This window comes from Podarcis gaigeae, assembly GCF_964106915.1.
Source record: "Podarcis gaigeae genome assembly, chromosome: 6".
Classification (NCBI taxonomy): domain Eukaryota; kingdom Metazoa; phylum Chordata; class Lepidosauria; order Squamata; family Lacertidae; genus Podarcis; species Podarcis gaigeae.
Genome location: NC_139682.1, coordinates 23,899,791 through 24,043,969, shown reverse-complemented (window position 1 = coordinate 24,043,969; position 144,179 = coordinate 23,899,791). Strand labels below are relative to the sequence as shown.

General features: G+C 42.5%; 1 protein-coding gene across 1 annotated transcript; it reads left to right on the top strand.

Annotated features, from left to right (window-relative positions):
- The first annotated feature begins 67,087 nt into the window (after positions 1–67,087).
- On the top strand, positions 67,088–143,725 carry TOP1 (DNA topoisomerase I). Its single transcript, XM_083746206.1, has 21 exons — positions 67,088–67,269; positions 68,258–68,282; positions 104,095–104,197; positions 113,941–114,076; positions 114,832–114,887; positions 116,884–116,970; positions 118,008–118,083; positions 118,653–118,753; positions 122,729–122,844; positions 126,566–126,687; positions 128,660–128,782; positions 129,203–129,390; positions 130,619–130,763; positions 131,237–131,380; positions 132,106–132,291; positions 133,027–133,095; positions 134,909–135,023; positions 136,674–136,801; positions 140,141–140,235; positions 140,834–140,983; positions 141,160–143,725. The coding sequence occupies exons 1-21, from the start codon at positions 67,237–67,239 to the stop codon at positions 141,260–141,262; spliced, it is 2,301 nt and encodes a 766-aa protein (XP_083602332.1). The 5' UTR covers positions 67,088–67,236; the 3' UTR covers positions 141,263–143,725.
- Positions 143,726–144,179: the final 454 nt, after the last annotated feature.

The window sequence follows — 144,179 nt, the reverse complement described above, 5'->3', positions numbered from 1 at the left end:
CTTTTATTTACATATAATACACTTGGAGCATTCTGACTTAGCTCCTTCCTCTTTCTCATCAGACAGCAAAGAGAAAGAAACAAAGGACAATAGACCCACATCACGGAACACAGTAATACCAAAACATCCTGTCTCCGTCACTTCCCACACTGTGGAATGAAAACATGCACCGCCATGTGATAGACAACAATCCCATGACTGCAAACACGGAGCAAGAATCCTAACATTCTGTGCTGGCTTGTTCATGTCCACAGAATGGAAAATGGTAGGAAGGACTTGCTCTCTGGGGAGCTGGCTTCAGGCACCAGGCCCATTGGTCATGTCTACAAACATGACATGAAGGCTGGCAGCGTTAACTCCTTGGTGTGGGAATCCCTTGCAGATGACCACAGCAACTAGAGTCAATCATTCAGGTCGTGTATCCACAACAGTGACCAGAGGAGGAACGGCCACTGGGAGGAGCACAGAGAGAAGGAACAACATGGTACATGAGCATCAGCACAACCGGATGCCTTCATCTGCCTCAGCTGCAACAAAGCATGTCTCTCTCATATCGGTCTCGACAGCCACAGCAGGTGCTGTAACTCTTCTATTGTTTGACTTCACTTCCAAAGGCACACTCTTCCGCTGTCTCCCAAAACAGATGGATGTCAGCCTAAAGACAGCTGAACTAATTGACAGTCTCTCAGCCTAACCTACCTCACAGGGTTGTTGTGGAGATTAAATGAGGAGTGGGAGAGCTATGTACACCACCTTGGAGGAAAATGTGGGATATGAGTGCAATAAAAATAAATACTCACTAGTGGCAAACTTTGTTACTTCCATGAAAATGGAATTTCCCAAAATTTCAAGGGTGGATGCCAAACCAAAATATATGAATGAGGAAGAAGAGAGATCCAGCTTTGTGTTCACCGACTGACTGTGAGCCTGTATCTGCTGGGTATCGGCCTTTTGACTTTCACCAAGCGATTCTTCACAGCAACTCCCTGTTGCCTGTCGTCCGAACGACTCCAACTTTGATCTTGGTGGCCTCTTTTGAAGGTTGCACGTATCACATTCCAGGCATGCCTCTGTGCTTGTGGCTCTATATTAGTCTTTATAGGAAGTCAATGAGATGGAACTCAATAGGAGGGGAAAAAGAAGAAGGCTTAAGGGCCATTTGAAGACAAATGGGAAGGCCCAGCACTCAATAACTTTACTGAATCATATTTTTCAAGCCTTCCTGGTATGAACAGGAGGAAAAGGGGGCAGGCCTGCTTCCTTTGAAAGGTCATTCACCTTCTCCTGCTGAAGAGCTGGTGTTTTGTTCTTGATCTTGTTTTGTTTTTAAAGAAAACCCTACAGTCCATTTTATAGGAAGCCATAAAGAACAATAAATTAAGGGGAACTGAATTATATTGAAAGCAAGCAGTGTATTGTCTCCTATATTAGCTTTGATCCTCTTCTCAGGGCCTGCTTTGAGTACCAAGATAAGAAAGTGATGGCAAGAAGCAGAGACTGGTGTTAATTGCCCCAAGGCTGTGGAGTGAACTCCCCCCACCCCCGAGGCTCCTAATTCCCACTCACAATTGACCTTCCAGAGAAGGTACAAAACCCATCCCTTTCCACTCAACTAAGTACTAAGTATTGGGGTAGGGTGTTTTGTTTTGTTTTGTTTCTTTTTCTGCTGTTGTCATTGCAATTGTTTTATTATTTCATTGCTTGGTATGCCAGCTTATGAGTATGGAAAGGTGGGCAAAGTAAATAATTAAAGAAATATGAAGGGCACATGTCTTGTGGAAACAATCTATTTGCCCAGGCTTGCCCTGACCCATAGGGTTAGTCCCTGTTTTTTCTGAATTCCTGCTTTTTAAATATATAATCTTGTATTATTGGTTTTAATGCTATTTTTGTATACAGCTTAGATTTTTCTTTAAAAAGATACCAAATGGTTTCAGAAATGCTTTTACGTAAATGAATGAATGCATATACCAGGGATGGAGATTATGTGGCTCTCTAGTTATTGCTGGGGCTATTAGTCCCATCGTCCCTAGGTGTTGAAGTCCCCGAGATGGCCAAGCTGACTGGGACTGATGGAAGTCCAACAACATCTGGAGGGCCTGAAGTTCCCCCTCCCTGGCATATACACTCCTTGACCCCAGAGATATTTACTACTGTAAGAGTTCTTTCGCAATAACAAGGGTCTAAGCCATAGTGGTAAGCATCTGAACACAGGGACCAAATGTGTCTCACCCAATTCTTGCTTTTCCTCCTGGCTAAAAACGATGGTGGGGTGGGCCCCTGCTCTGCATCTGATATTTGGGGAAATTTCTCAGATGCATTTGCAAGGCTATAGAGCTGACCAAGCTACCAAAAGTTAAAAGAGCCTTCTTGCTGGTACAGGTGGAGATAGATAGCTTTATTATGTGGTTATATGTTTACACAGTAGTAAGTCATTTATTTACATATGTACACGAGGACCAATGTAGTCGTAGTGGTTAAGAGGGTTGGAAGGATCAAGGTGCCAACTATAGAGGGTCCCGGGGGCCCAAACACCCACAAAAAAATTGTGGGTGCTTAGCACCCACACCGCAGGGCCCCCAACACAACTTCCAGTGCCTCGCTAAGCACCGGAAGTCACGTCCAAGGCCTCATGAGACCTCAGAGATGCTGCCCAAGGCCTTGCAAGACACCAGAAACTGACCTCTGGTGCCACAGGAAGTCAGGTTCTGAGGCCGTGGGACATGTGAGATCATGATGTCACATCACAACATGACGTCACATCATGTGTACCGGGCACCCATAACCTAGGGCCCAAGTTGGCGCCCCTGTCAAGGTTCAAATCTTTACTCAGCTATGAAGCTAAATGGGTGACTTAGGACCAGTCACTGTCTCTCAGCCAAACCATTAACAGGAGAGGGGTCCAATTTGGGAGGCCCTGCAAGGCCACCCTGAACCTGATGCAGGGGAAAAATCCACCCAACTTTTATGAGTGAGAACTGATAGATGCAACAGTGAATCCCCTGCTCCAATTCTCTCAGTGGTGAGGTTAGGCCCAGATTAGGATCGCTTGAGCTGTTTCTTAGGATTTCCGAGTTGTTCCTGTCTCCCAATGGCAAAATTTTCTCCCACCCCATGTTTGACCTATGGTATAAATTGCCTCTACACCATTCTATTCTCATGCCCAAGCACATATTGTAACTTACCTTTGTTCCTTCTGGTTACTGTAACAAAGCAACATGTATATATTTCCTTGATAAACATGTATATTCAAACACCATTTAGCTTGCTAATGAAAGTGATCTATCCTCAGTGCACCATCCTGCACATAATTAGTTAATAATTACCAATTACTGTGTGCAGTTACAGCAACACTTCATTTTGAATGCTTCCCCTCATCCTTGTCACTGTATGCAACACTGTAAACCATGGAAATGTTTGGGAGCTGCCTTGTTCTGAGTTAGACCTTTGGTCCATTGAGTTCAAGGTTGTCTACACTGGCTGGCAATGGCTCACTAAGGTTTCAAAGAATGTTTCCAGTCCTATCTGGAGATGCCAAAGTATGAACCTGGGACCTTCTGCGTGTCAAGCAAATGCTCAACCACTGAGCCACAGCACTGTATGTTGAGCCCAAGAGATTTCCTTGACAGCACAATTTCAGCCTCTCCAGCCTATTCATAAACCAGTTTTGAAGTAATCCCGGATAGCAAACTGTTTGTTGAATTCAGAAATGGTTAGGGATTAGATCTGGACTGTGTGTCGATATGGCAGCTACCTGCAGTGGAAGGCTCCTGGACTGATTCGGCAGAAACACCAGTTTGTGAATAGAGGGTGTGAATTTACAGAGGGGAATCTTGGACTACAGATTTGGACTATAAAGAAGAAGAGTAAAGACATAAAATCCAAACAGAAACATTTTATTTGGACTTAAACTCACTTGCAGAATGAACGCAGAGGCTGTTGAAAATAATGAAGGATTAACATCAGAATGTACTAAGGGAATTATTGTAATATTCCGAAATGCAGTAGAACTATGAGATTAGGATTCCCTCCGATCTCAAAGCATGGGAAGTCAGCTAAAAAATAATAATATTTTATAATTAGGCATAACATTGGGATTTGTTTGATTATTGGATAATTTGTATAATTTGGAATATATAATTTGGTTTGATTGGAAAACTTCAATAAATATCATTTTAAAAATAGATAAATAAATAAATATCCCCCAACTCCCTTGCTGCACTCCTGATCACGATTGCCTCCATGCTGCGTTATAAACACAATGCTGTCCAGGAAGGAAAGGGTTAAAGTGATAGAATTGATTCCTATAAAGGAGAAATGGGCCATAAAGAAGGGAATGACTAAAGCAATATGTACAGGCCATAACTGGATGGAAAAGCTATTGAATTGCTGTGTGATGGGTCATCTACACCTGGGGTAATTGTGAAACTATTCCATTGCATTAAAAAAAAAGCCAGATTTTCTGCTTATGGCAAGGTGGGTTGGGAGAAGAGGCTGAAGAGGGAAAATATCAGTGGAGGATTATGATTTGCTTACAATGTCATGCAGATATCCCATAAAAGGTGATGGGGCAAAGCATGGCTATTCTGCAGTAAGCATGCAGTGTAGAATCTGCCATAAAAGGTGGCTATGTATTGGAAAGTGATCCAGCAGGGCAGCCTGATGAATGTCTATTTATTATCCTGGTATCTTTCCAGGAAGACATTTTAATATACTGGTGTCTCACAATTTTCAAAGACAGATTAAATTGTGGTGGGAAATGATGTCAGTAATTGCCAGCAGATTATGACAGACTCCACCTTGAACCTGACACCATTTGGTGACTAGCTCTGGCCTTGCAGTGAGCCACTGTAATTTCCACCCCTCTCAAGTGAGCCTTAGGGATAGAAAGTTTGCAGATTCCCTGGACTACAGTAAAGCATAATGAAGTGTTAAGAGAAAGCCATGCTCTCTCCCTTGCATCCACCTATCCTGTACATACACCCTGTGTTCAAACCATTTGCAATGGTTACTTTGACTTCTTCTGATGGTGTAATGCTGGTGTCTTACGATAAACATGCACATGGCATTGTAGCAATGCTTCAGCCGCAATGTGAGCAAGCCTGACTTGGAACCCAAATTCTTGCACACTACCAACATGTCGAATGTTGATTCATTCTTCCATTTCCCTGCATATTCAAAACAGTCTATTCACTTCTCTTTTTAAGCAACTTGTGTACATTTATCCCGTGTACATTTATTTAACCTCTATCTTATCTAAACAACAGTCCCAAATACTCTTTATTTAAAAAAAAAAACTGCCCCAAGGATTAACAGGGCTGATGGATTGGTGATGTCACAGGCAGTGTCCAATCAATGCCATTCAGTTAGGTTTTCTCCATTCAGACTAAACATTCTGAAAGGCTGCTGCTGGAGCTTTTTCGAAACTCACTTCAAGAAAGGAAATGTGCATTTGGATTCAGTATGAGCTCATTTCCAGACCTCTACAAATAATGTTACAGCTGTCTTCACCTTTCTGTTTATAGTCTTCTCATTTTAAAAACTTGGCTTTTTCTGAACTTTTACTAGGTTTCATGTTATTAAAAAGTTTATCAGGTTTTTTAAAAAAACAAATTAAATAAAACCCTGGAGAGTTGCCATCTATCATCTTTCATCACAAGCCATCTTAACAGGGAAAATATAGATGCAAAGTTTCCCCCCTGCCCCATATGCAGATAAACACAAGCAGACTGAAAATCTTAATTAGGGTCATGAAAACAACTTGAAGCGCACACAAAGTTGCTTTCTGCCCCAGCTGGTTTTTGGAAAGTTTGGGTAAGCAATTCACAAATGGTAATATTATTTAATACACTTTTATCTTTCCCTTCCTTCAAGAAGTAAGGGTGGAATGCATTCCCACTGCTGCTCCTTTATCTTCACAGAAATCTTGGGGGTATGTAGGGCTGAGTGATGGTGAGTGACTGGCTTAAAATCACTCTGTGAGCTTTATGCAGTGATTTTTGATCCTAGGTCTCTCTGATCAAAGTCTGATGCTCTAACACAGCGATTCTCAACCTGTGGGTCCCCAGATGTTGTGGACTACAACTCCAATTATCCCTGAGCTCTGGCCTGGCTAGCTAGGGATGATGGGAGTTGTAGTTCAACAACATCTGGGGACCTACAGGTTGAGAAAGGCTTATCTAACTGAACCTGGTGCCATTCAGATGTTCAAGGCCATTGGCGAAGAAGAGACCCTGCTAGCTCACTCTGCTCGCCAGTTTGGAGCAGAGTCCTTAAAGATGACCTGCAAGCCAATGCATGGTGAATAATCTTCTAAGGCAGGGATGAGCAACATCTGCAGAGTAAACGGCCATGCTCACCTGGAAGAAAGTCATCAGGGGCCATGTACCTGTGTTGTTGGGCAGAGCCAAAACAAAGTGGGAAGGGCCAATGCAAAAATCAGGTGGAACACTTCTCTCTGTCTCTGTCTCCATCTCTCTCTCTCACTCACTCACTCCTCCACCATCCATTAATTATGTCTCTCACTTATACCTATTCATATAGTCAAACCTCGGTTGTTGAACGTAATCTGTTCTGGAAGACCGTTTGACTTCCCAAACATTCGACAACCAAAAACTGAAAGTGGAAGCCTCAATACAGTAGGGAAACTCAAAACAGAAGCCGTGTAGCATGTTTGGCTTCTGAAAATATTAAAAAACCAGAGCAGTTACTTCTGGGTTTGGGGCAGAAAATGGAGCCAAGGTTTGACTGTACAAGCAAGCACATAAGCTTCCCTTCTTTCCCTTCCATTCATCCTCCACCCAGTGATTTTCTTTCATTCTTTCTCTTTCTCTCTCCCCGCTTCAGGGAGAGCATACTGAAGGAAGTGCAGGGCTGCAGGCTGCTCACCTTTACTTGAGTCTAAGATATGCATCCACTCTAAGGGTGAGCCGAGCAGCTTACATAAATGCATACTGAATTCATATCTGAAGTGGCTCTGGAACCAGAGGTTTCCTACTTCCTAGTTTCTGAACTAGTCTCACAGAGCTCTTCAAGATCCTCCCCATTACTCTGAGAGTGTTGCAGGATATAGGAATCTGCCTTATACCACATCAGATTGTCCACCTAACCCAATATCATCTGCTAGCGGCTTGCATAAAGACTTCTATGCAACCAGTGGTAAAAACTGTTCAGTTTGTAATTAATTATTATTATTAATAATAATTTATTATTTATACCCCGCCCATCTGGCTGAGTTTCCCCAGCCACTTGGGCAGCTCCCAGTCAAGTGTTAAAAACAATGCAACATTAAATATTAAAAACTTCCCTAAACAGGGCTGCCTTCAGATGTCTTTTAAAAAATAGGATAGCTACTTATTTCCTTGACATCTGATGGAAGGGCGTTCCACAGGGCGGACACCATTACCAACAAGGCCCTCTGTCTGGTTCCCTGTAACCTCACTTCTTGCAATGAGGGAACAGCCAGAAGGCCCTCAGCACTGGATCTCAGTGTCCGGGCTGAATGATGGAGGTGGAGACGCTCCTTCAGGTATACTGGACTGAGGCCATTTAGGGCTTTAAAGGTCAGCACCAACACTTTGAATTGTGCTCAGAAACTTACTGGGAGTCAATGCAGATCTCTCAGGACCAGTGTTATATGGTCCTGGCAGCCACTCCCAGTCACCAGTCTAGCTGCTGCATTCTGGATTAGTTGTAGTTTCCGGGTCACTTTCAAAGGTAGCCCCACACAGAGCGCATTGCACTAGTCCAAGCGGGAGATAACCAGATCATGCACCACTCTGGCGAGGCAGTCTGTGGGCAGATAGGGTCTCAGCCTGCATACCAGATGGAGCTGGTAAACAGCTGCCCTGGACACAGAATTAACCTGCACCTCCATGGACAGCTATGAGTCCAAAATGACTCCCAGGCTGTGCACCTGGTCCTTCAGGGGCCCATTTACCCCATTCAGGACCAGGGAGTCCCCCACCCCCGCCCACCCCCTTTCCCCCAAAAACAGTACTTCTGTCTTGTCAGGATTCAACCTCAATCTGTTAGCCAGCCATCCATCCGCCTCCAGGCACTCACACAGGACATTCACCGCCTTCACTGGTTCTGATTTTAAAAAGAAGTAGAGCTGGGTGTCATCTGCATAATAATGAACACCCAGCCCATACCCTCTGATGATCTCTCCCAGCAGCTTCATATAGACATTAAAAAGAATGGGGGAGAGGATGGAAGAGTCATCCCACCATCTTTATTCAAAATGGCCCCCAATTGTATCCAAATCATAACTAAAACCTACTCCTTGATCTCAGGAACCATAAAATAAAATTTGGTTGTGGTGCCTTAAGATGTGTCCAAATGCACAGCAAACAGACAAGCAAACCACTTTCCAAAAGATATAATAGAAAAAGATTATGACTGGCAGCTGTTCTGCCCATCACCTGCCACCTGACCTTTTGAACTGGAAAGGCCAGGGGATAGACTCTGGGACCATGGGCTCTCTCACTGAGCTGCGATCCCTCCGTTAACCCACTGAGTGAATTTCCCCACTGTAATGCACATCAATAGCATTTGCCAATGGAGGCAGGCAAGGAGCTGCAATGCATGAAGACCCTGACTCAGAGCTGAGGAAATGAACCCTGCACGAACTCAGAGGCACTCTCTCCTTTTGTATTACATCTTTGTTTCTAGGACTGAGAACTGACAGTGAAAACCACACCAGTGGACCCTCGGCTCAAATTAAGCCCCACTTCAAATTCTTGTGTGTAACTTCTCCGACTTCTCATTTCCTTTGCTAAACACATGATATGTGGTCCAGTTCTCTCTGGTCAAAAGAACATTAATGATCCTGTTAATATTTTCCAGAGTCAGGAGTCAACTCTGCTTGCACAGTTGCACTCCGATTAGGCTCAGAGTGCCGGTAACCTTACGGTCGTAAATGAGTGTCACATATATAGTTGGACAATTATATGTATTGTGACTAAATTTCCCCCTGAAGAGCTCATTCAAGATGTTAGAGTGAAAGGATCATAAAATGAATTAATAGCTGATTCACTGTATAATTTCCTAGTTCAATATACTTTAGTGTACCAGCTAAATGAGGCATACACAGCATTCAGCCTGGCCAGTTAACAGCTTTATCATTGAGATTTCAGGCATGGAAATAAAAGCGATTCTTCTGAAGTAATTGTGTCTAATTAAAAGAAACATTTAAAAAGTGTAACCAAAAGGAATTCATTTCAAATGGAAAATTAATGCTGAAAAATAGCCCTAAGCTCTCTTGTCTCTGCTAATAGCTAAGCATTTTCGGAATAATTAAACTGTTTTGAAATGTTGATACCTTCCTCCGTTAGGAATGATGCCCATTCCTGAGCCCATTAGGAAAAGTCTTCAAGGAGTGCCTAGCTGTTAAAGGGGGCAAAGCATGCAGGACAATCAGCAACAGAATGAGACCAAGCGGCAAGCAATGGTTGTGTGAGGCACCGTACATTTCCTTAACTCATATACATGTGTCTGTGACATAACAGCATTGGAAGAGGCCTGCTGGGTCAGATCAAAAGCCCATCTAGTCCAGCATCCTGTTCTCACAGTGGCAAACCAGATGCCATAGTATAGATATATATATATGGGAATGCATATAAAAAATAAAGTGTCCTCAACCACCAATATGGATGGTGAATAAATTTGATTCAGTTCATATTTAAAGGCAAACCTACCTAATTTTTTGGCCTTTCCAAGATGATATGTGGACCGCAAAGCACCCATCCTTCAAGATTCGCCCTTTCTGAATTTTTCAATTCGGTTCTGCAGCCAAGGAAATATAAAAAATGTGTATACTGGATACAAAAATGTGTATACTAAGTGTGCATTAACATGGACAGAAGGGCATTGGTTTGCAAAAGCAAATGTATGCATCGAATTAAAAATGTGCATATTAGGATAAATTTGCACTAAAACGCTGACAACATTTCAAGAGGATATGCTGAAATTGACAGTTTTGACAGCCTTGTGCATCCCTTACCGCCAAGCAACACAAAACTCCAACCCATAGCAAATCCTGGAAAGCTGCATCTAATACTCTGCAATGTAAGTGCATCAGTGTTCTGCTCTTTAATTGCATCAACATGTGTGGGTAACACCTTGCAGCTTGAAGCTTTCTTGTGATACAGTATGCTAAAGAACAGCTTTGGCTCACAGGACACATATGGATATGACAAAGTCAGATGAGATACATGGTCAAAGAAGCTCTCTTCCATCCTCTCTGAGGGTCGGCTTACACCTACCCTCTCAAGCAACACGAGCTTATTTCAGCACTGAAGTGCTTTTATTTCTTGGGGTGAAGCTTCACTAAAGTGATCAGGAGCAGTTTGTTTGCCACTGCATTGGCAGAGCTGGCCATTCAAAGGCTGTCATTCAATCAAAGTAGTATTAAGTCAATACGAGTCTGAATTAATTAATAGATTGGAAGAAACCAATGTTTCTTTGGGGAGACGTTCCACTCTGTTCACCGGAGCTCAATCCCAGGAAAGTGTACAGAGAGACCTGTAGCCAAAACACTGCAAAAACAAGCTGCAATTGACTTTTTTAAAAGTGTACTTGTGAAAGCAGGTGTGTGTGCTTTAAAAAAAAAAAATCAATGGCACAGACATCCCTCAGAGCAGACATGGTCTTTGAAAAGGGATGGGGAACCTGTGGCCCTTGAGATGTTGTTGGACTACAGCTCCCATCATCCCTGATCTTTTTCCTTGCTGGCTGGGACTGATGGGAGGTTGAGTTCAGAATCAGCTGGAGAAGAAGAGTTTGGGTTTGATATCCAGCTTTATCACTCCCCAAAGGAGTCTCAAAGCGGCTAACATTCTCCTTTCCCTTCCTCCCCCACAACAAACACTCTGTGAGGTGAGTGGGGCTGGGAGACTTCAAAGAAGTGTGACTGGCCCAAGGTCACCCAGCAACTGCATGTGGAGGAGCAGGGAAGCGAACCTGGTTCACCAGATTACGAGACTATCACTCTTAAAAACTACGCCACACTGGCTCCACTACACCGCTGGAGGACCATCTCTGCCTTAGAAGCAGAGGGCATGTATCTTCTTAGATGGCACCAGCTGTCCATATGATTTGTTGTTTCTTATACTAATATTTGTCATTGTAACATTTAACAAAAAAAAATCTGCTACTCTACAGAGCAATCTAAATAGGCTGCTGCTGCCACATCTGCAGCCTACCACTCACAGCAGAGGAAGGTGGTGGGGAGGCAGATTTGGGCCCAATCTCTTGCCAGCTCAAGCCTGGCACAGAAATTGAATCTGGATAGGGACCTATGCAGGCTGCTGCTGGCTGTAAGAACAGCTTGGGTTTCAGTGGCTCATCCCCAAGGTGCCCTCAGAACACCCCAGTTTGGGGCTTTCTGCTGGTCTCTGCTCACAGGAGCATCACCAGTGGGCACCAGTGGGCACAACCAAGATGAGGCTGTCAGAGCTGGCAGAGGAATGCATCGAGTCCATCCAAACTTCCAACAACATAACAGGGTGGGTGGGGGAGGATTGCAGCCCTGTTCCTATTGATTGACTTAAATAATGAAGCCTTGGTTAGTAAATAAGACGAGTACTTGCCTACAGAATTTATTGTTGGAATCAACTCCCTCTGCTCAGGAAGATAGATGCATCCTCAGTACTGCTTTGTGTTGTCTGTGATATTCACTTGACACATTGTGTCTGCAAATAACACCCAGTAGTGAGAATCAGGGTATATCAAAGAGGCAGGCAGGGTTAGCCGGGGTCACCTGTCAAGCATACATTGGGAAGGGTGGGCAAAGGGCAGCGAGTGAAAACATACATGAGCAAGTCCTTTTGCCAGCTGAAACCCTGAATCCCTTCCAGAAACAAAAATCTGCACTCGTTCACCCAGTGTTTCACAGCTTTAAAATGTGTGTTATATTATTTTAGAGTTGTATACAAGAGTTCAGCAATGAAAGTACGGCTTCCGCTCAGCAATGCCTCAAAATGCAGTTACAAGCATAATGATCTAGTTTAGATGGCAAAATCTTTGCATGGGGCCATCAGTGATATGTGGTATGTATGCATTACAACAGGCTGCTTAAACATGCATGCACCTTTCACAATTTGCAGCATTGCAGGTGCATTTTGCTATTTAAAGCTGGGTCCTTTTCATATTCGGGTTCAAAACATATAGTGTGGATCAGCCTAAAATGAATGGAATATTTCTATTGGGGGCAACACATTTGACCTAAACAAAGCAGCATTTGTCAAAGCACCTTGCAGAATATTGCACGCCTGTAAACATGCCCACAATCCACCTTTTCACCTTCAAAGGGAAGTTTTTAGCCTTTATCCGCTTTAAAATCTTTAGGTGCCATGCAAAAACATTCCTTTGCTCCCAGGCTATTGGCTAATTAAACAACCTATGGCCTTTTAAATAGGGGGGTGGGGTTGTATGGTTTTGTTTATTATTAAGCTATGTGTTTTTTGTGTTTTTATATTATAAACCACCCTGTGATCCTTGGATAAAGGCGGTATATAGATTCAATAAATTGATCAGTAATAAAAAACAAAAGATTACAAACTCAGTAAACTAAAGGCAAAAAAACCCCTCATTTCTGCAATTGTACAGTAATTCCATGAAATGCCTGGTTCACACTTCCAGAGACACCTTCTTAAGCAAAAAATGCCTGCAATATTGTATGACAAGAGAATAGGGGGAAAGTGGAAGTGGTGACTGGAGGAGGAGAAAATGAGCAGACACAATCAAGAATAAACTAATTGAAACAAACAAGTTGTGAGATGCTGAGAAGGACTGAATAGATCAGATCTCAGCGGGGAGAGCACCCCAGAACTAAGGAGGAATCGAACAAAAAAACGAATCAAGGAAGGGAAAATGAAGGATTTGGTTTTGCAAGGCAAAAAGGGAACTCACAGAACATAAGGATCATTGACACAACAGAGGTACACATCGCGAGGAATTAATTGAAATGTCTGCAAGCTGTAAAAATGGGCATCTTTTGCAACTCCTGTGTATCTCAGTGAGGTTTGCTCAAGAGAAGTTTCCTGTGGATTGTAGCCCATCTCTGTGCCCTGTGTGTGTTTTAAATCCCTTGATGGTTCTAACTGAGCTAACATTATTAGACCTTGTTTTTTCTCTCCCCCGCCCCTTTTCAGGAAAGAAAAGAAGAAGAAGAAGCTTCCCAAATTCTCTTTGCATCTCAGCAGCTCCTTAATATGCAAGGCAGCAAAAGATGAGCTTGGTCTAATTATGAGTCCCAGGAGTAGCCAGTCAGAAAATGAATTGATGCCTTTTTCCTTATGAACAATGCATGTACCACAAATTAGCGGCACCATCACCAGAGATTTAATTACAAAATATCATTACTTTCACACATCATTTCAGATTTGGCTGATCAAATCAAAGTTAGGGGAGAGGGGAGGGCAAAGGAGGGAGAGAGGGGGGAGAGGAAAAACTGCACCACTAGCAGGGTCATTCGTTCAGGGGTACTTGGAAGCAGAAGGGAGCTAGTGTTATTGAAGGCTCCCAAAGGCATCTCTGCGGAGAAATGGCTTCAGGGATGATAGGGAAAGGGGAAATCCTTTCTTCCTTCCAAAGAGCTCACAGGCAGGTTTGTCTTCAGCAGCTGTTTATATCATTGCAGAAATAAATAGGGTGATCACATATACAGGAGGACAGAGGATCAGCACCTCTACAATGTGCAATTTCAGCAGGTATCACTTGCCAGATGGGGGTTAGGAAGCCTATATTTGCTGAATGTATTCCACCTCCCACCCTTCTCTCATCATGATACTAGAGAACATAGGGCCATCCAAGGAAGCTAAATGTTGGAAGATTCAGGGCAGGGGTCAGCAACCTAAGGCCCATGGGCCACAAGCGGCCCACGGGGGTCATTTAATCAGCCCACGAGCCACCCCCCAAGCTGCCCGCTCAGTGAGTCCCTGCGCGCTACGCTAAACCAGCATGGCATGGCATGGGGACTTGCTTCCGCGGTGCCGGAATTCACATCTGTGCATGCGCAGACACTGGAAATCACGGGTGCGCACACGATCCAGCCCACAGAGGGATCTCCGTGGGAGTGAACCGGCCCAGGCGAGGTAAACCTTGCCAACCCCTGATTCAGGGCATCTTCACAAAGTGCAAAATTCATCTACGGCATTTGCTACCACAAGGGACAGCGATGCCCACCGATGGCTTTAAAAGAGGAATGAGCAAGTTTCACCAATGATAAAGGCTATCAGTGGCTACTAGCTGCAATGGCTATGTTCTACCTGCCCTGTTGGAGGCAGTATGCATGATGGCTAGTGGGAATCACAACTAGGGAGAGTGATCACACACTCAGCTGCTGCTTGTGGGCTTCTCATAGGCATCTGGTTGGCCACTGTGGGAACAGCATTGACCCATTGGTCTGATCCAGCTTCTTATGTTCTCATATACATTTTCCATCTCCATTTATTCATTTGTTTCTTACATTATGCTATTATCAACCCACCTTTATCAACCCTATTTACAAGGCTTACATAATAAGAATTAGAATCCTTTTTTAAAAAATGCAATATTATTTAAAAGGATGCTGTTTTAAAGTTTGTTTAGTTTATTAACAGAAAACGAGTTTGATTTTCTGTTATTCTCAATTCATTAAAACTGGATTGGTTGTTAGACTAAAAGCACTGTAGTACTTATCCTTAAGTTGTTTTGAAAAATACTTTAAGCATGAAGACTTCCCATGTGATTTAGAACCCTGGAAGATCAGTGTTCTAAATTGTGCATATGTTTCCTTTGCAACCTATGAGAGGCATGCAGACTGAGTAGTGAAGAGGTGACACAGGAGGCAGGACCAGGAAGCAGGATCATGCTCATCTTCACATCATTATAATCATGGGAAGGGGACTCTCAAGCAGGGCTACTTTGACTGCCACATCTCATGATGACCTACAGACATGAATGATCCATCACATTCATGTTACCTTGAACACAATGCTTTCAATGGATCCTCTTAGTTCATTCAGCTGCCAGTCATCAAGTGTAGAGTAATCAAACAATAAGAAACAGGGTGGCCATGTGGCCTACTTTACATAGGGCAGTCCTCTATTTGAAGGGTTGTCCAGTCCAAGTCTGGTTGAAAGATAAAGAACCATGAGAAAAGAGACTGGGTCCCTGAAGTTGGAATTTTCTAAGCATAGGCTGGATGGCCATCTGTCATGGGTGCTTTAGCTGAGATTCCTGCCTTACAGGGGGTTGGACTAGATGACCCTTGGTTCCCTTCCAATTCTATGATTCTATGATTCTGTGGAATGCCCTCACATCAGATATCAAGGAGATAAAGAACTACATTTTTAGAAGACATCTGAAGGCAGCCCTGTATAGGGAAGTTTTTAACGTTTGACGTTTTATTATGTTTTTATATTCTGCTGGAAGCCACCCAGAATGTCTGGGGAAACCCAGCCAGATGGGCAGGGTATGATTATTATTATTATTATTATTATTATTATTATTATTAGCCCATCATCAGTTAGCAGCTGGACAGCAAAATGAGCAGGTCACCTGATCATCACCTTCTCACTATGGTGAGATGCATTGCATTTCTATTGAAAGTATGGTATTTATTTCTAAATTTGAAAATTATCTACATATAAATTAGCATGGGAAAATCTATGTCCCAATGGGTTAAATCCTTAATCTAATGAGAAATCATATGACGTCCATGTGCATGTAGGAGGCAGACCTTTCCATCACAAACCCCTCAGGCTAAATGAAGGATGCTAGACTTTGAGGGGGGAAGAGGACAATGGGTATTGAAAGTCTTGTCTTCCAGGAAACTTAGCAAGAATCTACTGCAGCAATAGCATGGGATATTTCCGCAATGGGAGTTTATCAGAGCAAAAGTGAAGGAAGATGTTTCATAACAGACCGGACCATCTGGATCAATATTGGCTGCTATTCTAGGTCTTTCCTATCACCTGAGCCTATCACCTGGTGAGGACAGAGATTGAACTTGTGACCTCTGTTACCTGGTGAGGGGAGAGATTTCATCAGGCAAGACCTCCTTCCACCTGCCTTGCTCCACCCTCCAGTCTCTGCTTCTTAATTTGTATTGTATTATTTTATGTACTGTAGTTTGCTGTTGTTTTATTTATTGTAGTTTACAAGTTATTTATTGTACAGTGGTACCTCAGGTTACAGATGCTTCAGGTTACAGACTCTGATAACCCAGAAATAGTACCTCAGGTTAAGAACTTTGCTTCAGGATGAGAACAGAAATCGTGTGGTGATGGCACAGTGGCAGCTGGAGGCCCCATTAGCTAAAGTGGTGCTTCAGGTTAAGAACAGTTTCAGGTTAAAAACGGACCTCTGGAACGAATTAAGTTCTTAACCCGAGGTACCACTGTAATTGTTAAGAGTGGATTTATATGCTGATATTTAATAGTATTCTATACATTCAAGGATTGTTGAATGTTACTTTATTTGATCTAGGTTGCTTATTTTAAAGTTATGTTTTATTATCACATTTTTATATTGAATTAGATTGTTATAAGGTGTACATTCTTTGCTTCTTCATCTTGTAAACCACCTTGGGTATTGTAAGATAGAAAGACGTTATACAAATTAAAAGTGATGATGATGATGATGATGATGATGATGATAAGCTTCTGTGGGCAAAGAATGATGTGTACCAATTCAAATTGTTAGTTCAGCAAATCCTTATCAATAAATTTTAACCTATTTCTAAACCTTTTTTTCCATATTCTCTTAAAGCATTACAGCTGGAAACCACTTAATTTCTATCCAACATCATTCTAACATTCATTAATTTTGCAATATTTCTGTAAATAGTCTTTAAATTTCTTCCAATCTTCTTCCGCCGACTCTTCTCCCTGGTCTTGGATTCTGCCAGTCATTTCTTCCAGTCCCATATAGTCCATCACCTTCATCTGCCATTCTTCCAGAGTGGGTAGATCCTGTGTCTTCCAGTACTTTGCAATGAGTATTCTTGCTGCTGTTGTAGCATACATAAAAAATGTTCTATCCTTCTTTAACACCAATTGGCCGTCCATGCCAATTGGAATACAAAAAAGGGAGGTATGAGGAGGTCTGGGAAATAAGTTAATGAAAAATAAGCAATAGAAACTTTATGTGTTTTTTAAAAAATATTTTTATTTTTGTATTTTTGTTATTTTTGTATTTTTTTCTTCTTTTTTCTTTTTTCTTTTTATTGTATTACGACTGAAAATTTTAATAAATATTCTTTAAAAAAAATGATGTGTACCACTGAGCAACTGTTGCTCCCTAAAAACCATGAACCTGGATATATCTCGGCATGACTTCTCCACGTTTAAAGGCAGTACATGTTTAGAGGCAGTACACAAAGAAATGCAGCTGTTGGAAGCAACAAGCAGAAGTGGTTTGCTGCCTTTGTGCCCTGCTTGTAAACTTTAGTGCTGTATCAGAATCTCCCTTCCAATGTCTCAAAAAAATTCTTCCCCAGCAAAAAAGTGGGTGGGTGGGGAGGTGCTTTCATTTTTCTGCCTCATTCTCAGGGGAACCTTGAGAATTTCCTTAGAACTTTGGGAGCTTTTGAGCTCACCTAATTGTGAGATGGCAAAGGCTGGGGTGTGCATTTTTCTTTTCAGGAAGCATTGCTCCGGCCCACCGCAGGCTCCCCAGCTGCCTGCACTTCCTGATCTGAAAAAAGACCCATGGGAAGAGATACCTTGGTATGAATTCCTTTGGGCTTTCATTGAACCCTGGGCACCTGGAAGGACTGCAGAGTGCAAACCACTGGTGAGATGGTGAAAGCAAGGGCAGTCATAGACACCTCTCAGCCTCCTTAAAAAGAAGGTAAGGACAACAAAAACCCTGTGCACATACGCATTCATGATAATTTCATCTTCCAATTGCTAATTTTCAAATGCAATTTCTTTTCTCATTAACTGATGGAGAATTGTTTTGTTTTTTAATGCAGGAGAAAATTTCAGCACAGCACTAATAAACTTCCAAGAAGCCTCTGGCTGGCCACTACCTCTTGGTATGAAACAGCAGAGTTCTTCTTACATTCCCAAACCCAGCTCTTAGCTTGATTCTTGCCACCATGGTTTCTGACGGTGATGAAATTTGTGCATATACATGCTGGCACCTGCTTGGTTGTTACACAGATGCCTGGTCTTTAAATAGTGCTGTGTATCCCTGTAAACTAGAGTGACAGATGCAGGGAGGGGGGGCGAATGCGAGCGGTCACAAACCCTTGAGATTGATTTACAGCTGCAGCTTTCAGGGTAGGCCATGGGTTGTGATTATTTCTCAGGCGGATCTGCGAGCCAATCGTTTCAGGAAGCAAAAACGCTCTCCAGAATTTACGAGGGAAATGACAGCTTGTTGAATGCACGATGTTGCGAGATGTAGTTTTACATTAACTTAAGAGGCACTTATGGGGCGATATTCATCGTCCCTATATTATGGTGAGTATAATAGCAAAGGACGCTATGTCAGCAGGATATTATACCTGACAGATAAGATGTACATGGAGAAGAATGGTGATGCTTCTGAGGGAGGACGGCATGGAGGTACCATGGCAGTGGGCGATTGTTGGAAGGGTGTTAGGTTTCGATGAAACAGAGACTGTAGCTTATCCTTCACTTTATATGAATAAACGAAAACTGTGTTCAAGCTCCATTCAAATACTGTATCTGTGCAACAGTTTGCCTTGTTCCTCCTTCTTCTGCCTTGTTACTTTGGTTCACGTTTGTGCTTTCATAATAGAAGCCAATGGAGGCTGGTCCATTAGAATGAATGGTGCACCACCCTCACCAAACTCTGTGCTTGTCATTGGCTCTGGCGCCAACTTTGGGTCTTCTACCTGAGCTGTACCAGTTTCATTGGCTCCCAACTGATACTGCTGGAAGTGTGTCACTTGGAATGGGAGTGTGTCACTTGATTTCCATGCCTATGCTTGAGAATTATTTGGGTCTTTTTCTTGACTGAAGGTGGGTGGGACTGTCAGGAGTTGAGCCTACACTCGAGTAGGACCCTGGCAGAGACACATGCCCGACTGGCATGTTCTCTCCCTCCTGGTTGATTGTTCAGGAGCTTCAAAAGCTTTCTTCTGCCCAAACAACCGACACCGGCACACTTAGGGATCTGCAGAGTTTGTGCATCATGTGCGTGACAGACCTCAGCAACTCAGCATTTTGGCTAATCTACTTTATTTACATATAAACATACACGGAGCACTGCAACATGGCTCCTTCTCTCTCTAGCATCAGGCAGCAAAGAGAAAAAGAACAAAAGACAATAGTCCCACTTCACGGAACACAGTAACACAAACATCCTGTCTCCGTCACTTCCCACTCTGTGGAGTCAAAACATATACCGTCATGTGAAAGACAAAAATCCCATGACTGCAATCATAGATCAGGAATTCTAACAGGGACGGGACATAGAATTGTAGAGTTGGAAGGGTCAATCTGGTCCAATGCCCTGTGATACAGGAATCTCAATTCAAGCATCCAACCTCTGCTCCAAGGAAGGAGAGTCCATCACCTCCCGAGGGAGACAGTCCCACTGTCCTGTAAGGACAAGTCTCCTGTTACATAACATTGTAACCATAAATATACATTGTGGGAAAACGCAAGGTGAATTCATTGCAAATATATCAGGGAGCAGACCTTTGAACTCACAGTGAACACACAAAAAGTCATGCAGAACCCAGAAGCTGCAGCAGAAACACCACAAAATGGCAATGGTATAATGGAGAGGACTTCCCTAGACAACCAATCACCATTTTAGCCCAGCGTTACAGGTAGCAAGAACCAGCTTCCTGGCTCGCCTTGTGCTAATCAAACATAGGACTAATTTGGGCTGTGCGGAAAGAGCACTTCTGATGGTTCCAAGGAAGACCGAAACAAAAGGTGCCGGCTTGCAGGCGAGGGAAGAGAGGCATGACGTATGACACCCATTAGACTGTGGCGAAATTAAAAGGATTGATTGATATCAATTATCGGGAACAATTTGTTGCTGCACAATTGACACGTTAATCACCCTCCCTTGCTGCATTTTGGCACGCCGGATTTTTGACCAATTTGAGAGGTTTACGGCAACAATATGATGCTGATTTATCTCTCCTTAATAAAAAAGTGATCAGCTGAAACCTGCATCCATCATTCTATTTATCACTCATGGTGATTTATTAACTAATTATACTTACAGTGGGTCTTTTTCTATAAGTATGGATAATAGAGTGATATAGTAGTGGTCCAAGTCATAAATAATGCCACTGTACAGTATGTTTAATACTTAGTCAGAGGACCTGCCCATAATATGCTGCCTTGATTAAGGCAACCAGATGGCTTTGTTTGTCAGGAATTCAAGAGACAGAATGAATATATATATACATCTCACACAGTTTACTGCATGTTGTGTCAAGGAACTCAGCCACAGATTCCATATAGGGTGGGCATACCTTCTATTAACAGCCTAGTTCCCCAACCCCCGCCCTCAGAAATGGCTGAAACTACCAAATTTAGCTTATTTGCTCCTAACATAGTTTAGAAAACTCTCTACTTCACTTGGGGAAAAGTGAACACTTTTGAGGGGGGAGTGCTTTAGAAAGTTGGAGTGTTTTGAAATGGTCACTGACATCCATATTATATATATAAAATAGAATATAAAATAGAATTAACCACGGGTGTGATCCAATGTTACTCATACTCACCTATTGAAATAAATGGATTTATGCAACTCAGGTCCATCAAGTTCCATAAGTGTCCTCTGAGTATGATAGATCAGATATTGTGCTATTATTTTAAAAGAAAAAGAAAAAATTATTTAAAACTGGTCCTTTTTAAAAAGGGGGGGGGATGCACAAACTGTATACTTATTATATCCAGCCTCTCCTCAAATGAGCTCAAGGAACCATCTACAGCTTCACCTTCTCATTTTATCATCTCAATAACAGTGTGGGGTGAGAGCTAACAATTGGACAAAGCTCACTCACTGAGCTTCATAGGCTGTGTGGGGATTTGAACTCATGTCTCCCAGGTCCTAATCCAAGACTTTAACAACTACACCATGCAGGGCTTCCACCATCATCCTCTCTTCTCCTCATGCATCACTCATAGTGTTCTGGTAACAACTGCAGCCAGTAGTTGGTTAGAGTGTAATGCTGATAAATGCCAAGGTTGCAGGTTTGATCCCCGAATGGGATAGCTGCATATTCCTGTACTGCAGGAGGCTGGACTAGTTGGTCCTTAGGGTCCCTCACAACTCTACAATTTTGTGATTCTATTTATTTTTGCTTAGATCTACTCTTGCATCACAGGTCTTCCACCATCTGTTCAAGCTGTGCCCTTGGTCTAAAAGGTTGAACATGAGCTGAGTTGAACACATTTAAGTTCCTTTGATTTCAGCAGGAAGACTGAGCATATACTTTAACTCAGGGGTCAGCAACCTTTTTCAGCCATGGGCTGGTCCACCATCCCTCAGACCATGTGGTGGGCCGGACTATGTTTTTTTTGGGGGGGGGAATGAATGAATTCCTATTCCCCACAAATAACCCAGAGATGCATTTTAAATAAAAGGATACATTCTACTCATGTAAAAACACACTGATTCCTGGACCGTCTGTGGGCGGGATTGAAAAGGCAATTGGGCCGCATCCGGCCCCCGGGCCTTAGGTTGCCTACCCCTGCTTTAACTCTCCCACTGAAAGTAACTGGATTTTAAAATGTTTTAACTTGTCTGGATGATGCTACCCACTCTCTACTGTCCCGTAAAGTACGTATTGATTGACAGAAAAACAAAGGTACAGAAGCAAATTTCAGAGCCCCCAAATCTCTCCTTAGTTTCAGCTTCCATCCATCCATCAAAATATCTTTATAAAGTTTGCAATCCAGCAAACTGGCCTAAGCACACTACTAGATGTCCCCTAGCGGCACAAATATATGTGGTCAGTCACCTTGTCTAGCTCAAAGGCATTTTGATGCGACTCTATTAAATAACTATGCCTAATCATGTAATTCTCAAGGAGAAAAGGACAGCTCAGAAGAAATGTACACTCATGTATTCAAAAGTATCGTCTAAAATTGGAACTAGAGAATCGCCCTGTTCCTCATTATTATTTATTAAAAAAAATTATCGCCCTTCATCTGAAGATCACAGGGCAGTTTACAATATAAAAACAAAAAATGCATACCATAACGACAAACAAAAGCAATAACCCTACACACACAGTTTAAAAGGCCATTGATTGTTTAATTAGCCAGGAAGAAGAGGGATGTTTTTGTCTGGTGCTTAAAGATACGTATGTAACAAAGAAGGTGCCAAGTGAGTCTCCCCGGGAAGAGCAGTCCTTCTTCTTCTTCTTCTTCTTCTTCATCATCATCTTCTTCATCTTCTTCATCTTCATCTTCATCTTCATCATCTTCCCATGCCCATCTGACTGGGTTGCCCCAGCCACTCTAGGCAGCTTTTATTTATATCCTGCCCTCCTCGGCCGAAGTCAGGCTCAGGGCGGCTAACATCAGATATATAACATTGGTGACCGCACAACCCCAGAGTTGTCCGTGACTGGACCTAACAGTCAGGGGTACCTTTACCTTTTATAAAATCAAGCAATAATTAAATAATTAATTACCTCCTAAAAACAGGTCAAAATCGAATTAAAATCTAATAAGATGGCTTTCCGCAGGGTTAGGGTTGGGAACAGTAAGTGCTTATACAGGGCTGCCTTCAGATGTATTCTAAAAGTTGTGTAGTTCTTTATCTCCTTGACATCTGGTGGGAGGGCATTCCACAGGGTGGGTGCCACTACTGAGAAGCTCCTCTGTCTGGTTCAGGCATCCAGCATAGGGTCACAAAGTGTGTTGGGCAGGAGTGGGAAGCTTTTTTCAGCTCTAGGGCCACACTGCCATGCAGGGAACTTTTTGCAGGCCACATGCAAGTGATGGGCAGAACCAGAAGAAGATTTGGGTAGAGCACTGGATGTGTACAATAGGCTGAGGGAACAGATTCCACACACTCCATGTCCTTACTATAAGTTAAACATCACTTCTGTTTGTCATGGAGAGAGGGAGAAGGAACCCTAAGGAACAAGTGTTATTAAAGTGCCATAAGAGCCTTATGTGAAGCATACTCAAGTAGGGTCAAATGTGCTTGGTGGATAGAGTTTCCATAAGAAACCCCCAGAAATTCATCTGTGGAATGGCTAGCTACTCTCCTTTCCCTTTTCACTCTCTGTAGTGAAAGAGGTGGTTCAGGGAGGAGAGGCAGAATATTGCATATCTTCCAACTTTTCCCAAATGAAAACAAGGACCTGCTTGTAACATCTCTATGTTCACCCCAAGAACTACTGTCTGGCCCACATACACAAATACACACATCTCTGCCCTACCATAACTTGTTGGAAGTTATGGTATTTCATTTACCCGTTTTAAAAGCAAGAAGGTATTTGTACTTTAGATTTAATATAGTCTAAGGAAACATTATTGTCCTGCTCTCAGTTATTAACAGTTCAAGGTGTACTCTTGCCAACATAGGAGCCAACTTCTAGAGGCCAAGGAGACTTCAGCTCCCCCAATAAAATATTTGAGAGGGCGACCCCTGCCCAAGTTAATGGGCACTGCCATTCAAATGGTGTGGGTGCACCGTGTCATGTGATTGATTGTGGGGGGGGCCTTACTGCCCCCCCCCCATTTTATTCAAGTTGGCACCCCTGCTTGCCAACATGTGAAATGGTAAGACTGCATACTACTTCTCGTGCCTGCTTGTGCACTGACACACGTGTGATGAAATGTGAAAAGTGGCAAATCCAGCATCTCCCATGAGCAGAGTTTTAACAAAGCATCCCCTAAAGTCAAACACTGGGGCACAAATAAGGGCAGCAATTTACCAGGGACATGATGCATGCAATTGGAAATGTTTCTGATGATCTTCTTAATTTTTATTCAGAATCTCTTCTCTCGTTATTTAAATCTCTTGGTTTTGTTGGCCTTGCCCTCTGGAGCAGCAGGAGACAAGTTTGCTGCCTCTTCCATGTGACAGCCTTCAGATATTTGAAGATGACTATCATCTCATCTCTCAATCTTCTCTTCTCCAGGCTAAACATACCCACCTCCCTCAACCGTTCCTCATCAGGCTTCGTTTCCAATGCCTTTATCATCTTGGGTGCCCTCCTCTGCACACATTTCTGCTTGTCAATATCCTTCTCAAACTGTGTTGCCCAGAACTGAGCTACAGGTCTAAAGGGAAAGGAGCTGGACTAATATTCAGATTTAAGTCCTGGGACCTAGGATTGTTCCTTTTTTATAAACAACAGCAACATACTAACATGGACAACTTTTTTAATATAAAAAGAAACAAAATACACCAATTGTACAAGATAAACATGCATCTATAGCAATATTTTTACAGTAAATTAAACTTTGAGTCTCACAACTGTAGAACTGTGAAACTGCCAGTAATTAACAAAGGAAGTCCAATCTGAACAAAATTGTTATCTTTGCCTCACTCCTCTCACTCTGGTATAACTTGTCAATTTTGACACAACTGCATAATGGGATGGACAATATTCTCTCTTTTTTCTTTCTTTCTTTTTTGCATAGCACACTCATGCAGCAGTAACCCATGTATGAAATTAATTCACGATAGTTAAATGGTATATCCCTTAAATAAGTTAACAAGAAGATTAATGGTTCTCAATGTAATTGTAAGCCCCTGATCCTCTCAACTGCTGCATTAATTTTGTTCCAGAATCTTACAGCTAGGACCTAGGGTGATCTCTAAGGAAAGTCATTGAGAATTATTGTGCTGGGTGCTTTAAAATTGTACGACATAGTCTGAGTGGCTCCAAAGCAGAGGTGTGACTTAATTTCCTCTTAAGCCAAAGGGTCCAAAGGGATTCAATTACCTGCGTTCCATAAGCATTTAGTATACTGGCTACATCCCTGCTCAGCTGATTAGACTGCCACCATGCCAGTCTCCTGCTATAGCTTTATATGGTGTCAGTTGTCCTCTTTGGGTGTCTGTATCAGATTGTTATGGATATTCAAGAAGGATGGGTGAGCAGCCTTTAAAGTGTTTCCTTTCAAAACTACAAAGGTATACTTCTGCCTCACGAAAGGAAACATACAGGCAGTGGCGTAGCGTGGGGGGTGCAGGGGGGGCCAGCCGCACCGGGCGCAACATCTGGGGGTTAGGGTTAGGGATAGGGTTAGGGGGCGCAAATCCAGGGTTAGGGGCGCAAATTACTTGCCTTGCCCCGGGTGCTGACAACCCACACTACGCCACTGCATACAGGCACATAGCTGAAATTGTGAGGGTTATTTACTAGAACACTGTGCTAGCAATCTAAATACACAGAGGGGCAAGTAGAATCACAGCCCCAAACCCCCCGTGTAGTGGCTAGGGTACTGGACTAGGATCTGGGAGACCAGGGTGCAAATCTCCACTTGACCATGAGTGGTCAAGCTCACTGAGTGACCTTGAACCAGCCACTGCCTCTCCTCCTAACCTTCCTCACAGGGTTGTTGTGGGGGTTAATTGAGGAGGAGAACTAAGTACACTACATTGAGCTCCTCAAGGTGGGATATAAATGCAATAAATATAAATAAATGAGACCTCATGGGCATTCAGCATCCCCTCATGCATGAAGCTTGCACATGTAATAATAATAATAATAATAATAATAATAATAATAATAATAATAATAATATATTATTTGTACCCCGCCCATCTGGCTGGGTCTCCCCAGCCACTCTGGGCGGCTTCCAACAAAGATGAAAGATACACTAAAATGTCAAATATTAAAAACTTCCCTGAACAGGGCTGCCTTCAGATGTCTTCTGAATGTCAGGTAGATGTTTATCACTTTGACATCTGATGGGAGGGCGTTCCACAGGGCGGGCGCCACTACCGAGAAGGCCCTCTGCCTGGTTCCCTGTAACTTGGCCTCATGTATATTTGGACACAGGTGGCTCCTGTCTGCGTGGTCAAGGAAGGGAGCACATGAAAACCCTGTATGTCTGTGAATTCGCCTGAGCTCTGTGAGTGCAGCTTTCTTCTGATTGAAGTGCAGAGTGTTAGAGGACCGGGACATTCACAGGGAAACCAAAATGCTTGTTTACAAAGCTATTGTACTACCAACCTTACTGTATGCTTGTGAAACATTGACCACTTATAAACACCATCTCCAACTCCTTGAAAGATTCCATCGACGGTGTCTCTGAAAATTTTTACACATCACTTGGGAAGACAGGTGAACTAAGACCAGTATACAGGAAGAAGCAAAGCTGACCAGTGTTGAAGCAATGATTCTTCAACATCAACTTTGCTGGACTGATCATGTTGTGCAGATGCCTGATTATCATCTTCCAAAGCAACTACTCTATTCCAAACTTTAAAATGGAAAGTGTATTGCTGGTGGTCAACAAAAGAGGTTTAAAGACGCTCTCAAGGCAAATCTTTAAAATGCAGTATAAACACCAACAATTGGGAAACACTTGCCTGTGAGCGCTGCAATTGGAGAACAGCCTTTACCAAAGGTGCCATGGGCTTTGAAGACACTCAAACTCAGGACGCAAGGGAGAAATGTTCTAAGAGGAAGAAACGCTTGGCAAAGCCATTTCTGACCCCATGGGGGAAGAGAGGGGGTTGCGGTCTTGCCCCTCCCCCAAGCGCGGGGGCTGGCCTGCTGCCCCCGTGAGAGTTGGGGGAATCCCTGGGCGTGCCTTCCACCCGTCCGCCAATCGGCGGGCTGGGGGAGGCGTGGCCTTGGCATACTTAAGGCCAGGCACGCCCAGGGACCACCCTCTTTACTCCTGGCCAGCTGAGAGGTTTTCCCGTCCCACCCACTGCCGCGCTGCTCCGCCTTGCTCGAGGCTCTCACGTCCCTAGCCGACGAACTAGGGGTACCCCTAGCCGCCGATAAAACAGAGGGTCCGGCCACTTCATTGGTTTATTTGGGTATCGAACTAGACACAGTGGCCTAGAATTCCAGGTTGCCGCGAGAAAAGCTAGCATCCCTCAAGGCTCTGATACAGCAACTTTTGCCTCTCAAGAAAGTTACCCTAAGACAAATCCAATCCCTGCTAGGCCACCTTAATTTTGCGTGCAGGGTTGTTGCCCCGGGCCGCCCATTCTGCGGCCGCCTGGCTAGACTGTCGGCCGGGCTGAAAGCCCCTCAGCACCAGGTACGCCTCTCCAAGGAAGTTAAGGCTGACTTGGGTATTTGGCTACAATTTCTGGAAAAGTACAATGGTATATCATTATGGCAGGATTCCTTGGTGCTCAACTCTGACTTTCAAGTTCATTCAGATGCAGCCGGGTCGTTGGGTTTTGGGGTCTACTTTCGTGGCCAGTGGTGTGCTGAAAAATGGCCCCCAGACTGGCATGGCCAGCCCATTACTCGGGACCTTACATTTTTGGAGTTCTTCCCCATTGTGGTGGCTGTACACCTGTGGGCAGACCAATTCCGCAACCACAGGGTATGTTTCAATACCAATAACCAAGCAGTCGTAGCGGTTCTCTCTAGGCAGTCCGCTCGGTCGTCCAGAGTGGGAAACCTATTACGATCCTTTGTCTTGTTGTGTCTGGAACAGAATATATGTTTTTCGGCCAAATTCGTGCCCGGCATTAATAACGACATTGCGGATGCTCTATCTCGTTTCCAGATGGAGCGCTTCCGCTTATTAGCGCCGGATGCGGAGCAATCATCGATGTCTTTCCCGGAGCACCTCTGGAGGATTGGGAGCGAGAAATTATGAAGGGAGTATTCGGGGCTGTAGCCCCATCCACGATGAGGTCGTACGGGAAGGCTTGGGCCGATTTCTTAAGGTTTCGCATGAGCTTGCCTGGCTCAAGTCATCGCGCTACCCCCACTACCAGGGAGGTCCTCCGCTACCTGGCGCACCTGAAGGATTTAGGCAGGGCCCCAAAAACGCTTAATATCCAGTCCGCAGGGATTTCATACTTTTGTAAAGCCTTCTTTGAAACCGACCCGTGTGCGGCATTCATTACATATGATTTACTGACACGGATACACAAATCACTGCGAACTATATGCTGGTCGAAGTACGAGGCGCGCCTATTCTCGGCCGCCTATTCCATATCTTTCTTTGGTGCTCTACGCGTGGGCGAGGTGGTCTGCGAAGGAGGGGGCACCCACTCACAGAGGGGTGTGTTAATGAGTGATCTGACCCTCTCTGGAGACGACCTCATTGTCCAGGTGCGGAGCTCAAAGACGGATCAGCAGGGCAAGGGGGCCCTAATTCGGCTCCCAGCAGTTCACAGTAAAGGCCCCTGTCCAGTGAGGGATACGCGGCGTTTCTTGTACCTGAGGCCGAAAGGACCCGGCCCACTTCTGTTGCACGCAGATGGATCCCCCCTGACTAGGCATCAATTCACCAGGGTGATGAGGTCGGCATTGTCGGCATGTGGTTTACCGCCACTCGAGTTTGCAGCCCATTCCTTCCGTATTGGAGCGGCCACCACAGCGGTGCACATGGGGCTTTCCACCGAAAGGATAAAAGAATTGGGGAGGTGGAAATCTAATGCGTATAAGGCTTATGTCAGAAACAATTTATGACTAGGACTGCTACCCCTGACCTCTGTTCCCCTGTCCATTTACCTTGCAGATCCCAGGAGAGTGTGCATTTGGTTGGTGGGCCACAGTATTGTTCACTGGGCCAGGAATCGTGCCTTGAGTTCTGGAATGGGCAGCAACTTGAGTTTACCTGCTAACGTGGAACTGGTTTGGATAGCTCGTAGAGGGATGCGCTGGAGTGAATTCAAACCAGTGGTGATGGCGAGGGCCGCGGTTGATGGGCCGCCCGATGCCCTGGTGATTCAATTGGGTGAAAATGATCTGGCTTACCGTAAAGCCATTGATCTGAGATGGAACATTTTCGACGATTTGTCCGAGCTGGTGGCAACATATCCAAACATCACTATTTTATGGTCCTCGTTGCTGGAGAGGAGGACATGGCGGGATTGTGCGAGCCCAGTGGGGGTCAACAAGGCTAGGAAAGTTTTGGAGCGGGCAGTTGGACGTAGAGTGGCAGCCCTGGGCGGGTGCGTCATAGGGCACCCAGGCATTCAGTTCAGCAACAAGGCCCTCTACAGAAAGGATGGTGTGCATCTTTCTGATGCCGGAAGTGATATTTGGCTGGATGACATTATGTCAGGGATTAGGAGTTGGTTACAGGTTTGATTTACACCCCACACATCTTACTGAATTGTCTCAGCCTTTCTGGGCAGCTTCTAACATATATAAAAACATCATTAAATATTAAACTTTTTTTTAAAGAAAAATCCTTGATTATAAAGGATTGCCTTCAGATGGCTCAGGGGTCAGATAACTCCATACCCTCCAACATTTCTCCAGTAAAAAATAGGGACATCCCACCAAACTCTCCAACATTTCGCCAAGGGAAAAAGGGACATCCTAAGGAAAAGTGGCAAGTGGCGCTGTGGTCTAAACCACAGAGCCTAGGGCTTGCCGATCAGAAGGTTGGTGGTTTGAATCCCTGCGATGGGGTGGGCTCCTGTTGCTTAGTCCCTGCTCCTGCCAACCTAGCAGTTTAAAAGCACGTCAAAGTGCAAGTAGATAAATAGGTACCAATCTGGTGGGAAGTTAAACGGTGTTTTGTGCGCTGCTCTGGTTCGCCAGAAGTGGCTTAGTCATGCTGGCCACATGACCCGGAAGCTGTACGCCGGCTCCCTCGGTCAATAAAGCAAGATGAGCGCTGCAACACCAGAGTCAGTCATGACTGGACCTAATGGTCAGGGTTCCCTTTACCTTTTAAGGAGAAATGGGACTTTCCAGGATCAAATCAGAAAATGGGACAGTTTCTCTAAATAGGGGCACTTGGAGGGACTGATATTATAGAGGGGGAACTGGAAATGACACACAGCTGCCATTGGGATGTGGCAGGGAATTGGGGGGGGGGGGCTGTGATTGCTTCAAGGTGTTGAGAGACTCCTGTTCCCTTCCCAGAGCTACAGTTTCCAGAGTTCCCTATGAAGAGAGTTTGATTGTTCAATTGTTCTGAAACTCTAGCTCTGTGAGGGGAATGGAGTCTCCTAACAACTGTCAGCATCCTTAACAAACTACAACTCCCAGAATTCTTTGACGGAAAACCATGACAGTTTAAAGTGGTATCACGGTGCTTTATAAGTATGGTGTGAATGTTGCCTTGGGGGTTAAACATAGCCCACTGTGTGGGAATAATTATTTGCCCTGACTGCGAACAACGCTGAAGGGATGATCAGATCCAGATCAGATCAAGAAAGAGCCTGGGGTTCCTACGAAGTGACAAGTTAAAGATGAACCGAACGGTTCTCACATCCCAAAGATTGTTAAGAGGGGGAAAGAAAATGCAGACCTTCACCTTTCTCTCTTTTCATAAGTTTTTGAGAAAACTCTACATTCTCACTATTTGGAGGAGCCTAAATCACAGAACCTGACAACGTGGGAGCTATTTATCAACATACCAAGAAGCCATCTTTGAAGAGGCAGAATTGAAGCGTCCTTTTTGTTGTTATTGGTGTTATAAAGAACAACAGCGCCACCTGCTGAAAAGTTCTCCTCCTTCTAACTCTCCCCCCTCCACTTTTCCTTCTGCAGGCAGCCAACTATATATGCCCACCCCATCAGGCTGGTAATTATGCATAAAGAATGCCAGTTTATAGCTAGCACTACACAAGGGAGTGATGTGACCATCGCTATATCCATCAACCTTTTGATTCCCCACATGAATGGATTGCCTCATCAGCTGCTGACTGGAAGTAGCCATCCATGAGAACTGAGATGCTATGCATCTCACTGTCACCCTCCCAAAAGAAGCCGTGTGTGCGTGTGTATCTATATAATTTATTTACAGTATTTATACCTCACCCTTTTGCCCGAAAGGCTCTTTGAGTGGCTTATACAAATCAGTTCTACGACAGGCCCTGCCCTCAGGATCACGATCTAAAAAGATGCAGCATGTGAGGAAAAATGGAATGGGAGGGATGAGGGGAAAGCAAGCTCAAACACCAGTTCTGAAACTTGCTCAAGCACCATAGCCCAGGCTAGCTAGCTGTCCTGCCCTTGATGAAAAGCAGTCCTTCCCCTGGAGCACTCTTCTCCACAGATCAAACCCAGGACCAGAGCTGGTGACAACATCCAGGCTAGAAGAACTTGGGATGCATTCACCTTATACGGTACATTTAGAGCACTATAATACCACTTTAAGCAGTCATTAAAACGTAAAGGTAAAGGGACCCCTGACCGTTAGGTCCAGTCATGGCTGACTCTGGGGTTGCGGCGCTCATCTCGCTTTACTGGCCGAGGGAGCCGGCGTACAGCTTCTGGGTCATGTGGCTAGCATGACTAAGCCACTTCTGGTGAACCAGAGCAGTGCACGGAAGCGCCGTTCACCTTCCTGCCAGAGCGGTACCTATTTATCTACTTGCACTTTGACGTGCTTTTGAACTGCTAGGATGGCAGGAGCAGGGACCGAGCAACGGGAGCTCACCCCTTTGCGGGGATTCGAACCGCCGACCTTCTGATCGGCAAGTCCTAGGCTCTGTGGTTTAACCCACAGCGCCACCCGCGCAACTTCCCCCCAAAGAATTCTGGGAGAATTCTCGCCCCAAAGAATTCTTGGAAGACACAAGAACTACCCACACTGGAAGAATGGCAGACAAAGGTGATCGACTACATGGGACTAGCGGAGATGACCGGCAGAATCCGTGACCAAGAAAAAGAGACGGTGGAAGAAGATTGGAATAAATTTAAAGTATATCTTAAAAATTGTTGTAAAATTGAAGAATGCTAAAATGTCAGGGGAAAGGAAAATATAGAATTACAGCTGTAACTGATTAAGTGTTAGAAGAAGTTTAAAAATAAAATAAGTAATTAATTAATTGGTCTGAATAGTTGCTGAAAAAAATTTTAAAACAAGGATGCAGAAAAGGGGAGGTAAGGGGAAGTCCGAGAAGTAAGGTTATGAAAAAAAGGTTTTTGAAATTATACATGTTTATATGTTTTCGTTTGTTTATGTGAGTGTGTTGTTTTGTTTTTTATTTGTGTTGGAAAACCAATAAAAATTATTATATATAAAAAAAAGAATTCTGGGAGCTGTAGTTTGTTAAGGATGCTGAGGGTTGTTAAGAGACCTCTGTTCCCCTCACAAAGCTACTGTTCCCAGAGAAGCTGAACACTCAATCCCTTTTCACAGGGAACTCTAAAAAAAAATATATCTCCTGGGGATGCCAAGGATTGAACCTGGGGCATTCTTCATGCAAGGCAGGTAGTCTTATCATGCAACAACCTCCCTTCACTTGGCTGATTGAGAGATGTTCTACTTTCCAAACGGGGTGAAGTGTCAAGTGAACACTACCTAGTGCTGTAAGCCCTATGTTCATTGTACATTTAAAGGAGTATGGATATTGCTTTAAACAGGCATGGCTTCTTCCCCCAAAGAATTCTTTGTTAAGGGTGTTGAGAGTTGTTAAGGAGATGCCTATTCCCCTCACAGAGATCCAATTCCCAGAGTTCCCCAGGAAGAGGGACTGACTGTTAAACTATGTTGAGCATTGCAACTCTGGGAGGAGAACTGAGGCCTCCTGGCAACTCTCAGCACCCTTAACAAACTACAGTTCCCAAAGGATTTGGGGGATGGCATGATTGTTTTAAAGTGGTATGATTCCATTTAAATGTACAGTGCAGATGGAGCCATAGAATAGAAACCTGCTTGGGGGGCTCTTTTTAGAGCCAAAAAGAAATGCCTTTATAAATATAGTTTAATGTACATGAAGGACAGGCTTTGTGCAGATGTTAATGGCAATGGAATTGCAGCATGGAGATGCTGAAACGTTGATCTCTTGGCTTACCATGTGGTTTCAACACATTGTACTTGTTTTTCTGAATGCATCATGCTGCCATTCCAATAACCGCCGCACAGTGGTATCATTCAATACCCGAAGCAGGCAATGCGTGTGTTGTAAAGGGAAGACAACACCATCGCTTGAATTGGAGCAACTTCTCTGAAGCAAGTGTGCAAAGTTCAAATAGTTCATCTTCAAGAGGAATGCAGAAGAACTCTGTGAAACTCAGTAAAAGATGTATGCCTATTTCATGTATCCCATTTTCTGGGACAAGCAGAATAATAATAATAATAATAATAATAATAATAATAATAATAATATTGTATGCAAAACTTATCTGATGGGTTTGGTTCATTATTTTGCCACAAGATGGCACTCAAACTTCTTTTCCAATGCATCCCAAATTTATCTGTTTATTCAAAGCATTTCTATCTCACTTTCATAGCTGTCAAGTGTCCCTTATTTGAAGGGACAGTCCCTTATTCCAGCGCCATGTCCCGCTGCTGTCCCTTATTGATGGATGTCCCTTAAATGATGTCCCTTAAATTTCAAAGGAAGCAGCTCCTCTCCCTCCCTCCCTGCCGGCCAGGGAGGAGGGAGGCTCCAACTGTGTTGCTTGGCTGTGTTGCTCACCCAATAAGGAGTCTAAGAACGACTGGGGGGTGGAGCTTGCATGCCTTGTGTGTGGCTAGTTAATGCAAGCTGAGGGGTTTTTTGAATGCTGGACGCCATGTTGTTGCACGTGCTGCTGCAAACTTTGCAGTGCAAAGCCAGGCCGGGGAGCCATCTTAAGTTGAGGATGCATAGGCCTTGTGGTGCATGTGATTCAGATTCTATTCAGTTGAACCTCTGGTTACAAAGTTGGTTGGACAGTGTTCTCGAGGCTACCAGCATGAGTTTGACCAGACTGCAGGAGGACAGGAAGACTGGAGTGCCTGGAACAGGTGAGGCTGCAGGTCCCTTATTTTGGCTGCTGGTCCCTTATTTTCAAGGCTGCTGGTCCCTTATTTTCAAATCTGTAAGTTGACAGCTATGCACTTTAGATTTCAGAACATGGGTTATATATAATGCCAGCTGAAGTTCATGGACATAACTAATTTAGGTTCATTAATTTCAGTTTGCCTGCTCTAGGTAGAGCATTGGCTGCAACCCCAAATCACTATGCTGTGTTACAACCTGTCTTCAAACTTCAAGCAGAACTTCCTAAATATTCTAACATTTTCAGAATTAAATGAAAATTCATTCCAATAAAAAAAACCACAAATACAAAAAATGGTCCACATTTTAAAGCAGCACAATTAACAGGAAAACAAAATATGCTCATGTAAAAATCAAATACAAATTACAATTTAAAAATCTGCATGTAAAAGCATCATTAGTGACTCAGCTCTGCTTTTTTTATCCTGCTACATCCCAATTGGCTAAATAATAAAAAATCAACCTGCTTTGTGCAAAAGAATTTCATGATATGTTCCAGGAAAATTCCAGTTTATTGTCCTTTTTCTATCTGTGCTAAGTTTATTTCTATATACTCATACCATTCCTATTTATCTATCCTTGGAACAATATTGTCTTCATATAGTTGCTATTTTCACTTTTAGTGAGATACTGGAAAAGCAATTTAAATCATTATTAGTGTATCCCTGCCTTCCCCAACCTGGTGCTCTCCAGATGTTTTGGACTACAACTCCCATTGGCCCCAGTCAACAAGGCCAATGGTATGGGGTGATGGGAATTGTAGTCCAGAAACCTCTGGAGGGCACCAGATAGGGGAAGGTTGGTCTAAAGCAGAGGTGGGGAACTTGTGACTCTTCAGACATTGCTGGACTACATCTCCCATGATCCTTGGCTGTTGGCCATGCTGGCTGGTGTGGCTGAGACATGAAGCCCAGCAATAGCTGGAAGGCCACAGGTTCCCCCTGACTGCACTTGGGGTTTCAGCTACTTCTTCCAGATTTCAAGACTGGGATCTACATGTGGATTGCATTCAGTATATATGGCATGCAACTAATGTGATTCATCAGTGCAAGGATTTAAGCTTGCGCAGCAGAACTGTCTGCATCTTTGTGCACCCTGCACCCTCCCCCAATCTGCTCTGGAGAGTTGGGGGAACCCATAGAACAGATTAAGAGGGGGTTCAGGGGGAGGAGAGAAGGTAAATTCCATTTTGCAAGTGCAAATCCTTGCACTGATTGGACACGTTAGTTAGATACTGCCCAATATGTAAGGTGTGGTTTGGATCTCCATGTTTGTGTGTAGCTGCACATCTAGTGTGGGATGTTGTAGTTTCAGTTTGCTATTACAATATGCATTTTGTGGTTTTACAGTGGTACCTTGGTTCTGAAACGCCTTGGTACTCGAACAACTTGGAACCCAAACACTGCAAACCCGGGCAGTTTGCGGACTTTTTTCGGAAGCCAAACATGCTCTGTTTTGAGTGTTATGCTTCCAATTTGAGTGCCACACTTCCATTTTGAGTGTTAAGCTGAGGTCTGTCTGTTTTTGCTATTTATTTTGTGTTTTTGTGACTGTGACTGTGTGGAACCCAGTTCAGCTACTGATTGATTGACTGACTGTGTGACTGCAGTACATTGTTTATTACTTTCATTTTATGGATAAATGGTCTCCTTAGATAGTAAAATTCATGTCAAATTGCTCTTTTAGGAGTTGTTTTTAAAAGTCTGGAACAGATTAATCCATTTTGCTTTACTTTTTATGGGAAAGCGCGCTTTAGTTTTGGAACGCTTTGGTTTTGGAACAAACTTCCGGAACGGATTAAGTTTGAGAAGCAAGGTACCACTGTATATTGTAAACCACCCTGTGATCTTCGGATTAAGGGCACTATTAATTTTTTTAAAATAAAGAATAACAACAATAAACAACAAGAACAACAACAATCCAGATAAGACTGAGGCACTGTTAGTGGACAGTTCCCTAGACCAGGTGGATGGGAGGTTGCCTACTCTTCATGTGGTTACACATCATCTGAAGGAGCAGGTTCATAGCTTGGGGGTACTCCTGGATCCTTTGCTGTTGCTCGAGGCTCAGGTGGCCTCAGTGGCCCGGAGTGCCTTCCATCAGCTTTGGCTGGTTGCCCAACTACACCCTTATCTGGACAGGGATAGCCTAACTACTGTTGTTTATGCTCTGGTAGCTTCAAGGTTAAATTACTGCAATGTATTATACGTAGGGCTGCCTCTGAAGATGGTTCAGAAACTTCAGCTAGTGCAGAATTCAGCGGCCAGGTTGCTTACCAGAGCAGGACAGTTTGAGCATATTACACCGATCCTGGTGCAACTGCACTGGCTACCAATTAGTTTCTGGGCCCAATTCAAAGTGCTGGTTTTGACCTATAAAGCTTTACATGGTTCAGGAATGCAATACCTCAAGAACTGCCTCTTTCCATATGAACCTTCCCAGACCCTGAGATCATCTTCTGAGGCCCTCCTTCGTGTGCGTCCTCCTCAAGAGGTCCAGATGGTGGCAACACAAGAACGGGCCTTCTCTGCAGTGGCTCCCCGTCTGTGGAATGCTCTCACCAGGGAAATTCGCCTGGCGCCTTCATTGTACACTTTTAGGCACCAGGCAAAAATGTTCCTTTTTAACCGGGCCTTTGGTTAATCTGATTGACATAATATATGTTGCTCTTTTGGGGGGGGGTGTTATTGGGTTATTATTTTTATTTTATATATTGTGATCTTTTCTGTATATATTTTATATATTTTTATTTTATATATTGTGATCTTTTCTGTATATATTTTATATATTTTTATTTTATATATTGTGATCTTTTCTGTGAACCGCCTTAAGACCTCTGGGTATAGGGCGGTATAATAATAATAATAATAATAATAATAATAATAATAATGGGGCAAAAGTACATGGAATGTGTGTGGGATGGCTGGGCTCATCTAGTCCCGCATCCTATTTCACAGGAAGGTTGATTGTGGTTGATCTTGAGGGCCCCAAACAAGTAGGGAAACTTAATGCCTATTACCTTGAAGAACTGGAACCTGCCCTACCAAACCTTGCTTACCTGAGTTCTTAGTTGAGCAACATACTAGGATGACTAGCATGGTGCTTATCTCAAGACCAGCCCATAACACCCCAGATTATTTGATAGAGATCGCATTATTTGTACTGGTATGCTGCCCAGCTCCCCGTGGCTATTACGGTGTGTTGGTAATCATAGAATCATAGAGTTGGAAGGAACCCCAAGGATGATCTAGTCCAGTGTTTCCCAGCCTTGGGCCTCCAGCTGTTTTTGAACTACAATTCCCATCATCCCTGACCACTGGTCTTGCTAGCTAGGGATGATGGGAGTTGTAGGCCAAAAACAGCTGGAGGCCCAAGGTTGGGAAACACTGATCTAGTCCAACCCCCTGCAATGCAGGAATTCTGCCCACAGCCATCCTGGTTAGAATTGAACAACCAACCTTCTGGCTAACAGCCAGACACACTGACACACCGAATCTACCTCCTTGTGCTTCTCTCCCATTATATAGTACCAACAGTGTCTCTGAATCAAGGAGATTGCACTTTTTTCTGCCCTGGCTCCTGAACAACAATAGAATCATAGAATTGTAGAGTTGGAAGGGACCCAAATCCCCTGCAATGCAGGAACCTTTTGCCCAAGGTGAGGCTTGAACCCTGAGATTAAGAATCCTAGGCTTTACCAACTGATTTACCCCTTCCCACCCTTCCCACCCATTCCCACCAGCCTTCTGAGTAATACCCCTCCCCACCTTCTCACTATACAGAAGGGTCTGGAAACTTCTGTTTCAGTGTATCTGAAGAAGTGTGCATGCACACGAAAGCTCATACCAAGAACTGACTTAGTTGGTCTTTAAGGTGCTACTGGAAGGATTTTTTTTTGTTTTGACTATGGCAGACCAACACGGCTACCTATCTGTAACTGATTTACCCCTGACCTGCATTCAGGCACACAATCCTTTTTGGGTTGAATCCAGCAAAGTTACTGTGGGAGCAGAGCAACTTCCACTTGTGCAACATAATTTTTCCTTCCCACTCATCCCTCTGTGCACACCTGCATACCCTCCCCAATCTGTTCTAGAGGTTTTTCTCAACCTTGGAGGGGCATGCTGGGGGTGGGGGAAGTGGAGAGAGAGAAAATTGTTGCTGTTGTTTGTTTGATTTTGATACTGCTTTATATTTTCAAGGGGGGTGGGATCTCAAAGCTGTTTAAAACACATTAAAACATCAAATAAGACAATCTGCAATAAAACACTACTGAAAAAAGTCATTTTTGACTATTTGACCATTTGAAGAAAGTCAGATATAATGTATACATTCAAAGCAACATAATTAACAGGAAACCAAACTATTATCTTAAAAATTGTAAAATAAAGCATTACAAAGGAGGTTGCCAACAGAAGGCACATTTAATGCCACAAAGTTAACAAACAAAAAATCTTAACCATTTCAAAAGAAAACATTACTAAAGAAAGTCAAATATAAAATTCAGTTTTAAAAGAGCATAACTGACAATAGAATAAAGTTCTGTTGCATGGACAGAAGTCATTCTGCTCATGCAGTGACTTGGCTGAATTCAACCCATTAAAAAGCAAGCCATCATAGCTCACAGAGAAGTGTGGGTGCGCTCTAGGGAGGGCTGTCAAGTTGTGCACAGACTAAACCTTCAAAGAACAGTGTTTCACTCAAAAAATTATGGGCACTGATGTTTGTTAAGTGTCGTCAGGAATTTGAACTCTGTGAGGGGTAAACGGCAGTGCCCAGAATTCTTTGAGCAAAAGATTGTGCTTTAAAGGTATTGTGGGTGTGCCATACCTCAAATTCTACAGAGCAAAGTTGAGGGCCAACAGCCCTGGCCACATCCTGCATGAAATGGGTGTGTTAACAGCATCCTCTGCCACACCTAGGATCACCTGGCAGAGAAGCAGAAGTTGCTCACTGGGCGAGTTGATGCAGTAAGGAGGTCCCTGAAGCTAGAAAGTCTGAAGAACCACCAAACAATCACACCTTAAGATCAAATGAAAAAGAGGAGCGTAAGGTTTAGAGTAAGGGAACAGAGCCGTTTGTGACTTCAGATCACCCAAAAAGGCAGCTGAAAATATAATACAGATGGCTGGGGAAATAATTAATAAAGCAATAACTACGAGCAAGCAAGTTAAGGAAAGAAAAATTCACCGCACAGTTTTCAGGAGAATGATCGTAGCTAATAACCCCATCGGCAAGATTTCTGAACCATGGATTTTTCTCATGAGTTAGCAAAAAAAAGCAATGCTGGCTGTTCACGATTTACAGCATTGTCATCAATTACGTTTTAAGACTGGAATTTTGTATCATCAGTAAAGACACATTTTATTTTTATATAGCATCTATAATACACACTTAAGGAGAATGATAGTGTTGTCAGAGGACATTGTGATGATGGAGAGAGGGAAGGCAAGGGCTGCCCAGAAAGAGTTTAATCTGCAAGATATTTAGTGGCTGACAGATTTAAGGGAGAGTCAGAGGGGCATCTTTGCAAGGTGGATGGTTACCAAAGGAGCAGCCAGATAGATTTTCCCCCAGCTTAACAGAAATGCAAATGACTTTCATATACAGTTGTCTATATAAAGTGTCCTATGTGTCTGTGACTCTGTCCGCCAGCTTGTCCAAATCTCTACTTGAACCATTTTGAGGGCATGATAATAATAATAAAAGCCTCTGTAGAAATAGAGTGATGGGATTGAGTAAAAGGTAGTAGGCTGTGTTTGGGGAGCTAGTAGCCTTTCAGGTCATTGATGGTGCTCCCAGGGCAGGGGTGAAATGACTGGTTTCCCATGCTTTCAGGAGTCACCAAAGACACTAGCAACCACTGGATACACCCTACTCTACCCTCATCTCATATCTATTTGCATATCTAGAAACCAATAAACACAAGGGTTTCAGCTGAGGTCCAAGCTGCCAGCCAAATCAGGCTGATTCAGGCAGGTCTAGGCCTCGTTTGAGTAATTCTGAGACAGCCCTGGGTCACTACAGGTTGGGTTGAGCAGCCCAAGGCCATTCAGGGCTGTCAGGGGGCAGGTGTCAGGTGTCAGGCAGGATAGAGAGGTAGGCATGAGCGAGAAGGAGAAACTGCAAGAAGGAGGGACCTGTTGGGCAGCTGCATCTTTGTGGAAGAAAGATGGCAATCTGGAAGCAGTGGCTCATGTTCTCCTGTCCTGTCCCCTTTATAAAGATCTGAGGAATGAGATCATCACCCCACTCTTACTTACCATCCCAGGCCACCCACATTGTTCTTTCTTTTCTCAGACCAAAATGATCAGACAACAGCAAAGGTTGCTAGGTTTATTAAGGGTGCAATGAGATTAAGGGCCACTATCTGAACGATAATCTTGGTCATTTGAATGCCCTTTTCACCCATTGTTGTCTTTTAAATTGTATATATTGCTTGTTTTATGTTGCTATGGCCCTTGGCTAATGCGAATAAAGTTTATCTATCTAAAAAAGAAAAGTGCTAGGTCTCTCCATCTTCCTGCCAAGCACCTCCTCCTTCCTGCCCCCTGTGCAGAACCAAACAGTGAAAATGTTCTGGAAGGCCTGTGGAACAGAACGCCATCTTTGTAGTCAACCGTGGGACGAATTGGTAGCTGCTGCCAGAATGAGCTCCCCTATGTTTATGTGCTTGCTTTGATGTCATGCTATTCTGGTTATTGGCCTAGGGAAGGGAGCTATCTGTAAGACTTGGAGGCCTCCCATCTTTGCCTTCATCAGCCAGGTGAACAGATGGGAGGTTCTGGCCCAACTGACGTATGCTTTTTTTTTTTTTTGTATAGGTAATGCATCAATGTTTCCCCGGGTGTGGACAAGTCATGACAAATACTTGCTGTTCTGGTGTCCATCCTGAGTCTGTAACGGCGGCAAGACTCTGCAGGCTATGTTGTAAGTTTGCACTTTCTTCGTGCGTTTTTGACATCCTTCTTTAGTGTCCCTCCATCAAACCACTCGCACAGGCCTTTCTTTGGGTCTGTGGATCAGGGCCACACTGAATCAGTGCCACGCATGATTGGGTCTTCCTGCTTAGCAGCTGATAAGTGAGAGGATATGATCCTGAGCAGTGCTGCTTCTTCAGGAATGGCGTTGCTTGCATGCAAGGAAGCTGCTCGTGGAAGAGCAGCACTGCACAGAATTGCATCCTCTCACTTATGTAAGCACGAGAATCCAGTCATGAACCCACCCTCTCCCAACAATATTCTTAAATCTTATTTTAACTGTATGTTGAAACAGGGTGTGAGACGAGTGGTGGATTAGGACCACATGGCGTGCTCAGCCCTAATAAGCACACTACAGAAAGAGACACGTTACATTGAATGTGTCTACAAATAATGTGTACACAAATAATTGAGTTGTATACTTCTGCTGTTATTCACATATACCAAGTGTACAGTCTGTGTACACAATAGCTGAACTGAACCGATCAACAACTGTACACTCTTTCACACAAACGTGTAGCTTGTACAGTCATACCTCGGGTTAAAGTCACTTCAGGTTGAACGGTTTCAGGTTGCGTCCCACGGTGACCCGGAAGTAACGAAATGGGTTACTTCCGGGTTTCGCCGCTCGCGCATGCGCAGACGCTCAGAATGACGTCACGCACATGTGCAGACGTGGCGAATCGCAACCCGCACACATGCAGACGGACAGACATGGGTTGTGTTCTGCTCATGATGCGAACGGAGCTCCGGAACGGATCCCATTCGCATCCAGAGGTACCACTGTACCTGTGTTCAGTGCTATGTGTGAACAAGCCTAAAGACTGCCATGCTCAAAAAAACCTAGAAACAAAGAATCGAGAATGGACACATAGGGGCAAGCTCTGTTTATAGCAAATTGGCCACCATGTTGGGTATGGCTACTTCAGACACATGCCCAAAATGTGATGGTCAGTTTGCTAGAAATACTGTTTTGTTACAATGATTCCCCAATGGTACATCCATCCATGATGGAAGACCACAAGTTCCCCATCCTTCATTAAGAGAAACCTCCTAATGAAAAGAGCTGTGGAACAGACTCCCTTGGGAGGTGGTGGGTTGTCCTTTGCCAGACAACAGCAGGGTGGCCATCTCTCAGGGATGCCTTAGTTGCAAGATTTTTGCATTGAGCCGGAGATTGGACTAGATGACTTCCAAGGTACCTTCCAACTCTACAGTTTTGTCATTTGATGATGGGCATCAGATCTCCTGGATCTCTGGCAGGGGTCTTTTCCCTTCATGGCTACCTGGCCCTTTAAAAGAAAAACTAGAAATGCCAAGAATCAAACATAGGACTTTGGGGGTGAGTTTGGTGTGTCAAGCTGTGTTCCAGACTCCTTCAATCCCCTCCCTCAACAAACAAAGCCAGAGTTTGGAGTAGAGTTTTGCAGTGATGTGACCTATAAGAAAAGCAGCAAGCTGACGAGAGAGACAGAGCGAAGTTTGAGAACAATGTTTTATTTCTATTTGAATCTGATGCTGCAGCTATGAGAAAAACATGACTCTTTTGGGGTGTTAATATTGTGAACTCTTCTACTGTAGGCTCAGGTTGCATATATGTGTAAATCAGGCATAGGCAAACTCGGCCCTCCAGATGTTTTGGGACTACAACTCCCATCATCCCTAGCTAACAGGACCAGTAGTCAGCGGTGATGGGAGTTGTAGTCCCAAAACATCTGGAGGGCCGAATTTGCCTATGCCTGGTGTAAATAAACCATATATCATAAAGACACCACAGTCTTTATGACCCTGTTTTGTAGGATCACAGCAATCACTCTGTTGAATAAGAATGCCAGGTTCTAATTCAATAACAGAAGGAAAAATCCATGTTGCTTCCATACAGAGATCAGTAGAATCTTCCACGATTAGGGAAAGGTTGGGTCAGGTCTGGAAATTTACGATGATGACATCCCCAACAGAGACAATATGATTAGACAGATTTTTGAGAGATACCAGTTAATTATTGCAAGCATGGTGACAATCTTGATATAAACCAAATAAAAAAAATAAAAAATAAAAATTCCCTTCATGTAAAAGCAACCTAATACATTTGCAGTCTTCATCCATGTATAGTGGTACCTTGGGTTACAGACGTTTCAGGTTACAGACGCTTCAGGTTATAGACTTCGCTAACCCAGAAATAGTACCTCGGGTTAAGAACTTTGCTTCAGGATGAGAACAGAAATTGTGCTCCGGTGGCGTGGCGGCAGCGGGAGGCCCCATTAGCTAAAGTGGTGCTTCAGGTTAAGAACAGTTTCAGGTTAAGAACGGACTTCTGGAACGAATTAAGTACTTCACCCAAGGTACCACTGTAAACTTCAGAGACAGCGTGAATGTGCATCTTCACATATACCATATCTGTTTAACATTTAATCTGCAGTGTTAAAGCTTGGTAAGTTTAATATGCTCCAACTGCTCCTGTTTTGCCAGAGACTGTTCCTAACTGCCTCTCCTCTCACCTCCCCTGTTGTTCATGACCCCTGGCCCCCTCACATGTTGAAAGGAGAGGTTTGAAGCAGAGTGGCTTGCGGCTCTCAATATTTCAGCCCTCTTTCACTGTTAACTCTCTTTCCATAACTGTGGAACTTTTTTGGCTGTTTCATTGCAGTTAACACGTTTGCCCACTAGATGTCTCTTGCTTCCCAAGCAATCAATTGACGCCAACCCGTTTAGCAGTCTGTTAAACTGGACGCCTTGGCAGCTTTCTTGCAGTGCGTGCGGGGTGCTGGCTTCCTGGGCACCTAGGCAAAGCAAATATTCTATTTATGCTTCCAAAAGGATCTAAGGGCAAAAGGGGCTTCTAAGTACTGTACGTCCAGTGTGTTTTCTCTTTCCACTCTTTAAAAATCAGTGTTAAGAACAGCGCTTTTCATCATGTGTGTGAGGGATACAAGGTCTCCTTTTCTTTCTCTCTTTTTAAAACTGCATCGTGTAGAAAGCAGGTAGATGTGGAAAGAGTGTGCACGCACATCTTTAGGCTTTGCACGCTCTGTTTCGGGCTGACTCACTAAGTTCTGGCCAGTTGTCAGCTGCAGTTGGATGTCGTGTTCTGTGGCAGTAGCAGAGAGAAGGTGGTTACAAGTGTTCACTTGTCACTTAGAAAATGTTCCATGCCGCAGCTATAAATGCACGGAGGCCTGGTAAGAACAGGATGTTCTCACTCAGCGTTCCACAAGGGATCTCTTTCCTAGGTAGCCACAGTCAGAAGAACATAGGAGGAGACAAAGGTTGGAACAGGCCAAAGGCCCAACTAGTCTCATAGCGGCCAGTGACATGCAGAATCCAAGTTCAGAAGCACAACCTGAGCATAACACGCATCTTGAGGAGAAAGTCACACAGCTCCGTATGTTTTCAAAATGTAAGCCTTTATATCCTTTTTTTTAAAAAAAAAAAGCACTGTAGATATTGAAATAGGAGCCACATTGCTGTCTCTATGCTAAAATCTGTGCACAAAAGCAAAATTATTAAGATGTAAAAGTATTTCACAAAGTTTTAGAGATGGCTTTTTTATATAGCTTTCAAAGATGATAAATGCAACTTAGGTAGTACAGTGGTTTTTCTAAGGGCTTCCATTTCAGGTGGTTTTCTATTTTTTGGAGAAAACCTGGCAGCTAAACAGTGTTGGACCAATAGGAATCCTGGTGAAATATTTGCATATTTCCACTAAGCCACCACCACCACTGCACTTTGAACATGCTTAAAGTATATTTAGTCTAAAAATCTGGTTTATACTTCACATTAGAAACACGTATTTTGATATAGGTATATGGTTAAGCTAAACCGTCAGTCTATAAACCTATGAATACTATTTTAACAACAGAATCTTCCATCCTTGGCCAGTGTGAGCATCAGTGAGCAACTTCTATATTTCAGCAGTCAGGTCCAATGCTACTTCATGCATGAAGTCCTTACAGTGAGTGTAAATTTCACACAATGCAGAATATTTCCGTTATGCACATGGAAAAGGAGTAAGTTATTTCCTACAAGTCATTTCCTATAAGTTATTTCCAGCCTTCAGTTGTAGACAAATCATCTGACAACTGTTGATTAACTTAACGTTATCTAAGTGCTAACAAATTGTTACTTGAAAAAGCGAGTCTGATTTTCACCAGCCAGTTTCTTAAGATGCAATTCCATTTTCTGCCCCTTTCATGTTAAGTTAACCTCGGGTTAAGAACTTAATTAATTCTGGAGGTCCATTCTTAAGCTGAAACTGTTCTTAACCTGAGGTACCACTTTAGCTAATTGGGTCTCCTGCTGCCACCATCACACGATTTCTGTTCTCATCCTGAAGCAAAATTCTTAACCCGAGGTACTATTTCTGGGTTAGTGTATGTAACCTGAAGCATCTATAACCCGAGGTACCACTGTATTTGTAAAGATGTTCCACTGAGTGAAATGGGGCTTATTGTTGTTGTTTAGTCGTGTCCGACTCTTCGTGACCCCATGGACCAGAGCACACCAGGCACTCCTGTCTTCCACTGCCTCCCGCAGTTTGGTCAAACTCATGCTGGTAGCTTCGAGGACACTGTCCAACCATCTCGTCCTCTGTTGTCCCCTTCTCCTTGTGCCCTCAATCTTTCCCAACATCAGGGTCTTTTCCAGGGAGTCTTCTCTTCTCATGAGGTGGCCAAAGTATTTGTCAGCTTCAGGATCTGTCTTTCCAGTGAGCACTCAGGGCTGATTTCTTTAAGAATGGATAGGTTTGATCTTCTTGTCGTCCATGGGACTCTCAAGCACCAGCTGGAGGCTTACTCTCTGGTAAGTATACATGAGACTCCTACAGATTTTGGCTACGTACACACCCTACATTTAAAGCACATTTCAAGTTTCCCCCACTCTCAAGAATCCAGGGAATTGTAGTTTGTTTAAAACACTGGAAATTGCAGCTCTGTGAGGGGTAAACGACAGTTCCCAAGATTCTCTGGGGGAAGCGGTGTGCTTTAACTGTGTTTTGAACGTGTGGTGTGTACATAGTCTTAATATACATGAAGAGCTTTGAGGACGCTGAAGGAGCTGCATCAGTTCTAAACATGTTTTTATTATTAACTTGGAGCCATTTGAGGGAGGATTTGAGATTTTACTGTCCGTTTTCTTCTTCTTTTGCTGAAAACCTCCAGAGCTGCATTATGAACAATCAAGCTGAGTACAAACAAGAGGGATGGCAGGGTGAGATTCTTCTCATTTGTCTCCGAAGCCATCTGTCAGCTGGTGACAATCTGTGGAGATGTGTCAATATAGAGCTGGCTTCAGAATCTCTAAGCCTCCCACTGAGAAAGACAGAATTTTACTGATTCTTCAGCAAACAAGGCCTATCTTTCTCTCTCTCATCTATAAAAGTGGGGGGGAGTCATAGTTATGCAGCATTAATGTAAATAGCTGAAGAGATGCCGTTTTCCATTTATTGGTAGGCTTACCTTAATTGCTTGTGCTCTTAAGAGCTGCCTAGCAGACAGAAATTTACCAGGTGCAGCCTTTCCCATACTCCATCTCCATTTCAGGAAAATCTGCTCCTGTTGAATTTTGGCTTGCACCTCCATTCATTCTCCCACTGCAGTGGAATGGATAACTCTTTATCCTGAGTTGTTTTTCTGATTAAAAGTCCCCTCCTCATCTGTTTGCCCTTCAAGGTGGGTATTGGGGGGGCACTGTTTAAAAACAGCAGCTGGGGAGGCATGATTTTGATTGGGAACATGCAGGCCTGGCCCTACCATTAGGCAAAGTGAGGCAGCTGCCTCAGGTGGCAAATTCTGGTGGGCGGCAACAGTCCTTCATCCATTCTCCCCCAGTTCCCTATGCTAGCTTGTTCTATACCTTCTCAGCTACCCTGCTGATGGAATGCACTAGAGGATGCTGTCTCATTGCTGGTGTCAAAATAAAATTCAGCTGCCAGCCCAGTGAGATTCCATATGTGCGATGAAAGGGCGCCATCTTGTCCGTCACCCCAGGTAGCAAAATGTCTGGGACACCCCTAGAGAAATGCATGGTGGGGAAGAATTCCAGTCATCAGCTCCAGGCGTCTTTATTATATTTTTAAAAAGATTTTAATTGCTCTGAAATACTGCAGAATTTAGGTTGCAATCTGAACACACTTGCTAGGAAGTGTGTCCCACTGAATGCAGTAAGACTTCAGTCAGTGTTGCTCTTTACAGTGGTACTTTGGTTCTCAAACGCTTTGGTTCTCAAACTCCAAAAACCCAGAAGTAAGTGTTCCAGTTCTCGAACGATTTTTGGAAGCCAAACATCCGATACAGTTGTCGGTTATTGTTTCCGGGGCACCTGCACCAATCAGAAGCTGTGCCTTGGTTTTTGAACATTTTGGAAGTCAAACGGACTTCCGGAACAGATTAAGTTTGGTGCTTTTGTTTTTGCTATTTATTTTGCGTTTTTCTTTTTCTCTTTTCGTTTAATTTTTTTTGTGACTGTGTGAAACCCAGTGCAGCCCCTGATTGATTGATTGATTGATTGATTGATTGTGTGACTGCAGAAAGGGATAAAAGTCCCCCATCCAAATAATGACTATCATCAGTGCAGGGAAGAAAAAAATTCAATTTTAATTTTTATCATCTATAATACGGGGTTATTTATTTTATAGTACAGTGCATTGATCATTGCTTTCATTTTATGGATCAATGATCTCGTTAGATAGTAAAATTCATGTTAAATTGCTGTTTTGGGGGTTGTTTTTAAAAGTCTGGAATGGATTAATTCATTTTGCATTACTTTCTATGGGAAAGCATGTCTTGGTTTTGGAACACTTTGGTTTTGGAACCGACTTCTGGAATGGATTAAGTTTGGGAACCAAGGTACCACTGTATCTAGCAAGTAGGCCTTGATTGTCTGCACACTTGCTATGGAAAAAGCCCCACCACATATAATGAAATGTACCTTTCCAAGTCAGCATGCATAGAGCTGACTCTAGGAGGAAATCTGGAACATATTTCATTTATGTAGGAGGAAGGGGAAATGTACAAATGTACAGACAGCAATCGAGCAGATCCAGGGACTTTCACTTCAGTAAACTTGGCCATGAGGGTTTGTTTTTTTGCAGAGTGCAAGTGCTCATTCTCTTGCCGCATTTGAGAAATGCATGCCAAGTGAGAGAGTGCTTTGGTCAGAGTTCAAATTAGCAACCCACCTTTTGCATTTTGAATAGGTTCAAAGTTAACCCCGAGTTTCCCCTTCTTTAGGTGCTTCCAAAGTCAGAGGCAAGAATGGGTAAATCTGTCAGCTTCAGTTTTCCTCAGTTTCTCATTTTTCCAGCCTTAAGAACAGTTCTCCACATTTCTAAATCAGTTTGCAAATGCATTTCTTTCAATGACTTCATTAAATTCTAACAGCATTTATTTCAATATGTACACCTTTTTATATGCAAATACACACTTTTGCAAAGCAAAATATAATGCATTCTAATGTATGCTATTTTCACTTACATATGCATTTATATGCACACTTTATCCCGGTATATGCATTTTTGTACGCTTTACTTGGCTGGAGACAAAATTCAGAGAAGTGTGAATTTTGAAGGAGGGCTGTGTTTCGGCTCACATATTGTTCTGAAAAGTGTGGATTCCGTAAGTTTGCTTTTAAATGCCAACTAAATTGAATTCGTCCCCTAGCCATACTTAGAGGTGTAGCGATGCTGTCATCCTCTGGTTTGCAAGAATTTGTTGGTTGACAGAAACAGGCATAGGAAGAAGCTGTGTGGGAGGCCAGATAAATCTATCCAAACTCCTTAGCCTTCTGCACATGGAATTGGATTACTTATTAGTGTTATACCCTGGAGTGGCTGCTTAACATCGACAACCTTCTTCCTGATTTTCATGGAGAGGCAAGGAAGGATTATGACTGAAATTCCCTAAGTGGTCTGTGGGATGCCAGCTAAAGCCCACAGTCTGGCCTTCACATAAATACACCTATTTATCCCGATCTTCTTCCACCAGCTAGTTTTCATTCCTGATGAATATTAATAACCTGCCGCACATTCATACACGGAGCAGACTGCACGCTGCAGCCTTCCCGCCCCCCCACCTCCCCTCCGCTCCTTGAGCTCAAAGGTTAGGGTCATTCCCCTGCTACCCAGTGCACAGTCTGAGTGGCATAAAGGGGGCTGGTTGGTGGTTTGGGCGTTGTGCATAGAATTAGCTGAATGTTGAAAGCGGGGGGGGAGGGGTGTGCCGTTGACCTCATAAAAGGAACAATGGACGAGTGGAGAAAAGTCTGGGAGCTGAACGATTAAATCCATAGTTCCATCCAAAGTGGGGGAGAGCCAACGTCAGGCTCACACGTCGCTCAGAAACACAGATTTCTCTGGGACCAGAGAGATTTAGAACGTGCACCTCCCAAGGTGGTGATGAAGCACGGGCAATAAATCCAGCCGACTGCAAGCCATTCTCTTTGCCACTCCTCGCATCTGTATTCAGGCTAGCGCTTCCATTTAACAAATCACTTGCCAGAGAGTCTCCCCTGTTTCAGCAACAAGTCCAGGCCTTCCCCAGACGGCTGGGAATTAAATCAAGGCGGCTGCCCTGGATTAAGATATGGATGGAAGACTTTAAAGAGAGCAGCTTCGGCATATGCGTGGAGCCCCTGTTTACTTAGACGAGTGGAGACTATGAACACATAAGACTGCCTTTTGTTCAGTCAGGTGGTTGGTCCATCTACCGGGCCAGGCAGCAGCTCTCCAAATTTGGTGTAAGTGAATGTAGCAGAGATTGATCTGGAGACCTTCTGCATCCTAGAGATATGGTCTATCACTGAGCTATGGCCCCCTGTGAAATATATGAATACATGCAAACACACACGCCATTGTTCTGTTTAGCTCACCATTGTCTATACCAGGAGTAAGGAACCATTTCCCCCCCCCCCCATACTGAGGGCCACATTCCTTCTGGGCAACCTTCCAAACAAGAAAACAAAGTATTTCTTCCCACAGCCTACAGATTAAACTATGGCATATATGCTTCCCACAGGAGGCCGTGAGGGTGACCAACTTGGATGGCTTTAGAAGAGGATTAGAAGAGGAGAAAGCTATCAGTGACTGCTAACCCTTATTCCAAAAGGCATATGGATTGGGCAGTGGCATGCAGTCAGTAGAGCCTATAAAGCCAAATGGAGTGTTTGCTCTGTGCCTATAGCAGACCCTCCAAGTGTCCCTAAAGACGTCCCTGATTTAGAGAAGCCGTCCTGCTTTCTGATTTGATCCTGGAATGTCCCACTTTCCCTTAGGATTTCTTTATTTTCATTGGAGAATTGTTGGATGGTATGGAGTTATCCAACCCCTGAGCCGTCTGAAGGCAATCCTGTATAGGGAAGGTTTTTTAAAAAAATGTTTCATTTTTTTATGTTTTTATATGTGGTGGAAGCTGCTCAGAGTGGCTGGGGCAACCCAGTAAGATGTGTGGGGTATAAACAGTAAAATTATCGTTATGGTATGGGACGTCCCTATTTTCACTGGAGAAATGTTGGAGGGTATGCTACAGTCTTATTATAAGTTTTTCCTATATTGAAAATTATTGCTACACACACAAGGAGATCATTCTGACAGCCGCAAACTGGCTTTGATTTACATGTCAGTGGTAATTTGGGTTCTTATTTTTGAGCACTATCCGATTACAAGCTCAATTACTTAAGTACTTGTTTCAAGGATATATGATAGGTCCTCTTAGAATGCTTAACATGCTTCTGTCACAAATGGCTTGGCTTAATCTTTGTTGTCTGCTTTTATTAATTGGTTTTGCCCTTATTTCAATCTGTTGCTTTTTTGTTTTGGCTGATGGCTGAAATACAATCAAACTGATGTCTATTCTGTTTTCTTTTGTTTTGAAGGTTGATACAGCCATTCTGCCTCCTCCTTGCCTCATTTTTACAGCCTGGCTGAAGCCTCTCGTAGCCGAGAATTTGAATTTCAGCAAGCATCAGCGATCGCTCTATATTTCATGGCAAGAGGTCCAGAGCATGCCATGATTTTGATCCACTGCCCTTTGAAGTCAGTGGGAGCCTTTACATTGTGTTCGCTGTAGGTTGTGACATGTCGCTGTGTTGATAACTTGTCAGGAGAGCCGTTTGCATCTATATTGGCATAAATTTGCTCATCAAAAATCAAAGCACATGGCCGTGATGTCAGTGCTCCCTGACAAACGACTAGAAATTGTTCGCTTTGGCGAGCTTGATGGCAGTAAAACACCACAGATGAACAGTTTTGTCCTCAAACATATGACACAGGGCTTGGAGGACCTAGCTGAGGAGTCAAGTGCTCCTTGCTGCATTCTGTAGGTGAACAAGGAAAGGTAGCTTCCCTATTTAGATGAGGAATGTAAACCATTTCAGCCTCAACAAAACAGCTTTTTTGGATAGGGGTTAGATATTGGGACGCAGGTGGCACTGTGGGTTAAAGCCTCAGCGCCTAGGACTTGCCGATTGAAAGGTCGGCGGTTCGAATCCCTGCGGCGGGGTGCGCTCCCGCTGCTCAGTCCCAGCGCCTGCCAACCTAGCAGTTCGAAAGCACCTCCAGGTGCAAGTAGATAAATAGGGACCGCTTACCAGCGGGAAGGTAAACGGCGTTTCCGTGTGCAGCTCTGGCTCGCCAGATGCAGCTTTGTCACACTGGCCATGTGACCCGGAAGTGTCTCCGGACAGCGCTGGCCCCTGGCCTCTTGAGTGAGATGGGCGCACAACCCCAGAGTCTGTCAAGACTGGCCCGTACGGGCAGGGGTACGTTTACCTTTACCTAGATATGTGAGTCGAGCCAATGTCTCTACTGAGGGCTCCATATCATGCAAACTTCCTTTATATTTTAAAGCCACCATCATCCCATGCTGACCTCCTGGGAGGCAAATAATCCATGAATCAAAATTCTCCTCTATTAGTTCCCAAGAATGCCAGTGAAAACTACCCAAGGCAAGCTGCACTGCGTGAAGAAGAATGGAGCAGTAATCTACTGTCACATTCACACCATACATTTAAAACACTCTTATACCCCTTTAGCCATCATGGTGCCTCACGAAGTTTCCTGGGAACTGTAGTTTAAGGGTGCTGGGAATTGTAGCTCTGTAAGGGGTCACCCTATGGGACGCGGGTGGCGCTGTGGGTAAAACCTCAGCGCCTAGGACTTGCCGATCGCATGGTCGGCAGTTCGAATCCCCGCGGCGGGGTGCGCTCCCGTTGTTCGGTCCCAGCGCCTGCCAACCTAGCAGTTCGAAAGCACCCCCGGGTGCAAGTAGATAAATAGGGACCGCTTACCAGCGGGAAAGTAAACGGCATACCGTGTGCTGCGCTGGCTCGCCAGATGCAGCTTGTCATGCTGGCCATGTGACCCGGAAGTGTCTGCGGACAGCGCTGGCTCCCGGCCTATAGAGTGAGATGAGCGCACAACCCTAGAGTCTGGCAAGACTGGCCCGCACGGGCAGGGGTACCTTTACCTTTACCTTTAAGGGGTCTCCCTAACTACTCCTAGGAAGCCATGGCTGTTAAAAGTGGTATAGGAGGGCTTTAAATGTATGAGGTGAATGTGTCCTACCCTAGTCCTAGGTCAGTCCAAATGTGGAACATTGGAGAAGGTAAGGTATGGAGTTCTCTGAGCGACTGCCCACATTTTAAATTCCATATTCCCAAAATCAATATGTACATTTTCTTGAAAGTAGCTCTGATTGAACTACCTGCGATTTCTGCATAAGTGTGCATTGGATTGTGCTTCAAAAACATTGTTGCTGTATTGTACAGTAAATCTGCAACTTATGCAAAGGTTATATTCCGGGGATCGCGCCTAAAGCCAAAATCGAATATAGTCAAAAGACATTGGGTTCAGTGGTGGGTGGGATGGCCAAAGTCTTTTCCCCTAGGTGCCTGCCCCTTCCTGCCCCCATTAAAAAATAAATAAATTATTTTGTCAAGCATGTAAAGCTGAATGCACACAAGTTAAATGTGTGTACTTTGCATGCTTACTGTATAACTACTGTATAACTAATCAATAACCTTTGAGATTGTTAGATCAGCAACAATAAAGTAATACTAGTTTTGTACTATCAGCTCTTGAGTTTCTCTCTCTCTCTCTCTCTCTCTCTCTCTCTCTCTCAGCATTCATTTGTCTCAGGAGGCAATGGAAAAGTGCATCTTCAGGCATGAAGTCATACCGTTGGAGAGTTACAGCGCCTACTGTGACTGTGGAGGCTAATGCAGAAGAGACATGTTTTATTGCAGCTGGGGTAGATGAAGGCGTCTGGTTGTGCTGTTGTAGGTGCACCCTGAAGTTTCTTATTTCTGCACTCTCTTCCTTAATCCCCACCAAATGGATTCAGATGAATTATGTTTCTAGACAGGGTGTCAGAGGCCTAATAGATGAGAAGCGCTATCTTTCCCAAACTATTAATTTTGGAAACCCATTTCTAGAGTTGCCATCTGGACTGGTATGAATGCCAGGACTCTGCTTTGGAAGATGTGTAATAATAGTAGTAGTAGTAATAATAATAATAATAATAATAATAATAATAATAATAATATCCTTGAATGTGTGAAAAGTGTGTCTTTCTCTCCTTCCTTCCTTCCTTCCTTCCTTCCTTCCTTCCTTCCTTCCTTCCTTCCTTCTCTCCTCGCTGAATAACTCCCTCCAGCCCACACACATCTGGTATTAGGGGTTTCAAGAAGTTGTAGTTTCTAGGCAGCTTTAGATTCTTCATCTCTCCTTTTTTAGAAATGTGAATCCTACCCAGTTTTTGATATTTGAAACAATGTATTTGGCAGTGTCAAAGGACATTATGTTAGCCCAGTCTTTGTCAACCTGGTGCCCTCTGTTTTGGACTACACCCCACATCAACCCCAGCCACCACATGCTGGTTGAGGCTGGTAGGATCTGTAGTTCGAAACAGCTAGGGGGCACCAGGTTGCAGAAGGCTGTGCAAACCCATCAGATTAAGTGAAACTGACTAAAAATGAGAAGTGAAATTGACAGATGTTAATTCAGAGACTCTCAGAAATTCAGGTGGTACTCCTAACAGTACAAGAGCAGTGATTCTAACAGCGTAAGTAAGCTAGCCTCCCCAAAGAGATGCAAATAGTTGCCATTGAAGGGCAGATTTCTGCCTGGAACTTTTAACAACAACAACAACATCATCATCATTTTATTTGTACCCCGCCCTCCCCGGCCGGAGCTGGGCTCAGGGGGGCTAACATCATAAAACTAACACAGCATACAAAGAACATAAGAACATAAAAACAGGCAATCAATTAATTAAAATACATCTTAAAATTAGTTCAGATTTAATGTACATTTTCAAGCTCAAGTTCACCTACGTAGTTCACCCCTTCCCCATTTCACCTTCACAACAACCCTGTGAGGTTGGTTAGACTGAGAGACAATGTCCGACCTAATTCCAACCTGTGAGCTTCATGGCTGAGCAGGAATTTCAACCTTGGCATCCCAGGCCCTAGACTGACACTATAACAACTGCTCTCAGATATTGGGCTTGGACTGGGAGACCGTAGCAAGAATTGGTCAGCTGATTTGTGTTATTGGGGGTCAGTACCATATCTTTTCTACATGGTGTTTCTTTTCTACATGAGTTTCCCTCCTTTTCCCTTAGTGAGCTTCCACACTTCACCATTTGTGAGTGCTGAATTAGAACGCCAGTCACTCTGATTTAAAAGTGCCGGTTACTTTATGACAAACAAAACAAACGTTATCTGGACAGCATCCGTGTGACGAGATGGGTGAAAATGCATTTTGCCATTAAAATGAACAAGCAAGGAACAATGATTAAAGGTAAGTCTCCACTCCAAATTCACCACGTTCAGCTTGAAGTTACAGAAGTCTGATGCATAATGATCTCAGATACAGATTTCTGGCTCTGGGCAGATTCATATGGTTCCAAGTCATACAGAGCTTTAAAGGCCAAGACCAGCTCTTTTGATCCAGCAACATTTGTCCACTGGATCTAAGGTTCCCAGTTCTTGGCCTAGGGCTAAATAAATTGGTCTGGAGGCCAGGATAGAGAACAGCCATATTCAGCCCCTGGGACCAGGGTTCCCTGCCCCTGCTCTAAATCTTGCGAGAGGAACTAATTATTTATTTTGGTGCTTCCTGCTCTGTGCCTTATTTCAGCGCTACTGTTGCAGCCTGATGCCACCTGATACGAAGGAAAACAAAAAAAATAATATTTTATCCGAGTAATATTTTGTCCCATTCCTAGGGGTAATTTGGTTCAGGTAGGATTTTGATTTTCATGTAAACCTACCTATTTACACCTTTTGAAACAATATGTGAAACAATACACAGGTATTCATCAAAATTTGGACTTCTCCAGATTTTGTGAGCCAGTTCTCCAACAAAGCTGCATGTTTCAAAAATGTGTATATTAGGGGAAAGTGTGCCTAAAAATGCAAATATTCGTAAAAACTGTTTATAACATGCATTATATTAGGGAAAATTGCTTGCAAAAACGTGTGTTTTCAGGCAAAACCTGCATTACACAAAAGTGTATATTAGGGGGAAATAGTACTTTTAATTTCTTGTTCTCACTTTGAGAAATGTCTTCCTAAGAAACAACACACAGCATTCCTATTTATTCATTCATCCATCCATCCATCCATCCATCCATCCATCCATCCCATTAGATTGTGACTTTCCTCTACGGACCTCAAGATTGGTATATAGGGTTCTTCCCTCCACACCACTCTTTATTTGCACAACAACCTTGTGAGGTACGTTAAGCTGGCAGTCACTGGCAGGGGTTTGAACCTGCCTCCCAAGACATAGTTGGATGTTCTAGCCATTATACCAAGATATTTGCACCTATTAGACAATAATTGTGCTATCCAGTTTGCTATAAAATACCTGGGAGGGATTTATGTGGCCTAATGAAATGCTGCTTAATTCAATGAGGACACATCAGCGGCTCTTGTTTTCACCCTTCCCATGTTTAAAGTCATTTCTTCTTTGTGAGTCATCCTCACAGAAAGGGATGCTAGCCGGCTGTTGCAACAGGTTTGGTATAGGCTTGCCAATATTAGCTAGTACTCTCAAACTTGTAATTGCGTAATATTAGACTGCGTCTCAGTAATTAAAAGATGGCCTTTGAGAATTGCTGTGAAGCATGGGGCTATCAAAGAGTTGGACCGCACGGCTACCTTACTTACTAGTTGTAGCAAAGGCGGCATGCTGTAAACACGGTTAGGATAGCTAGCGCCATGCTGAACTTGACAAAGGATTTAATCCTCAGATTATTCCAGAGCGATTGCTCCTCTCTCCTGCAATAAACGCTTGCTGCCTAAGTGTCATGCACTGGCTGGTTGCAGAGGAGTGGTGTGAGGCACCAGCTGGGGAGACCCCAAGGGAACCCCCAGGAGAAGAAGACTCAGAGCCAGGGGATTGGTGGTGGGACGATGATGAGTGTTCAGAGGGAGAAGCAGGAGCAGACTAGGAGGAGGAGGTGTTGGAAGCTGAAGAGGCAACAGGGTTTAGTGAGCAGAAAGAGGCTGGGCAGAGAGTGGTCCAGAATCAGAGGCGGAATCAGAGGGGGGTCAAGAGGCAGGGTGGAGGCAGGCTGCTGAAGAATCCAGGGAGCCTCCCCCTCCTGCTGTGGCCAGCTCCCCTTCCCCCTGATCCCAGAGAACACACAGAAATGAAGAGGGCGGAGCAACAAGAGACAAGAGGGCGGAGCCTTAGGCTGCTGGGGAAGGAACTCAGGGAGGAGCCTAAGAAAGTGGTGGGAAAGCAGGGACCTGCTGTCCTTGCAACTGCCTCATTGGGGCAAAATACCTCCTTGCTGTGATCACTAGGCCTGCGCCGAGGGCCTTCTGGTGGTTCCCTCACTGCGAGAAGTCAGGTTACAGGGAACCAGGCAGAGGGCCTTCTCGGTAGTGGCACCCATCAAGGCAATAAGCGACTATCCTACTTTTAAAAGGCATCTGAAGGCAGCCCAGTTTAGGGAAGTTTTTAATGTTTAATGCTATATTGCGTTTTTAATATGCGATTGGGAGCTGCCCAGAGTGGCTGGGAAACCTAGCCAGATGTGCGGGGTATAAGTATTGTTATTGTTGTTGTTGTTATTTTGGTTTCTTAGAGTTCACTTCACTGACACTGTAATTTTCATTGCTGATCTACTCCTGACTCCTGACACTAAGAATGCATGCACATACACACTCCTGCAAGCCTACAGGGTCCAGGTTATTTGCTATTGAAGCTCTAACATCAGAATCTATTGGAAGAACATAGGAAAGTGTCTTCAGTTGAGTCAGACCATTGGCCCACCTTGTTTAGAATTGTCTACATTGACCTGGTAGTGGCTCTCCAGGGTTTCAGGCAGGAATCTCTCCCAGTCCTACCTGGAGATGCCAGGGATGGAACCTGGGACCTTGTGCACCCAAAGCAGATGCTCTACCTCTGCACTACAGCCCTTCCTTCCAGGGTGGAGAACCTGTAACTAACAACTTCTGCTGGAATGCAGTAAGGATGTAGTAAGATCCAATGCTCCACCCACTTTTGCCTCTGGGCCTGCCCACCACTGGCATGTGACTCCAGAAGGTTGTCCATGGTGGCACTTGGGCTGAAAAGGTCACCCACATTTTGGGGGGAGGGGGACCCAAATCTTAAATGTAAGCAAGTAAAAAAAATATCCCGATCTCCCTATTACAGTGGATTTTTCACTATATAAATTCACTTTTATAATTATATACAAACATACAAGTATTACTGGTTCCTACCCAAGGGGATTGCAATCTTAAAAAAGACACAGAAAACAAGAGAGGGGGGAGAAAGAGAGAGATGGGGGCATGGGTAAATTGCAGGGAAATGTGCAATTATTTCAATTACATGCACTCTTGCTTAGTTACAATAGGGTATAATCTGTTCCAAAGGGTTCCTGGAAAAGGTGAGTTTTGAGGTGGGACTATATTTATGATTTCATTTCCTCCCCCTTTCCCCCCAAAGCTATCACCTGGACTTAATTAAATGAGCATGCTACACTGCTGCCTTGTTGAGTCAGCAAAGGCAGAAATGTTATAGAAATATGATGTGTGGATGTCCTCTTTTATCTTAATGGGCATTAGCAGTCTTGGCATGTAAGCAGTCATAATCACACTAGACTATTATCTTCTCTGCTGATCTTTGTAATTGAAATAGCCAGTTTAGCTGGAACATCGATATCTTGGGGTGTCCTATAACAATAAAACCACACTCCCCCCCCCCCATGGCACCGAGTCAGATATGAGCCTGGATTGTGAGGCAAACTGAAACAGGGGTTAATAGATTTCTATAACTATAACTTATATACTGGTGGAAGGGACTCAGTGAGTGCTAGCAGTCCACAGATTAGGGGACACAATACTTGCCTTGCCCCGAGCACTGGCAATCCACACTATGCCACTGATGTACAATAAGCACCTAGAAAGCTGGCTGAGTAGACACACAGATCACTTGGTCACACCCTTCCCCACTATGGTGAAATATGTTTCTATTTAAATTATAGTATTCTCTCCTCCCCCCCATTTGCACCTATATACAGTGGTATCTCAATTTACAAACTTAATCCATTCTGGAAGTCCATTCTTAAACTAAATCTGTTCTTAAACCGAGGTGCACTTTCCCTAATGAGGCCTCCAACCGCCGGTGCCCTTCCACTGTTCAGCTTCCGTTCTTAGACCGAGGTAAAGTTTGGTAACCAGAACATTACTTCCAGTTTTGCAGAGTTCATATACCGAATAATCCATAAACAGGGCTGTTCTTAAAACGAGGTAAAGTAAAGGTAAAGGGACCCCTGACCATTAGGTCCAGTCATGGCCGACTCTGGGGTTGACCAAGGGAGCCAGTGTACAGCTTCCGGGTCATGTGGCCAGCATGACTAAGCCACTTCTGGCGAACCAGAGCAGTGCACAGAAACGCCGTTTACCTTCCCGCCGGAGTGGTACCTATTTATCTACTTGACATGCTTTCAAACTGCTAGGTTGGCAGGAGCAGGGACTGAGCAATGGGAGCTCACCCCGTCGCGGGGATTTGAACCGCCGACCTTATGATCGGCAAGTCCTAGGCTCTGTGGTTTAACCCACAGCGCCACACGCGTCCCTAAACCGAGGTACCACTGTGTTATCATATAAATCAGCATATACAGATTTCATGGAAACCTGTGCCCTCTTTTCTTTCTTTTTTATTCTGGTGATGCATAGGTTGAGTGGCCACCCTAGGCCCTGGGCAAATCACTCTCAGTCATAAAGGTACTGCAAGAATGAATGAAATGAGAGTTCTGTAACATCATGTATACGAAACATGATGATGATGATGGTGATGATGATGATGACGCTACCAGACATGATGCTCACTTCTCCATATTTAATGAAATACATATGCTTGTCCAATCATGGAGGAAGAGCAATTGCTCTGTTCATATGGCATTTTCATATTGGACACAAATAGGGAATGGGCTTAGACACAACCTCCACACAGATCACACAACCTCCTCACATGCATGCAAGTAGATTCTTCAAATGAAGTCAGTTGAATCAGTGGCAGACCATGGGGTCTCAAATTTCAGCGGCACCTTGCATGACACCAAAATTCAATGCGCCCCCACCTCTTGCCTTCCATTCTACATTATAGTTGCAGCACCCCCAAGGCTCCACACCTAGTGTGACTGAACCAGTCTCGCTCCCCTCAATCTGTCTCCAATTGAATGCAATGGGGATTGTAAGGGAATAGGACTATTTGGCATGATCCTGCTACTGCCCTCCTTCACATGTTCATGTTGTAGGCCATGTTATGCACACGACACTAATGTGGCACTGGGCATTTGGAGAAATAATAATAATTGTAATAATTTATTTGTACAACAGTTCCTGTTTCCACAAGCAGCATAGCAAACAAATAACTGCATGCATTAAAAAATCAGGGGAATTTACTTTTATCTTTCATGTATTTATTTATAAATTTTCAAAATACAAACAGGACAAAGAAAGAAATCAAAACAAACAAAAAATCATTTTTTAAAAAAATTACTCTGCCATCATTAACATTAGAGATAACACCTCACATTAATCTTGAGAGAAACCACATGTTGTTTTTCTTGCAGCACGTCTATGGCAATTCTTTTCTATACTTCATGATTAAAAGTCTTTATTGGCCTATGGCTCATAATTATAGCCATTCATTGCGTAGAAGCCACTGATCTTTGTACAAGCTGATACTGTGTACCTGCACTTAGTTGCCGTTTAACATTACGTCAAGTAATTCTCATGAAAGGACACCTTGGATCTGTGACACCCAGGCCGTAATTCACTAGATAGCCTAAAGCAAGAAATGATTCTCCGAGCCTAAGTCTAAACATCTGTAACATAATGATGCTGAGATAAAGTCTACTAAAAGCCACTGTGTGCCTTCACCTGAAGGGTATAAAAGAGTGCGCTCTCTCACTCTCTCTCATGCTCTCTCTCTCTCTCCTTCTCTCTCACACAGTTGAACTTTGTTATGAAGAAACATGCAGGCATCAAACAGTGTGTAAGTTGTTCTAAAAATTATTTTTAGTATTATTTATTTTTAAAAATAATTACTAGAAACACTCTTAATTCAGAATGAGTTCACAGGTAAAAAGGAACTTAGTAGTAGTTTTGTGAGCCAGTGTGGTGTAGTGGTTAAGAGCGGTAGTCTCGTAATCTGGGAAACCGGGTTTGTGTCTCCGCTTCCTCCACATGCAGCTGCTGGGTGACCTTGGGCCAGTCACACTTCTCTGAAGTCTCTCACTCACCTCACAGGGTGTTTGTTGTGGGGGAGAAAGGGAAAGGAGATTGTTAGCCGCTTTGAGACTCCTTCGGGTAGTGATAAAGCGGGATATCAAATCCAAACTCTTCTTCTTCTTCTTTTAGTTTAGTTTAGTTTATCATAGAATTGGAAGGGACTGCAAGGGTCATCTAGTCCAACCTCCTGCAATGCAGGAATCTTTTGCTTGTACCTATGACTTTGAGATTAACAGTCTCACGCTCTACCGACTGAGCTAGTTTATTGCTCCACAGACACAGAGGCATCCCAAAGTGATCCACAATAATCAAATACAAGATCCCTAAGAAATTCAGTACAGAATTACAAATATAAATAAAATATCCAAAAACATTAAACCAAAGAAAAGGTAATCTGAAACAGCACAAAACATTTACCCTCTCCACAAAGGATGAAAAAGAGTGTGGGTTATACCACTGCGAGCTGCCCTGGGAGATTTTAAACTCAAAGGCATCACATGAAATGAAATAAATGCTCACAGTTGTGAAGAATATTTTAAACTCTGACTGATGGCACTACACAAGAAGCAAATGACTGTGCACACCATGTTGTCTGAGGCCATTATGAATCCACCTGAATGCTGCTGTCTTCCAATAGTCTCCTTAAGCCTTGCAGCATTGCAGCCGTGCTGTTAAAATGGGGACCTGATCTCATTGCTTCTGCAGAAGCTCTCTCACTATGCCTCCATATTGCCTGCTGAAGACCTACCAGCTCTTTCAGCTCACCATTAGGTCTACCCATCTGTTTTGCACTGGAAACTGTCTGCTCTTTGCCATATTTGGTTTCAACCCAGCCCACCCATTAGGAAGTGGGGAGCATATACGTATACTGTGGTCTCCCTTCAGACCATTTCTCAAACCATATGGATGATGGGGGCAGGACCATCAGGGATGCGATGAAGGAGCCCGGACCAGCGAACATAGCCATACTCTCTTCCTCACAGACAAAATAAATAACAACAACAACAACAACTTATTTATACCCCGCCCATCTGGCTGGGTTTCCCCAGCCACTCTGGGCGGCTTCCAACAAAGTGTTAAAATACAGTGGTCTGTTAAACATTAAAAGCTTCCCTAAGCAGGGCTGCCTTCAGATGTCTTCTAAAAGTCTGTTGGTTGAAACGCCCTCCCATCAGATGTCAAAGCGATAAGCAACTACCTGACATTCAGAAGACATCATAAGGCAGCCCTGTTCAGGGAAGTTTTTAATGTGTGATATTTTAGTGTATTTTTGGTTTCTATGGAAGCCGCCCAGAGTGGCTGGGGAAACCCAGCTAGATGGGCGGGGTACAAATAATTTATTATTATTATTATTATTATTATTATTATTATTATTATTATTATTATTATTCTCTTTGACAACTGATGGGAGGGCGTTCCACAGGGTGGATATCACTACCAAGAAGGCCCTCGGTGCTGGATCTCAGTGTCCGGGCAGAATGATGGGGGTGGAGACACTCCTTCAGGTATACTGGACCAAAGCCGTTTAGGGCTTTAAAGGTCAGCACCAACACTTTGAATTGTGCTAGGAAACATGTCACTTTCTCTGTGAATGTAAGGAAATAAAGAAATGTGGGCCAGAGCTCTGCAAGTCTTCAGAATATGGTCTTCCATATTCAGTCATTCCACAATGTCTCTAATACATCCAACACTAGTAGTGCCTAGTGCGCCATTTTGCAGCAAGCTGGGCCTTTCTGTGAACAAATGCTCTATTGTGATGAGCCTCCATCATAGATGATAGAGAATTTTCAAAACTGGATTACCAGAAATCAGAGAGGCTCCTGTTCTGCTGTGTTAACAATACTTTTGCGCTAAACACTGCACAGTTGACTTCAGTAGAGCTGCTCTGGCATAAAATCAGAGAAATGGAGTGGAAAAAACCAGCTCAGATTATGTGTCACATTTTAGAAGAAGTGTTCTGAAAATAACACAATGGGAAGGAAGCAGTTTACAGTATAGATATTGCTATTATTTATACAATGCTATAAACTGTGCCTAGGGCTTTATACAAATAGAAGAGAAGTATATAACTCGAAGTGTTTACAATGTTAAACTGTCAAGGAGCAAGTGAATGAATTCAGATACTATTGCTAACTCAGCTTTACATGAGCAGTGATCTTACGCATGTTTACATGGAAGTAAAATGAGCTCAAATCAGCAGAACTTATTTCTGTACATGGCATCCTGCTGTTTACACAGATAAGCTGCAATTTTACACACACTTACCTGGGAGTAAGCTCCATCAGACATCTCTGGGGGGGGGGGATGCATTGTAAATGTGTAATTTTCCTTGTCAATTGTTCATGCTGATCCTATAGGAAATAATCCTATGTGAACTGTATTGTAAGGCCCACCTGAAAAGTTGTATATAAACACCTTAAAGAAACACCCAACCCCAAAAATCATACACGTAAAAATTTAAGATACAATACGTAACTATAGACAATGCCATCAGCGAGCAGAATATGATAATTTCTCCACCCTCAGAAGTGCAGAGACTGGTGGCTTGGGAGAGGGCTTTCTCTGTGGCAGCCCCTAAATTGTGGAACTCCCTCCCCACAGAGATGCATCTAGGATTGTCATTACACAACCTTTGCTGGAAGACACAACTCTCTTCTCTGGCCTTCGACAGCTAAGGTATTCTGTTTATTTATTACTTATTCATTGAATTTATATTCCACTTTTCTGCCAAAGGCACCCAATGCAGTTTACAATGTTAAAGGACTAAAACAAATGATATTTCATTTAAAGTTGAGCAGGGGGCAGGGAGGGGACAGTCTGGCTGGAGCAGGCCTGAATTTCTCTTTGCCTGCCTACTTCACACTCTTCCTCTTCCTCACAGGTCAGGAGATGTACGTTGGTTGCAGGAGGACTAGTGTCAGTGTGGTTTAGTAGTTGGACTAGGACCCGGGAGACAAGAGTTCAAATCTCCTCTAAGTCATGAAGCTCACCAGGACAGCAACCATCTCTTAGCCTAACCTACCTTGTTGTGTATGCCAACCTAAGCTTCTTGGATGAAATGTGTGATATATATGTAATAAAACCCTGAACCCTAAGGTGAATAACAATTATTAGATTGATTGATTGATTGATTAATGAATTAATGTTAGAGAGCAAGCTTCCCAACACTGCCTTTTTACATCCGTTTGCAGCATGCTCAGCTGTCTTTTGTTGCCCATTTAAAGCCCAAGGAGGCAACTAAGGCCACATTCACACCATATATTTAAAGTACTATGATGTTGATGGCAATGTAGTGTGTGCACCCTCAGAGGATAACCTCCAAACCATCCTAAATATCTTCGCAGAAGCTTACGGAAAGCTTGGCCTATCACTCAATAGCCAAAAAAACAAAGTGCTGCACCAACAAGCACGAAACAACCCCTCTGCAGCATCACAAATCCAACTTAATGGTGTAATGTTGGAAAATATCAATCACTTCTCCTACCTGGGCAGTTATCTTTACCCAAGGACTGACATTGATGCCGAAATCCAGCATCGCCTGAGCTCTGCGAGTGCAGCTTTCTTCCAACTGAAGCGTCGAGTGTTTAAGGACCAGGACATTCACAGGGAAACCAAAATGCTTGTTTACAAAGCTATCGTACTAACAACTTTACTGTACGCTTGTGAAACATGGACCACTTATAAACGCCATCTCCAGCTCCTCAAAAGATTCCATCAACAGTGTCTCCAGAAAAAAATTACACTTAACTTGGGAAGACAGGCGAACTAATGTCAGTGTACTGGAAGAAGCAAAGATAACTGATGTCGAAGCAATGATTCTTCAATATCGTTGCACTGGTCATGTTGTTCTGATGTCTGATTATTGTTTTCCAAAGCAACTACTCTATTCCCAACTTAAGAATGGAAAGTGAAATACTGCTGGACAACAAAAGAGGTTGAAAGACGCTCTCAAGGCAAATCTAAAAAAATGTAGTATACTATAAGCATTGATAATTTGGTAACACTGGCCTGTGAGCGCTCCAGTTGGAGAACAGCCTTTACCAAAGGTGTCATGGACTTTGAAGAAACACGAACTCTGGGTGAAAAGGAGAAATGAGCTTGTTAGGAGACCCTTAGTCCCCTCCCACAGCCACAATTCCACAATTCTCCATGAGGAGGGACTGGTTGTTAAACCACTCTGGGAACTGTAGCTCTGGGAGGGGATTAGGGGTTTCCTAACTCACAGCTTCTTCTTCTTCTTTGGCGATCACTCGTAGCCAAGTAAGATTGTCTTCCATAAACACGGTTTTAACAATGAGTCTGTAAGTGACTGTGGAGGCTAATTCTGAAGCCACACGTCCTTCCACAGTGGGGACATACGTTTGTGGGTGGGAGTTGATCATGGTGTGGATTTGCCAAGCGTGCCTTCCTCTTAGCACGTTCCTCCCTTGCGTCCTGAGTTCGAGTGTCCTCAAAGCCCATGACACCTTTGGTAAAGGCTGTTCTCCAATTGGAGCACTCACAGGCAATTGTTGGTGTTTATACTACATTTTTTAAAAATTGCCTTGAGACAGTCTTTAGACCTCTTTTGTTGACCACCAGCATTACGCTTTCCATTTTTAAGTTTGGAACAGAGTAGTTGCTTGGGAAGACAATAATCAGGCATCCACACATGACCAGTCCAACAAAGTTGATGTTGAAGAATCATTGCTTCAACACTGGACAGCTTTGCTTCTTCCAGTACACTGGTCTTAGTTCGCCTGTCTTCCCAAGTGATGTGTAAAATTTTTCGGAGACACCATTGATGGAATCTTTCAAGGAGTTGGCATTTATAAGTGGTCCATGTTTCAGAAGCATACAGTAATGTTGGTAGTACAATGGCTTTGTAAACAAGCATTTTTGTTTCCCTGCAAATGTCCCAGTCCTCAAACACTCTGCACTTCAATCAGGAGAAAGCCGCACTCGCAGAGTTCAGGCAGTGCTGGATTTTGGCATCAATGTCGGTGATATAATAATGCTTGGAATGTATGGTGTATATGTGCCCTTAGATAATGCCAGTCATCCTGCTGTGCTAGGCAAATGTAGTGTTTTTTAAAAGAGCTATCCTACTTCACAGAATCTTCTGATTCTATACTTTAAAAAGCTTCTAAAATTGTGGAAAGAGTATTTGATCTCTGTACTGGTACGGCACTTTCTCTCTAATACATACCTCTTGCATATTGACTTGTTAATGTGCTCAAATGGTTTAGGATTGTTAGAGTTGGAGCAAGAGCTGGTCAGCCAATGATGCAGAAAAACCATAGCTAAAGTTTCCCAATCTCTTCAGTTAGCCCCTTTGACTAATTGAGCTGTCTGTGCACACTGTTCTAAAGTACAGGCCACATGCACAAAACTAGTGAAGCACTAGCAGACCTCTTTGGCAGTAATGGTTTCCCCCAAAGCAAACCATAGTTTGTTAAGCATGCATTCCCCTCACAAAGCTTCAATTCTCTGGGAAGAGGTTGTTAAGCCTCTCTGGGAATTGTAACACTTTGTGAGGGGAATAGGGGACTTTTGGCAACTCTTAGTACAGGTCCCAGAATTCTCTTGGGGAAGCCAAGTGGTTATAAGAGTGCTTTAAATTGTTCTAAGTGTGCTTTAAAAGAAACATAGGGATATCGCCATATTATTATTATTATTATTAAATTTGAATACCACCCTTCATGTCAAGAAATCAGAGCAGTTGACAGCATAAAAATACAAGATAAGAACACAAAATACATCATCAAAACAGGAACAATAATAAAACAAACCATAGTAATGGGCTCATAGAAAGGGCCTAAAAGGGGGAGGGGGAGAAAAAAAATGTGGTTCACAACAGAGGACAGAAGAAATTTTGCAAAAGATATTTTGCAGGTATAATTCAGCATTGAGACGTCTGAGAAGCGGTCTGGCTCCGACGTAGGGCTCCTCCACCTTACATACCGGCTAACAGGTGTCCAGAACTGGGTGAGGGTTAGATGAGGTGAGTTTTTAATAGAACCCCCCCCCCATTGGAAGGGGAGGCTGAAAGGGCACGCAGGCGCACTGCGTCCATAGGTCTTGCACAACGTGCTGCGGAAAAAGTACCTTTCTCTCAGCGGGGAGAACTCGCCTCTGTATATGTTAATAAGGCGAGCCCGCCTCGTGCCGCCTCATTGGTGTCGGAGGAAGGGGCGTGACCGGATATTTAAATAGAACCCGGCGTTTTGAAGATGGAAGGAAGGAAGAGACGCGCGAGGGGAGGGGGGAGCAACCGGCATTTTTCATAAACGGCGGAGAAGGAAGAGGCGTGGCCAAATCAGGCACAAAGTGTAGCCGGGGCGGGGAGGCGAGTCCAACCAAGAGGTGGTGGGCGTGGCTAACATGCAAATCTCAGTCACGGCGCCTGCTGATTGTAGGAGAGGCAGCGGAAGGGTTCGGCCATGTTAACGAAGGCGTTCTCTCCTTCGAACTTGCCCTCCCTCCTCCCGCTGTTCGCTAAGCCCCTCCCCTCGGTTTAAAAGTCGCGGCGCCTGCGCAGTAAAGGGAAACGAGGACTTAGTCTGTTACACAACTGACTGTGCTGTTTGAGGGGGCTGCGTTCTCCTTTCGGCCTCAAGACTTTGCCTGCTCCCCAAGCTCTCTTGAGAGGCTTACCCCTTCCCGCCCCCGCCCTTGCTTTACAGGCATGAGTGGGGATCAGCTGCACAACGACTCCCAGGTAAGGGGCGGGGGGCTCCTACTCTTACAGTACTTAAGGGGAAGTGGATGGAGACCGAGGCCTAAAGTTCCTTTGGAGGGGGAAAATTAGGATACCCCCCCTTCAGGTCTAGGGGAAAGAGAACCCTTCACCCTCATAACTTAGCCCCTTCCCATAAATATCGGGAAGGTGGTTTTTGCCTCAGCTTCCTCAAAAGCAGGTATTTCCCTTCTTAATAATAGTGGAGGGGCGCTAAATAAAGAGGGGTTTTTGGGGGGGGGGCTTCTTTTCTCTGAGGGAGAGAGCCTCATTGCTTTCAGTTCCTACCGGAATTATTTGGCCGCGGCCTTTTAATAGTAGTTAGGCCTTTCACCTTATTCTCTCTCTCTCTGCTCCCCCAAACCGTCGAATCCCATCAGACCCCTTTGAGGGGTGACCCCTTTTGCCTGCGGAGAGTCACACCTTAATCTCTCGCAGGGCTTCCATCAAATTTCCTGTAGACACTGTGTCTATAATCAATCATCTCCTACCCCCCCCCCCACTCTCGTCATTTCTCTGAACCCGCATCTTCCCCAACTCCTTCCAGAAAGAAGGGGGAGTTTGGGGGAGGGGAAATTTGGGGTCCCCCTCCTCATTCTCGTTTTCTCCCCTAGTGCTTAGAGGGCACGTAGGGCCCTTAAATGAGGGGGGGCGGTGGTGCGGAAAGGTTGAGGAAAATCCTACTGGGAATACTGAGCCACGCACGAGGAAAAAGAAGGCAATTAAAATAGGATGGGAAAACTTTGGTGGGGTGGGGAAAGTGAGGGGGGATCTCTATTTGGCCCCCTCGCTTTTGCTAAGGGTAACCCTGAATCAGTTTTTAAGGGCCACCGGGTTGATTCCTCAGCTCGGCTCGTGTTTTGCCTTGAACAGGGCAAAAAACGCGTGTGTGATAAAACCATACCCAGGTCCTGTTTTCGTAAAAAATATATATGTATTTTTTCCTCTTTCCTTTCCCCCCCCCCCATAGATCGATCCAGATTTCCGAGCGAATGGTGAGTGCCTTGTACCTCTGTACTGGGGAGTGGGTAGGATTTGCCCTGCTTTCTCTCCTTTCTCCCTCTTTCCCCTTCTCTTGTATTGCTGAGGATGGTAAAGGACAGACATGGCGTCCCAGAGACTAAGTCCCGTCTCCTCGCTCATCGGCCCCATTGTTCCCATCGAGCTTCCTAATACTCGGAAATCATAGGGCCCTCAGCCCATCCGACCCCATTTCTCGGTAGTGAGGGCAGTGGAGACCCCAAATCCGGTCTCGCTTGGTTTTTCGGAGGCCCTCTTGGGCTCCGATTCCCCCCTGGAAAGTCGCCTTGTCGACGGTCGGGACTTAGTCTCTGCGCCATTTTCTTTTTCTGTCTCTTCCCTGTGTGTGTCTCTTTCTCCTTTTCCTCCTCCCTCGAGCTGCCCATGAGAAGCCTCCTGCAGTGAAAACATGCGATATAATCACCACCCTAGCTCCAAATATTCTCCCCGAAAAGGGAAAACCGTCATTTTTGTTTGCTTGCTTTTGTTTTGTTCTTTCAAAGCTTGGTTTAGTTTCCTCGCTGCCTTTTTATTCCCACCTCGTCCTCTTTTTCTCCTCCCCCAGTTCTGTTTCTTTCAAAACCTTCCCCTGTAGAAAGGTGGTTGCAACATGTTGCTCTTAAACTGATTCTCCATCCATTTGAATACACAGCATATTTTAAGATCTGGATGCAGGAACAGGGATTTTATTCCTGGATTTTAAAAACAAGCAAAAATAAAACAGCACAGGCAGTTCTAGAATTGTATTCTGCATCACTTTGCTAAAGTTTGGTGTATGTTTGTGCTCAGTTTATAAAAGCTATAGATGATGGATATATTGAGAGGTTTTTTTAAATTAAAAAAATCTGTTGTGGGGGGGATTATGATTCTGCTATATATGCCTTTGTCACTGTTGCATAGCTTTCCTCTTCTTTTAAAAGGAGAAAATAGGTTCTGGGGGAAGGGGATGTAGAGTGGAATGGCATATCTGTCAGAAAATGCCAAGATTGCTTCTCCCACCTTTTGAAAGGTGATTTCACCTTGGCTTTTAACTCCTGGGGGCTTTATGATACTGGCTGTCTTGCTTTCATGAAACATTGCAGTGTTCTGCGTAGCATGTTTGCATACTGGATTGACAGCAGGTTCTCTATCTTCTGAATTTCTGCTCCTGTATAAGGAGTATGAAGTCATCTATGATTAAGAATATGTGTTGATGTAATGCAGGTATTTCTCCCTGTATGTTGAAATATTTCTGCTAAGACCTTTAGATTTTTCAGAAATGCACAAAATGTGCAGAACCTCCCCAGCTGGTAAGAAATAAGCACTAATATTTTTAACCACTCTGTAATGCCCATCCATTGACTAATACAAATACATAAAATAAAAATATCAGTGGTTGTATTCTATAGGGGTTAGCAGTTCAGTGTTAAGACTGTGCTGAAGATGGGGTTTGGGTTTGAATCACAATATACCTGTAATTGTGTTGAATCTTTTGGCTTCTTGCCCTATTGTGACTTCTTTTTGAAATGTGTACTGAGCAGGTCTATCTCAAGTGTTTGGTTACCTTGGGTACCTAAAGCTTAAATGCTGCCTTAACATAGTGGTGGTATCTAATATTTTCAGTCTTATACTTGGGAATTAGAAACATTTTCCTAGCCTGGGTATTTATTATTTCACAAACAAGTAATGTTTATCACTGACTAAGTAAAGTATGAAGATGGCTTTGGAGGATGGATTTTTTCCGCTTTTGTTGACTCCAGCCTTTCTTTAGTTGTTATTTCACTGCAATCAGCCACAGGCTCTGGATTATTCTTCAAGAAATAACAGTGTCAATAGTCACATCCTTTTTGACCTTGCCACTAAGACTGTACTTGCCTTCATGTCCTTTTTTTACTTACACTATTGTGTTTCTGACTTCTGAGTCAGAATGTTGAAGTTAGAGTCCTAAATATCCATTTTTATTCTAAGAAAAGCAGTGGAGAAGACATAGAATTAACCCCATACAAAGCATCTTTAGTTCAATAGATGTCTTTATACTGTAGTTAACAAAGTTTGCTAGTTCCTCTTTTCTCCCAGATCTTCTATTCGTGTAGCTTCAAGCACACAGTTCTAAAAAGGTGAAAAGGTGTTTAAACAGAATAGTGAACTGTTATTGTCTATTCATATTTATTTAAAGGCACTGATCAAAACTACATATCTCTGTTTATTGAGTATGTAATGACCATATGTATTTGATGAAGGCAGCCAGTTTGGGGTAATGTACAGCTGTGCCACCATGTGTGAACTGTTTTAGATCTCAAAAGCTAAGGAAAAAATAGTAGAAATTCTCAAGTTGATGGGAGACACCCAGTGAACACTACTGGTTTAATGCATAGTATTGTTTCCTGTGAATAGAACTAAATTCATGCATTAGTATGGTTTGGGTGCTGTCAAGCATAAGTTTGGCCTGTCATGGACAGTTAAGTATCAATACCTATCCTAACCAGATTGTCCTTGTAAACATCTGCTTAGGTACATCTGCTTCATTTTGGTACTTTATTTTCTACAAACTTGTGACTTTCTTTTATTTTTTCTGTGCTTTCTTAAGCACCATGTGTAGAAGGGTCTCCTGTTCATAATTTTCAAAATAATTCTCCTGAACTACATGCAGCAATTGAAGAGGGCCAATTCAAAGAGCCAGTTTAACCATTCAGGTAAAGTATATCCCATGGCAGCAGCAGTAGTAGTACATGCTATTATGCTCTCATCAGAACAATCACCACCACTTTCCACATAGAAAATTAACATGCCACAGTTAAGGTTAGTTTACATGTACTCTGACATTCAGAGGGTGCATTCAGATGTCATTCACCCAACTGCCTGGTGCATGGTACAGCTCAGATAGGGTTGTAACCATGTGCTTTTGCAGATTTTTAAATCTGCCCATGATGGAAAATAATTTTCCAGGGCAAACCATCCAGAAATTGCAGCATAAAGTGTAACCAGAACTAGCAATCCCATGCTGCTTTTAAGAAAATGTTCTTTTTATTTTTTAAAAAAAGTTTTCAGTTACAATATTCACTTTTATTTTTTTACATCAGGCTTTGCTCCCCCCCCCCCTTTATGCAGACCTGTTAGTCATCTTGTAGCTGTATTTTATCCCAAGACTTGATAGCTTGGAGGATTGAACTCATGTAATATTTCTCTGATACAGAAATGAACATGTTGCATGCTTCTGAAAGCAAGCAACTTAGTTTAATGAAGAAATGAACTTGTGTGATATATTTTCCAACAGTTCTATGGGTTTGAGGCTCTCAATACGAATTTGTATGCTTGGCAGAGGAAAATTGTGTGAACGATGTTGTGTCTGTACTGAAGACGTAAAATCTGTTTCAACTTGCTAGTTCTCCCACCACTACCAAAAAGTGTGTATGTTAGACAATGCAAAACATAGCTATTTTCTTTTTATACAAGTAAAGCTATGGTGGGTAATTACTAAGAAACAAAAACCCTGGTGCCTTACAATAAACTTTTTGTAGCATGTAGAATATGATTTTGCTTTCAACATTCCCTAGCAGGCTTGCATAACAAATCTTCAGTAAAATATATCTTTGAGTAAGTTTTTGTTTTCGTCAATGTGAGAATGTATATTGGTAGTAAAAGAGATTAGAGGCCTACATCTGTGGAATAGCAATGAAATATATTATGTAGGCTTGAGGACAACATTACAAACCTCTGGCTTGTTAGATGGGAACTTCTCACCGAAGTACATTTGCTTCCTCAGAAATAAGTTTTGAGTCTTAATAGAATCTGCAGTAACACCACAAAAATGTTTCTATATGGCAATTTTGGTTCAATTCTATTGCTCAAAATGCTAAAGGGCATAATAAGTAGAAGAATGACTTTTAAATATTCAAGTCTAATAGCATTTACAAATGGCAGAATCTACTAGATGCATGAAATAGCTTATTAAGTTTGAAGCTGTTTGAACTAGGGATTTGTAGTAAACAATAGCTAAATAAAAAAGGAGAAACTTAAATTCTAAAAGATCACATAGATTAGTTTAGTCAATCAACCTCCAAGGACTATGGTTCTGGTAGCAAGTGTCTGTTTAATGTTTCCAGGAAACAAATGACTTTGGGAAATGTCAGCTTGTTCTTATTTTCCTGTATCAGCCAATTATTGGGAAACCTGTTCCTTTCTAATATGATCTGTGAACTCCAGGTATGGTAAGCCAAATAAACTCAAGAATAATAGGGTTTGCAATTCTGATCTTCCCCTCTCTCTAGGTGTGGTCTCCTTAGTTTCCTTTTATCTGTCTTTGCAGATGAATTAGCATGTGACCTTTGGCAAGCTGCTTAAGTTCATTGCCTCAGTTCTTCACATTTAAATTGTGGATAAGCTTAATCTGCAGTCTAAGTGAGTAAAAATATTGAAGATCTTGAAGATCTTTGGTAGTTGTTGTAGAGCTCATTGGCCGAATGCTTGGCAGTAGCCCGAATTAGCATTTTTTTTTTTTATTAATTCTGGCTAGTGTTGCAACTTCTCTGGTCAGAGTTCCCTGTTGAAAAAGATTTCCAAAGATGAGATAGAAGTTTGCATTATTTCCTGTTGTTGGGTAGCTTTGATATTTGATATTTACTTGAGCTGATTATGAATTGTGTATACATTCTCATTATCTTGTACAGTTCAATGAGATACTGTCCACACATTTTCCTTCATTTTCTGAAGTAAATATTTGTGTACCATGTTTAAAGAGAACCCAATTGTTCTTCAGTCATTCCCATTTCTTCCATAGTGCTATTAGTTTCAAAATGTAGCATTAATAGCACTCAACAAGACCATACAGAACTTACATGTCAAACAGCAGCTTATGCAGCTGCAAGCATTGGTTTTGAAACTGAGTGTCAGATTTTCATGCCCTTGCACTGAAGAAAATCTGGGCTTTGATATTATGTACTTGTTTACAATAGTATTACAGTGTTACCTTGGGTTACATACGCTTCAGGTTACAGACTCCGCTAACCCAGAAATAGTTAACCCAGAAACAGGTTAAGAACTTTGCTTCAAGATAAGAACAGAAATCGTACTCTGGTGGTGCGGCAGCAGCAAGAGGCCCCATTAGCTAAAGTGGTCTTCAGGTTAAGAACAGTTTCAGGTTAAGAACGGACCTCCAGAACGAATTAAGTACTTAACCTGAGGTACCACTGTACTGCAGTAGTTGTACCTCCTACTGTGTGGTATTATCTAACAGTTTTATAAAAAGTTCTGTGCTCTGCATTGCAAATGATGACATTTCTTTAGTGAACTGATTACACTCAGGTTGGCTCAGAAATGTGCTCCTCATCCTCAGTAAATAATTGTGATGGGCTGTGGGAGTACAGCTTGCTTCCAAGAGTCTCACATTTGTTGAGTAACTGTTGTTGATGTGTCCTATTACTTGATCTCTTAGTGTCTTTTGATATCATTGACCATAGTCATTGACACTTGGTCACTACTAGAAATTGGAGCCATGCATAAGCAAATTAATAGAATCATTGTGAATGGTACAGAAGGACGATAAACACTCTCCTCCAGAATCTTGTTGCCCTCATGTATTGCTTATTAATGTATGAATCCACAAATCAGTTCCACTACGGTATAATTCCCTCTCCTCCCCCAGCGTGCGGGCACTCATCTTTGCAGGTCTGCTGAACTTTGAAGGTGCTTCAGATGCAGTACAATTTTGGAGATAAGTCCTTGCTCATCTGCCTTGTTCTGCTATTGTTCCATCTATAAAAAATGTTGGTGCACAGTCCTTCTTGTGCTTCTGGCTAACTGGGTAGTGCTTCTTCCTGGTCAGTGGCTGCTGAAAGCATGCTCAAGTTTTTGTTTGGTTCAGTTTGACCTACTGCTCCACTGAAAACTACTATGCCTGCCTACTTACTGAGAGGGCTTATTAAGGAATAACATTTTGTATTATTTAATGCAGGGCCATGCATGTGTATGTCCACAAGTACTTTTGCCTGTTCATCATCAAAAGGGAAAGTATTTTTAAAGTCATGTGAGTGGTTCTCTACTGTATTTTCTGTTTTGCTTTATAGAGAGGAAGTAGCATTTTTCACTGAGGTGGGCTGAGATCATCTGATGGATGGAGCAAATGGTTTTTGGATGATGTTTACTGTTATGTATAGTTGACCAGTTGGGGCAGTGGGCAGTACCTTGATTGGGATGATTTGGTGCCATCTGCACCCTGCCCCAGCTAGTGAATTGTAAGTATTGCAAGTCATTCAGCGCTAGCAGGCAGTGAAACCATCAGCACTAGTTTGGTTGCCTTGGCAATGTTAGTGTGCTCTCTCTTCTCTCCCCACCCCCCAAAGAAAGAAAGTGCAAGGTCATGGCTTGGTTTTCCCTCAATAAAGTTGCCATGAAGCCAAATCTGATTGGCTATTTGATGCTGCAGTGTCATGTTCTTTACATGATCCCTGATTGACTGGGATCACACAGCAAAGAAAGATGTAATGGGCTTAGTAAATAAACAAAAGTGGTGCCAAAGCAGCAGCTCGAGGAAATAATGGCTGTTAACAGGTAACATTTCATCTCCCCTTTCCCTCACTTCCAAGCTTTCTTTCCGCTACTGACTAGGGTGTTTAGGTGATACAAGGCCATTTCATAGTGACTCATGATTTGATGTAAGCTGCGGTCAGCCAGCTAGTGATAAGAACAGTTTGCCCCCCTCCTTTAATCCATATTTGTGAGATCAGAACATATGTTAATTTCAACTGTTCAATGATAAACTTTTAGAAATGCACAACTATAATGGGCCAATGAGGAACTAACTGAACATAAATATCTCAGTGGCCAAACCCCACAAGGGAGATTGCAGTCTAAACAGTAAATCAGAATTTACAGAGTTTTCAAGAGCCATCTTCAGCTCAAACAAAGCTACATACAAATTCAAGTATTTGCATAAGAGCAAAGAGTACATTTGTACCTTCAGGCATTTTTGGGGGGTAGCCCACTGGATTTTGTTCATTTTCCTAGTTGCACTGTCAGAATGAAGTGTGGAAATTACAATATATACTTGACATGTAATTCATGTTAACTGTTCTATTAATTTCATTGCGGAATAATTGTGCAAACCAGACCGTGTGAATTACAGTGTTGTTGGCATCTGCATCACTCTCTTCTTAGTTGTTTTTTAATGAGAGCATAAGCTCCTAAGAGAAGAGCTATTTTGTATTTTGAAAATAAAGTCTTATGAAGATCAGCACAGGTCTTTTTCATTCATTTTACAAATTTGGCTGAAACTGATTGTTGTCTTAACAGACTTTAAATCTGCTGCCTTAGTAGGGTTCTTACAGCCTATGTCATGAAAAATGAATACCTTTATAGTGTTATATATCTTTTCTCTCCCTCACCATCTCATATGGAGTGTTACATATATCTTAAAGAGAGCTTTAAATTGCACATTCAGATCATGACACTTTAATTCTACTTGATTTGACAGGAACAGCAGCATAGCTAGCATAATTTTCTTTTGGCATGATGATTAGTTGGGATATTTAGCTATGTAAGTGTTGAAATGTGTCTTGTCCTCATTAAGATACATACAACCTAGAAGTTGTTTTACACCATTTTTAATGTAGAAGAGTGGGTAATACATTTAAATAATAATACTGTAGTATAGGGGTTCATTTCTGTGGTAGTTGTTGCTATGTGAATGGTGCCATGGACCCCTGGGTGGGTTACACAGCCCTCCTGGGGTTCATGGACTTCCAGTTGTGGGAACTACTGCTGTAGTTCATCATCATCATCATTTCAGTTAAATGGGTGAATTTTAATTCCCAAGGTAGCATGTGTAGGGTTGCAGCTTGGTGGGATAGTGGTTTTTCTTTTTCGTTGTTGTAAATTTTCCAAAGGCAACAATGGACTGATAAACTGTTTACAATTGGGTAGTCAGAATTAATGACAGAAAATGCTCCTTCCTCATATCCTTGATGATTTGTGTTAGGAATGTGTGGTTTGTTGGATATGGGTAATTTTCAACCAGTGGATTCATCTGGACTTGGTAGGATCTGGAAGGTCTGAGCAGTTACCAAACTTCTTCAAAATGTGTAACTTTGGCTGCCTCTTATGTTACATTATAATGGTGGTGTTGCACTGTGACTCCCACCTAGACAATACCCTAGAAATAACTTATCGTAAGAGTTCTATAATGTATCTACACTTATAGTGATTTAAAGTATCCTGGTTCTGGTTCCCTTCCAGCAACTTTTTGAACTTTGGCAAGGCATTGGGTGTTTCTCTCAGATTTACACATAGAAATGTAATGCATGAACTGTGTGTCTTGTATTTATATTAACATGATACCATCTGATTTTATTACTAAATGTTTCACAGATTTTGAGTCTCAACAAAATTAGAAGTTTGTCTAGATACACATTGTACACTAGATAATGTAAAGTGCAAGTATGACAAGTGGTGCTTGAAAATATGTGCATCTTGTAGGCTCACTCATCAAAGAACTAGGAGAGGCTACAGCCCTTGACTGAGGGCACATTTGGTTATAAATCCAGGTCTATTGCTGTGTAATGTGTGAAACAGGCCTTTGCCTAACAAATGAGAGCCCATTTCACTCCCATAATTCTATAACTCATTCAATTTTCTTTGTGTCATTTTGAGGGTCACTTAATGCAACAGAATTTAAATGGGTGCTTGTTGCAGACCTGCTTTATGTGCCTTTTGAAACGAACATGTTTTCAGCCTCTGTACAAGGTGACAAATAAGATGCACCAGTGACACATGATGCAGGGAGCTGCAACTGGCCCAACTTGCATGTTTTGACAAATGAACTTGAAGATGCGTATGCACTTCAGATATGATATTGGCAAGTATACAAAGCAGTTTTAGAAGAAATACACTTAAAAACAAAACATATAAAGCAACCCTTTTCAAGATCTTTGAAAATTCACATAATTCCACTAATGAGGCTCCCCTGATCGCAATGGACCTACTTAAAAAACCCCACTAGTACTCTAGAATGCTCACATCCAATGTTTGCTGTTTTGAAAACTAGACCTTTTTGGTTTTATGAATATATTGAATAGTGGAGTAAAGAGAACAATCTTTGTGGTTCTGATACCCCAGAGAAACAAGTAAGCAAAGTTTGTGCTGTTTGGTGAAATGTCAGCGTCAGGGTTTCCCATCAGATGGAAATGAAAGAGTAAAGATAAGGTATGCAAGGGAGCACAAGAGAAAACCAGCAAAGAGGCAGTAAGGAGGCTTTCAGAAACTTCTAAAAGCTTTATCACAAACATGCAGTGAAAATATTTTGTCTCCTCAAAACACTCCTTAGATAAAGGCCAAGTTGCCCTATGCCCTTGTGAAGAATGTATACTCCAGGAACCACCTACTTTTAAGCCTTTTAAATTGTAATCTCTGTGAGTATCTGCATTTCTTTTCCCTTCTTCCCCCTCCCCCTTTGATAGGCTCGTAAGCACAGTGTATATATTGAAATGGTGTATATATTGGAGCGCATGCATGGTGTAGTGAATCTTTTTTATTTTTGGTCACAGATGTTTGGATTGTTTATGTACAGCTGCATGTAGCTATGGAGAAACTTGAACCAAACATGCATAATCTGTGTATTCGCCAAAGGAATATGATTTAGAGATCCTTGTTGGGGCCTGGTTTTGATGCATTTATTTTCATGAGACTTGATAGCTTTATTTCCAAAAGTAATTAGCTCCTGCATAGTTTGAGAGGTGAGCAAAAAAATGGTATCAGAAATAATTCCCTGAAAAGATGGTTTTATTATTAATGTAGAGCACTTGTGAATAGCCCTTCATTCAAAAGGTCTCAAATGTAAAAGCAAAATAGAAAAAATAGACAGACACATAGTAGTATTCTACTAACTCATCCTGTCAGTGCAAGGGTTACCACTAGCACAGTAGGACTCCCCCCCCTCCTATCCCTGTGTTTGCTCCACACCCTCCCCAGATCTGCTCCAGAGGATTGGGGTAACCCCTAGTACAGATTAAGAGGTTGCATAGAGGAAGGGCAGCAGACAAGGTTCTGTTGTGCAAACATAAACTATGTGGAAGCAGAACTACTTTGTGCAACATTGAATACAACCCTTGTTTTTAAAGTAGAATATCATCAAAACAGTGACTCATGTATTGCTGCAAAGAATTAAACATTTCATTATCAAACTGCCAAAGACTGGGTAAATAAAAATGTCTTCATTTGACATCAAAACCAATAACAGTGGTGAAGTGGGGCACTGCAGGAAGGGAGGTACCTTTAGTGGGAGATAACTCCAGAGTTGGGACCCTACAACAGATAATGCTCTTCCTTTGTCCCCTCAACCAGGAACCTTGGTGGGGACTGCAAACAAAGTCACCTTTCCTCCCCCTGGCTAGTAGTGGAGGAGGCGCTCCTGCAGATACCGTATTTGCCCATTTAGGACCTTGTAATTTGTTGACCAGAAAACAATTGGGCAGGACGAAAATCTGGAGTTGCGTGTTCACTTGAGTTAGCACATGTTGGGGCACAAGCTTGACTACAGGCAAAAGGGGCCACCGTTACAGATCTGCATAGCACTTGTCAAAGAAAAACATTGGCTCATCTAGTTAAAATTATATAAATACCTACACCTGGTAGAAAACACCATTGCAAATACTAAAAAATGAAAACTTGTCCATCTGTCAGTCTCTGCAGCATAGTACGTTGTTTTCATGAGAGGACAAGGCAATTCATTTCCCTAATTCATGCCCTTGAGAATATAATCAACCTTTTCTCTTTAAATAGCAAACTCCTAGGAAAGAAGTTGTCTGCAGTTCCTTATTGAGGTGTGTGAACATTTCTGTCGTCATGACATTGAATGCTTGTTAAGGCTACAAAGCTGTTAAAATTATTTGCCAGAGATTTGCTGTGTTGCGCAGATTTGAGCTACTAGATGACTAAATATAGACCAGTTCCTGCCTCAAGGAAAAGAGAGTGTACTTGCAGCCTCACTCAAAGCATCTCACTTAGGTGTATCACATGTCTTGCTAGATCACACCTGATCTCCCTTTCAAAGAGGTGCCTGTGTACTTGAATTGCCCTAGTAAAGACATGTTGCTGGCTCCCCCCCCCCCCGCCCCACTTATCTTCTGTTAGAGCAGGACCCTTCAACTTCTTCAGACTCAGGATCCACTATTGTTCCAAACATGCATTTTTATTTTTTCTTACCATTATATTGGTTTCGTGGTAGGCTTGTTGTTATATATGTTATATATGTCTTATATCATGCCATAATCCACACCCACCAGTTGAATTAGAGGACATTAGCTATTAAAGAACTAGCAAGATCTTGGGAAAGATCTAACCCAAGCACCCTCAAACTCTGCCCTCCAGATGTTTTGGGATTACAACTCCCGTCATCCCTAGCTAACAGGATGATTATGGGAATTGTAGTTCCAAAACATCTGGGGAGCCGAGTTTGGGGGTGCCTTATCTAACTATTATGCTAAATATAATTACTCTTGGCTGTATGATATTCCTTGTACTTTTCTCATTTCATTAAAATAGTTAAATCCAATAATGTTCGTATTTAAAATCAATGGACTTTCTCTATCAGCTTCAGTAGACAATAGCTTTGCATCCTCCAATTCTTCCCATTTTATGTCATTTTCTCCACCTCTCAATCACTGGTTCTTGATATAGTTTAGCATCTTAAGTAGTTTCCATGGAATAGTTGGGAATCTCACCAGCAGAAGGTTGTTGAATCACAGGTTGGAAATAACAAGTGAGAAAATGACTTTAGACTCTGCAATGTGGATAAAATGGTTTTAAAAATTGTTTTGCCAACACTGCCTGGAATCTGTTCTGGTTGTTAATCAGCTTCTTTCAAGTTGACTGCTGTTTGCAAAACCAAAAGTAAAGCTAGTTGCATTTCCCTATACAGTGGTACCTTGGTTTACAACCATAATCCGTTCCGGAGGTCCAGTTGTAAACCAAAACAGGTTGTAACCCAAGGCATGCTTTCGCCAATGGGGCCTCCCCCCCCCCCCCAAAAAAATATTGGTTGTAATCCAAAAAAAAAGGAAAAACACGTCCGGGTTTGAAGTGATTGTAATCCAAAATGGTTGCAAACCAAGGTACCACTGTATCCATGTAGGAATTTAACTCTAGTCCTGCTTTTGTAAGCAGCCATATTAACAAAGCACCAGAAACCTATGGCAGAAACAATTCTTAAGTTTTACTAATGGAAGTTACTTGATGAAAAAAATCTCCTGTATGAACAGAGCTCCTGCAGTGGCTTTCCTTTGGAACTGATCCTCATGCACAGTCATTTGCAGTGGAGTGTCATATGTGCATCGGAGCATACAGAGAATTCTCTGGGAGAGCACGGGTTTTGTAGCATTGCATGGTGAAAATGATTAGTCTTTTTTAAAAATTGTAATTTTATTCATCTAGATTTCCAAGATAGCCTACAAAAGAGAACCATAAAAAATAAAAAACAGATCAAAAACATCAGAAACAAAAGCAGTTATCGTAGCAAAAGTAAAAATACAAAAAGCAGTAGATATAAAATCAGTTAAAATCCTTCAAATCCTTCAAAATGATGTGTCATTTTGAAGGAGTCCTATAATTTTTAGTTTTCCTTGTACTGTTAATGTTTAGATGGTTTCATATAAGAAACTGAAGAGATGGAAATGATACCAGGTGAGATTCTATCTCCCTTTATAATAGTAAGGTGTGGGAGCACTCCTGGCGCTCATTCTGGAGCCTAAAATTTGTAATATGGAAAGGTTTGTGCATTGGAAGGCCTAACACTGTGGCACCCTGGCGTGGGGGTAGCATCTGTAGAAAGGTAAACATAGCTATTTATCTATTTTTATTGCTTTCATGTTCTTTGTATACCTTGCTCCCAAAGTGACATACAATGAAAATTAAAGCCTAGAACATCAGTATACCATGAATTTATTTTAATGATAAACCCGTTTGTCCCACTGATGCAGAGCAGGAACTCAAGAACCATTGATAAACCAGCTTTGTAGGTTTTCGCTGATGCTGAGGAAAGCTGCCTATATGGCGTGCTTCTTTTTCTATGAAAAAGGCACAAGCACCCTCTTCAGCAGATTTTGTTGAATTAAGTGAACTTGGTGGCGATGTGTCGTACAGCTGTCAAGTTGGATGGGATCTTGGATGTCATCTAGCTCAACCCCCTGTTCAAGGCAGAATCTACAGTGCAAGATGCAACTGTTCATATGATTTATTGATCTATTGGCATAAATACACAGTATCCTGACAGGTGGTGGGGTCAGCTGGTGTCTCCCCATTCCCCTCTTTAAGGGTTAGTTCTGAAGAGGACTATGAACAGCAACCCATTCAAACATATTGATCATAATTTGTCTCAGAAGTGAGCAGGTGGACAAAATCCGACAGTCTCAGGATTTGAGGCATAAAAGTAACGTGTAGAGACTCACATTGGTTGAAAACCTAATGTATGGACTTGCCATTTATTTTATATCTTTCTATACTAGTGAGCAGCAATTCTTTCTCAAGTTTGATGTCACTTTAAGCTCACTACTTCTTTCCCTACAAGAAATTGGCATGGCTTAAATTGGGCTCTTCATTGATGGATATGCATTCCTGGTCAGAGCTTACATTTTAGTATTTGAACAACAGCCAAAACTTGTTGAAACAGCTGTTTGGTTTCCTCTGAGGTTGCAGTTCCTTGTTCTAGAGAGAGGCTTTTCAGATATGATGGACAAACATACATTGGCTTTAGGATAGGTTGTGCAGTAAATGCAGCTTGTATAATTCCAGGGATATCTTTCCAGGGATTTGTTAATTTTTAAATGGCAGCTAAAGAAATACTGAATATTGCTAAGCTTTCATTACTGCTGCTGCTGCTGCTGCTGCTTGCATGAATGTGGGAAGACCGCTCTCTTTTCTGCCAACTCCATCCGGCCTAGGGGGCGGGGCCTGCGCTCACTGCCACAGCATAAGAGGCCTGAGAGAGGCCTCCGGGACACGGCTGCTGCTGCTGCTGCTGCTTGCGTGAGTGTGGGAAGACCGCTCCCTTTTCTGCCAACTCCATCCGGCCTAGGGGGCGGGGCCTGCGCTCACTGCCACAGCATAAGAGGCCTGAGAGAGGCCTCCGGGACACGGCTGCTGCTGCTGCTGCTTGCGTGAGTGTGGGAAGACCGCTCCCTTTTCTGCCAACTCCATCCGGCCTAGGGGGCGGGGCCTGCGCTCACTGCCACAGCATAAGAGGCCTGAGAGAGGCCTCCGGGACACGGCTGCTGCTGCTGCTGCTTGCGTGAGTGTTGGGAGGACCGCTCCCTTTTCTGCCAACTCCATCCGGCCTAGGGGGCGGGGCCTGCACTCACTGCCACAGCATAAGAGGCCTGAGAGAGGCCTCCGGGACACGGCTGCTGCTGCTGCTGCTGCTTGCGTGAGTGTGGGAAGACCGCTCCCTTTTCTGCCAACTCCATCCGGCCTAGGGGGCGGGGCCTGCGCTCACTGCCACAGCATAAGAGGCCTGAGCAGCTACCGGCAGCAATGGACACAATGGTTTTAAATGTTTTAATCGCTTTTAATTTGCAGCACTTTAAATGGTGGTTGTTGTTTTTTATAATATTATATTATTTCATTATTTTATTTTTGCTTGGGGTGGGATAAGCATTTAGTCAGGGCTATTGTTTCTTGCTTTGTTTTGTTTTGTTTTGTTCTGTTCTGTTTTGTTTTATTATTATTATTATTCTGTTAAATTATTATATAGTTTGTATTTTGCCTTTTAAGGGGAAGGGTCATGGCTGCCTGGGAGTGGGCCTCAGCCAATAGATTGGGTGGGGCAGGTTCCACAGGGGGAGATGTATTGGGACACCCGATCTCAGTGATCACGGGCAGGAGGAGGAGTTATGCTAAGACCAGACCATGTCATTACCGAGGAGGCAGGTTTAGTCGTTGTTTGAGGACTATCCCTGCCTCCAGGTCTGGTCCTGACCGAAAGGATACAGTAATCAGCAAGGGAAACCCACATGACCTGAAAGTGTTGCTGTGCAATGCCAGGTCAATGATTAATAAAACCACTGCCATCCACGACCTGATTGTGGATGGAGGATTTGATCTGGCATGTGTGACAGAGACCTGGTTGGATGAAGCAGATGGGCCTGTCTTTGCTGCTGCCTGCCCACCAGGTTTCTCTTACGCACAGCAACCCAGGTCATGTGGGCGGGGAGGGGGGGTTGCAGTGATTTTTAGGAAGTCATTAGTCTGCACCAGGCGTCCTATTGGGAAGACCCAGTTTTCTGAGTGCATGTTCTGGAAGTTGGGCAATAGGGGCAGTACAGGATTCCTACTGGTGTACCGACCTCCCCGCTGCACCAAGGATTCCCTGCCCGAGCTGCTTCAGGTCGTGGCGGATATGCTCCTGGAGACACCTAGCTTGGTTGTCCTGGGGGATTTTAACATCCATGCCGACACGACCTTACAAGGGGCCGCTCGGGACTTCGTGGAAAGCATGGCCTCCATGGGGCTGTCCCTGAATAAGTCTGGCCCAACTCATAGCCACGGACATGCCTTAGACTTGGTGTTTACCTCTACGGATGTTGGTGATCTGACATTAACTAAAAGCGAAACAAAAGAAGTGCCATGGTCAGATCACTTCCTGGTACAACTGGACTTCTCCGCAACCCTTCCCCTTCGCAGGGAGGTGGGACCGATTCGGATGGTCCGCCCCCGCCACTTAATGGATCCAATTGGCTTCCAGAGAGTGGTAGGGGATGCTTTATCCCAAGTTGATGGCCTTTCAGCTGATTCCCTGGTGGCCCGCTGGAATGCGGAGTTAACCAGGGCTATTGACTGTCTGGCTCCGAAGCGCCCTCTCTGATTGCATGGAGCCCGGACAGCCCCGTGGTTTTCCCCGGAGCTGAGGGTGATGAAACAATCGTTGAGACGGCTAGAGCGCCGGTGGCGGAAAACTCATTCTGAATCAGACCGGACACGGGTTAGAGCTCAACGTCGAGCCTACCAAGTGGCAATGGCGACGGCGAAGAGGGCCTTCTTCGCCGCTTCCATTGCATCTGCAGAAAACAGCAGCAGGAGACTTTTTCAGGTGGTTCGCAATCTATCAGAACCACCTGTACCACCGGGGCCTGGTAGGGACCCCAAGATCTCCTGCAATGCTTTTGCAAAGTTTTTTGCAGATAAAATCGCTCAGATTCAGAAGGAGGTAGACTCCACTGTGGGAGCAGGGCCAGGGCGGGAGAGTGCTAGAGTTCTGTCTGGTCCTGTTACATGGGATCAATTCCAATCTGTTACCTCCGAGGATGTGGACAGGCTGCTTGGACGAGTGAAACCGACCACCTGTCTCCTTGATCCTTGCCCATCCTGGCTGATAAAAGCGAGCCGGGAAGGGCTGGGCGATGGGCTCTGCGGGGTGGTGAATGCTTCCCTCTGTGAGGGAGCCTTCCCAGACCCGCTGAAAGAGGCGGTCATTAAACCGCTTCTTAAAAAAAACATCTTTAGACCCGGCCAATTTGGCCAACTATCGCCCAGTCTCAAATCTGCCATTCTTGGGCAAGGTGATTGAGCGGGTGGTTGCTGAACAACTCCAAGCACGCCTGGAGGAAATGGACCGTTTGGATCCCTTCCAATCGGGATTCAGGCCTCACCATGGGACTGAAACTGCCTTGGTCGCGCTGGTTGATGATCTCCGGCGGGCTAGGGACAAAGGTGAGAGCTGTTTCCTAGTTCTGCTGGATCTCTCAGCGGCCTTTGACACCATCGACCATAACATCCTTCTGGACCGTCTAGAGGGGCTGGGAGCTGGGGGCACTGTCATACAGTGGTTCCGCTCCTTCCTCCTGGGCCGTGTCCAGAAAGTGGTGGTGGGGGGTGAGTGTTCAGACCCCTGGGCTCTCACTTGTGGGGTGCCTCAGGGTTCTGTCCTCTCCCCCATGCTTTTTAATATCTATATGAAGCCGCTGGGAGAGATCATCAGGGGGTTTGGACTGGGTGTTCATCAGTATGCAGATGACACCCAGCTCTACCTCTCCTTTAAATCAGAACCAGTGAAGGCGGTGAAGGTCCTGTGTGAGTGCCTGGAGGCGGTTGGAGGTTGGATGGCGGCTAACAGATTGAGGTTGAATCCTGACAAGACAGAAGTACTGTTTTGGGGGGACAGGAGGCGGGCAGGTGTGGAGGATTCCCTGGTCCTGACTGGGGTAACTGTGCCCCTGAAGGACCAGGTGCGCAGCCTGGGAGTCATTTTGGACTCACAGCTGTCCATGGAGGCGCAGATTAACTCTGTGTCCAGGGCAGCTGTCTACCAGCTCCACCTGGTACGCAGGCTAAGACCCTACCTCCCCGCAGACTGTCTCGCCAGAGTGGTGCATGCTCTAGTTATCTCACGCTTGGACTACTGCAACGCGCTCTACGTGGGGCTACCTTTGAAGGTGACCCGGAAACTGCAATTAATCCAGAATGCGGCAGCGAGACTGGTGACTGGGAGTGGCCGCCGGGACCACATAACACCGGTTCTGAGAGATCTGCATTGGCTCCCAGTACGTTTCCGAGCACCATTCAAAGTGTTGGTGCTGACCTTTAAAGCCCTAAACGGCCTCGGTCCTGTATACCTGAAGGAGCGTCTCCACCCCCATCGTTCAGCCCGGACCTGAGAAGTATAGAAAATCCTATTGCAAACTTGCTGTGATGTAATTTTTTCTCCTGTCCAATTCAACACACCCCTTAAGAATGCATTGTTTGAGAAATGAAATGGATACGATACCAGTCAAACTGTGCTGCTTCACACTATCATGTGCAGAACTTCACATCAATGGTCTAAATCCGATTGATGTCAATAGAATTTAAACAGGCTAACTAAATGGGCCTAGGGAGACTTGGGGTTAAATCCCCATTTTGCTGTGAAGCTCACTGGGTTTCCTTGGGCTTGCCCCTGTCTTTTAAGCTAACCTACCCTGCAGAGTTGTCATGAGATTAAGATGTGGATGAGTAGGAGAATGAGATATGCTGCTGTAAAATTCCTAGGAAGAAAGGCTGAAGATAAATGAAAAGACACGAAAAAGTAATAAATTTGTGATGTTGGTCAGAAGTAGTCTTGTACATAACTAGGGTATGCTGGATCAGTTGCTCAGGAGGACAGGACAGGTAGTTTCTCTTTTTTCGTGCTTTGTGTTGTGGTTACTTGCTATTTTTTCAATAACAAGTCTAGTTAATAAGCATGGCAAATGCTCGTAAAATATTCTGCTTTTGGGGCAATTACATTTTTAATACATCCAATAATCTCCTTCACCCCTTTGTTGTTATTGAAAGAATGGCTGCAGCTCAGTGAGAGAGCATCTTTTTTGCAGGCAGAAGATCCCAGGTTCAATCTTTGGCATCTCCAGGTATGACTTGTAATGTTCCCTTGTCTGAAACCTTGGAGAACCACCAGTCAGTGTAGACAAGAATGAGCTAAATGGACCAGTGTTCTGACTCAGCATAAGGCACTTTCTTATGTGCTGGTGGTATTTTTGCTTTTGCAGTGTTGCCTGTTCAGAATAACTAAGGGTAAGAATTGTGGCCAGAGTAATGCTTACTAGCCTTGGAATTGTTTGAATGCCTCGCAGTTTAGTAGCCTGACTAGTGTCCATGTCGAACATTTAAAAAACTACACATTGATGATTCAGTAATAAACTCATTAGACTAGTATAGTGGAAAAACTGGAATTGGGCATGTACCAGTTCTAACGTATCTAGAAAAGCTCATTTCAAGACAGGTGGTAATTTTATAAATTCTTAGAAGTTTTAAGCATGAACAACCTGGAGATCTCCATGTGGTGGTGGTATGAGACTTTCTAATTCAAGCAATTTGTGCAAAATGGGGAGAATTGTGCTTCTCTTGAAAGGCAGGCTTGGGAATGTAATATTGATAGGGTTGTTTATGCTGTATATAATAATTATATATAGTGTTGAGTACCCACTTCTATGTAGCCTAAACAGCAGCACTTAACACACGCGAGGGAGAGGCAGACAAGGTTTTCAGAAGTACATAAATCTTTAGGGAGAAAATAATGCTAAAATGGGAGAGGTAGCCCAGTGAGGACTCCGTAGCCATGGAATGTTGGCTAAGAGAGAGAAATCTCACATTCAAGACTGCAGTCATGTGCAGGCTTACCTGGAAGTAAACCGAATTGAACACAATGGGACTTTGTTCAAGTAACTGTATGCAGGATTTCATAATCTGGTATTACATTAGGTCAGCCTATTAACAAATGGGCACTTTTGAAGCATGTAGGAAGACTTAATAAGGAGGAGGTGGTGTCTCTGAGTAGTTTCAAAATGTACTCGGGACTGTCTGCATAACCTGATCTTTTGAATGGAGATGGCTGGGACTTGCTCTGAGCTATGCCCCCTCCCATAGTCTGATGTTATAGAATCCAGAGTTCAAAGGAACATCAAAGCAGCCGCAGCATCCATGCTGTCTGCCACTTCAGGAAATCCAATAGACCTGAATCCCTGAGAGGTGGCTATCCAGTCTTCTTAAAAACATCTAATAAAGGAGAGTCCAACATGTTCTGAGGTATCCTGCAGAGTGGAGATAGGGAATCTGTGGCCTTCTAGCAGTCATTGCTGGCTGGGATTGCTTGGAGTGCAGCAACTTGTGGAGGCCATGGGTTCCCTATCCATGCTGTAAGGATTTGTTTCTGCATCACCTGCTAGACATATGCATCATGTGTGCATGTGGGGAGGAGGAGTGGAGATGGTTCAACACCTCACCTCTGTTCTGAGGTCCAGGGGTAGAATGGAAGGTACCCCATCTTCACTTTGTACTTTGTTTGGGTCTATTTTTGAGCTTTTCCTTGCATTAGATTCCACTGTATCTGAAATTCAGGTTTGTAGGATAGCTATATCCAACAATATGCAAGAGTAGTTTAAGCTTGTTAAAATGAAATTCGTATTGTAAATTTCACTTTCATTTATTTGCTCTATTGTAGGTGAACCAAAACTATTTTCTGCTTTATTATACTTGCCTTTACTGTCAGTAAGTGTTGATTTATCAGTGAACACTCCTGATTAGTGGGTTATATATGGGGAAATAAATATTAGTCAGTATAAAACAGTAGATCTAGTTTTTATAGAGGTATTCCTGGATGAGTTAGAAGCTTACTCAGCCTTTCAGTTCTTGTATAATCATACACGGGGATCCTGTGGCTCTAACTTCTTTTCTGCATGCTGAATGCAGATACAAGGCTTAGTGAGGATTGACTGACCTCTCAATCTAGACTTCAAAACCTAGAAAGTTCATAATCCTTTTTATGTGTAAATATCTACACTGAAAGCGGTGTGGTGTAGTGGCTCAGACTGTGGAATTAACCTTCTGCAGTCAATACATGTCAATGTTGAAGAAGTGCTTGTGTCTACAAACTTTGCAAATAAACTTCAGAGACAGCATGAATGTGCATCTTCACGCATACAGTATCTGTTTTCATTGAATGTGCTTCCTTCCCCTCCAGATTATCTGTTGCCATCTGCTTTAGGGGTGGGGTGTGTGTTTATTAATTAATTAAATTTGTAAAGCACCTTTCATCCGTAGATTTCAGGGCAGTTCACAGCAGAAAAATACAAGATAAAAACACAAAATACATAATAAGAACAAAACATAACTCCCCCACCCACAAAAAGGTGTAAAAGGGTATAGGATGTTAATTAACTAAGGGCCTAGTTGAGGAGGGATGTTTTTGCCTGGCACTGAAAGGTATATAATGAAGGCATCAGCCGCACCTCCCTGGGAAGAGCATTCCACAAACAGGGAGCTGCTGCAGAAAAGGCCTGTTCTTATGCTGCCACCTGCAAGACAATAGTCCAGCACATCCCCTGCCGCACCTGCAGATGTGCTTCAATATAACAAACTAACAGATTTTAAAACTGGTTAAGAATCATTATCAACATTCTACTGGTGGAAGTGGCCATCCACCTGCCAAAAATTCCCGTTGCGACGTTGCAAGTCTCCTTGCCCCTCGCTTCCCCTTTAAGCCCCCGATCTGAGATGTTTAAAGGGCAACTGTGGTGATACTTGCAAAGCCTTTAAGATAAACTGCTTTTAGGCTGAAACTGGATTGTGGGGGCTACCTAAAAGTACAGCTTGAAGCAGTTTGCGCTTCTTTATGTTGGCAGGTGGCAGTGGGGTGTGTGAGAGAAACTGTTCTACTGTTCGCTCACCCACTTGCTTAAAGAAAAGCATGAGCTGCTTCAAACAGTACTTTTGCAAAAGGCTTTAATCCCTCCTCATCGGTTGATAAGGGATTAAATCCTGCTGCCTTGACCATACGTATCCTGTTCCCTACTGGGAACAGGGCACACAACCAATACAGCATTAAACCTTTTCCTCCTGCTCAACAGCTGATGTCACTGATGATGCCAGCTGATGAGTGGGTGTGGTTTGAGGGAAGTGGTTTTGAAGGCCAAATTGGACCCCCTGATGGGCTAAGATTACCACATGGCCTAGATGTTCATCACATTTTCAGTACTAAAATAGATGCCACTGGTTAAAGATGGTGATGATCATTATATAGACATACAATGGTACCTCTGATTACATACTTTATTCGTTCCGGAGGTCCGTTCTTAATCTGAAACTGTTCTTAACCTGAAGCACCACTTTAGCTAATGGGGCCTTCTGCTGCTGCTGTGCCACCACCGCACGATTTCTCTTCTCATCCTGAAGCAAAGTTCTTAACCCAAGGTACTATTTCTGGGTTAGCGGAGTCTGTAACCTGAAGCGTATGTAACCAGAGATACCACTGTACCTGTTGAAAGATAAATTGCAGATGGCAAACGCCTTAAGAGGCAATTTTCCCATTTCTCTTACACAAGGGATGGCTCTTCCACGTTTATGCATATTATGACACATGTGCATCTCTCCTAGAAACCAAGAAAGTGAGAAATATGTTTTAGCTGCAGAACAATAGCATTAACTAAAATTTGTAGTCTTCTTGTTTCCAGCCTAGTCACCTGGGGGCAAAACTGTAGAGTGTATATGCTGTCCTGTCCCCAGTGTCCTGATCATTTATCAGTGTTTTTGACTGCAAGGATGCTTGTAAAGCACATCCAGACAAACATGCTTGTAAGCCCCCTTCAGAACTTCAGACCAAACATGTAAAGGGTGAGTGGCATGGGACTATCTTCAGGCATCGCAGACAAGGTTGACATGCAAGCCACTCTTCCACTACACACTTTCTGCCCTTGCATGTTGAGCTGAATGCCAGAAGAAGGCTAGTGACTAACGCTTATTCATAGTGTCTCAAAAATTTCTCTTAATCATGTCACATACCTGTTTTGTCAGTTTTGTACCTTGAGAATATAGTTGTCTCTTGCAATAACTGGAGGAAACAGAAGAGGCTGGGGCTGCTGGAAATCCCACCCAGCCTCCTCAGTTGTTGCAGGATAAAGTCAAGGTTATCCCTGCTGTTGTAAAGCAGGCAGGAAAGAGATTTGGAGAAAGGGACCAGTGGAAAACCTGCACCCTTTCACCCTACCTTAGCAACCTAATTATGGGATGAATCTCTCCATTCAAGGATCTGGCAGTCCTAGGGCTGAATGCACTCTGAGAACTTGGCAAACTTTTCTATAACATATTTCATCCCAGGGCAGTGGGAGGCAATGTATCATCTTGTTCATCCTGCTGCTGTCCTCTTAGCAACACTTAATTTCTTGAAATGCAAACAAAACAGAAACATTGCAGTGATAATTCTTTGGTGGTAGTGCTGTATATTTAAAAATAATTGGTGTAATTTTTAAAAACCCAGTGTTATAACCTTTTTATGCAATAAATCACACCATTGTTGCATGTATTTCCAAGAAAGCTTAAAACATAAGAATTTACTTAACAAATACACACAAAGGCATCTCTTTATGCCATAATGAAGTGTGAAGCTTTCAAACATTTAAGTGCCTTAACTCACAGTGCTGGAGGAACTGAACAGTCTGCCCCTCTTGAAGGGGAGGTATAACAGTGCTGTACTTAGAGAAACTGCTGCTTCATTTATTGCAGTGTTCCTTGCCAATTTGTTTGAGTTTTTACGATACTTATTTGTGATCTACAGAACATGTGAGAGCCAACTCTCCCAGCAGGCTTCGTTTCTAATTTAGCCAATTCCACAAAAGTTGAGTAGAGTGGCATGGGACTAGAGCAGAGTGGATAATAACTCTGCTCCTCTGCTTCCAAATCTGTATTAGTAAGAGCTAGTGTAACATAATAATGATAGACTTTGCTGTGAAGCCCACCTTATAAACTCACCAATGCCCAAACTACATTGTGGAAACGTGTGTATCAGAGGCCTATTGGCTCTATTGTTGAAGTGGGGGGAAACGGCTTCAGCTGGTTGTCTGAAATGGAGAAGTGGCTTAACACTTTTCCTGACTCACTTTCCCAATGTAAGCTTTTCCTCACAGGTTGCTTCTTCTTCCAGGGAGTTTGAGACAGTAATGTGAATTTTCTTTAAAAACATTCTTATGTAAATCAGGGTACTTAGAATTGGAAATGTATCAGTTTGCACTGGAAAGTTGTCTGGTGTCCTAGAGAATGAACTAATTAGCATGTTTAATTTACTTATATTTAGTAAACAAAGCTAACAAGTTTGAATTGGCCAAGTTTGACTAATATATATTTACAAGTGGAACCTGGTTAGTGAACTTCCGAAATGGGAAATTTTCTGTGGAAAATGAAAGCACTGGTTCTAAGCATTCATTTACCATGTAAACATGCTTGGAATGCTTGGGTGGGTGGCACAGGGAAGGATTGAGCCCTCCCTTCCTGCTTATTACCCCTTTCTCAACCCACTTGCTCATCTGTTTTTGAAGAAGCTGCTTTTCCTTGGAAGAGAATGTTTGGAATTTTGTTACCTTCATTTGTGGCATTTAGGTGCTCAAATGGGCTTAGGCAAATTCCTCTCTCTCTCAGCCTTGGTATCCTCCCACCCTTGCCATCTGTAGTATGGGGACAGTAATACTTGAGTAGTTTATAGGGGTTTTTTTAAACAATTACTGAGATAACATTATGTGCTTTTGATCACTCAGAAGTGCTATATAAATACTTGATAATATTATTAAGCTGTGTTCATTCTCTAGCAAACTGTCCTTATTGGTATCCAGCAAATGCTGGTGTCCTGTGGAGAAAGCAATGAATCAAAAAGCTTTTTGAGTTGTGTATATCCAGTGTATTCCTCTGTGTGTTTTATAAAACTCAGCAACCATTTGTAAGGACAGACTGCATGAAACCAGCAGATAACGGAATCATCACCAGTGTGAGGCATACTGCTTGTGAAGTGGTCTCAGTTGTCTTTTCCTGCTCTCAGAAGCAATGCAGTATAGATTGAAATGTTTGCTTTTAAAATTCCTCTTTATAGTAAAGTTGCTTCTATAGGGTGCAGTACATTTATTTGTTGACTGATGAATCTATTGAATGTGGTTCTCTGCGCCCCCCCCCCAAATGATCAGTGTAGTTACAACATGAAATTTGCAGAACAGATTAATGACAAACTGTGTAGGATCAAGAAAATATGTTCCATAATTAAAGGTTCCTTTGAGTCCCAAGTATCCACAGCAGAAGCTGCCTGCTGCATTGGCATTGCTGTCCTCCACTTTCTCCTTTGCAGAGGCTGCCTTTTCTGCTCTGGGTAAAGAAGAGCAAGGGGCCTGCATCTCCTAAAAACCTTAAGACAGAATGTTGGAGGAGGGGCCCCTTCAGGTTTTTTTCAGGTTTCAGGTGGCACCCTGGCCTCCCAGGATGGGTAAAAGAATATATCACCTCATGAAAGGGGTTTGGGAACTTGAAACCTGTATGTGCACTATTTTGTGGAGTTTTGTTAAATCTAATAAAGCTGTTGTCCTCGTATGGATTTGTTACTTTTTTTCTTAATGGCCAGCATAGCTAATTTTTCATTTTAAGGTTTTCAAAGATTAGGAAAGATTCCTCTTCCCTGGAAGATTTTAAAAAATAAAGCCACTTCTTAAAATGTGGAGGGGAAAGTAAGAAAACATTGTTTTGCATTCAGTAAAGATTGTGTTGAACTGAGCTGAGACTAACACATTAGTGTTATTTAGAAAGCTCAATTACTATTGCTTTGTTTAATGTCAGAGCATTTTTCTTTCAGCTGCGCTAGTCTTGTGCTTGATCTTGGCCCTGGAAAGAACTGCTGAGAAGCCCATTAAGGTTTCACTTTCTAATGCCTGTGAAAGGATTTAAGTAGATTGTTGAAATTGCTCCTAGTAAATGGTGTGATCAGCATCACAATCTACCTTGCTACAAACTGTTGCTGACAGCAAAACACTTCCTACTACTAGCTTTCTTTACCATGGCATTTAAGAGCTTGTAGACAAAACATCACAGGAGAACTTGGTTAGAATGGCTGCATGCATTCTGGTGTGTGTGTATTGAACCTGAATCAAAGTCCAAGTGCATCTGACACAGGAGTTAGCACTTGAGCAGGAGTTGACTGTGAAGGATGAAGATTGGAATCTGCACAAGGGGAAAAGCAATAGCTTGTGCTTGTTGGAAAAATGCAGATGGTCCACTGGCTGCTAATATTGCTTTTACCAGGTGCGTATGGCTCTGGGTTTATGTTTCATAGAATCAAAGAATTGCAGAGTTGGAAGGGACACTGAGAGTCATCTTGTCAAACCGCCTGCAATGCAGGAATATCAACTAGATACACATGGGAGTCTGTTCCTCTGTTGAACAGCTCTTGCTGTCAGAAAGTTCTTCCTGATGTTTCCTGATGGATAGTGCTAAAGCCAAAATCATGTATAGTCAAAACACAGTTGATTCATTGGTGGGTGAGATTGCCTAAGTTTTCCCCCTGGATGCCCCCCCCCCCTTTCTCCCTCCATTTTAATTTTTTAAACATTTTTTGTCAAATGTGTAAACCTGAATGTGTACAAGTTATATGTGTGTAAGTTGCAAGGTACCTGCACAGATTTGTGAACTTGTCCTGTTCAGTCGTCTCAGAGACGAGTTCAATTCACAGATGAAAATTCATTGTTTGATGGCTGCAGTTAAAGTAACAGCTCAACCTGTGCAGACTGCCTATCTTGCATCAAATTCTACAAATAGTATTTGCATGTCACCTGCTAACACCTGTAATCAAAGGAGATCACTTGTTTGACCGAGAGTCATCAAGTTATGAGGTTTCAAGAGAGAGAGAAACTGAGACAGAGAGAAGTGAGTTATGAAAATGAATATATATTCATTTTATATAGCCTTTTCTGACAGTGACTTTGCTATCCTTATATCTGAGTGGGATTCACAGCCCAATCCTCTGTATGTTTACTTGGAATGGAGCTTTATTCCAGGCAAGAATGAATAAAGTAACAGTCTTAGTTGATTAACTGACATTGGATTATTTTTATCAGTGCACTTTAAAAAATCTAATTTGGTCCTGATGTAGCCCTGTAATAGGAATAATAATGAAATAAAACGTTGACATTCCCTTTTGTTACTAAACTTTCTTCAATAATAAAAAGGCATACATATTGAGGTTTTGGTAATAAGCAGATACATTGTAATTTGTTTTGTGTTAGTTTGACTCAGAGTCCTATTGGCAACAAAAGAGAGGCAAGATTGGTACTCTTAAGTGTGCAACTGCAAATGCAGGAACTATTTGTGGAAGAAGCCTAGGCATGTGTATACATACACCACCACATTTTATACAGCCTCTGTGGTCCTGTGGTTATTCTCTTCATCGTCACAGGTGAGTAGAGAATTGGTCCAGCACAAGCCATTATTTGAAATGAGCACCAGTCACTGTTGTTGTTGTTGTTGTTGTTGTTGTTGTTAATACCCCGCCCATCTGGCTGTGTTTCCCCAGCCACTCTGGGCGGCTCCCAATCAAGTGTTAAAAACAATGCAGCATTAAATATTAAAAACTTCCCTAAACAGGGCTGCCTTCGGATGTCTTTTAAAAATAGGATAGCTGCTTATTTCCTTGACATCTGATGGGAGGGCGTTCCACAGGGCGGGCGCCACTACCGAGAAGCCCCTCTGTCTGGTTCCCTGTAACCTCATTTCTTGCAATGAGGGAACCGCCAGAAGGCCCTCAGCACTGGACCTCAGTGGCTGAACAATGGGGGTGGAGATGCTCCTTCAGGCATACAGGACCGAGGCCATTTAGGGCTTTAATTGCTCAACAGTCCATTTGGACTGGAAATCTAAATGTTATTGTTATTAATTTCATTGCTGTACCGCTTTATATGTTAAAGAAAAAATCAAAGCGATTTACTACACATTAAAACATCAAATAAAACAATTCAGAGTAAAACAAATTTAAGCTTCAAGGGCAATATTTAGATTCTTCTCTAAAGTGACATTTTGCTTTCACCATATTTAGCTACCTACTTAATTTATATAGCTGCCCCATAACAGAAGTATTCTAGTTTGTTTCTGCATTTGAAGTTTGGATGCTACCTTGGTCTCTACACCTGTTTTCAGTCTGTCTTGAGGACAGTTATCTGAATGAAAGCTGGTGTGCATGTTTTGAACTCTATTTGGAGTTTCAAGCTTGAACTCCCTCAGGTTTTCTGAGGGTTAAAAAGTATAAACCATAACTGTAATGCAATATCTTCCTTGAGATTTGTGATATTGGAATGATCCTTTCTGATGTAAATTTCTTTTTGATGTTTGAACATCTGCTTGCCCTTTATTTACACTTAAGATGCAAGATAGATTCTAGTGTGAAGTGAGGTCTACTTTAGTGAAAATCAGTATTTTACTTCCTCTGCCTCTTTCTTCCCAGGGTATAGCTGATTCAGGCAGTGATGCAACTGACATGATTAAATTGCTTTTCTTAGATTGCTAAATAATTGCACTGTAATGCTGGGCAGCACTTGCTTAAGGTGTTAGTAGCCTCGGAAATTGAATCTATTTCTCCAAGTTATCTGGGTTCCTGTTTTCTAATCAAAAAGTATTTTAGACCTCAGAATATTTACCTCCTCCCTTTCTGTAAAGCCAGAAAATAGGGCTGTTGCTTTCACTAAAATTAAATGGGGCAGGCTTCATACATTCACTAGTGTAGAGTCCGTCCGTCCCCTCCCCACGCATAAATCTCTGTTGACGATAACCAACTGCTCCACTAGGGTGCAGCAGTGCATATTAAAAATAATTCAATTGTAGCTGATCTTTAATGATGCTTTCTTAAATGGCTACTTTCCCTATAAGAGACAGTAAGCCTCTGCATACAGTTGTTTGGAATCATAAGCAGGAGGAGGGTTGTTGCACTTCGTCCTGCTTGTAGGCTTCTTAAAAGCATCTGGTTGGCCAGTGTGAGAACAGGTTGTTGAACTAGATGGGCTTCTGATCCAGTGATGGTGGCACCAACAGGGCCTCACTTGCCCAACATAAGATCTGAGATGGTTGATATTGGGGGAGTTCTTCTCTTCAGTACTTGGTACTGTCTTCAAGGGCAGCCCCAGATAATAGTGTTTTACATTAGTCTACACAGGAGCATGGACAACTCAGGTAAGGCTATCCCAATCTAGAAACAATTACAGCTGGTGACACCTTGAGCTGGGCATAAACACTCTTAGCTACAGAAGCCACTTAAGACGCCAGTGATAAGTTGGACTCCAAGTGGACCTCCAGCCTACAAATGTCTTTCTTCAGGGGAAAGGACTGTGGCACTTTCTCCTCCTTAACATCCAGATATATGGGTGGAGTATAAATAATTTATTATTATTATTATTATTATTATTATTATTATTATTATTATTTACTTATCTGCTGAGGCCTTCAAGAATAGAAGGTTGAAGGGTGATTATAGACAATAAGTATATAGTATTTATATAGCACTCTTTCTAAGTGCTCAAAGCACTCTTAAATCTGTGTTGTTAAATAAAGCCAGTTCCAACATACAGTCCTCTCTGGGAGAATTATTAGCAAGTATTAATGACACCTGAGTGTTGTGTCCCATTAAAATTGGCTGTTGCTCTGTATTCAGTAGGTTTTGCAATATCATATTGGTCTCACTGGAATTCCTGATTGGGGAGAAGAAACCCACAACAAGGCCTCTGTAGATAAACACAAGTTGCCAGGCAGCTCCCGAGTACATTAAGAAGATGCTTGCCAGTAATCTGCAGCAGTAGCAGTGCCTCACAAAGCAATTTGTGCTGCACTACCAGGGAATGAAAGCATTTGCCAAGTTCAGTACTGGCACCACTGTTTTGTATGACAGTTGTCAAATACCTACATTTGGCTGAAGTATTATTATTATTTTATTTATTTATACCCCATATTTTCTCCTGACAGGACTCAAGGCAGGGGAAAAATATGTGAAATATGTGAAGGCTTGCTCCAGGGACTCTTCTACCATTCAGTGATGGTTGTAATATGTGTGTAAATAATCTTGCCTACTTTTATCAGTGAAATTATTGGATTTTTTAAAATAAAAGAGCCATGTAGAAAGTCTTGCAATTCAAACAGAAAACTCTTTTGTGAATAGTTGCATTACACAGTTGTAGTTTATGTAAGCTATGAGAACTTGGAGGATAGATTAGAGAGCTTTTGTATAGTATTGCAGTGGCAGGTTGCAGGAACTAGCTTAAAAATATTTCTAGCCTATAGCATAGAACTTTGGTATTATATGAGAAGTACATCTATATTAGCATAATAAGCTGGGTGCAGAACATCTCTTGCTGTATGTTTTAGTGCTCCTCTGTCAAAGGGTTGTCTTTTCTACATTGTGAGAAATCCATGGCAGTGCTACAAGATAATGGGAAAAATCAATATAGAGCTGACCTCTTCCACCACATCCTCTTAAGGCACGAGGGAGGGAGGCTGGCAAACCCATATGTGCCTTCCTTAGCCTCACAAGTAAATGAGGGCAATCCCACTGATTTCCATGCAGTTTCCTAAATGTACGTGTGTGTGTGTGTGTGTGTGTGTGTGTATGGAATCCAACAAAATTTGTTTAAAAATACATCCAATTGGGTTTGGCTACTGTTCTCTCTGTACAAGTCTTTCAACAAAGGTCAAGACTTCTTCAGTGTCATCATTGATAGCTCTTCCCATTTTTCTACGTTACAGTCTTATCCCAGTTGGGTTTACAAACGTCACTGCAATCTTACATTTCCTAAGCCACAATACCTCTGGGAATTTGCTTTTATTTTACGTTCAAATTGCACTTTGAATACTTTCTAAAGAGAACATTGATGTGATGATTTCAAATTAATTGCAGTGCCTCATCTTGAGCTAGTTGCTGTTATTTGCACTTTATAGGCAGGCAAGTAAGTTTGAGAGAGAATAAATTAGGAGCATGGTAGGTGAGTAAAAAACCAAATGCTTAGCTTGTAGCCTGTTTCCCATCCTGACTGTGGAGGAGGAGAATCTATCATGGAAACACCTGCTACAAGCCTCTTAGGCTAGTTGCTTTTATAGACTTATAAGGTTAGTCTCGCACTACTTCTGGTTTGTCATGGTGTCCAAATTAGCAAACTATGATTAGTACTTCTCCCCATCCCCTGCAAAAAAACCAAACAAACATGAATTATAATTAGTTTTTTCTGATTCTGTTTAAGAAAGTGATTAGGGTTGCCAAGTTGTTGCAGCAAACTATTCTGAACACTGAACAGAAACTAAAGGTGTAAGAATAGAAGAGGGAATAAATGAGTCTCTGGCACATTCTCAATTGTTTAGAAAGATCATCTGAACTGAGTAATTTAGTCTACAGCAGATTTTAATTCAGAATTCCTATCTAACCCTCTATTATTGTTTTAAAAATGCTTTGATAAAATCATTGATCTTCATATGAAGGGCTTGATGGAACATATTTAGCATATATCTTCTTCCCTGAATTTTCTGATTGCATGTTTCTGGGTGTATGGATTTTTTTGCGGAGTGGGGGGTGACAGATCATGGGAGCATGCAGGTTGTTAATACAATTTGACACATTCCCAAAGCCACCCTTGTCTGTTTTAAATTGTTCAGCACTACCATTGTTGTCCTTTGTCATGTTATGCATGAGAACATGCAGATGATAATTGGGGAAAGTAATATACTTTTACTTTTGCCCATTCCTTTTGACTGCTCCCATAACTAGTATTCCTTGGAGTGAATGACCTCCTCTGAGTCAGTAATATGGCAGAGTAGTGACAGTGGTGGCTGTGGGATCTAGGAACTATTCAGTAGTAAAGGCAGAACTAATAAGAACCCTACAGTCCCATGCTCTTCACTCCTTCCCTAATTCTCCCCGTATTAATTCCTTAGTCCTCTCCCTTGTGTTCAGAGTTATTTCTGAACTGGTGTAACCATAGTTATCCTTTAAACCAGAGATTTGTTTAAAGTTTCCGAGAGTGCTTTCAGTCTCTGGTTTAAAGGCTATAGTAACTTACATTTATGCCAGTTCAAGTGTAGCTCTAAAGCATAATTAATACAAGAAAGGATGATGAACTTTGCATGGGCAGAGCTTCAAGGGAGGGGGTAAGTGTGTGAGCCTTTGATCCACTAGTGATCATTCAGCTATGGTTTTGCAACCAGTGTGGCATCTAAACTTCATTGTTGCCATCCATCTGTCTTGGGAGACAATGGAGGAGTGCACCTTTGGGGGTGAGGTCAATCTGTTGGAGTTCAGGCACCAGGCCTGTTGGCATCTGAACTGTGCCTGTGTGAAAAAGTCTTCACACTTATTACAATTATTAACATTTGAATGCTTACAAGGATTAGGAAATGGCACTTATGTGGTTTTGGATACTGCAGCCCTTGGATATTCCATTGATGGGATTCCCAAGCCACTAGTTTCTGTCTGGGGAGGGGTGTCAAAGATTACTAAAAGAACAGTTGTATTACAGATTGCCTTGAGAGGTGCTTCAGTAGTTTTAACATGGAGATCATGCATATGACAACTACCATAATAGCAGCAATTCCTGCCTTTATATTTCAGATTAAAACTCCTGCAAATGTGTGGCTAACATTTAGAGGAAATGAAGTGTGTCCCCAGATAGTGCTGGCGGCCAGGAGTTTGGAACCTTGAAACAATGAAGTGAAATTACAGAAGGTCAAATGCTTCCAGTATACACTAGCAAAATTGACCCTTTTTGTTCTGGAGAGATAATTATGAAATTACAAGGTGGTGAAGTACAGTGTAGTGTGTAATTCTGTGGGAATAGGTGCTCAGCTTATTTTCTACACTAAACTACAATAAAATGAAATAAACTCTTTGAGGGCAATGCTACTGCCTACAAACCCATAGCTTCAGTCCAACTTTGTTCACATAATTCCATTAATCCCTCTCCCCATTTTATAAAATACCTTGGAATCCAATCTGAGTTCAAAGTCTCTAGATTTCAAGAGTGATTTTTATCTTTGTAAATAAGCATAAATGGTTTCCCTTTGTAGACTTTCTAATGACAGGTGCCAGAATACTCTCAAAATATTCTGTGAGTGTTTCTAATACCTAATAGGGCACTGGGCCAGTAAAACAATTATTAGAAGAGCTGGAAGAAGGAAGTGCTTGGGGTCTTTGCTTGGAATTGCAAAAAGGTTTTCTGAAAAGTGTTCACTGGTAGCATTTTCTTCATATGCCCCCCCCTGCCCACCCGAGTCTTTACAATAATTTTCAGCTTCCTTAACTTTCTTTTACTTTCCATTTCCCCATTTATTATACAATCATTTGATTGTGCTGTCTGTACAGAATGCATAAATTGCATATTTGTGCATCTCTGTGTGCTTCATTTTTATTTATTTTAAAATGTTGAAATAAAGGTTTCCAGGGTGTCTTACCTGTTTCTATTGCACTTTGGAATATAGGTCAAGAGAAGGACACATTTTACTTTTTGTTCAGGGAAACAGGATTCACTGAGACCTGTGAGGGGTGGTGGTCATTTTCTCCACATTTTACATTGTATTTGATATTATAAAAGGGAGCAGAATTTAACCCCCACCTGTACTCTTATTGCTTCAAGTGGTTGTATCAAATTTAATCTAGGTATGGTAAAAATGGCAATGATTTCTACAATAAATGAAGGGCAGAAATTGATTTCAAAGTGAGTCATTCCACTTTTAAGTGAGTGATTCCCCTTTGTGTGTATATAACATGTAAATGTACATATTTGTATGCAGTGTAGTACAAGCAGTCTAGCCCAACTCAAAATTACTACTAGATGATGTCAACACTCTATTTTGGAGTCTGATCAGTTGTGAGGGCCTCGGTTTGAATGGCAGAATACACTTTCAGCCCTATGTATGATGTGGATAAAGAGTGTGCGCCTACTGACCCCATAATACAAAAAGTTGGTTGTAAACTTTACTGTATATACTATATTTCCTGTCAAGTATTTCACATTCTTTTCCTATTCGCTTCCTCCTTGCTGTTTATTGGTCTTGTGCTTTCCATTATGCTTATGTAGACAACTGTCTAAAGAGATTCCTCTAATAATTTGTTTACAAGACTTCCATTAAACACTGTTTATTGCTGGCTCTACAGTTAGGCTCCCAGATGATCGCTTTCACTGAAGCAAGTTGCTTTAAAGATCTTTAGTAACTGTTATAATCTAGTTTTTCCTTCCTGATGGAACCTGTTTGTATAACTTTGTGCTACGGTGAACCAAGATAATCTGATGTCTATTAAGCCAAAGTAGTTTGTCTGTTTTTGCCTGTAGAATTATGGTGGTTTGAAAGGCTACTCTATTACAATTGCAGCTTTGAAATCATGCATAGTCACAAGGCTCTCACAGTGGCCAAACCCACTTTCACCCGCCTCTGGTATGTAGCACTTGATGTGTTAGCCAATATTAAATGTGGCCCTAAGGCCAAGAAAGGTTATCTACTTTGTGTTATATTCCATCTGTGAAGAAAGCATTTAGTCTTCTCTTGATGCAAAATTAACAATTTTAGTCTGTCCAGTAACTATCAGACCTTAGCTTAAGCCTAGTCAAATGTCACAAACATTTCATTTTTGTTTACTGCTTTTTGTTGTGAGATTAGAACTGGGACAAAGTAGGGTGAATCTGAAAAGAACAACACTAGAAAAACAGAAGGGACAACTGCACAATATGCAAAGTCCTCTATTCCCATACTTCACCACTGAATATCATGGCTGCTGGTTTTAAGAAAAACCCTGTATGCACATAATGCTCAGCCATGGTTTGTTAAACCACAAGTTAAGTACAGGTTTCCCCACAGTCCATCAAACCATGGCTTGTTTCCCCAAATTTTGTTTTGTTTTCTTACTGCTTGTACATTATAACTATGACATTTAGGGTGGAATTACCAACCAAATTGTTAAGGATACTTATCTGGGCATACCTTGTAAGCAAACAGACCATAGGTGAACTTGGCTTGCCTATAACATTGAACCAAGTCTAGATGGGAATATTTTGAGGACCTTCCCTTTAGCCGGGTCCTCAGTGGCATTAGGAAATAGTCACTGCATCACTTGTTGATCCAGTAAATTGAGATGCTTTCCAAACAGCTATGGAGGAAACATGTATTAGGAGAAATAAAACTGCTTGCATTTAGAAGGTTGCTTAATAAGTAGAATTTCTAGGTAATTTGAATCAAATGTTCCAATCAAAATCTCCATTGAACTGTTTGTTAACTTGATATTGAGTATCCAATGTGTAAAAGGCAGTTGATCAAATAATTGGTTAGATTCAGGGGGTAACTTCCAGTTAGGAGTGCTTCCAGTCTAGACATTTTTCCTTCCGTGCCAGTTCTACTAGTGGCCCTTTCTGTTTTTTCTATAAGAAGATGGTAACCTGTAGCACATAGGTTACATATGAACACCCAAGAATTATTATTATTATTTTTTGCATCCCAAAGACCCGTCTAAGTTTCGTCATTCCCCCACATTAAAAATTAATTGTTTTAGCTGCATGTATATCTGTGTGGGCTAGAAAAAGACAATACTTTTCTTGTGCAGTAAGCAGAAAATACATAATCTGTTGTGCGGTGCTGTGTGTTCGTGTTTGTATGTAGCGGAGGGAGGGAGCACCAATTATTTTAAATGTCATGTGGAAGAAAACAGGACACCAAAACACCTTTAATATTTGCAAGGTTTTACACTTGGGGACAATATGGTTTATCTACTTGAGTAGGGAAGTCCTGAGTACAGTCATACCTCGGGTTACAGACACTTCAGGTTGCGTGTTTTTGGGTTGGGCACCGTGCCGAAGCTGGAAGTACCGGAACAGGTTACTTCTGGGTTTGGGCGCAGACGCGGCGCTGCGGGTTGTGAACGCTGCAGGTTGCGAACGTGCCTCCTGCACGGATCACTTTTGCAGCCTGAGCGTCCACTGTACTGTGTTGATCCTTTGCTAGTTTTTTCCACAGGTTGGTACATGGATGAACCTGCACACTTCATTTAAACCTTTTCCCCCTGTACTTTTTTGTCACTTTCCATGCACCAGAAATACTAACTTGTCTCTCCCAGGAGAGGAGAGGTGCCCGTCTGTAAAATGTCAGGGAACATAATAACAATAGATTTGGGCTTATTTTCAGAGAGAAGGAGAGAGAAACAGTCATGTAGGGTGAGGTCCTCAGACTATTTGTTTATTTTATTTCATTTCATTTCCTGCCCTTCATCAAAAAGTCCCAGGGCAGGTTACAGCATTAAAAACTATTTTAAAAACCCTTCTTTTGGCACTTGCCAAGGCCCATTGCCCCCCAAAAAGTTGAGGACCCCTGCAGTAGAGGATGCACATGGGTTTGCCTGATGCCAGTTTCATACATATAGTGAAGTGATGTACATCACTGCTACTGGGATGTTTAGGTTGCATATTTGTGGCAGCCAATACAAAGCTGCTTACTAGAAATTGTCATAGCTTCTCAGCGATTTCCTAATTCGTTTCTCTGTTCTCTTGCTTTCAGATTCTCACAAACATAAAGATAAACACAAAGACCGGGAACACAGACACAAAGAGCACAAGAAGGACAAAGACAAAGATCGAGAGAAATCTAAGCACAGTAACAGGTGAGATTGCTGGTTGCTGTCAGCAGGTTTGTTGTCCTGACATGCAAAACTAGGCCTGGAAACATGTGAACGGGGTTGCAAGATTACAGACAGAGTGCTTGTCAGCTGGCTAGTGGGGAGGTGGCACGCATTGCACTTGCTTCATGTGATCCCATCTGATTGGGCTATTGGCATACTTCTCAGCTGTTTCCAGCCATAGTTGGGGGAGATGTGGATATGATGCAGTCTCAGAGATTGGCTAACCCAGGCAGGCTGTTGTTGGTCAGATAATATTGTGTCTACTATGCCAATAAGTACATTGGCTGGCCTAAGTATTGGGCAAGGCAAGAAGCCTGCTTTAGTCACTTTTGTTCACATACTCTTTAACTTTGCAGGAGATGCAAGGTAGTTCACCACAAATTAAGGCCAATAGTGCTTGCTCTTGATAGGCATAGCAGTCCTTTGGTACTTGGCTTCCTTTCCCTACTTCAAAGGTCTCCACATAAATTGGTGGCCATTCTCATTGGAAATTTTGTTTTAATAATCTTCTCAAGTCATAAAGTGACACTTGAAATAGTAAATTCAAGACAGCTATTTTTTTTTACTGTTTGGGGGTTAACCAAGTTACATGTAAGTTAATGTTACTGAGGTTAAAACCTGTGAATAGCTTCCAGATATCAAATGATGGGGCTGCCATTCTATGGTATATATGACTGCCCTCCCTTTCATTCACATAGCCTTATTTTGTACCTAAACAGTTACACAAATTTAACCTTTTAACAAGTTTAACACCTTGATCCCTTTTGTGCTTTTTTCTAAACTTGAATGCATTTTAATAAACCATTTCATTTTCCAATTTGTGATAGATGGGAGATATTTCTGAGCCAACATAGCTCCAAAACTTACAACATTCATATACCTTGGAGGCAGAGGCTGTAAATGTCTTGGCTAAGCTGTTACACACTTTACTGGTTGCTTAAATCCCAGCAATGCTAATTAACACACTTTGCAGGGAATGGGACTGGTATTTCACCTTGTGCTTCCAAATGTTGCTAAATTGTTGTGAAACTCTCTTCTCTCCTCCACCCACATTGGAGTGTTTACAGCTTTTTAGAACGGGACTTTTTGCATAGCATAATGCAAAACCTGCTTGGCTTTTGGCTCATTACTCCGATGTGTTTCTTGTCTATAATCTCAATCACATTGCAGCCTTCCAAAAGATAATATATATACCTTAGAAGGGGAGCAAAAAAACCCAACCAAATGGGTGGGGTGTAAATAATAAATTATTATTATTATTATTATTATTATTATTATTATTATTATTGAGAACACAGTGCATAAGGGGTAGACAGTGCCACAGGCTGTAGCACCTGTAGCACCTTATTCATCATACAGGTGTTTACTTGTGTCCATTCAATGAATTATCCATTCAGTGAATCTTGTGTGACAGTTCTGCCCAAGTGAGGAGCTCTTAGTTAGAATTTATATGCAGACAAATTAATTATGGTATGTAGTGCTTTTCAAGTATGATTGCTTAGTAATTGTATTCATATTTTACTGTTTCCTAAACCTTAGAGGCTTTTTAAATGAACATGTTTATATACCAATCACCTTATACAGTGGTGCCCCGCAAGACAAACGCCTCGCAAGACGAAAAACCCGCTAGACGAAAGGGTTTTCCGTTTTGGAGGCGCTTCGCAAAACGAATTTCCCTATGGGCTTGCTTCGCAAGAAGAAAGCCCATAGGGAAATCTCCGGGGACCTCTTTTAAATGCTAGCGGTGGGGAGCAAAGCCTTCCCCCCTCCCCTCCGGCCTTCAGAAGAGGTCCAGGAAGGCCGGCGGGGGCCGAAAGGCTTTGCTCCCCACCGCCAGCATTTTAAAAGCAGTCCGGGATAGCAGGGAAGCGCTTCCCACTATCCCAGATGGCTTTTGAAGGCAGGCGGGGGGGAGCAAAGACTTTTGCCCCCCGCCCGCCTTCAGAAGAGGTCCTGGCAAAAGTCTTTGTCCCTCCTGCCTGCCTTCCCGGGGGCTTTTAAATCGCCCCGGGACAGCGGAGAATTCCGCTGAGAATGCCGCCCACCAGCATTTTAAGATCGCCCCGGACAGCGGAGAAGTCTCCACTGTCCCGGGGGCTTTTAAAATGCTGGGGGACGGCAGCGAAGTCTCCGCTGTCCCGGGAAGGCAGGCGGGGGGAAGCAAAGACTTTCGCCCCCCGCCGGCCTTCAGAAGAGGTCGGGGGACAGACTGTCCCCGGACCTGGTCTGAAGGCGGTTTCCATAGGAACGCATTGATTGATTTTCAATGCATTCCTATGGGAAACCGTGCTTCGCAAGACGAAAAACTCGCAAGACGAAAAGACTTGCGGAACGAATTAATTTCGTCTTGCGAGGCACCACTGTATTCCTTATCTGGTTACCTATTCATGATGATTTCCTGCACTGACTAACACAATACGTTGGCTCTTTCTAGAAGTCACACTGTGCCCCTTTACCTTATTCAATTCAGTAGTACTTACTTCTGAGTAGACATGATAAATTGCCTTGTCCCATCCAAGCATGCACTGTGCAATGGGCATGATTCAATTATAATAGATTCATTGAGAACATAATATTTGCAATTTGAAGCACTTCAAGTGCCAGATCAGGAGGTGTATACTGAGATGACTCCCCTGTGTGTCAAGGGGATCAAGCATATGAGTGTATCCTGCCTCTTATGCCACAGATCGCCTATATGGGGGCTCAACGTGAACTGACTACATAACTTGGATCATGCATTGAATTCAGATTTTTTTCTAGGACATTGCTCTTGCAATCTTGGCCCATGTGCTTTAGGGTTGGATTCATGTACCGTATTTAGAGGTTGTCTGGTGATGTCTGAGAAGGTGGGACAGGCATGCTGAGAGGGCAAGTAGGGGAGGTGCACATTCCCCACTTTGTATAACAGGAATATGGTAAATCAATGAAGAAATTCTGTCACTTTTTCCATTCTTACTCCTTTTGTGTTTGAAATCACATGCCTCCCATGTTTCATCTCATAAATATACCTGTGCTCAGGCCTGCACTAGGGAGAGAGAAAGAGAGAGAGACCAGAACTTGTATGTCAGGAGTTGAATTACTAGAACCTGTATAAATAAAATGCTTTATATACTAATAGTAAAACCTCAAGCTTGGCTCGGCAGCAAATCTTCCAGTGCTCAAGCAGTGTCTCTGCTTACATAGAATTCACCCATACACCCATGTTAGGGAGGCAGGTTGCTGAATTACACCTAATATGATCCAGGAAGTGGAAAAACTGGCCAAAGGAACAGGCCTAATTCCTGTAGAATGGTTTAGGCCTGCATAAGGTGATGTGTAAGAGATGATCAGGGGCAAACCAGAGTGTTTGGGCTAGCCATATTGAAGTTTTGGTGGGGTGGGGGTTGCCTTGGTACTATAGCTGTTTTCATACTTAAAAAGTTATTCCATTAAGGGAGCAAAATTTATTTATTACAATATTACTGCAACCTTCCTCCTAAAGGAGCCCAGCCTACATTCAAGTTTACTTGAATTTATTATTGTTTCTGGATTAATCTTCATGCTTTTAAATCCAGCATATTGGATCCAACATCCAATATCTTTCGACCCAGAGGTAACTTGGAAAGCAGGCTGGTGTACAAAGTAAATGTAGCAAAAATGTAGGGCTTCTTAGTAGAGAGTATAAAGTTGCAGGACATAATATTCAGGTAACTCACATCTTACTCGAGATTTCAGTTCTGGGAGTCCACGCATAAACACAGAAACATATGAAGCCGGGAACAACCCCCTCCTGTGAGGTAGAGGGCTGCTTACTCTGCTTTATGAAGGCGGTGCAAGGGCTCTGGCAGCATCCCAGAGCCCTTCCACTGCTTCCCTAAAATCTTGTAAGCCTGCAATTGTAGCTGTGCACAGGTGGCCAGGGAAGAATAAATAAATAGGGAGCAGAGGGAATGGTGGGTTTCCTCTGCATTCCATTTATCTCTCTCTCTCTCTCTCTCTCTCTCTCTCACTCTCACACACACACACACACACACACACACACCACTGCACAAAGCATAAGTATAATATGTGTAAGTTGAGAGTTACCTATAGGTAAAAAGGTAAAGGACCCCTAGATAGTTAAGTCCAGTCAAAGGTGACTGGTGTGCGGTGCTCATCTTGCTTTCAGGCCAAGGAAGCTGGTGTTTGTTCACAGACAGCTTTCCAGGTCATGTGGCCAGCATGAGTAAACCGCTTCTGGTGCAACAGAACACCGTGATGGAAAAGCCATTTACCTTGCTGTCTTAGTGGTACCTATTTAGCTACTTGCATTGGTGTGCTTTCGAACTGCTAAGTTGGCAGGAGCTGGGGCAGAGCAACAGGAGCTCACTCCGTCGCAGGGATTCGAACCGCCGACCTTCTGATCAGCAAGCCCAGGAGGCTCAGTGGTTTAGACCACAACGCCACCCACATCCTGTAATGTAATTCAGCTCATTGGAGTGCTGGTGGGGGTGTTAACTTGGAGAAAGAATTTTAGCTGGTATTTTATCTAGAGCCTGTAACTATTGTAATCAGTTTTGGTTTATTACAGTCTATATGGTTCTTTATATAGCTTGCTGAAAGTCCTGTGCTGGTTCAAGATAATAAATAAGAAATAAATGTATTTATTTGAATCAGTACAATACATAAGTGCCACAAGGATTAGGCTCAGAGTGGCTTGCTATGTCATATTCAGTGCAGTTTTTTTTTTTGTTTAGTTCATCTCCAAACAAGAAGCTACGTCTTAACTCTAGCAATGCCATTAATGTTGTGAGCAATTTCCAGAGAGTACAGTGATGTCTACTTGAAGGAAACACTTCCTGAAGGAATAGCTGTGCATCAATCTACTAATAAAGTAAAGTGCTTTTTGCAGAGGTTTTTTTTTAAGTACATCTCAGAATAAATCATCAAAATACTTTGCTTCCTGTGAATCAAATCAAAAGCTTTTATGAAAACAAGGAACATGGAGCAGAAACAGATTCAAACACTGAGTAAAGCACTTCACAGTAGCAAAAATGTCGTTTTCTAGCTCTACCATGCTTCTCCATACATAATTGGCCAAAAGAACCTTTCAGATTCCTGTGCTGAATCTGAGTCCTCCACTTTGGTGGACCACAGAATGGAGTAGTGCCTCCCTGCAAAAAGAACCACCTCTAATTTTCAGTCTTTACACCAGTTGCATGTTGTCTTATGCACTCTGTCGGAATAAGAATTCTGTAGACAACACTTAAAAACCACGTCATTAGACATTAGGCTATTAAGGCCCTTATAGAGTTGTTTCGAGGATAAAATGAAGGAGGGGAGACCAGGTATGCTGCCTTGGACAACTTGGAGGAAAGGTGGGATATAAATATAAAATAATATAAGTTGTGATCCCAGCTCAGCTATGAGTGAAGACTGATTCATGCAACACTCTCTAAACCTGATTTGTGCATAGACTTGATCTATCCTTCATGATTCAGAGGGGAAGCTACGTAATGCAGCTTTTGGTGGCAAGCTGTGAGCTGATGTTTGAAGGGAGCAGAGTGTCCTTTACTATGATCTAGCTGAAGGAGAGGCTGTCAGTAAGCAACTAACCATTCATTATCATCTTGCCCCAGGCTGAGGAGTAAAAGTAGCTGCAACACACTGCTGTCCTACATCTGGGAAGATAACTGTGTTACACTAGGGCAGGCTTCCCCAACCTCTGCCCTCCAGATGTTTTGAGACTACAATTCTCACCATCCCTGACTACTGGTCCTGCTAGCTAGGGATCATGGGAGTTGTAGGCCAAAAACATCTGGAGGGCCAAGTTTGAGGAAGCCTGCACTAGGACCAGTTGCTTTGCCTACTAGAGAAGGTAAGCTTTCCAAAATGGTAGTCTGTGCCTGTTGGCCAGGTTGAGAATTAAGCAATGAATGCAGCTGCAGTGTTCTCTTCTTGGAAAAGGCCAAAGTAACATTTTGTACGGTAATTTGCCCTGCAAGCTTCCCTACTTGTTCTGAACCTTGGTAGAAGAAGGAATTCCAGAGCTTGCACAGGAGAGTCAGGGCTGGGTGTAGATGCTGAGGGGACAACATTCCCCTGTATTGGAGGATAGAGCTGTTTGTGCCAACAGCCTGTCCTGAATCCTCTCAATTAGCACGTTGCCCTCAAGAGCCATGGAATACACTGGCCTATTACCACTGATAGATCCAGCTGCCAATCTCCTTGGCTTCTGTATGTAGAACGGGGGGGGGGGCTTTTTGCCTCAGGCAGCAAAACACCACCTTATTAGTTGTTAGGTGAACAGTTTTTGTCTGTGCCAGCAGGAGATTGTTTGCACATGCTGAACATGCTTTTTAAAGTAAGGACTGGACTGCAGTGTAGATTTGAGTCAATTGTATTGCCTGATCTCAGGCTGACGTATGATCCAGGTTGCCATCCCCATATCATCCATTTCCCACCTGTCAAATGGGAGGAATTATGTTCTCTCTTTCATAGGATGGCAATCTTTTTATTTTTTTATTTTATTTTTTATTTTGGCACATAAGCTAGTTTACCAATCTTATTCATAACAAACAGGCATTTAAAATGAGGGCTTATGTCTTGATGTGAGGCGCTCCAAATAGTTCTTGTCTGATTACAAAATGAGATTAAGTTAAATGACACATTTGCTTACCTTCATTTATTAGAAGCTGCACTGGTCTGTGAGTTTTTTCTTCAGAGACGCATACCATTTGTTGGTGGTTTTTTCCTATTTTCTGCTGTCATGCAAATTAAATCTCTCTTTTTTTCCCCTGTTGAGAAGTTTGCCTTGTGGTGACATTTCATACGTCTATGTTCTCTAAATAGGTATTTGTTACCAGGAAAGTTCTTACTGTATCTGTCTTTTTTACTTGTCAATTTGTATAGCTGTGGGGTGCATGTGTTTGTGACTGAAGTAGGGAAACTGATTGTAGTGCTGCAGGTGACAAGAATTCGTGTCAGTTGTATTTAATACACCCAGGTAGAAGTAATGAAAAAAAGATCAGAGGATGTTTTCGCAGTAGAAAAATGTGAAGAATCTTTAATGTGCCATGACTAAAAGCTGGCTAAAAATTTGTTGTGTTCCTGCAATTAAAAACTGTTACTTTTTGCTGGTGTCCATGTCTGTTGGAGCACATCATAGTAGCAATTAACCTCCATCATAGTGGCCAGGTTTTGATGATTATCCATTGTTTTATCAACCATGGTTTTAAGAGGTTTCTTCCCTTTTCACTTTCAAACACTCTGTTCAGTGCAACAATCCTGACTTCATTAAACCTATTCCCTGTTGCACCCAAACTACATCATACAACTCTGGCTTAACATTGGTTAATAACCTAGCATACTTAGCCAGGCTAGTATTGATCCTCTCTTAATTCTTTACAGCACCTGTACATTTCCCCCTTTTCTTTTTCTCTTTCCTATTTTATCTTTTGAGGTGATAGAGGTTGGGAACCCAAGTTTCTCAAGACAAAAACCATGAATGGTTAGAAAGAAGTATATTCTCTGTCCTCCAAGCAAGGAGTGGATGACATTTAGGCATTCCTAATTCAGCATCTGCTTGCTTTGCAACAGGCAAACAGACAGCAAAAGTCAGACCTGATTATTAGATATGAAGTTATGTAACTTAACCTTTTCAGCATCATTTTCATGAAGGGGGGTGGATCAAAACTGCATAAAACAAAAGTGAAATAAAAATACTGTTAGCCAGTTTGTTAGATGTTGTAACAAGTGGGCTTTCCATTTTATGAAAGTTGGATTGTTGAAATAAATTATGTGGACCAAAAAAGGTTGGCCACTGTGGGGAACAGAAGATTTTATTAGAAATTCCATCTTTTTGTATTTGGTAAATATGATTTCTTTATATGTAGTGGTTCTTGTCTTAAATACTTAAATGATGAAGTATCTCAAAAATCCAAAGAAATTGCATCACATTTTTAAAAGGACTAAATGTTTTATGGGCATTTGGAGAACGTATATGACAATGAAGGCTGGTATTATATAGTGTTTAACCAGACCTGGGGAGACCCAGCTTCAAAACTCCACTTGGTCATGAAGTTAATTTGATGAGCATAGGTGATCACTATCGCTTAGTCTAACCTATTCAGAGGGGTAGTGAGCTGAAATATGGGGAGGTAGCACGTGCACTTGTTCTATATTGTTGTTGTTATTTAAGTTTATTAGATACTTTTTTTGTCGCAGGCAACTTAAATCAACTTTACAAAAAAACAAACTATATCATACATTTATTAAAACCAAGAAAAAATACTTTAAAAATATTATTAGGATATGGGCAGAATAAAAATGTAATAAATATAGTTGCTTATTTGACTTTATTGTGGTATGTGTCTCTACATTAGGGACGGAGAATTTTCCAGATTCAAGAAGCAGTAAGTCACATTGGAAGGGCTTGTGGGAGCTGAGAATCAAACCATAAGAAATAGAGTGGCACTAGCAAGTGGGAGGAATGAAAGGGGAATCCAGAGTACTTAGCTTGCAGAGTCATTGAGGGGCAAGAGGGTCAGGATAATGAAGTAAGGAAACCTAATGAGTGTAATAGGAGAAGGCTGCAGTTGACTTCTCAAAATGCAGTGTTGGAGTTCTCTAAGAGCTGCTTTCTTTATCATGTGCCTGGATATAATATAATCACACATGAGCCTTAAATCTTTCCCTAGCAGGATATACCACATTGTTAAGGGTTTTTCAACAATTCATCTCTGTAATCTACAAGTTTAATTCTGATTATTGTGGTCTAAGCAGCCACTGAATAGTTAATTGGGAAATGGACCACTTTCTAAAGAGACTGGGTTTTGTTTTGATTTTGGCATTAGAATAGAATTACAGTGGTACCTCAGGATGCGAACAGGATCCGTTCCGGAGCCCCGTTCGCATCCTGAATAGAACATAAGACGCATCTGCGTGGGTCTCGTTTCGCCGCTTCCGTGCATGCGTGTGACGTCATTTTGACTGTCTGCGCAAGCGGCGAAACCCAAAAGTAACGCACTATGTTACTTCTGGGTCGCCGCAGAGCGCAACCTGAAAGCGCTCAACCTGAGGCGTATTTATCCCGAGGTATGACTGTAGAGACATACCATTTTCTTTCTGATGTAATGAAAACCCAACATTTTTTTTAGCTCTCTCCCTCATAAGTGAAACAGGCCACTGGTGGGGAGAGGGAAGAAGTGAGGCTTGGCGAAGGTCATATGGCACAAGTATCATTGGTTTCTAAAATGCACTAACAGGAGGAGAATGTAACTAGACATGAAAGAACTCCTGAACTCAGTTTCTGGCTCTTCTAGTGACTGAATTGAGTGAACCACAGCCCATTGCTTAAACGCTGTATGCCTCTGTTTCTCTCGTCTAATAAATTTATCAATACCAATATGAGCCATAAATATGATGTTTGGTGTTATAACTGCAGGGTTTGTCTTCTTTTTACTCCTGTCTCAGTAGGGGGACAAATCCACTGAAGGTTCCAATTATGGCTGCTGTTAAAAGCATAAATGCCAAGATGTTAGTACTGGGCTTAAGGTGTACTAAACAGTGCACATATATTGTTGAAACTCCTTCAGGCGAAAATGCATTAGTCTGTGGTGTCCCCGAGGCATCTTGACTTTACTATGTTCCTTATTGCTACAGTTATGTGATTCTTCATATTAATAGAAAACTTTCTAGGGCTTGGCGTGTCAATCCGCTTGGTCGTTGCTACCGATCCTGTCCCAACTGACTCTTGTATCTTCCAGTGAGCACAAAGATTCCTCGGAGAAGAAACACAAAGAGAAGGAGAAAACCAAACACAAAGATGGCAGTTCAGAGAAACACGACAAACACAAAGACAAACACAAAGATAGAGACAAGGAGAAACGAAAGGAAGAAAAGGTACAGGATGGTGGTGGGGCTGAATGGCACTGTTTTGGACTGGGCTTTTGTTGTGGATAAAGACACGAGCAGCTTCATATTTTTGACATTTTTAAGCTGTTTTGCAAGTCAAATCCCACGTACAGTTTCAGCAGAAACTCAAGGCTATGAGTATAGGAGCTGTGGCATTAGGTGTTAGATGACATCACTGTGCGTCTGCTTAAATGGCTGTTGTAAACTTGTCATAATAAAAGTCATGTTAAACTTCATAGCAGCTACAGGCCGAATTTCAGCACATGTTGTGTTCTACATGAGGAGGGATTCTGTAGGTAACTTGATGCAGGATATTACAAACATTGCACCGATGCAGGTGCACACCTTAGCCCAGCCTTGACAGACAGAAGAGGGACAGACAGTACCTTGATAATTTTCCTACCCCATCTGTTCATGTTTGGGCAAAGCGCATAATTATGCAGTGTAACAGTACAAGCAGAAGCCTTGTCTAAATAAGCTAAGGAGTTGATAGCAAATTCTGCAGTTGTGGCCAGACAAAAGAAAAAACTTCGGGAGAACATCTAGATAGATAGGAAAATAGCAGGACAGAGCACATATTTGGGACTGGCCGGATCCAATAATGCTGAAAGCGTTTCTGAGGAATAGCTGGAAGTGCACTTGCTCCTGGTACAAGGGTCTTTTGTCAGTTACATTTGAATGCACAGGGAAGATATGACAGTGCTTTTTATAGCTTACTAACCAGCTCTCACTTCTGTTTTCAGAGTAAATCATCTGGTGAAGTGAAAATAAAGAAGGAAAAAGAAAATGGCTTCTCCAGGTATGCAGCTAGGAGCCTTGTGTGATGACTGTTAGATTTTTAGTTTTGACTTGTACCCAGAAGATGAGTGGAATTTCTTTCAGTGGGATCCCTGAGACTTCTGGGATCCTCTTTTCTGTTGGCATAAAGAAAACCTAAAACCAAAGATGGGGAATCTTTTTTGTGTTAAAAACCAGTACAGCTATATGGACAGGAATAAGAATGTAAAGGATTCTCTTATGCACTTCTCTTTTTTAATTAAATGTAGACATAGAACCTTCTTGTCCCTGATAAAGACTCTAAAATAACATAGACTTTTAAAGTCCCTATCAATATCAGACGCTCGGTAGAAGAACTGGGAATTTAGGGTCAAACTAAAGTTGTTCCTCCTGTGCACTGTTTCTAAAACAGTATTCAAGCATATATAAACTGCTTGATTCACAGTAGAAGAAAGTAAGGACCCCTCTTGGTATTTCTAGGAACTGCAATCTTAAGAATGTAAAACCCGCTTGTCAAAAAGCCAGCAGCAGTTATGCTCAGCATAAATACCTCGTAGAACTGACACCAGATTTTTCCACTATCGTGCAGTCTGTTTCCAGCAATCTCCTGCATTTTGATGCACGATGCTGGATTGATTTAAAACACAGCCTTTAAAATCTGCAGTGCCTTTGTACTTTAAAATACTAGCATTCCTTGCACAAGTATTTTACTCTGCTGTCTTGTATTACCAGCTGATCTTATCTGTGTTAGATATTTGAAGTGGAAAGCAGATCAGGCTACATCTTTTTAGAAGAGAGATGGCACTGCAGAAGGTGACCTCATTGCTTGCAGTGTTTTGGGTTTTGTGGAGTTTGCACTGCACTGAAACATCCAAGAAGACTGCAGCTCTAAGATCTTTTGTATTCCACAGAACGCAGTCTTCATTGCGAAATAGCTGCAGAATTTTTGCCTTTGGAAAAAATGTATTTTTAGAGTCAGCTCAATAAATTAGCTTTCAGTGGCTGAAATGTGGTCTCCTGAGTAGCTTTGTAAAGTGACTTCCATCAAAATGGCTCCTTTAGCAGCATGCATTTGTTCCCAGTAACTGTAGAGGTGTATTTCCCAGCGCTGCTGAGTTTTTCCAGCTGTGAGATAAGGCAGCGTGCATTAGCATGCTGCTCATTCCTGATAAACCATGATAAGTCTGGGTTATTGTGATGTTTGAACACAGCCACTTTTTGTTACATCGTTTTATATGCTTTGACCCACCATGGTTTTCACTGGAAGGGCAAGCCACAGATTCTCTTTAAATATGAATACCCCCCCACACACACCGTACAAAAATGCCATGCATACCTGTAGGTAAAACAAAATAGAACTAGTAATTTATATTACGGAATATCCCAATATCCAGTGTGTGGATATTTCGGGGAGAGTAGATTTATTAAAACAATTTTAAAACTTGAATTGTTGTAACTAAAAAACAATCAAGTAGTTTGAATCTGACACATCTTTTAACACTTAATACTTGCTAACATCTACAAGTTTGTGTTCAGGGTTTGTAATCCATTGTCCCATTGTTGTAGGATTTTTTTCTCATTTTTCTATGCAGCCTTAATTTAAATCAGAGCTTCCCAAAATGGTACAGCTGGAGGAATATAGAAACCTAGTAGGTTGTCATGGGGAGAGTTTGGAGGAAACCATACACAGATCAGCTAAGAAGCGGGGAGTTATTTGTATCCCCACCAGAGTGTTGGGATCTACTTTCCAGCATGTTTATTTTAATTTTCTTTTTTGCTGACACCAATATCTGGAGGGGTTTGGTGGGGCAGAACCCCACCAGCCCTGCAATATGGTGTTACATTTTCAGTTTAGCTGAAACTATATGAAAGTCACACATCCTGTTCAACTCTAAATATGGCAGGGATAATGAGCGAGTTCTCCTCGCGTGGGTTGAAGTGGTAGGTGAAGTCAGGCTACAAGCCGAAGCTTAGTAGTCATGTTCTTGACTAAATAACTCATTTCCTTTTCTCTCTAGCCCACCTCGTATTAAGGAAGAAATGGATGACGATGGCTACTACAAAGAAGACTATAAGCCGCTAAAGAGACCCCGAGAGGATGATGAGTGAGTAGCTTGTGAACATTACCTACAGTGAAAAGTGGGAATAATGGAACGTTTGGATCTGTCTATAGGAAGCAACTATAGTAACTTGCTAAGTCATAACTCAGAGTAGACCCATTGAAATCAATGGATTTAAGGGCTTAAGTTCTTTTGCCCATTCCAGATATCAGTTGTCATTCAAACATCATCATGCCACTCAGTGAAAAGTGAATGCTTTTAATTACCCTTGAGGGAGGACCACATTCTGGGGGGTTTACCTTTTTTTCTAATAGCGTAGTTTTTTGTTTGTTTTCATTTTATGTAAGCGGCCTTGATCTTTTGAAAGGTAGCTGACAAATGCTTTTATAAAACAAAAGAATAATGAGTAAGACAAAATGTTAAGGACCGAATGAATAGTGAGTGTTAATAATGCTTTGTGAACCCCAGCTGTCTTCTATAGTGAATTGCCTTGATCCTGCAAGGAAGATGTTAATACGGAAGCAACTGTGGACCAGATGTGTGTATCACAGTGCTCATCTGGATCCCGCTATTCCATCTGGGACCACTAGGTTCCTGGGATTCACACTGGGTCAGGGCCAGCATCAGTCATCCTACTAGTGTAATCCATTTCTGCTGCAAAGGGAATTTAAACTCCCCCCTCCCCCAATCCTGCAACAGCAAAGAGAAGAAAAGTGATCAGTGCAAATGAGGGGCAACAGTTTGCGTCAAATACAAAAATAGCAGATTTTATTTCTTGATAGTATTCTGCAGCAGCCATGTTTAATATGGTGTCAGTGTGTGTGCAGCACAGGTAGAGAACTGGCATTTGTCTACAGACGCTGGAAAGTAGCTGTATCTGTTCTTACGGAAGGGGCTTCAGGAAACGTATAACTTAAAGTCAACCAGCAGGTTTTATCTGAGCTACAAGAATTGGGGTGTTGGTGCTTTTGGAATGCAGGCTATAAGCAGCACAGCGGCAACATTTGTGTGTGGAGAGTGAGAGTAATAAAATCCGGAACTGGAAATAAATGATTTGTTTACAATTGTTGGATCTGTTTTAGTGTTGACTACAAACCCAAGAAGATCAAAACTGAAGATATAAAAAAATCAAAGAAGCGGAAACAGGAAGAAGAGGAGGTTTGGTTGAATTTATATTTTCTGGATCTCTGGGGTAATAACAGATTGTGGAGACAACTGCAGAGAATGAACACTTTATTTTGCTTAGAATATCCAATTTAGCATTCATCTGAAAACATTAACCAAAAAAATACACGATGTCTCGATCTAGAGTACATGTTAAGATCAGTATGTAGAGATCCTGATTTTTGGCTAGATTTATGCAGAGAGCGTACTGGTGGCTGGGCTCTGCTCGCCACAAAGTTGCAACTCCTCCTCCATCCTTAGGCTAAGTGGTCCTCATCTCCTTTTTTCTCTACATAATGCCCTTTCACTTCTCTCTGCCTCCTGTATATGACTTTGCCAATTTATTTATGTCATACCATGATACACTCTGCATGTTAATTGATGATAATTCCTTGCCATCGGTAGGAAACTGAATAAGTAGTTTGATTCAGACCAAGGGCCATTTTTGTGAGAAGCAAATTTCAAATGGTTTCTTACAAAATTTATTTGTTTTAAAATGTAAGAGTATCTTGTAAAACTACTCCCTGTATAGCGTCTCTCTCTTTAAAAAAATCTCTTTTCAGGATATCAAACCCAAGAAAATAAAGAGCAAAGATAAGAAGCCTCCTGAAGGAGACATGAAGAAGAAGAAAACAAAAAAAGAAGAGGAGCAGAAATGGAAATGGTAACACACCTCTGATATTTCAGCCTGTGGCTGGCTGCTTCCTCTTACATCTGAAACAATGCTGACTGAAAACTCTTTGTGGTTGGACTTCAAAACTGCAAACAGGATTATCTTCCATTTTAGAGGGAAAAGGAAAACCCCAGTTCGAGCTCTCAACTAGTTAAGGATTATTTAGGTTAATAATTGGCTTTCAACGAACTGATTTATCATTGGAAAAAAATTTAATATCCATTTTATTAGAAGTCCTGAGGTACTGAAGTCATAACCTTTGTTTATCTTATTATTAGGTGGCATGTCTATCTAGTATTAGATGGAACGTTTAACGGTAGTTTTTTGTTTTCTGTTAATATCAATTTCACTAGCAGCAAATGTATCACAAAAATTAAGTGAAGTTTACAACTAGCACTTTAATGATTTCATAAAGTTATATTTGCTCAGCAAAAATTGCCAGTTAGGAGCAGTGAAAATGTTCATTCAAAAAGCCCTCTACACTTCACTTAAGTATATTTTTTAAACACTTGCTCACAGCCACTGTTCATTATTCATGATGCTATTGTTCACAGAGCTTCAGTCTATCAAGGACTATTAGCCCTGTCTCATCTATACCAGTTGCTGGGAATCACAAGTGTGAACAGTGTTGCTGCAATCTGGTTCTGCTTGTGGGTTTCCCATAGACTGGAACAGGCTGGTGCTTTTAATCTGATCTAGCAGGGCTCTTATCTTCATTTGTTCTTCCAGTTAGCAGTTGCTTAGACTAAGGGAATGTGTCCCTGTTGCTGAGGCAGCCAGACCAATGGTCCCTTGAATTATACTAGCAAGTGGACCCCCTCAGTCTGCACCTTTTTATCAAGGGATAGAAAACACTGCCTCATCATTTTAGAACAGGTGAAATCATAGAATCTTAGAACTGGAAAGGGACCTTGAGTGTCATTTTGTTGAATTCCTTGCTATGCAGGAATCTCAACTAAAGCATCCATGACAGATGGCCTTCCAACTTCTGCTTGAAAACTTCCAAGGAAGGTTTTTGAAACATTCCTATTTCTCAGCCCCGCAAAAAATAGCTTGGCACCTAATTTTAAAGTTGGACTCTACTAATTAATCCACTGAAGCTTTAGTTGACGAATCTAACAGTTGAAAGCTTACCTCCTTTGAACCATAATAATACTTTTTGTAGTTCTGCTTATTTTCTTAGCTTCCAAACTAGTATGTCTTTTGCAAGAGAATCAGCCTTTATAAAACTTAATGACTCTTGCTTTTGTGTTAAGGACATACTGCTTAGCCTTCCTTCAAAATGTTAACCCTTACAGGCTGCAGTCCACAAACTAAACCAACCTTTTTTAGGCATATGCAGGGATGTAAAGCTAGTCTTTTTCTTTTCTAACATTCCTGAGCATTAGCCTACCTCATACCACAGGGAATTTTAAAAGAAGCCTGTGAAAGCAACTGTCTAGGATTGAAAATTCAAGGCCTTCATGCATGGCATCTCTCCATGCTTTTCTGGATCAAGGCTGATTTGATCCTGAATTTTGCTTAAAATGGACACAATGCTAACAGTCTTGTAATGGTGTATTGCATTGCAATCCACTTCGTACAGCAGTGTGTTTTGAATAACTTTTTGGTGTTTGATCTTTAGTTCTGTACTTTTGGCTAACCAACTCCCAGTGTTTCGAGATACACTCCTTGGAGAGAGGCTGTGTCAACAAACTGATTAAGTGAAAACATTCCAGCGGATATTTAAACATACTTTATGGCTTCAAAACCTGAGGATCGTTTTCATTGAGAATTTGTTGGCAGTTTCAATAGAAAATAGTTCTGAGGAAGAGCTTGTGGTATTCACCTTAATTTTCCTTTGCTTTATGCTTCTTGTTTCTGTGTTTCATCGTGAAACACAATGCCCATTACAATGCAGGGCACTCTGTCTTTACTTTTCTGTACTTAAAAATTTAAGGAATAGATTTTTTTAAAAATGTATTGTAATATGTGCACATGTTAGGGAGCCACGATTGCCCATTGCTGCTATGTCTTCCCACCACTGTTTTGCAGCCTAACACCAGCTGATAAATGTCAGAGTTGTAGGGGGGAAACAAACACATGGCCAAGCAGATATCTCAAGCTTAATGTAGAGTTGTTCATCCATGCTTTCTTGCTGGTTCTTACTATTGCCCACTCCCACCCTTGTACCCTGTGGAGCACAGCAGCCACACTTGTGAAGTGATCCTGCTTTCAAATGAAAACTGTTAGCCCACGTTTTCCAATTAACTCCCAGAAAATTGTAATTATTCAGCTGGTAATGCCCCCCCACCTCAAGTGGATCTGACAGAGTGAAAGACCAGGGGGTATTGAGGGGGTGGAGAGATGCCAGTTGTTTTAAAAGAAACCTGTTTGGTTGGGTTTTAAAGTTTAGGGTTTTGGAGGAGTAATGCCAACCTTCTATCAGATTTTAGAGGAGTAATGCCAACCTTCTATCAGATAAGTAATATGAGGAATGAAGCTATTATTCTCAGCACTAGTTCTAGTGGTAGATAAAGTCTCTCTGTATTCCCACATAGCCAGGGGTGAAAATGGCTACGGTCTTAAGTCATAGCAACTCTTTCCAAGTGGTAGAGCTGGTGAAACTAGCATGGAGGTAATTTATGATACTTTGGGCTGCTTCCAATGTTTCTTTTTATCTTTTAGGATCTTTCTGTATCCCCATCCAACCACTATTTCTTTTGGAGCTACTTCACACAGTGTGTGATAGCTGCAGGACACCTTAAAAACTGTTGCTAAGAGCTCTTTCCACACAGTAATAAAGTGGAAGCTAAAAGATCCTTTCCCCTCCGCGCTCCCTTCCTGCCCAGTATACACTGTAGAAAAAAGTTGAGGAGCATCTCTGCTCTCTGTATGTTTCTACACACAATGAAAACAAAACTTTTTTAAAATAGCATCTACCCGCCCTTTACCCAGTGCCTGCTTCTGCTGTAAGATATTATGTGACCTTCAGTTCTGCCGCTTGAAATGCAGATAGACTAAACACATAAGTTAGTTGCTGAGTGAAGCTAGGAAGAAAGATATGGCTCACTGGTGATACGTTGTGAATCCCTGTACCGGAAATGCCTATTTCAGGTTTTTCTGTAGAGAAATGACAAGTACCTGAGAATTTGAGCCTTTCAGGTTTGGATTTAGTGTTTTTGCAGAAAAGTGTCATCCCCTGCTGCCAGTACAACCCAACAGACTTCTAAGTGGGGATGAGTTTGGCCTGTGCCATTTCTGTACCTCAAGCAACATTAATCATCATTTCCCTCTGCTGACCACAGGAGAGGTCACTGACCCTAGTGCAGGTTACTCTGGGGATTTCTTCTCCTTGTTGCTTTTACTAACACCCCAAGTGGTGTATACAAGTAAGACATGCATCTAAACTGACATAAAAACAATGCTAGCTTCTTTGTGAAGAAGCCTGGAATATATTGTCTTGCTTGTGAGGCGGTCAGAAAGTGCTGGCTGATAAATGCAGACATGGGTAATATGTGTAGCACAACGGGTTGGCTTTCTAGATTAAAATATAGTGGAAGTTTTGTGTGAATACATGAAACAACAAAACCCATGTGCCCTGAGGGAAGGTGGAAATGAAGAAGCCCAGGCGAGAAAGAATATGACCACCAAGTCCTAAGAGAACTCTTGGGGCAACCCCACCCCAGCCTTTCCTGGGGCTTCTTAAGAAAGACCTATATCCTCTCAGGGAAGTCAGAGGCAAGGAAGCTGAGAATATTTTGTACCATTTCCTGTTCTAATATGCTAAATTATATTGAGTGTCTTGGCAGAAAGGCATTATAAAAATGAAAGGAGTAAATGGAGTAAATGAAAGGATGAATTGTTGAATTTGCTGAATTGACTAATTTTAGCATTCATGATGCCCCATTTGTAGATTCTGAATCCATATGGCATTTGAATGAGCACATGTTTCTCTCTCCCACCCCCACCCCCTTTTTTTTAAAGGTGGGAGGAAGAGCGCTATCCTGAAGGTATTAAGTGGAAATTCTTGGAACACAAAGGCCCTGTGTTTGCACCACCATATGAACCTGTGCCTGAAAATGTCAAATTCTACTATGATGGTAAGCTATTAAAGGCTGGTGTTTGGTGGAGAAATAGGTGTCTTTATAATGAGCATTCATAAGGCAGAAAAAGCCCATACTGGGAGACCTTGTAGGGAGGGTCATCCCATGCTGGTAAAATGTGGCTGGTGGTTTATATATTCTCTGGAGGTGGTTGGAATTTCATCTGCACAACCATGCAACCAGTGCTGGATTCTGGAGGCTGCTGAGTACAGGTCTCTCCATCTCCCTTTCCTCCTCCTCCATTCAAGGCTTGTGATGTGGCAATCCTTAACCCTCTTGTCCCCCTGTGTGGACAGTGAACTGTGACTGGTGCAGAGACAGGATGCAGTGTTCCCTTGTGCTCCCTGATGTCTGCACAGAAGTGCTGGATCATTCCCAGAGCTGTGAATGCAGTGTCATTTAGAAATGTTAAAGCGTTAGTAGCAGGAATGAAAGATACATAATTGCATAGGAAGACACGTGAAGTATCCAGTCATATTAAATGAGGTTTGTTTTGAGAAAGTGGAATGTATTTCAGTGGTGGGTTCTCATAGCAAAAGTTGTTCACAGATAATGCTTTTTTCCCTTTCATTTTTTTTAATGACAGTGAGTGCTGTCTGGTAATAATATTTTCCTTTAAAGTGGGTTTATTTCTCAAGTCTGACCCAGTACCATTATTTTTGGCAGCGGAATTGCTCATGTGCAGCTGATGTGCATTCATTGCCTACACGCACCTTTCCAGTTAGAATGCAAGGCATGTTCTCATTGAGGGCTACTTCTAGTTCTGTCTTGCTAAAGCTGGTTGAGGGTCCTTTGCTTCCAGAGCAAGGTATTGCCACTTAACATACTGTCCCTGCCCAATGACCAAAGGTCAATTCAGAGATTATCCATATCTTCTTCCCACCCTATCCCTGTTGAATTTCCTGGTTCTGACTCATCTGTAATGACAGTTGGAACCTTTCCCAGTGTCTGAGAGATTAAATTTACTGAAAAGGAGGTTGACATGACTATTTATGCTGGCTCCGGAGATTGCTGCCATCATTATAAACTACATTTTCAAGTTCCTTTAAAATATGAAATGTGAGAAGGATTAATTGGCCCATATGAGTTAGTTGAAAGCTTATGGCATCTATGCCCAAGTAATCTCCCCAAGCAAGTTTGTGAGCAATTTAAATTAACTTGATATTTATATTTTCAGGGGAATAAACACCTCTGGCCCTATCACAGTGAAATCAGTTGAATGCAGTTTGACCAAGCTGCCACTAATGTATAAAATCCCCAAATGGTTTATATTCTGTCTCCCTACCAAATCATCCTAGAAACTGTCTTAATAGCACATGAACACTCGATGTAGTTACTGGTCTTATTCAGAAATTACGTGAAACCTTGTTTTAGCATTATGAGACCACAGGCATTGGACCATACACTTCATTCTCCACTTTCTACCTCCTTCGTGCTCAAAGATAGATAGAAGCAGGGACCCAGTCCCTTTCCTGATTGTGCTTCTGAGTATTTGAAAGGACAAACCCCAGATTGTACCTCTGTGCCTTTGTGAGTTTGATATCCCTATCAGAGCACAAAATGTCAAGTGAACATCATTCCTATGTTCCTAATCTTCCAAAATAGATGTTACAACATAGATCAGATGGCCATAATTTTTTTACAACATTCAGAAGTACTCTTCTTAGCAGTTTTCTGTAGTACTTTTCTATAGTTTACTTCCTTCAAGCTAGATGGAAAATTCCTCTTCCCCCCACCCTGGGCACACCCTATGCATCATGAAGACTCCATATTGCCTTCTCTGTCTGCCTTAACTATACCAGTACAAGTAGTGGCTGGATTGGATTTCACAGGAATCCATTATTCTGAAACGATGCCAACTCTTTAGGCTGCTGGCAAGTGAAATATTTGTTCCTGTTTGGTATTGCTGTGGAATGCTGGCAAGCACCTTCTCTGGGTGCACTGAAGACTGGTGTGACGTTAACACTGTCTGGGTCTACATTAGTCACATTGGTTAGAAAGGGGGAGATGTTGGGTCTGCAGCGCATTGATGCAGCAATTGCTTCCCCCTTGAGCTGTGGGAAAAATCTGCCTTTCTGCGCAGCTAGTTATTTCATGCTGAGCCTCTATTACAATTCTTCAGTCAAGGGGAAAGAGGACAGTCACGAATCACTGGTATATCAAGCAGGCAGCCTTTTAACAAGAACTTTTTAAGCCAGTGGAGTTAGAAATACCAGTGTCCTCTCACACAGCACAAAATCAGCCCAATATGGAGGACCCTTGTGCCAGTTATATGATCCTCAAGAACAGGATAAAGAGGAAGACAGTCTGATGATGGGCATCTCAGCTATTACTTTTCTGCCACGAGAGCCTGATTCCTTTATCCCTTGCTTTATGCATATAATGGGGTCGGCCCCACTAGGCCTCATGGCAAGCCAATGTTGTTACATGGGAGCATACAGCTGAACTACAATGATGCTTCTTCACCCTTGGGAATCCTTTGATTGCTTCACCTCTTGTAGACTAATCGGATTGAACTCGCTGTAGTCAGAGAAGAGTCTCACTGTACATCCACAGGGGAAGAGTTAAGAGATTCCATCATCCTGTATTCTAATTCCAAATCCGTTATCTGAGTGCTGTTGCAAATTATCTGGAAATAGCGAAAGCCACACACAGGAGGATGCCGTTGGCAAACTCGGGGTACCCTTGAGGTTTGCAGAAGTGCAAGAAGACTTGGACAGAGGAACTAAGAAGGAATAACTCCACCCCTCTCCAAAAATACCAAACAAACCCTGAATATACTCAATGCCTGCAGACTGACAGTTGAGTGGGAATGGGATGGTGTGACTGGGTGGTGGAAAAGACTCAGAGAAATAAAAAGAAAGGTGTTTTGTTTTTTTAAGTATCCCCAGAGAAGGAAGTGAGAGCTAATAGAACTCAATGGATAAATTCAAAACATTAATGCCATACTTCATTGGAGATTGCACTTCTTCCTAAGGACAGAGCTGGAGCACATTCCTGAGTGGAATAGCTCCCCCTACTGGATTGGACAGGCAGCGTCTTCAAGGCCTTTCACCTCCTCTCCAGGGGAAATTTTCCCTCCTTCCAGTCTGGCTCTGCTTGTGGTCTGCGATGGCTGGGTTTCTTAACTTAGCCTTGTCCTCTTCAGTGTGCTCTTTCTACTGTTGGCCTCTTCCCTTGGTTGTTTTGGGAGCTAATTCCTCCTCTCCTTGTTTGTATATTGGTCGTTTTGCATATTAACACGGTTCCAGAGTCTCCCTTTTTAAAGGTGCAAAAATTCCTGTGCTCTTCCTTTTTGAAAGCGAAACAGAAACCCAAAATTGGAGTACCTGACTTCATTCGCTTCTGAATAACTTAGAATCAGACCAAACACTATTTTCATGCTAACTGATGTAAAGATGCTGGGTTAGGTTAGTGAATGTAAAGTAAAATTGTACTGCCCATAGTCAAATTTGGAGCCCAGTGTGTGACTTTGGTTACAGCCCTCCTCCTCCTGACCCCTGGCTTCCCCTGAAACACAAGGATGTTCAATAACTTGTTCGTAGGGTCATTATTTTGGCTGTGCATTGTATATTCACAGAGGGCCAACGCTGGGGAGGGATGTTCCTGGATCCCTTCTCTCTGAGGTAAGAGGAGTAGGCTGGTTGAGGGGTTGAGTGTCTGTAGGATGCCACCTCGTTTTTTCCTGTTTCCTCATGGATTGTCTTCTCTGTTGTAGGTAAAGTTATGAAGCTCAGTCCCAAAGCAGAAGAAGTAGCAACGTTCTTTGCAAAAATGCTTGATCACGAATACACTACAAAGGACATCTTCAGGAAAAACTTCTTCAAAGACTGGAGAAAGGTATGGTCAAGGTTATGGAAGGGTGGGAGTGTTTGGTTCCGTAGGTAGATAAAGTAGGCATGCAGTTTGCCACTTGCCTGGACACCTGCTAAATTGTTGCTTTTGCGGTAGTAGCAGATGGCTCATTGCTTCTTTGCTTCCTCATTGAACACTTGGGGTTCTGTGCTTGAGGAAGGGCAGGAAATTTGTTTCTGTTTGCCTTCGTCGTTTCCCAACAGCCAGTCACTATTACTGCATGTGCAACTTTGAGTGAGTGAGTAAGAGAGAATATGAAATGTTCTAGGGAGGAATAGAACAGATTTGCTACATTTTGTTTGGCTGAGAAAGGAGAGGAACTCCCACAACAGGAAGGAGAAAAAGAGAAATAAGCGAAGAAAGCAGATTCCTACTTGTGCTATAAGGGGGCAAGAGGAGAGTCGAGAGGAAATCTAAGCCAGAGACGTGAAGTCAACCCTCCTCCATTTGGCAAATAGAGAATTTCCTTGTAGTGTTTAAGCAGGAGGGTCGATTTGTTCCCAAGTGAGGTTTACATTCAGCTTTTGTATTTTGGGGTATTTAGAATGCACAGATAAGTTGCTTATTCAAAGAAATTTTGTGCCCCCCAGTTTGTAGTCAGTGTTGTCTAGTAGGCAATTAGGTTTTTAAATAAACCTATATTTTGCAAGTAAAATTATATTATGCTTGTGTATGCTCATGGTTGCCATGATTTAAGCAGTTGGAGCTTAAATAATGCCTTAGACTAGAGGCATCTTGTCTGGTATCCATTGTTGTACCTGTATCCAAAAGTTGGGAACTACAAGAGGTGTCAGTCATGCGAAGAAGAGACAGCTCCTTTTGCCTGGTGATAGCAGTGCTGCTTAATGCTTTGGTTAAGTTGAAATGGCTTGATTATTACTATTTTTTTACTTTGTGTGAAGCACTGTCCTAGAATGGCCACAAACTGTCTGAAACGGTGAAATGTGTCTGTGTTTCACAGGCACGCTCTACTTAAACTCTGTGGACCAGGAACCTTTTATTAAAAGCTTTCCTGCCTAAAATCAGTCTGCCAAGTGATGAAGCATATTAAATAGGCTGTCACAGGTGACCCAGGCTGGCTGCGTTCTCTTCTGTTCATGTAACATGGAACAAATATGATCAAAATAATGTATACTAGCTAGTGTAGTATCATTGGATGACATCAGACCAGTTTTTCAACCATCTTTCACTGTTGTTGTGAAGATGAAATGGTTGGAGAGAAGTACCATATTCTGCCTTTAGCTGCTTGGAGGAAATCGTTTCTCAGCCTAGATACCTCACAGCATTGTTCACATAAACTGAGAGAGCTTCCTATATTTCGCTCTGGACTCCTTGGAGACGGGGATACTTCTGTAATAAACAATGCCTGCAGGAGCATTGCTCAAGTGCAGTATTTGGCACCCTGAGAATCTTAGCATTCTTTAAAAAAGCTTGAATATCAAATCCATCCTGGGCAATGCCTGGTGAAAAATTTAATAATTAGAGGAAAGCTAAGAAGAGCTTCTCGAGTCCAGGCGTGTGACTCTGCACAGCAATCTGGAATTCTTCCTTGTCTCCCTCCCTCCATTCGGTTCTGCGCTCCCCATTCTGAAAGGGGTTTAAAATCAGGATTTCAAGCTCCCTTGGAAATAACATGAAATTATAGGAATATACTTGACATACAGTCCCTAACTTCAGAGACTTCTTTGGTGTAGAATGTTGATAAGGTTTCATCTCTCGGCACTTGAGTATGGTTTGCTGAAGGATGCCTTCTTTCTTAATTAGATGTTAATAACTCTCAAAGATGAAACCATAATGTTCTTCCATTCTGCATTTGGCCTTTTATAGGTTTATAGCTCTTGTTGTAACTTCACTGATCTTATATATGATAGCAGCATCCAAACTGACTTTACTGAAAACAAGGTGGAGTGCAGTTTCCTTTTTAAGCCTTTTACAGATTCAGATTTCTTTTTTGCAGGAAATGACCCATGAAGAAAAGAGTACCATCACCAGCCTCAGCAAGTGTGACTTTAACCATATGAGTCAGTATTTCAAAGCCCAGTCAGAAGCCAGAAAACAGATGACCAAGGAGGAAAAACAGGTAACTTGATTTAGAATTTGTTGTTGTTGTTTCAAGGTGCAAACAAAGGGTACAATCTAATATGATGGGTGATAAATGGTGAATTAAGGAAGGGATTAAAGGCTGGCCCAGAGATAAGACTTCAGATAAATGAGAAGTGTGGTTGAGATGGGCTAGTCATGGTGGAAGGATGGGATGTTGAAATGCTGGGGATATTTCAAGTTGTTTCTAAACTGTGTTGAGTAGGCCTGTGACTATTAACACTCTCAAGATCACAACCTCTTTCTTTCACTGCTTTGCTGAACTTGTAAAATGCCTCTTGCAGCACAACCTGGATGGAACTAATGAATTTCTTGTAACTCTGCTTCTGAATAATTTATAGTGCGGTTTGGAGTGTGTTGTAATTTTTTCCTTTTTTGTGGGTGTTTTGTTTTCCCCTAGAAAATTAAAGAGGAGAACGAGCGGTTATTAAAAGAATATGGCTATTGTATCATGGATAACCATAAGGAAAGAATTGCCAACTTTAAGATTGAGCCTCCGGGTCTTTTCAGAGGGCGTGGAAACCATCCTAAAATGGGCATGCTGAAGAGGCGGATAATGCCAGAAGACATAATCATCAATTGTAGCAAGTGAGCATGGAAGATTTCACACACTAGCTAGGAGTGACTTTTGGTTATAATGCGTAGCAGCTGTGTTCAGGCTTTTCACTCCGGATAACCTCTCTAACATAAGTGCAGCCCAAGAGTTGAAGTCCAGTACATACCACGTTAAGTTTCACTTGTGAACTTTTCACCGTAGTTCACAAACAACTGTCAAATCATTAGTTTGTTTCTTTAAAAAGAGTATTGTGAACAGGCAAAACTCAAATGTTTGAATCTATTTATTTTTAAATATTAGTAGATGGTGGTGGTTGCATTTCCACCCTCCTTTTTCCTTCGGGAAGCTCAAAGTAGCTTACTTTGAGACAAACAGGCATTCTGCTGTTCAGCCTAAGACTTGGTTAACTTTAACAAATCACTTGCCTTATGTCACTTCAGACCAGTTTCCTAGCTCACAGACGCTGTCATATCTCTTTAACTTTAATAGATTGTGGAGGGTATAGCCCCATCACAACTTGGTCCCTGGTATACTGTGATAACATGGGATCTCTCTTACCCAATGTTTACCATGTCAAACCTGTTGAAAAAGATCTGTAGTTCAGGACATGGTAGCTTATATTTCAAGCCAAAAGAGCAATTTGCCCAGTTTCAGAAGACCTTAGAATATTGATAGCCTGGTCTGCCTAAGGAGCAAAATATTATATTCAGTAAGCAAGGTTTGGGGAAGGTGGGACTGGATGGTGAGAGCTGATGGAGTGAGGTAAGATTTCAGCTGCTTAGGCAGTTTGGTATTTCTGCAAAAGTGATTTGTAGAAACATGAGTGCAGGGTAGAGGTTGCAGAGGGAAAGACTTCTTAACATACCTCAACAGGGCTGTTTCAAAACATTACAGTGTCTAAATTGCTTAGTAGTTTTTAACATGCCAATAAGCTTAAGATTGTAGTTTTTATTTGTAAGAATAGCATAAGCCTTGTTTGTTTTAAAACCTTTAAGAATCTTAAAGCAGATATATACAAGAATTGATGCAAACATTTACACACTTGGTTTTTCTGATTGCAGGGCTTGAGGCCTATAAATATCTGGCGAATCTAGACAGTTCGTATTGTGACTTTCATTTCAATTAATGGTTCCAGCTTTGATTATCTGAATTAAACTGAATAAATTATTTCCTGCTTGTATTTTTCTGTTATTCACAGCTTGTAGTCTTTTCAGTTTTGAAATTGTTGTTTTCTTATTCCCCCCCCCCACCCTTATACAGAGATTCAAAAGTTCCTCCCCCTCCCCCTGGACATAAATGGAAAGAGGTCCGGCATGATAACAAGGTGACCTGGTTGGTGTCATGGACAGAGAACATCCAAGGATCTATTAAGTACATCATGTTGAATCCCAGTTCTAGAATCAAGGTGATAGTTTGTCTGAAAACTTGCAAGCTACTTCTGACATACCCAATGCTTTGTATCATAGGAATCTGTCCTGTACTGCTCCATCTAGTTCGGCAGTATCTACACTGACTGCAAGCAGCTCTCCAGGATTTCAGACAGGAGTCTTTCCCAGCCCTTCCTGGAGATGCTGGAATTGAACCAGGGACTACTGAACTACTGACTGTTCCTAAGGAATCGATGTGTCATTAAATGGAAGATCCAAAGAGTACTTCATAACTTTTTTGCGGCTCTGCTACCAGCTTAGTGGGTCTTTAAAACTTCTTAACCCCTTAGGCACTTCTGAAATAGGCAGTAACGTTCAAGTCGAATAATGTCTGTATGGTGGCAATGAGGGAATCTTGGGAAAGTGTTCTTAAAATATGCTCCATCTCCAAACTGGAGCCTTTATGCTTTGGAGCAGGTCCTCATGTTGTTCCTTGTGAATGCCTCTGCAGGGTGAGAAGGACTGGCAGAAATATGAGACTGCTCGGAGACTGAAGAAATGTGTAGATAAGATTCGAAATAATTATCGAGAAGACTGGAAGTCCAAAGAGATGAAAGTGCGGCAGAGGGCGGTTGCGCTGTACTTCATTGACAAAGTGAGAATCTGTCACTTTTCCAGTTCCTTCCTTTTTTTTTTATTGCCTAGGCAGGGCTCCTCGGCCTAGACTTGTTGAAGCATTGGTTTGAAACTGATAAGCTTCTAAGCACAACGGTACTAAATGTGCTGGAGAGATGTTTGAAGTAGGTGCCAATGGAATTGAATAATCCAGAAATATTTCTAAAGCAGAGATGGGAAGCTTTCCTTGGCAAATGCACTGCTTTTTGTGATTGCTTACCTATGAGCTGAATGAGTATGGGTAAAATTCTGCCCACTTTCCTCGGGACGCCTCTGCATAGATACATACATGCACACACAATCTACTTTTTGCAATGTTGTTAAGAGGTGGCAGCTAAAGTGGGCAGATCTATTCTGGAATCAAGTAATGATAAATGGAATTTTGCTGCAACATCAGTGGTAAAATTGGCACTAACCTATCTATAAGCACTGCCCCGTGTTAGCTCATTAAGGCATGTGGACAGCACACAGACAGGCCCCCAGTCACCTAAGCAAATAAATAACATGGGACCAAGCCTAGTGTATTCTTTCAGTTGCATTTACAAATGGTATAATCTCAGCTCTGGAGTTTCAACTGATAGCTTCTTAGCACGAGGAATCCTGAAGCAGCTTCTCACTAGGTAACCAATGGAGTTAAAAATGCCTCCTGTTTTGAGTGTTATTTGTGACATCTCTCTGCTCTCTTTCATTGTTTCATATTTGCAGCTTGCTCTGAGAGCTGGTAATGAGAAAGAGGAAGGGGAGACGGCTGACACAGTGGGCTGCTGCTCCCTCCGTGTAGAACATATTAATTTGCATCCAGAGTTGGATGGCCAGGAATACGTGGTAGAATTTGACTTCCTTGGAAAGGATTCCATACGATACTACAACAAAGTCCCTGTTGAGAAAAGGGTAAGGATTTTTCCTTGTGCACTTAACATTTAATGAAAGGGAGTCTGAAAAGTCTTCTTACTGAATTGTCTTTCTTCTGGTGAGTCTTTAGATCTCACCTTGAGTAAGTACAGCGTCCATCTGGACATAAATATTTCACATCTTGGAGTCATAGAAATGTAGATTTGGATGGGACCACAAGGGTCATCTAGTCCAACCCCCTGCAATGCAGGAATTGTTTTGCCCAAAGACCCACAACCCTGAGATTAAGAGTCTCATGCTCTTTCTATCTGCATCTAAACAAGGAGGTTCCATTTAACCTTCATGGTTAATGGATCCTTCTTTAATTTTCTTTTTCTTCATGTGTCCATAGTGGTAATTGTTTTTATAAAGTTCTGTAGCTCTCCCTGCCCCCCAAAACCATCTCTACCTTAGTGCTTTCAGCCTATTCTTATTGGGAAGGCACCCCAGTTCTTTAATATACCTCTTCAGTCAGGAAAATATTTGTTGCTTCTTCCCCCTCACACACACACACCACTGATGAATAGTGGTCTATGTACTCCTATCCCTTGTTTGCAGGATCCACCAACACACTTCCTGTAGGCCAGTGTTCCTTCAGCATTGTGTACATGGAAGCATGGACATGTGAATTAGTGAGGAGCACGTTATACCGCCATCAAGTTGGAATTATGTCCATCCAGTTTCTTTTTTTCATGCTGTAATGGTCTTCTTCTCTCCCATCCGTTTGCCTTGTAGGTTTTTAAGAATCTTCAGTTGTTCATGGAAAACAAACAGCCTGAAGATGACCTCTTTGATAGACTTAATGTGAGTGCCTTCCATACCTGGTACTTGAGAGTTAATCATAAATGATAACCTTGGCTGGATTTTTTAATTGGAATTCTTGCTGTGATTATGGTTCCCTTTACACTGGCTTGGGAAAGGGTGCAATTTTTAACAGGCTGCTTATGGTGCAGGCAGTTTTGTATTTAACAGAAGAGTTCATGGAACTGAAATCTGCTGCTACTGTCATGTAGCAGCAGTTTGAGAGAAGGATGTGTGATACAGTATTGCGGTCTTGTTTCTGTTTCTCTATTTTAATTTGGGGTTTGGTTTTAGTGCTGCATCACAATTGATTGCATTCCTCTTTCGTTTATCCTATAAGCTGCCCTGAGAACTTTTTGTTATAGGGTGCCCTGTAAAGATTGAAAACACATAAAAAATGTGTAACACAAGCTCCATTGTTTACCATCGGGATTTTGGGCTTCCACTCCTATCAGCCCCAGCTAGCATGGCTCATGGTCAGAGATGATGGGAGCTGGCTGTAGTCCAAAGAGGGCCAGAGGATTGTTATTCCCAGCTTACCAGTTCACTAAATCCGCGTTCAGGCATTCATTCTGGGAACACTGGGTATACTAGTGGGGCTGGCAGGTGGGCGGAAACAGGCTCCACCTCTGATCTACATGCACCTGAGGAGAACACTCTAATCCAGGCATCCCCAAACTCGACCCTCCAACTGTTTTGGGACTACAACTCCCATCATCCCTAGCTAATAGGACCAGTGGTCAGGGAGTTGTAGTCCCAAAACAGCTGGAGGGCCAAGTTTGGGGATTCCTGCTCCAGTGAATGCATATAGATGGAGGCAGAAACACTTTCCCATGATCTCCCCACCCACCAAGCATTCATAAGTCCCTAAGTAAGAGTTGGAGAAATGCATTGCTCTAGGAGGTGGAATCCAAAAGGTTCACCACACTTTAAATGCCTGACATCATATGGCATTGGGTGGATCCATGCCTTTCGGAAAGCAGCAGGGATCTGGTTTTATTCCAGAGCTCCTGAGTGCAACAATGTCAGCAGTGCCAAATTTAAACAGTGCTGAAGGTAAGCTGCCAAAAAACGTGCACTCCCAGTTGTTCCTTGGCAGCTGCCTCTTCTGATACGCATGTGTCATCAGGGGAGTGGCAAGGAGGTGTGACCTGCCAAAGATAGCCATGTGGACCAAATTGGCTCACCTGGTGGGCTTAATTTGACACACAGGCTGGAGGTGGTCTTTCACCACCACCACCACCACCACCACCACCACCCAAAAAAAAAAAAATAATTATGGAAAGGGTTTAAGACTAGGTTGAATAGATGAGTTTGTCCCTCTTGGAATTTAGTTGGAGTATCTGTGTCACATGAAAAGGAAATGTGTCTTTCTTGTACAAAATACCCCAGCCTCCCTAACTGCAGACTACCTTTTTGTTGCAGTAGTAGTAGTAGTAGTAGTAATATTATCTGCTTCCATGCCATGCCCACAACCATTTTCCCCAGTTGCATCTGTTAGTGTATCTGCCCCTTCTGCTGAATTGTCATATAGCTCATAAGTGACCTGCCAGATGCCTATGGAAAGCCCAGGTGCAGGATCTGAGTACAGCAGAGCCCTTCTCACTTGTGATTCGCAGCAACTGGTATTCAGAGGCATACTTCCTTGGACAGCAGAGGTAGAACATATCCATGGTGGCTACCAGCCACTGATAGGCTCATCCTCCTACTTCCCATCTCCTCAAATTATGAGAGTAAGGAGGGTGCACAAGTTGAGGTGTTCTACTGATGAATGCTGGAATTAATTTAAGCCTCCTTCTTTATTTCTTCCCCTTAGACTAGCATCTTAAATAAGCATCTTCAAGACCTTATGGAAGGACTTACAGCCAAGGTATTTCGAACGTATAATGCCTCCATTACGCTACAACAGCAGCTAAAGGAGCTCACAACTGGTAAGAACTTTTTGGATTAGCACACCTCATACTTTTCTGTTTCTGTGTTGATTGTAACATCGATCCAAATGCAGGCTTAAGAGCCAATGGCTGGAAATTACTTGGGCTTCTCCACAGTTCCATGTTCTGTTCAGAGGCAATTATTTTTGAACCACATTGAAGAAAGTTCCAAATTTGCTGTTGTGGCTAGCTGACCTTCTGAAGAGGAAGGAACTGAAATCTGTGCCTTTCCAAGTCCATTTCGGATTTGAAATGTGCCCAGCAGTACCTTGAATTAGGTCAGAGGCAGCTTGTCAGCCAGTGCCAAGTGGCAAAGAATGTCAAAGGAGACCACAGAATTCTTAAAACAACTGTGGTTTCCAAGAGATCTTCAAAGGTGTATTGAAACATTTCAAATAGGAACGGTGTCTGTGACTTGCCTTTGCTAACCTGGTGCCCTCCAAATGTTTTGGACTACAACTTATAGGAAGCTGTGCAGAACATCTGGATGGCATCAGGTTGACAAAGGCTGCCCTAAATTAGCCAGGCCAGAGAGAAGACAGCTAGCCAGGACACTGGGTAAATCTCTAACAGCCTTCAAGGATTTATTTGGTTCCGTTAGACAAGGGAAGTGGGTGTCACTGTGGGTTAAGCCACAGAGTCTAGGACTTGCCAACCAGAAGGTCGGCGGTTCGAATCCCTGTGACGGGGTGAGCTCCCGTTGCTCGGTCCCAGCTCCTGCCAACCTAGCAGTTTGAAAGCATGTCAAAGTGCAAGTAGATAAATAGATACTGCTCCGGCGGGAAGGTAAACGGTGTTTCCGTGCACTGCTCTGGTTCACCAGAAGCGGCTTAGTCATTCTGGCCACATGACCTGGAAGCTGTACGCCGGCTCCCTTAGCCAATAAAGCGAGTTGAGCGTCGCAACCCCAGAGTCAGCCACGACTGGACCTAATGGTCAGGGGTCCCTTTACTTTACCTAGTTCCCAAGAAAACCATTATAACCCATCTCCCACCACAGTGGATGTCTATAATATGCACCTCAAACAGATAATGTTCTGTCCACAATGAAGGCAGGCTTGACCCTGGGCTTCAAGGCTTTGCCTGATAAAGATGTTATGTTTGTGTTGTCCATATAAATGGATGGTGTGCCTTTTTAAAATCCAGCAAGCCCAGGCTTACAGAGAAGGAATGCAAGAGGCAAATAACGGTTAGATCAGAGACCATGGATAACTATTGAAATACAAGGGGTTTAAACTGAATACTGGAGCTGATACACTAGAATACAAGTTGTAATCATTAGCATTCTGTTAAGCAGAGGTGCTAGGGATTGAACTTGAGATCCTTTACATGCAAAGTATATGTTCTGCCACTAAGCTGTGCACTCACCTCAAAAGAGCAAGTCTTTCTGTATGCAGTCATCCCTCTGAACTCCATTTCTCCCCTCTGTTGCCTGAGATGCTGGGGGCTGAACCCCTCAGACCTTCTGCATGCAAAACTTGTTATTTACTATTCAGCTAGAGCCCCCAGTCCCATTATAAGCTTGGTACAGATAGCTGAGAGCCAAGCTGCTAATTTCTCTTTCCCATGAAAAAGTGAAATTATCCAAGAAAGAGCTAGACTTTTCCATACAGAAATGCAAATTTCATTTGATCATTTTTAACTTTTCTAGCGGATGATAATGTCCCAGCAAAGATCCTGTCTTATAACCGTGCCAATAGAGCTGTTGCTATTCTCTGCAACCACCAGAGGGCGCCTCCAAAGACCTTTGAGAAATCCATGATGAATTTACAGAGCAAGGTAACTGACTGCTTCCTTTCATTAAAACCCAAACCAAGACTTAGTTTGGCTACTTCTGTTACTTAGCTGACCTGTGTCAAGCTCTCCTCTAACTTCACTAGTGAAGCTTGTTTCTCTGATTTTTAGAAAGACAAACCTGCTTGATTTTATTACAGAAAATCATTCTTCAAATCCTTCCTGTTTCTGACTGAATTGCACATCAGGCAAGTTGCCTTTTAGTCCTGGAGGAGAAATGTCTATAAAGCATCTCTAGTGGGGTCACAAAGCGTACCATAATTATTTTTTTGCTCCTGACAGCTCTCTGATGTTATGATGCGTTTTCCCATCCTGATTTACTCACAGGACACTGGGGAAAATCCCTTACATGACCAGAAAGCATGTCTTTCAAATAAGGACAGTCTCCTTAACCTCCTGGCCCATTTCCCATGCTGCTTGAGAGGGACCACCAACTCCCAGGAACAGTTTTTTGGGGATTGTTCAGGAAGGGTGAAGGTGTGAGCAAAATTCTGCTCCTGGTTTTCTGGATCCTACCTGTATTTAGACACTCTTGGGGAAAGGAATAACTTGATTTAAAGAACAAGAGACTAAGCTAATGATACATATGCTTGGGCGCTTTCCTGAGGTTTCTCTGAGACATCATAAAGATCAATGCTGAAGAAAAGTTTTATAGTTGAATTTGAAAGCTTCTTGACCAGTTGACCTCAGGGAAGACTTCCAGCTTGTCTGCACAAACTGCCAATCACATGGCAAAGCTGTATTTGGACTGTACCACTTGAGACCCACAGGTGGAGAAATCATTTGAATGAATGTTTTTTCCAAGTTCCTTGCATTTAGAAAATTAAATAGGCAGGCAGAAAGTTTCAATCGTAGTAGTTTCTCTGATGTGCTCATTTTCTGTATCCACGTTCCTGGAGAAAAGTTTGAACGTGCAACTCTTCTCCCACCTGTAGTCTGAAGTGGTCAGATCCAAAAATTATTTTACCGTGTGATGAACTATTTGTGTGGCTCAGCCCTTATTTTTCTAAAGTATTCTGTGCATATTTCTATAAAGGCTATGACTTTCTCATTATCTTGTGAGCTTAAAGCAAGTTCAAAACATAACTATTCCATTTCCATGGCTTGAGGATAATGGTATGATTTAACACAAAATTATCCACCTTCCTCCTCCACAAAATTGCAAGCCTACCTATATCGAGTATTTGATTATATTTTGCTTGACTAAACCACCCTTTTACTTTTCAGGTTATTTCTGACAAAAACCCTGAGGTCATTTTGGTTAGGTTGGTTTACAGCCTGAATCTGTTTTTATTAATCAGTGGGGTGTTCTTTTTGGCTTTCATAATATCTAACCTGGCTGCTTCAGTTGTTAGGACTGACAGCTTTGACAGAATGATAACGACTTGTTTGCCTTCAACTCCCCACCCCCCAACTCACCTGTCCCATTATTCTTAGCTGAGCTGAACAATCTGTCAGTCACGGCTTAGGCGAGTGGAGCTGCCAACCTTCAGCTTCAGATCATCTTACTTAGTTTGCCGCAGATCATACAGCTTCTGCTTTTCATTCCTTTAGAGCAGAGATGGGGGACCTGTGGCCCTACAGATGTTGCTGGGCTGGAACTGATGGGAGTTAGCATCCAAGAGCATCTGCAAAGCCATAGGTTCCCATGGCTTTAGAACAAACCCATTATTGCTTGGGCTGAGAAAGTTTCCTGACGTGACCTACCTAGCACAGTGCATCTGAACCTTTAAATAGGCAGTGGGGATGATGGGAATTTTATTTGGAGGGTTCCATCTATATGGCTTCATGCACTTCTTCCCCAGTCACCCATTGACTATTTGTATTGCACACTTTGTTTCCTGAATTCCATTATTCATATGAAGGGTTGCAAGCTCTATTTTGTGTAATTGTACATGTAAATCTTTGCCTTAAACTTTTCCTGAACCCTAGGCCCCCCCCAATATCTAATAAACTTGCAACTCAGCAGGGTCTTTTGAGGGGCACTCTGCTCAGAGGATTCTCCTGCCAACAGAAGCAAACTTGGCACCCCAGCCAGGGCTTCTAGTCTGACAGTGCATACTGTTGAACTTGTGACACATCAGATATTTCTTGGGTTATCCCTTGAGTCTTCTCTGGTTGGCCTGAGAAGCATCCATCTAGGCCCGGGGGGGGGGGGGAGAGGTCTGTGGGCCTCCAGATGTTGCTGGACCTAGGCTCCCCCATCCCATCACACCTGAATTTTCGCCATGCTGGCTGGGGTTGATGGGAGCTGGGAGTCCATCAGCATCTAAAGGAGCACAGGATCCCCACCCACGAGTTGTGTCTCCTGATTTTCCCAGGCGTAACATGTGACTTGAATATTTGTATAGGCTATCCTCACCCTAGTGCCTCCATCAGTTTAGTCCCTGCCATTGCCCAAAGACGACTTTCCCCCCTCATTTCCTTCTCTTCTCTGGCTTTGGGCTCAGGTTTACTCTATTTCTTTCATACACTTTTCTCCCTTTGCCTTTGAAACTCAGCATTTGCCCATTCCTCTGCAGATCAAATGTTACTAGGGCATCCAGGAATCCACTAACATTGACATTATTGATGCTGCTGTACCAACATGGTTCTCTGCGTTTATTCTCACCCGGCTTTACAATTTAGAGTTGTATGCATTTGTAAAGGCCTCCTTCAGAAGAAGCATTCTCCAGAACATTCAGCCTCCACCTTAGAGGACCATTTATATTTCTTCAGAACCTGCACTTAGATCTTACCTAGCCTCCCCATGTTGCTCTATCTCCCGTGGCAACCTAAGAAACAAATAATAGCTCACATACCATGAATGGGCTTTCTAGGCTGGTACGGGGCGACAGCTACTGCCACACCATTGTCTGCCATGATGGCTGCCTGATCTACTCTTTGCTTCAAGCTTAGTCATGGATCAAACTGCACAGAGGAGCTTGGGTGAGGAGATTATTCAAGTCACTTTTCCCTGCTTTGGGCAAATCATTAGAGACAGCCCTCTAAATGGATATCTTCTTATGCCACTCACAGTAAGTGAATCAATGTTCCTTTCTAAGTGCGATGCCATAGGTTTGGTATCTAAAGTCCTGGTAATCACTTCTGCAAGTTTGATCCTTGCATGCCTATCTGAAAATGTAAATCCCAGCCAGCTCTTCTATGAAACTTTAGTCAAGGTAAAAAAAAAAGGCTTGTTGGACACCCAGTGAAGTGTGTTAGACAGAGACGCTACCTTGGTATCTAGAACTCCAATGGAGACAAAAGTCTACTAGCTGTTTGCAGCTTGTCAGCTCCACACCTTCCATCTCCTGCTTTCTGTTTGTGTTTTGCCTTCCCTAGATTGATGCCAAGAAGGAACAGCTGGCTGATGCCAAAAGAGAACTGAAAAGCGCCAAAGCCGATGCCAAGGTCCGGAGGGATGAGAAATCTAAAAAGTAAGTCACATTGCTGTGACACTCATGTGTATCCAAACACTTCTGCATGGCACTCAGGGAAACCAACTTTGCTCAGAATGAGATTTCTGTTCAAATGGCTCACCTTGTCACTGGGATGGTACTATATGAGGGGAAGAAAAAAAACTCTTTACCTCCTGCCTAATTTTATATACCTCTACCATGTCTCCCCTTCCTTGTCAGGAAAAAAAATTTATCACACAGTGCCTGGTGGCTACCACAGTATGTAGTGATGGCCACCAACTTTTAGACTGCTTTAAAAAGAGAATCAATAAATTCATGCCTGTCGTGAAAGAAAGCTAGTCATGATAGCTGTAGCCTTTCTTCAGGATCAGAGACCACATTCCTCTGAATACCAGTAACTGTGGAGCAACTGAGGGAGAGGGTTGTTTTGTTCATGGCCTGTTTATGGGCTTCCCAGAGGCATCTGGCTGAGCACTGTGGGAAACAGAATATTGGACTAGATTAGCCTTTGGTCTCGCCTAGCAGGTCTGTTCGGGTGTTCTTCATTCCCATAGAAAGAAAAGCCATTTATAGTTCTTACCTGAAAAAAAAAGTCTTATCTCCTTGCCCCTCACAGGACCGTAGAAAGTAAGAAGAAAGCAGTACAAAGGGTTGCAGAACAGCTGATGAAATTGGAGGTCCAAGCTACAGACCGGGAGGAAAACAAGCAGATTGCCTTGGGGACCTCCAAACTAAATTATCTGGATCCTAGGATTTCTGTTGCCTGGTAAGCTCTTGCCTGTTGGGGAAGAAAGAGCAGCCTCCATCCTATTGCCTTGCTTCAGTCTTTGAAAGGAAAAGAGGCATTGGTTCTGCTGGGTTTTGTAGTTGTTTGGCTGTACACACCTCTTGCTGTTCATCCTTTTTATTCCTCTCCCTCTCTCTCTCTCCCCCTCTCTCCAGGTGCAAGAAATTTGGAATACCTATAGAGAAGATCTATAACAAAACCCAACGGGAGAAATTTGCCTGGGCAATTGACATGGCAGATGAAGACTTTGAATTCTAACCTGATTTTAATGGGCTGAATCTTATGAATGAGAAGGGGAATAGCCTGGTTTTAGGGAGATTGATAAAACTGTGAGCCTTACTTGTCCTTTATATTTGGGGGAGGGGAGGGGGGTGTCGGGAGGGGAAAGCGAGTGTCTGATGAAATACCCAACATCTTTGACAAAAGATAGGCCTGGAAATATTATAGAGTTGCTGAGCCAGTTGTCCTATGGACAACTTATTTAAACCTGTTTCAGAAACCCAAATTCTAGCTGTATGGTTTGTGTTTTTGTCTCTGGAGGGGGAGGACAAGTGGATGGGGGAATTTGTTAACCTTCTGCCAGGCAAATTCACCATTACACTGAGGAGCTTGGAAATCATTAGCTACTGTATACAGAATCCAATGAGATATTGGTGTGTTTTTACAGTTAGGGTTTTGCAATAACTTCTATATTTTAATAGAAAATGGATTCCCTTAATTTCCCGCCCCGTCTCCTTCAATTAATTTAACACAACTGAAGCCCTCTCAGCACACTGGCTCTGGCCACAACAGTCATCATGGAAACACCCAGTTGTTTTCATTTTTACTTGCCACCATCATGGTATTGAAAACCTATAATAAAAATACAACACCTCTTCAAAGCAAAGCATGATGGGAAGATCCTTCCTGAGTTGAGTGTTATTTTCTTTTTCTTTCTTTTTTTGTTAATGTGAATTTTTACTACTTTTAATTATTTTAAAATATTTAAGCTTTTTTTTCTTCTTGATCTTAAAGATCATGTAGATTTGCAGGGGGTAGGAAGGAATGGGCTGGGGAGGGTTGTTGCATTATGAGTACAAATAAATTGGTAACAAAATGTTTTCCCATCATACTTTGTTCTGAGTACATAATATATATATATATATATATAGATATATAGATATATATATATCAGGAATATCCACATTTGTGGGTTTTGTTTTGCTTTTTTTGGCAGGGTTGTTTTTCTTTTCTCCCTCCTTTTTTTAAAAAAAGAAAACTCCACCCTCCTCTCTTTTACTTGAAAGATTTTATTGTGTAAAAAGAACTTTCACAGGTCAATAAAATTTTGAGGGAAGCGAGCTTTGGTCCAAAAAAAAAAAAAAGGAAAAATAATCAAGATCTTAGGTCTTTTTATTTTTTTTCTTTTGTAATTGTGTACAAAAACTTTAAAAAAAATTAAAGCAGAATTTTAATGTGAAACCTTTTTTGCTATAATCCATTAGTTTTAGAGGCATTGTTAGCTTAGTGTGGTGCAAAAACAAGTTTCCCGCAGTCTTTCCTCAACAAGTATCTTCTATTTTTATCATGAATCCCCTTTTAATCAACTGTAGGTTATTTAAAATAAATTCCTACAACTTAACGCAATGCCAGCATCTGTGTGTTCTTGTACCCAGAGAGCTGAATGGCTGGCTGCAGGCCAATAGCTGTCAGGAGATGCTTTGGGGAAGGATGTGGGGTGTGGAGGCGCTCTAGGATGAAATGCCCAAGGAACTGTGGACCGGAGGCACAGTCAAGATTCCATGTGGCCTTCTACACCATAGACATTGGCAGCCAAATAGTAGATTGCCAGTTCTCTGGGTATTTTTGTACAGTGCCTTGCATGTTGGATCCTACATATATATCAAGTTATCTAGGGGCAGCCTGGTTCTGAAGATTTCCCTCTAGCTCCAATCCACAGCCAGAACAATTTTTTCATGGCTGGTTCTTGGCACTCTTCTCTAGAAGCAAACAAGGACAATTGTTTAGGAAGGAAGCGCTGTATTCTTCAAGATGACTGTAGCTATACTTTTTATAGAGATCAGACCATTTGCTTTCTTGACTTGGAGAGCCTCAGAATACTGCATCTTCCATGTGTCTTGCTTTCAAGAGTTTGGAGAGCTAAGGCATTCTCCAACATGAACTCAACGCTAGTCAACCTGCTTTGACAGAGTTGACTGGTATGTCATCTTGTGCCTTTGTACAAAAGACAGGACACATGTTCACTTTTCTTAAATTGGCACTTATGGCCTGCATCAAGAATCGGGTATGCTTGAAACCACAAGAAATTGGAGCCTCAAAACCACCAATATTCAAAGGTATGGATAATTGGAAACACTAGCCATACACATCTAGCTGTCAGATCTTGGGTAGCACTCAATTTGCTGTATTACAGGTGCTAATCTGCATTCTAGGACCATTGACCTTGCTGCTGGTTGGCACTGCCACTCCAAATGAATCAGGCATGACAGCAGCCCCTAGGGCCTTTTTAAATCCCCTTTTGAGGTTGGTTTATCTTAAATTTGCACATTCAAACCAGATACTGAAACGAATGTTTCAGAATCATAGGTAATGTAAACAGGTAAAGGTAAGAAGACTCATATGTATTCTGTATACCTGCCTCACCTTCCTACAAATTCCATTTACATAGCAAGAAAATACTGGCCCTGTGAACAGAATAAATTTTTTATACAAGTGTTTTTATGCATGCATGCTCGGTTTGATCATTTTGCTTGTTAGTCAGAATTTCATAAAAGGCCTAGAGTAGCCTTCTCTAGGACAAATGAAGGCGGTATAAGGAGAAAATATAGACAGGAGATCTGTCCACCTCTTGACCACTGGAACTGGTTTGCTTTGATGCCTTTTAATAAAGGGTTCAGTATATTCTCCTTAGCAGTAATCTTTACAACATTCAGATAAGGTAGGTCAATACTTCCATGTTGCAGATGAGACGTTATTTTAAGCCTTATTGGGGTGCTCTCCTACAAACAACAAGGGTTCCAAATCACATAGGAAATTTACATGCATATAGCTCAAACCTTCCTCCTCCCAACACATAGAAGGGGCACAGCAGAGGTGGCGAGCTCAGCAAGTGTGGGCAAGTCTCTTTCAATCATTTTGTAATTGTGAGGCATCCGGACAGGGCTATAGCGCTTTG

Excerpts from the sequence above, each read along its gene's own strand:
- TOP1 (XM_083746206.1), top strand. The coding sequence starts at position 67,237 with ATGAGTGGGGATCAGCTGCACAACGACTCCCAG. Across the intron at positions 118,084-118,652 it reads GGAAACAGGAAGAAGAGGAG|GATATCAAACCCAAGAAAAT; the intron begins GTTTGGTTGAAT and ends ATCTCTTTTCAG. Across the intron at positions 118,754-122,728 it reads GAGGAGCAGAAATGGAAATG|GTGGGAGGAAGAGCGCTATC; the intron begins GTAACACACCTC and ends TTTTTTTTAAAG.